Source organism: Sciurus vulgaris, assembly GCF_902686455.1.
Source record: "Sciurus vulgaris genome assembly, chromosome: 3".
NCBI lineage: Eukaryota > Metazoa > Chordata > Mammalia > Rodentia > Sciuridae > Sciurus > Sciurus vulgaris.
The window spans coordinates 188,933,258-189,071,841 of record NC_136463.1 but is presented as its reverse complement, the minus strand read 5'-3'; the positions used below and the strand labels follow the sequence as shown (position 1 = coordinate 189,071,841).

The 138,584-nt window shown below is 54.6% G+C and overlaps 4 protein-coding genes across 16 annotated transcripts in view; 2 read left to right on the top strand and 2 right to left on the bottom strand.

Annotated features, from left to right (window-relative positions):
• PPP1R7 (protein phosphatase 1 regulatory subunit 7) overlaps positions 1–15,507 on the bottom strand; it is a 25,407-nt gene extending 9,900 nt beyond the window's left edge. The window contains exons 1-9 of one of the 2 annotated variants that reach the window (XM_079133680.1): positions 15,349–15,506; positions 12,660–12,788; positions 8,866–8,921; positions 8,155–8,220; positions 7,421–7,551; positions 6,472–6,634; positions 5,230–5,346; positions 3,935–4,039; positions 774–860 (exon numbers count right to left, since the gene is read on the bottom strand). In XM_079133680.1, coding sequence (XP_078989806.1) covers positions 774–860; positions 3,935–4,039; positions 5,230–5,346; positions 6,472–6,634; positions 7,421–7,551; positions 8,155–8,220; positions 8,866–8,921; positions 12,660–12,788; positions 15,349–15,400 — 906 coding nt within the window. In that variant the 5' untranslated portion in view covers positions 15,401–15,506. Of the gene's footprint in view, positions 1–773; positions 861–3,416; positions 3,591–3,934; positions 4,040–5,229; positions 5,347–6,471; positions 6,635–7,420; positions 7,552–8,154; positions 8,221–8,865; positions 8,922–12,659; positions 12,789–15,348 lie in introns of those variants that run through there. The other variant, XM_079133681.1, reaches the window with a different exon arrangement.
• Positions 15,410–62,280, top strand: PASK (PAS domain containing serine/threonine kinase). Of its 12 annotated transcripts, none has more exons than XM_079133647.1 (18): positions 15,410–16,113; positions 22,621–22,864; positions 24,528–24,760; positions 25,365–25,535; positions 27,723–27,863; positions 28,394–28,549; positions 30,553–30,813; positions 31,254–31,404; positions 32,225–32,369; positions 42,262–44,135; positions 47,133–47,314; positions 47,567–47,734; positions 50,771–50,896; positions 50,992–51,126; positions 53,177–53,376; positions 56,753–56,886; positions 58,498–58,644; positions 59,132–59,334. In XM_079133647.1, the coding sequence occupies exons 1-18, from the start codon at positions 15,535–15,537 to the stop codon at positions 59,185–59,187; spliced, it is 5,103 nt and encodes a 1,700-aa protein (XP_078989773.1). In that variant the 5' UTR covers positions 15,410–15,534; the 3' UTR covers positions 59,188–59,334. The 12 variants fall into 12 exon arrangements, with proteins under 12 accessions (XP_078989773.1, XP_078989781.1, XP_078989779.1 ...); XM_079133653.1 differs by lacking the exon at positions 59,132–59,334 and adding an exon at positions 62,153–62,280 and having other exon boundaries at positions 15,411–16,113; XM_079133651.1 differs by lacking the exon at positions 59,132–59,334 and adding an exon at positions 59,440–59,853 and having other exon boundaries at positions 15,411–16,113.
• MTERF4 (mitochondrial transcription termination factor 4) lies at positions 61,594–66,179 on the top strand. Its single transcript, XM_079133682.1, has 4 exons — positions 61,594–61,772; positions 62,153–62,645; positions 64,349–64,533; positions 65,168–66,179. The coding sequence occupies exons 1-4, from the start codon at positions 61,752–61,754 to the stop codon at positions 65,498–65,500; spliced, it is 1,032 nt and encodes a 343-aa protein (XP_078989808.1). The 5' UTR covers positions 61,594–61,751; the 3' UTR covers positions 65,501–66,179.
• A 4,295-nt stretch (positions 66,180–70,474) lies between these two features.
• On the bottom strand, positions 70,475–135,799 carry SNED1 (sushi, nidogen and EGF like domains 1). The gene is given in 32 exon segments (XM_079133659.1): positions 70,475–70,906; positions 71,157–71,236; positions 75,204–75,291; positions 75,868–75,984; positions 83,340–83,441; positions 84,786–84,868; positions 84,939–85,083; positions 86,157–86,438; positions 87,126–87,238; positions 89,596–89,779; positions 91,624–91,920; positions 92,230–92,343; positions 92,826–92,939; positions 93,199–93,312; positions 93,786–93,899; positions 99,761–99,934; positions 100,139–100,252; positions 100,433–100,549; positions 100,796–100,912; positions 102,812–102,928; positions 103,460–103,573; positions 103,811–103,915; positions 104,142–104,267; positions 111,687–111,706; positions 111,708–111,798; positions 111,917–112,030; positions 112,969–113,082; positions 113,369–113,494; positions 115,386–115,548; positions 116,089–116,229; positions 118,047–118,334; positions 135,425–135,799. Coding segments are annotated over 32 exon segments (4,632 nt in total). The 5' UTR covers positions 135,638–135,799; the 3' UTR covers position 70,475.
• Between the last annotated feature and the right edge of the window lie 2,785 nt (positions 135,800–138,584).

The following is a 138,584-nucleotide window of genomic DNA, read 5'->3' as shown; positions in this document are numbered from 1 at the left end:
CGGATGGGATCCCAACACTGGGGACGGGAGCACTCCCGGATGGGATCCCAACACTGAGGACGGCAACGTGGCAGTCACTTCTCAATCCCCTGGGGATTGAACTCAGGGGCACTTGACCAGAGCCACATCCCCAGCCCTATTTATATTTCATTTAGAGACAGGGTCTCAGTGAGTTGCTTAGTGTCTTACTTTTGCTGAGGCTGGTTTTGAACTTGTGATCCTCCTGCCTCAGCCTCCTGAGCCAGTGGGATGACAGGCGTGCGCTGCGCCACTACACCCGGCTGCAGGGACCTCGTTTCCCTGCCTCCCCTGCAGGCTCTGCTGCACCCTACCCCAAGCCACACCGCAACCCCTGATTCGCATCGGCAAGTCCTGGGATGGCTCACTGGGTAAGCCCACCTGGCTCTCCTTTACTGTGCTGGCACGTGTCTGCGCTGAACGCATCTGCCCCTCCACTGGGATCCAGATGCCGTTCAGTCAGTCAGCAAGCCTAGGCCTACCTTACATCAGGCTTCCGCAATATTCACGGGCACTGCAACCACCGGGAGTTTTATCCAAGTGCAGATTCTGCACTTGGGGGGGTGGTGAGACTACTCCCCGGCTGGGGGTGTTGCAGACCTCTGTCTTGCTCTGAGGAGCAAGGTCACAGACACGACGCAAAGCCACAGGAGAGCCCCGGGCTCACCTGGAAGCCCTTGCTCTGCATCACACTCCCACACGTTTCACTCAGGACCACCTGAGTCAAGGACCATCAACCCCAGAATGGAACTTACCCAGAATTCTTGCAGCTCTGTTAGATGGCTGATATTTTCAATCTTCTTGATTCTATTTGATGCAATGTCCAACATCGTAAGTTTGTTCTAAAATAAGGAAATAAGATTCTTCCTGGATTACCATGGTTCAACAGTGACCCTGTGACCACGAGCAGTGGGAAGCAGAGAGCTCAGGGCTGCAGGTTTTCAGTTAGCTCCCATGCTGACCAGGGGAGGTGACCTGCCCCCTGCCTGCAGCCCTGCCCAGCCAGGCTCTGACTTCAATGTTGCCCACAAAGTCCTCCTGGCTGTCTCGTCCAGCTCTCTGTTCCTGGCATTTGAAGCTGGCTGTGTCAGTTGCCAAGCCCCATGTCTACTGAAGGCCCCAGTGAGACCAAGATCTCGGGATCTGAAGAAGGGGTAACAACTGTGCCAATGTGTACTTAGTGCTTACCAAAAGAAGATGCACAATACCCAGCAATCCTGCAAACGGAAGCCCTCTCATTAGCAAATAGCCTGGTGCTTAGTGAGGCAAGAAGCTGGCCAGGCACACGGTAGAGGTGGGAGGAGGCACTCTGGTCCAAGCCTGTCCTCTTACCAGAGGTCCTTCCATCTGGGGCAAAGCGACCAGGAAGCTCAGTGCTGAGCAAAGGCTGGTGCTGTACTCCACTGGGACTCAGGGTGGATGAGAGGGAAACTAGAGGGCCGTGGACATTCAGCCATGGAGGACTGCATCTGGGGCAGGCTGAACACCTGGTGCAGGCCTTGCATGTCCAAGACACAGCCTGGTGTTCTGTGATCTGTTCTACAGATGTGTGTGAGATGCTTCTGACACACACCAGTTAAGCCTGGGTAACTGTTTTAAAGTATGCAGAGTTTCAAGGTTCAATAGAACAATCTCCTGGTGAAAGTGAAATCCATCACAGCTCACACTGCTTGCTATAGTACGTTTAACAAGCCACCCAGCAAGTTTTTCTAAGTGAAGGCAATCATTCGTACTGGCCAAATGCCTGGGCAGCAGTTCCTCCCCTCCTCTCCATCCTCCCATGCTCCTGACTGAGAATCCCTGTCTTCCACTTTCTAGTGTATTACGATTCCAAATCTTCCTGGTTTTCAGGAAAAGTTAGGAAACATCTCGACACAATAAAAAACCTCATAAGTATGTGCAAGTGCAGGGCTGGCGGCGGTAGCCTGGATACTCCTCGAGGCCCTGGGCTGCCTTCCTGGCCTGCACACCTAGCCTTATGCCAGTTGGGGCTGAGAGCACCAGCAGAGTCACCAGCAGAGGTGCCCAGGTGTGGCAGCTGCCACCCTGCAGCAGGCTACCTGGACACCATGCCTCTAGAGGGGCTGGTGTGGGCACGGCCAGGGGCTACTGCACCCTGTCTCTTCCTGCTGACCCGGCTGGGTCTGCTCAGAGTGCTGAGCAGCTTGCTCCAGCACTCTGCCTGTCCTGTGGGATACCCTGTATGTCTGAAACTTCCACACAATCACCTTGAGCCTTGGAAAGCAGGAGGACCCAGCACTGGGACAGAGCACTGGGTGCTGGCTCTCAGAACTGGCCCTGAACACTGAGCTCAGGGATGCAGATGCACATTGAAGACTTTCATGTATTTCAGGAACAGAACAATGTTCTGAAAGCTCATCAAAAGCAAACCAGTAAAGCTAGGGGCAGCAGCCCCTGTCTGTAATCCCAGCGACTGGGGAGGCCAAGGCAGGAAAATCACAAGTTCAAAGCCAGCCTCAGCCATTTAGTGAGGTCCTAAGCAACTCAGCGAGTTGCTCTAAATAAAATATAGAAAGGGCTGGGGATGTAGTTCAGTAGTAAAGTGCCTCTGGGTTCAATCCTTGGTACCAAAAAAAAAAAAAAAAAAAAAAAAAAAAAGGAATAGGGAAGTGCACTCACAGCAGAGGCCATGGTGTCCTGTGGTGCTAAGGGACACATGGGCCAAGGGCTGGTGCCAGCATGAGCCAGACCAGTGCAGGGAAAAGCCAGGGCAGGGGAGAGCCAACTCCGGACAGAGAGGCAACACAGCACATGGAGGTGGGGGATCTGACATGGGAGCTGTGACAGCACATCTGCCTTTCGGGAAGAAGGTCCATTACTGCCTTGCCTTCTTCCAGAGGCTGAATCCCCGCTCAACCGAGTCAGACTCAGAAGAAAGTCAGGTGAGCATCTGCTCTCTGGTTGAAAGCGTTCCAGAGGAAAGGCTGGCACCTTCGACCATGATGAATGCTCAGTAATGTGATTATCTTTTACTGTTTTTTTTTTTTTTTCTGTTTTGTTTCAGAGGCCCAGGGATGGCCCGGTGCTTGGCACTACTGCTTCTTCCCTGTTTGCTGAACCAGGTGCCCATCTCCTAGAGGCAGTGCCTGCCAGCTTGGGCTACTGAGTACACGCCTCCTGCTGCTCATCCTGCACTGCAGAAGCCAAAACCTGGCTTGCACACCAGTTTTATAGACTCTTGAGTACAAAACTGGAGGAAGGGACAAAGCTTCCCATGGGTATGTCCCAACGTTTCCAAATTCTTTTTGTAGATGTTGGTGAAATGAAATTAGAAACATCTTTTTCCCTCTGTGACAGTACTAATGGCAACCAGGCCTGGGTTAGGCGAAGGCTGAAGGAGCCTGTGATGAGATTAAATACTATATTGACAGTAGCAAAAGTGACCCATCTGGTTACATTTGCTGGCAACTAAACAAAACAGGGAAAAAAAAAAAAAAACAATAAAATTGAATGAGAAAAAGTATTTTATTTGTCTTGACTTCTGCACTGAGGAAAAACAGGATGAGCTGAAGGCAGCTGCTGGGGGATGGGTCTAGAGGGCAAGTGGTCAGCTGAGGGGTGGAGGGAGAACAGACTGATGAGAGCAGCAGGGGCCACCGAGAAGGGCAGCTTCCTGCAGAATAGGGGAGACCCTTGCCCTGTGGCCCCTGCAGCCTGAGAAGGAGGGGCTGAGGCAGCAGGGGTGGGCAATGAGCTCAGTGGCCAGGAGGGTTGCCTAGGCTGCATGGTGGACACTCAGAGAAGGCCTCCTGAAACCTGATGTGTAAGTGTGGGCCCTGCAACCACCCTCGGGCAGTGTCTACCTGAGACTAGCCCTGAGAGGCAGGGTGTGCTGGCCACCAGCTGCCCACCACAGGTGCTGCCCACACCAGCCCAGGCAGACGCGGGTGCTTACGTTATTCTCCAGGCCCTCGATGACCTCGATGCCATTGTGGCTGAGGTACAGCTCCCGCAAGTTCACCAGGCTCTGCAGGCCCTCGATCTTCGTCAGTCGGTTGCTCTGCAAGAGGGAGAGCCGGAGCCCCCGAGCAAGGGGCAGTGCAGAGGGCGAGAAAAAAGGCTTAGGAAGGGCAGCTTCTCAGTGTTCCGAGGGTCCTAAGGGTAGGGCCTTGGTCACAATATGTGGGGTGGGACTGGTGTAGAGTGAAAAAAGCACCAAGTCTGTTGAACTGCACTGAAATTCAAGCATGGAAATTCAGTTTCTTATACAAGGAACTCTTTTCAGATGTGCTGAAGGAAGATTTACTTGAATTACAATTTTAAAATGTTAAAATTACTGAATATTTTGAAATAAATTCTCATTTCTTTTAGAATGGATTTCAGCTTAAAAGGCAAGACCTTAAGAACTTGTTTTCCCTCTGCAAAAGTCTGCTTTACAAAGGGTAAGTGTGGTTTATGTGTCTCTCACTGGTGGCCAGTGGGACTTGCCATATGAGGCTGCCCCCGAGGACCCAGTCACATCTCCCTTCAAGGGTCTCATCTCACTAATTTGCTTCTGACAAAACAAAAACAAACAAAAGCCCGAAAAACCAAACCCAACCAAACCCAACCCAACCCAACCCAACCCCAACACAGGTCCTCTGAGGCTTGGTCCACTGAGTGCTGGATGGTCCACAGGCTGCAGGCAACAGGGCTCGTGCCCTCTGGGAGAGGGAGGGCAAGCTCCCTTCTGGCCCACAAGCAAAAACCATCTCATTATGTAACTGCAACAGGAAAAAAGAACATGACCTTTAAAGAAAGAAATTTTCACAGGGTATAGTGGCACATGCCTGTAGTCCCAGCTATCTGGGAGGCTGAGGTACGAGGATCCCAAGTTCCTGGCCAGACTTGTTAACTTAGTGAGACCCTGTCTTAAAAAAAAAAAAAAAAAAAAAAAAAGTAAAAGAGAAAAGCAGGTGTTGTGTGGCAGGGAATGTGGCTTTGTAGTATAGCACTTGCCTGACGTGCTTGCCAACTCTGAGTTCCATCTCCATTGCCACAAAAAAGAAAAAAAAAAGCTAGTTATTCTAAAAAAATAAACTCTTACTTGGGCGCACATCTGAGAGCATGTGGTCTGTAGACCTCGACGCTGCCCTCACTTACTGACACGACATTGAATGCCTGCTGTGGACAGTGAGGATGAACACCACTGCTAGGGCTGAGGCTCAGGCCCTGCTGGGACTCCAGCCTGGGAAGCGGGGGCACCAGTACCTGCATACTGAGGACGGTCAGGTTGGTAAGCGCATCCAGGTTCTGAAGCTTAGTGATTTTGTTTTTCCCCAAAAACAAACTCTCCAGGTTGGTTAATGTGTCGATATTCTCGATTGCCTGTGAAGAGGACAGAAGAGCAGTAAGCACTGTACTGGGGACCGTGCAGGACAGTAAGGTGCGACACCAAGAGGCAAAGCAGCCTGGACTTTAGCTCTGTCACGGGGCCTGTCTCGCAGCTGCTCTGGGAATTTTCCAATGAAATTTCACTGGAAAATACACAATGAACAAACAGGCAAACAGCAGGGGGTCCAAAGCCCTCTTAGGTTGAATCCCAAGCCTCAAGTTTTCAGACTTCTGGGGCTCAGGGGAATAGCTGGAAAACTGTCCCTCCAGTTCTCTCGCCTGAGTTGGCACGTTAGTCTTATCTTGTGCTTGTCTGTCAAAGCAGAGATGCGGGCAGTTCTGACCCAGGTCTCCAGATCCCGGAACACCCACGGTGGGGGCGTGCCCTCATTGCACTGCTTCACTGCCAAACCTCCTCCATTGCTGTGGCTTCCAAGGGCCTTGCTCCTGGCAAGGGGACCCTCCTTCCTGGCTGGCAGACCCAGGCCCCAGGATCAATCCTCAGGTGACTGAGGTTCCTCCATCATAAACTGGGGACTCTTCACAGGGCTGCCCAGTCAGCGGGTAAAGGACCTGACCCTGGTTCTGGGGAACAGCATCGCCACCTTCCAAAGCTCACTTCCATTCCGCATCTTGTTTTCAGGGTCAAATGGACCCTGGAGAAAAGCAGTCTGATCTTGCCAGGGGACTGAGTCCAGGAGAGGCACTTGCCAGGTACAGTGTTCTCAGCAACAAGCCACTTGCTTAGATCACTGCAGTGACCACCTCGCTGTGCTTGGGAGCCTTTGTCTTGGAGGAACCCGAGAGAAAACCATGTAGGGAGCAGGTTCAGAAGCAAGGTTTCCAGGCTGGCTGGCTCACTTGGCAAAAGCCAGCTGGGAATGGTCTCAGTTGGGGTTCCAAAGTCTATGTGCTGAAGACACAGCAGACCACTTAGTGTGGGCACATGGACTTCTAGTCAGCCATTTTTTCTTTAAAAAAAAAAAAAAATTCCTGTTCCTGAAAAACCACAACACTGTTGGAGAGACCAGCCAAGTGGACATCGGGTGTGCATCCTGCTGGGCCCAGGCAGACCCCTGGCAGCTCCCCAGGGCATTAGCAGGCACTGTCTGCACCTACCCGGATGCGGTTAGATCCCAGTTCCAGCATCTGCAGTTGATGTAAGTTGCTTATGTTCTCAATTTTATTGATTTTATTGTTGACCAAGAAGAGTTTTTTCAGCCGTGTCAATTTGTCAATCCCTTCGATGTTTCTTAGCAGATTGAAAGAAATATCTAGAATCCTGGGAATAAGCAAAACATTTTTTTTTTTTTTTTAACAAAAATGAGAAACTGCATGCAGGGAGCAGGTTCAGTTAGGATTTAACTAACATAGAGGTGGTGGCAACACTGTGGATACAGGCTCTGACCACAGTCCTGTAGTGCCTGGCTCACAACAGTGCTGTCATGTGGCATGTGAGCCTGCCAGGCCCTGGGGTGCACCAGGGTGGCCTGTAGGCTCCTGATACTCCATCTCCTAGGGCCGTGTGTGGGGCAGAAACCAGGTTCCATTCACACCTGTGTCCATGGGAGGACCAAGTGTCAGGTGCTGCATACAGAAGGGACCTAAGAAGTGATGAATTAAAAGCAAACAAAGAAAAATCAAAGCACCAAAGGGGCAGAAGTCCAGGTACAGTTACATCCAGGACCTGATTTCTTTAATTAGAAATGACACTGAATTCTTTATTTTAATAAAAAAGGGTTCAAAGGGCAAAAAGGATGTTTTGGATTAATACTCTCATCTTCCTGATTTTGCCTTCATCCCTGAATGGAGCCTGGCCAGAGTCCCATGCCAGCCTTCCAGTCAAGACTGACAAGCAAGCAGGTGGCATGCAGGAGCTGCTGTGCCCTCTCGGAACCCTGGACACAGTAGGCAAAGACCTGGGAGCCAGGTACAGGGTAGAACCCTGTGGCAGAAGTGGCCTCTGGAGGGCCAGTGCTGGGCAGGGCATTTGTTCTGGGGAGACTGGCTGCCCCCTATCCAGTTATCTCCCCCATGAGTCCCAACTCCTCTGGGTCTTCCAACTCACTCCAGCTGTGTCAGTGCCTCCAGGTTCTCGATCTTCTTGATCTGGTTATCATACAGATCCAACTCACGGAGACTCTGCAGTTCTTCCAGGTTCTCAATGCATTTGATTAAGTTCTGACGAAGGCAGAGAGTCTGGGGACAGGAAATGGACAGCTGACACAGGCAGTGGGGAGGATGCAGAGCCAGCCCTCCCAGCCAGAAAACAAGCTCTCCTTCTCCCAGTCTCCCAGAAAGGTGCTGCCCTTCAGGAGGCTGGTGGAGGTGTGAAGCTGGAATCGCCCTGCCCCACATGGGGATAGGCAGAGGCCCAAGTGGGGAGGCCCGTCACCAAGTAGGCCTGCTTGAGGAGGAGGCGTAGGTCTGGGGCTGGAGCATGAGCTGTACACTGGCAGAAAGAGCCTGCGGAGGCTCCATTTTGAGAAGTAGAAATGTTTTTTGTGTGTGGTGCTGGGAGGGAATCCAGGGCCTGTGTGTGCTAGGCAAGCATTCTACCACTTAGCTGCACCCTAGTCCTTGAGAAGCAAATTACTGCAGTGGGCGAAGGACTGTAGACTTAGGCAAATGCTCCTATAAAGGGGCTCAGAATCAAGGCAGGCCTGAGCCCCAGACTGCCTTTCAGGCTCTGCCACTGCTGCAAAATATGGCCATGTTCAGAAGGGAGGGAGGTGCACGACAGGTCTACACACAGGTCTCTGTGCCTTCCAAAGGATGGGACCAAGGACAGAACCCCCTCACCTTCACCTTCTTCAGCACCTCGAAACCTTCAATTTTTCCAATGCGATAGTGATTCAGATCAACATCCTGAAACAGACGAAATCTAGCTCAGCTGTAGCAGAGTGCCTGGTGACCTGGTTCCTGGAATAGGAGCTGTCAAAGGAGGCGGCCAGGTGGGCAAGGTGAGGGACAGCATGAGACTCAGACTGGGTTTGTGACTGAACGTGAGATTTTCTCTGGCTTAGCTACTGTTTATATTGTTTTACATCAGACTGACCCTCCAAATGATTGGCATGTGGCAGTTTTCTCTGGCCCACTCCCAGCTCCCCTGAGCACAAAGCATAACCCAAGGAGATGCACTTCTTAACATCAGCATCAGCAAGCAGCTGTGGGTTGAAGAGAAGACCCCAGCCAGTGGCCTTGCTCTCCAACCCCTGGGCATTTGGCCATTGGGAATGTGAGGGTCCCACCACCGTCAAGGTAGTCCCTGTGCCCATGTAATCCAGTCAAAGCATCTCACTGGCCACAGTCCTCAGTGGTTAAACAGAAACGTGACTCAATCACTGGTATTAAACATAGTAAGAACTCAGAAAACTGACCCTACCAAGGGAGGCTTAGGTGACCTCTCTAGGGAAATCACTTACTAATCTGTCACCTTCATAAAAGATAACCTGACAGTCAGGGTGGTCCGTCACTATGCCCCCTGAGGCTCGGTTGAGCAAGCCGCATTACCTCTGCATCTCGGTCCAGGCTGATGGTTTCCATATCCACAGCCAGCTCATGTTCCTCTAGAGAAAAGGAGAAGGAAAGAGCTCACTTAGAACTGTTCACAAGAGACAGTGGCCCCGAGTCGGTCAGAGCTGCTACTCCACCCAGGGTCTGAGTCACTGGCTCATGGAGCTAACTGAAATGCAGAGGACTCTGAGGGTGAAGAGCCCAGAGTGACGTTTCAAGCACTCTGAATTTCCTGAATCCAGCTACTGGCAAAGGTCTCCAGACTTCCCTCAGTGCCTCTGAACTTCCCAAGAGAGGAAATGAGCCTGAAGATACTGGCAGAGGGAGCTGTGTGAGCCGCCGAGAGCCTATTTCCTCTGGGGTGCACAGCTCAGCATGGCGCCGCCTTTGTGGAGCCCCCAGTGCACACTGGCAGGCCTGTCCTCCTGTGCTTTCTCTCCCTTCTCATCTGTGGCAATACGTCAGGCCATCTGAATGTAAACCATGCTGGGTGTGTCATGTGTTCTAGGACGTGCCTTTTACTGCTTTGGAAAATAGCCCTGCATCTACGAATGCGCTTCTGTGCAAACAGCAAACAAAACGAGGCACATTCGAACAGCAGAATCAAGGAGCCTCAATGAATAATTTAAACACACTTCTCAAATGGAAGATGGCAAACCAATTGTGGCAGAGAAACTCACTCAAGATTTCGTAAGGACTGTCTGCCCCGGAGCGGGCTCCTCCCAGCTGGAGGGTGGTGGGGACCCGCCTGCTGCTGGAGTGAGAGCCTCACGTTAGCAGTCCCCCCTTAGTTAATCAGAACTGACTGAACGTGCGTCAAAGGCGCTGAGACAGAGACACGTGAGCACGCACAGGCAGTGTGCAGGTGTACATAGACAGACATACCCCTTAAGCATGCTCACGGCCCTGCTTTCATCCTCAGCATCACCAAAACCAAAAGAAAACCCGACATTTAAAGAGCAAAGTTTTTCCTCCATATCACAAAACATCCACTCATTGCTCACATTTCCTCAACTGTCTAATAATTTCTTTCCCTAGTTTACTTGAATTAGGATCCAAAGTTACATATTGTGACTACATGTATTTCTGTTAAATCCATTTTTTACCTTGAGACTTTTAGTTGGAAGAAAACAGGCCGTTTGTTTTGTAGTGAGTCAGTCTGGAACCCAAAGTCTATGCCAGAGGCTCTTACTTATCTCAACATGTTTTGTGGTTTTAGAGGCTGATTGCAGGATGTTGAGTATGCTACTCAGGTGCTTCACCACTGGGCTACATCCTGGGCCATTTTTATTTTTGAGATAGGGTCTTGCTAAGTTGCCCAGGTTGGCCTTGGACTTACGACTCTCCTGCCTCAGCCTCCTGAGTCACTAGGATGGACCAGGCCTCCACTCCTTTAGTTCTGTGCACTGGGCACCCCCTTCTTGCTCTTCTGTGCGCTTGTCTCTGCAGTGGAGTTGGCTCGCACAGCCCCTAGGCCTCAAGTCTGTGGCTGGCTCCCTAGAGGATAGGTGACCTGCATGCCAGCTAACCTGCTCCTGGACTAGAGCCTCAGAGAGGAGCACTGGGCTTAAAACAAAGAAGCAGTGATCTAACACTGAATTTGCTTTTTTCATGATGTCTTTTCTATAATGATCAACAGTGGCCAGTTTAAAAAAAAGTCATTCAGTATAGTTTACTCATAATCCCATAGAATACCCACCAACCTAAGAATTAAATAAAAAGAACTAGGAAAAGCTAAGAGATAGACCCAACTCGCCACTCCAAAGACAACATCAGCTCACTGTCTCTGAGCTCAGGAAGTTGAGGGGTAAGAAGCACTGCAATCAAGCTGGGGTGCCCAGGCCATCTGGTGTCTAACCAGGATACTGGAGACTGACGAGGACACCACAGACAGTGGTGCTGGGCCAGCAGGTGGGAACAGGGGCTGGTCCAAGTTCTGCAGGACTTGTGGTCTGCAGCTCAAGGGATTCTGTCTGTAGTATGCCCAGGGCAACTTCCTCCAACACTTCAATTGCCAGCTAAACCCAGAACAGTCACCAGCCATTCTTCTCCATTTATCATGATTACCATAAAAAAAGTTAGGGAACAACAGGAGCCGTGGCACACACTTGGAATCACAGGTATTTGGGAGGCTGAGATAGGAGGACTGCATGTTTGAGGTCAGCCAGAGCAACTTAGTGAGACTGTGTCTTAAAAAATGTGTGTGGGGTGTGGCTCAGTGGTAGAGTGCTTGCCTAGCATTGCTCTGGGTACAATTCCCATTACTGCAGAAACAAAACAAAACTCCTGAAACAAAAATAACAAAGTTAGGGAAAACAAATAGAAGGTAAGGGTCGACATGTTCGAGTTTGTCTAGTTCAAACTTAAGATTTAAATAAATACAGGGAGGAGTGAGTCCCAGTTTCTCTAAAAAGACTTGAAACGCATATTCCCAGAGAACCTAGAATCATCTGATCATCTGGAGGTAGGAGCCTGGGATCTAGATGAACTGTGTTCTGATGCAGCTGTCCTGCCCCACAGTATGTCCCTCTGGACAAGCATGGGGTGTCTCACTCTCCTCATCTACTCCAAATTAGAGCCTTGTTACCACAAGTCATCATGATATCACTACCCTGGGAATGGAAGCCTAGGACTGAGCTGCCACAACTCCCAAGTCCCCACAGACAGCTGGCACGGCATAGGCCTGAGCCTTTCGTGACTGAGTGAGGTGACGACAACCGTGCCCTGCCTTTATCCACCCACATCACTTCCAGAATAGACTCCGGAAGTTCCAAACTAAACGTGATGGGTATTTTTGTGGTAATCTCCTTTTGCCTTAAAATTCAGTTGCCATAGTTACCAATCATCTTTGCTGGCACAGAGAGCACAGTCCTATTTTTAAAATTAGCTTTGTTTTTATAAGATGATTTTTATAAGGGTAATGTGTGATTATGAATACCTGAAAAATCTATACATTGTCTACAAATCTGGAAAACAGAACGCTGAAGACACATCATCCACAGAAACCCTCAGCAACACTAATGTGTTCCCTCATTTTTGTATATATTTTTTAGTTGTCAGTGGACATTTATTTTCTTTCTTTATTTATACATGGTGCTGAGAATCAAACCCAGTGCCTCACTGCTAGACAAGTGCACTACCACTGAGCTATGACCCCAGCTCATGTTCTCTTTTTTAAGTAGGAAAAACATGTTCATATTCTTAAACTGAAAATAAGACTTTAACATGTGTACTGTTTAGAAACTTGCCTTTTTATAACTTAATAATCTATCTTGGACATCTTTCTGTGTCCACATGGTTTCTCTCATTCTCTTCCATGCAGGTAGATTTTCTATGTGCCACCACCAGGGAGGCTGCTTGGCTGTTTCTATAGGAGATGCTCATCCTAACAGCCTCACACCTAACCCCCAGTCTTGTGGACATTGTGAAGCAGGGTCAGCAATGACTTCGCTAGGAACTGAGTGCTGCTGCTACTGGGGTAGGTCAGCCATCATGTCTACTTCAAACCTCATTTCTGAATTCTCTGGTCTGTGCCATCAGCGCAGTTAGAACTGCACCTTTCCTGCAGGTGCCACAGGTGAGCTGGCTGGCAGAGGAAGCACCCTGAGAGCAGGCTGCTCCCAACAGCATGCCTACCTGCCTCAGCTTGCCAAGGGCCTCTGAGGAGCACAGCAGTCCTCCTCCAAACTGGTGAGACACCACCCCAGCAGGACTCTTGTGCAACAAAAATACCACCCGCACCAACACACTTGTCCTGTGGTGGACTTAGGGTTCTTGGCTGCACCCAGTACCTTCCGGGTCCTCCTCCCCACGTTCCACTCCGTCCTTCAGGCTCTGCTCACTGAGGTCTGCCACGAGGCCGCTGCTGCGCTTCTTCCCTTCCTCGTCACCCGATTCTTCGGATTCCACCCGCCTGTCAACTGAACCCATGTGCATTAGTGAGAATTCATGTCCACTTTATGTGATCATGAGAAACAGTAACAGGCTAACACCCAGTTGTAAGTCAGAAGACCTCACTCAGAAACAGTGGCTGAGTTCTTTTGGTGACTATTCATGTCTCAGCACCATCTGAGGCACACAGTGGCAGGGAGACCTGGACGCTTGAGTGAATAATATACTACCCTTGCCCTCAGGGTCTTGTGAAGAGTTGCCAGAAAGCCCCAGAACCCTCTGTGCTCACGGGTGTTAACAGTCACATGGTGAAGTGCATCCTGGGCAGCTCTCACTTGGGCCTGGATATGCACCACAAGAAATCACTGTGACCCTCTTGCCACACATCTCACCCACACTCCAATAAACATCTGGGCAAGAAAATCAGTGCACAGAACCATATCCTGAAAGAAATCAAGACTAACTCAAACCAGGTTGTAGGCAGGGAGGAGCTTTATTGAAAAACAAGAACGCACCCATACCGCTAAACTCCAGCGGAGGTCACCGAAGTGAAGTGTCGCTGGAGAGAGTGTTATCAACTCAAGGGTTTTAAAGGCTGGTAAAAAAATATTTTTTGAGTTAATGCAAAAGACAATGACTAAAAGTGGCAGGCTAGTAAAAATTCCCTGGCAGGGTGGTTAAATAATTATCTTTTTCCATGACCTCTCTTTGAAGCCTGCCTGGAAGTCCTGAGACACCAACACATTACATGGAATTATTAACCACACTCAAAGTGTTCGGATTACAGTGTACTCTCTAGAGGGGTTTGTTCTACGAAGGGATGTTCCATTCATCTTTGCTTGGCACTGCAGGAAAGGACTACTGAATAAAACAAAACTCTTCTAAAAACTACATCCCAAACCTCCACATCCATTCCTTTTTTCCTGACCTGGCAGCTGCCTTAGATCAGCCTCTTCTTGCCTGGGGCCTGGGCTCCTGCCTTGCCTCCCTGATTAGTCTCTCAATGGCTTGTCTTGCCCTGTTTACTCTCCATTGCCAGGGAATCGGATCCATGATTCTAAAAATATTTCTGGAATATCCATGGCTCTTCCTGAGTCTGCTCCTAGAGACACAGCTTTGGCTTTTTATCTTCCTTTCCAAGCCTCAGTGTCCTCATCTGTGGAGGGAGCTAGTAGAATGCCCATACCCCAGTGTTGCTGTCAATGTTAAATTAGAAAAGGCACAGAGCAGTTAGCATGTGCATGACATGCAGGAGAACTTAACAAATAAGTGACTGCCAGGCACAGGGCACTCTGGTCCAGACTCAAGGGGAGCAGGTTTTGGGTCATGGTCTGCATACTTCCCAGGAGAGAGAGGGGCAGCCAGTGTGCAAGCTGTGACTCTATCCTGAGAGCAACAGAGAGTGTTTTAGGGCCGTGGATCAGCATGACAGAAGTGACTGTGGGTCTGGGTACGATGGGCTGGTAAACAGGGGCAATACAATTGCCCTGAGAAGAGAAAGGTCTTAGTTAAGCTACTGGCAGCGAGAAGAAAGGAGGGGATGTGTTGTAACAACACGTGTGGGAGCAGAACAGCGAAAAGCCTGGCTTTTGTATTTGCCCTTTACCAAAGAAACAGAAACAGCTGAAGAGCGAGCAGGAGTCGGGGGAAGAGAGAGACAGGAAAAGGCACTTCCTTGCTTAAAAAGATTCAAGGATATCCAAAGTCCAGGCTTTTCGTGTGACCTTCCACCTTCATCACGTATGATTACCATCCTGGCTCAAACTCTCTTCCACACTCCTTGCGTTTGATATTTGATTCATCCCATCCCAGTCTGAGGCGTCTTTAAGTTTCAGCTCAAAGCAGCCATCACCACTCCCAACCACGACAGTCCCTCCTTCAGCACCTTCTCCTCTCCCCGTGACCCACTTCCCTAGCACCTTCCGCACGAGGCAGTGACTGCTCTTCTGGAGTCTGTAGAGCCAAGAGCATTGAAGCGTCAAGACACGATTGGTTCTCCACCCGGGACCAGAGTGTGGATGCACAAGTCTACGCATGTAATAATAAAGAACACTCGTAGCTGCGTATAAATACACGTGCATGTATAATGCACATACACGCAAGTGTGTAAAACACAATTCCAACAAAGTGGAAGAGAGGAACAAAGTTGAATGCAGTCTTCTCGTGACTATGACACCCCGGGGCAGGCGCTGCCTTTTCGACTCAGTCTCTGGAGCCCCCGTCACCCCTGCACAACCCGTGCCTTCCCGCAGCGGACCCTTCGCGGCAGGTGCCCGCGCCGAAGCCTGCTCCCCGTGAGCTGACGTGACCGCCGTCGGCCTGTCAATCTCGGAGTTCGGGGCCAGGCTCCGACCGCCCCGGCCCCCCCCGGGCGGGGCTCGCGTCGCTCTCTCCTCTCGGCTCGGTCCTCGGGCCGGGGCTCCCCAGGTCCGGGTCTCCCCGCTGTGTCGAGCCTGGCGGGCAGCTGTCAGGTCCCGCGGCCGTGGCCCGGACGTCGAGCTCCTCTTGGGTGAGGGGCCGTGCCAACTCGCCGTGACCCCCCTGCCCCCCCACCCCCCCGGCTCCCCGCCGCCCGCAGGAGCCGCTCACCCTCCATCATCTCCTGCGACTGTTGCTGCCCGGCGCCTCGCTCCGCCGCCATATTGGCTGCTCTCCCCCTTTCCGGAATCTGTCGCCTCAGAGCCCTCAGCCAATCAGAGCTCCCGGCTCCGCGCGGGCCAGCCAATAGGGTCCAGCGCGGCGACACTCGCCGCGCCTGCGCGGACGCAACGCTTCATGGGAGCCGTAGTTTCTCGCGAGGCCCGGTCCCGCCTCCCTCAGGGTTCCAGGGGCGAGCAGGGACCCAGCGAAGAGCTGCACGGGAGGCGGCGTGGTGGCGGGGCGTCAGGCAGTGCACGGACCGTTCCGCGCTCGTGGATTCGTTTATGTCCCGGTGCCCGCCTTGGAGGGGCGGAGGGGCTGCGGCCGGGCGATCTTCTCTGGCTGCAGTTGCGGCCAGCAGCACGCGATCCTCGGACTCGGGAGCCTCGCAGCCCTGTCTGCACGATGGGCCCGGCGGCCAGAGAGACCACTGTCCCCAGTGCCCGCGGGCGGATTCATTCGTGCGAACGGCTGCTTTCAGTGGTCGATCAGCGCAGGGTGGGAAGGGCCGCAGGCTGGCACCTTCGCCGGCCGCTCCCAGCCCGTGGAGGGTGCTGCCGCCCCGTTTGCCCTCGGTCTGTGACCCTGGTGTTGAGGACGAGGCCGCCGCGAGGCGAGCCGCGCGCCGCTCATCTTCCTCGATCTCACGGCGGGAGGAAATGCCGTTCACCGAGCCGCGGGTCAGAGGCGCCCTTTTCTCTTGGCTCCTCCGAGGTGCCGTAGGGGTGGTGGTGGTGGTGGGGCGTGGTGGTGGAGGGGGCGGTGTTCGGTGCGTCCCTAGCAACCGTTTGCGCGGGCTCGGCGGCTCTGGCTCGCTGAGTTCCGCCCCCAGGCACCCGTGGTTGGCCCGTGGAATCTGTCAATCGGCACGACTCGCTCTCCGATTGGCCGGTGGGCCAGGAGCGCGGTCGGCTTTCTCGGTGGTGTGAAGCGCGCTTGGCGGTGTGACCCTCGTCGACCCCAGGTGAGGCGGACACCTCGGCTCCGGGGAGCCGGAGCGGTTGCGGAGGACTGCCGGCGGCCCAGCGCATCCGGCCGAGGCCTCCGGCGCGCCCTGACCCTGGCCCCAGGTCTCTGCCCCGACCCGTGGCGCGGCGGCGATTGGCCGTTTGCCCCGCGCCTCGGGCGGTCCGCGCCGCAGCGTCCTTGCAGGGTAACCCGCCCGGTCCGAGGAAGCCACGCAGGCTCGGTCTTCTCGCCTCGGTGTGGCTGTGCGCGTTTTGTCCCCTTCTTCGTAGCCTGCCCTACTGTGAGGCAGAGCCGAGCCGGCGCCGCGCCGCGCCGCTGTGCCCTGACTGCGTTCACCCGGGCGCCGTCCCCCGTCCCCCGTCCGGGCCTTTCCTTTTCGCAGCGTAGGAGTTGCCTGCACTGAAGACTTGGGACGCTAGTGCACAGGCGCCTCTTCACTCCGCCAATACCGCCAGTCCCATTCTAGTACCTTTTGGGTTCCCTTCTCCACATTTCCGCCGTGATCTTCATTTTAAGACCTCACGGTTTCTGACCTGAATCGCTGTAACCTTTCTTCCTCCTAGCTTTGCCCCTATATTGCTCCTGGAATGATCTTTGTAAAATGCATAACGGGTTATGTTTTCCCTTAACTGTTGAGTCCTTTAAAGCTAATCTTTGGGATGAAATCCAGACTTCTCAGGCAGAACTAAGAAGCTCTGGGAGTCATTGAGGCTTCTCCAGCCTGCTCTCCCTGCCCTTCTGCACACTGAACTCCTGTGTTTCTGTCTGGAAGGCTTCACTGAACTTTGTAGAGCTCCACTGCTTCGATGCCTTCAGGGAGCCTTTCCTGACTATTCTGGAATCGAAGTGCCCTTTGCTTCCACCCTCCGTCACAGCCGCTATCACCTTGTGTGTTGTTCCTTAGACTGCTTTGATGCAAGACAGAGCTGTGTGCTCAGGATGGTCTGTCCGATAGTGAGGAAAACTATTGGCTCTAGACCCAAAGTCTAGAGGAAGGCAGGTTTTAGGGTGGGTTGATTCAGAACTTAGTTCCTAGGCCTAAAGTCCTCATGTTTTCTGGTCTGTTGTATTACTGGTTGGATCTACTGGAGATGCTGGTTCTGTTCTTGTAGGTGGGCAGTATGTGCAGTTGTTCAGGTGGGAGAAAAAGGGTTGCTTCTAGAGGTTTACCCAGAAGAGCAAGGAGTGCATTTGCAGAGCCCCCTGCAGAACTCTGCTTGCTAGTGTTCTAAGGTGGGGTCCCTTGTGCCTTCTGGATTCATAAATAGCAAAGGGGGCATGATTACTCTGTGACACCATGAGGTGTGGTCTTGTTCATCTTCCCATTTCTACTGCTCAGAGGGGATTAAAAATATAAATTCCAAAACCCTAGGCCTAAGCTTGGAAGCATTTCTAATTAACATCTGAACCAAAATTAAACCTGTGAAAAATTAAGGGATCCATGATCATGTCAAGTTAGCCTGTGCTCCCAGAAGCCACACCTGTAGTTGTGGAGTTGAGACATGTGAGTCTCTGTTCCCATGTGCAGAGGTGCTTGCTCAGCACCCATGTGGACCTTGTGCAGAACAGGACACGTGGAAGGAAGAGGATTCATCTTCCCTGCAGCCCACATCCCTTAGTCAGTGCTGACTTTCCTCTCTGTCCATTGTAACTGTTGGTGATGTGTTAAACATCCACTGCACTTCTTGCTCTGTCCACTTAGACAGTATTTATATTTTTCCCTGAAAGACAAAAAGCTCCATGCTCTTACCTTCCTTTTGCATTTCTTTTCCTTATTCCTATTTTATGTTTCTTTGCAGGGTAAACTTTTGTAACATTCGCAGTGTATTCTGAAGAGTTATATTACTTTTAGGATAAAGTTTTATGACATTGATAATGTAGTTTGAAAAGCTTAAAAAAACAAATTAAGGTTTTGTAACTATCTGAAGTTATGCTGCTTTTTTAAACAAAGTTAAGATTTTTATAACAATGTATTCTGAAGTCAAGATTAAGTGTTCCAAGCCTTGTTTATAAGTTAGTTCCAAAAGTGGAAAACTACTGTACAATAGGATCATGGCATTGTGATTTATCGTAGCAATAATTAGTGCATTCACATGTGAGAGATGCAGCTCTGTAACACTTAAACAGTGTTCGATGCACTCTGATGATCACTTCTGTGTTCGATGCACTCTGATGATCACTTCTAGCTTCCCCATGTCTTTCAGTCTATGCTGAACCGTGGCTTTCAGGATACCATGCTGAATTTACATGTATGTAACACCTCTTGATTTTTCGGTGTTTGTCAGGTGATTCATGCAAAAGAAAAAGGGCAGTGGATCATGAATCATGATAATCAAGTGAACACGTTGAAACTCACCACCCAAGTCAGGAACTGGAGCCCCCTGCCATTGTGTCTCTACCATATCTCAGCTCCCTGCCTGACCCAGCCACCTGCCATCTGCTTCCAATGTGGGCACACCAGCCTCTTGCTGAAGAATCAGGCTTATAGGTGGGCTTCCCTAAACAATATGTTTAGATTATTTTATTTTACTAGAAAGGAATACTACTATCGATAATCCTTTGTAACTTGAAGTTTTCACTCTTTGTGTTTATCCCTATTGTGTGTAGTTGTTTGTTTTATAATTCATAGCTCGAGTGTGCCAGAATTTTAAGTCTGTTTGCTTGTTGGTGTTTGTTTCATTTTCTTCCTGCCTATCGCCTGTCTTTGCCATTGTGAATTTACTGCTGCAAGCATTCCTGTGTGTGTCTTGCTACTCATGTTCAAGAATTTCTCTAGAATTTCAGTCTAAGAGTAGAAAGAGTTTGTTGGAATAAGCAAATGTTTGACTAACTTGTTTCCTATGGGGATTATATTCGTTTATTAGAATTTCTGTTGATTTGTTGATGTAAATCCTTAACAACCTTTGGTGTTATCAAAATTCTTATTTTTATTGATATATTAGGTAAACATTATCATGATTAAATTGATAATGTTAAGACTCTGGTTATAGGGTTATAGCCCCAAGGATTTCATGTTCTGCAAACTCTTGTTCTTATTTTTTGTTATTTTTCTTTGTCTTTGTGTATTTCATTTATTTTTATTTTTATTTTTTATTTCTGGGTCTTAGAGATTGAAACCAGGAGCACTCTATACACTGAGCTCCTTCCTTTGCCCTTTTTATTTTTGAGACAGGCTCTTGCTAAGTTGCCCAGACTGACATCAAACTGGCAGTCCTCCTGCTTCAGCCCCTCAGGTTTCTGGAATTATAGGCATGCACCCCATGCCTGACTTTGTCTTTAAGATTTTTTTAAGTGTTAAATTATTAATCTTTCTAAAGCTTCTGGGTATTTTCTGTTATGTATGTGGCAGATATCTTTTCCCAGATAGTGCCTTGTTTGTTCTTTCTTTTCCTTCCTTCCAATTAAACCCAGGGCCTTGAGCATGTGCTCTCCCACTGAGCATGCGCTCTCCCACTGAGTCCCCGGCCCCTTTACTTTTTTTCTCTTGTTTCCCAGGCTGCCCTGAGCTTGCAGTCCTCCTGCCTGATCCACCAGGTAACTGGGACTACAGGTGTGTGCCCCTGCACACTGCTTTGTTTCAGTTTTAATACATGTTCTCATGAACATATTCTCAATTTTAATGTTGACTTTAGCAATCATACTTTATATTTATAGACGAGCTTGTTGCTTCTTGTTTAAGGAGAGCTTCCCTACCCCAAGTCATACAGATGGTCTGTTCTGTTTTCTTCCAAAAGCTTCATGTTTTGACCTTCTCAAATCAGCTCTGTCTTCCAACACTGGTTTCGCGTGTGGCATGTCAGTGACTGTGTTTTGTGGTCCTGTTGGGACATAAAGTTGTCTTAACACCACCGTTTGAATGACCAGGGACCCTCCCTGTCACCTGACAGGTGTCTGCACACTCTGGCCTGCTGCTGGTCTCTGCACTGGTTCCTTTGCTGGATCTTTTTACTCTTGCCTCATGGCAGTAACACAAGAGCTCCAACTTTCTGTTGAGTTTTCACACCTGTTGAACTAAATGTCCCATTCCCTCACTCCCTGCTGGCTTGACTAATGGGGGTCCTGGATCAGTACATTTTTTTCTTCATTCGTAATTATCTCTTTGAATATTTGCTTTTCTCCATTCTCTCTCCAGTCAGGTGTTTGTCAGGTCGTCCTGGTTTTTATCTCTTAATTCCAGGCCTGCATTTGGATGCTTGGCTCCTGAGAAGATTGCTTTTGCCAGGACCTAGTATTGTGCTGAGCTGGAGCAGTGGCGCTCAGGGTCCTTGGCCATCTCAAGGTCGGGAGTGGCTCCGCAGTGGCTCACTCGCACAGCTGTGGTTTCAGGTCTTAGGTGTCCTTTTACCTTTTGAGGTCCCCTCCTTTCCTCTGCCTCCCAGAGATGCACAGAAGCTGCATTCTTGTCACAAAACGCAGGGGTTGCTGAGTCGCACAGCTCTCCATGGCCTTTGTCCTGTGTTTTCTTGAGCTTGTTTGTACATGGGAAGACAAAGGGATGCGGTTTTACCTCAAATTTTTTAACTCCATTTAAAATAAGCAGATCACGATTATTAAGCATTAGCCTGCCAGTCCTGACTTAGCTTTTTGAGTTCTCCCGAGAATGCTACCAGGTGAGTCACTGCTACCTGCATTTCACACAGGAATCCTTGAAACATTGTGCTGGTACTTCACTGATTCTCCAGAGACTGAAAATGGCCCACTGCTGTGTGCCAGGCTCCTGTGCGTTGTTGGCTTGTTTCTGAAATCCATGGTCCTATGTGTGTATTTAACTTGTGTAGCTTCGTGGCATGTTTTGATGTCAGCCCCCTCGCACATCTGGTCTGTGTGGGGCTCTCAATTTTCCTTCTAGGGGCACCTGCCTTGCTGATCTCAGGGGCTGCCAGCTGAGGTGAGCAGTGGTCAGGCCCTTAGACTCAAGGGACCAGGGTGTGAGTACAGTGGAGACCCCTTGTCATGATCAGTGTATGTATGTAGTTACTATCAGGCTCAAAGCCTGTTGATGCAGTAGGTGTTCCCCTCAGTGGGTGGAGCTCTGTGGGCCTTGGAAGAGGGCTCAGGCCATTTGGTCAGGAATTTTGGGCTTCCCAATGTGCAGAAGGTGATCTGTAAGAGGGGGTGCAGGCTCTGGGTGGTCTTGGCCCCATGGCCTTCCACTTCTTGGGGACTCCTACCAGTGGTCCCAGGACTGACTTATGTGCCCTTCTTGTCTACCCTGGGGTGACCGGGTGGGCCTATGCCTCTTCTGAGCAGAGGAACTTTTCTTAGTGGCTTTCTTTGTTGAGTGGCCCCCAGTGCAGAGCATTGGAGAAGGTGTGCTTGCCAATTCAGGTCTCGCCCGGGAGGAGTCGGCCACACGATTCAGCTGCACAGAATGGTAGGCACATGGCATGCAGTGAGCGTGGTGGCCATGTCAGTCTCCTGGTGTGACCCTGGACTGTGAGGAAGCACAGTGCAGCCACATGGAACCTTTGTTTCCCTCCATGTCTGCATTTGAATCTACAAGTATATTAAAACAAAGATTTAAGAACAAAACCACAGGGGGCTGGGGTTGTGGCTCAGTGGTAGGGCACTTGCCTGGCATGTGTGATGCACTAGGTTCCATCCTCAGCACCATATAAAATAAATAAAACAAAGGTATTTAAAAAAAAAAAAAGAGTAAAACCACAAACTTCTGGTGCCAGGCCTGACTCCAAGGGAAGCAGACTTTTTTTTTGTTTTTTCAATTTTTTTTTAGTTGTCAATGGACCTTTATTTTATTCATTTATTTATACATGGTGCTGAGAATCAAACCCATGCTAAGCAAACACATGCTAAATCAAACACTTGCTAAGCAAGTGCTCTACCACTGAGCCTCAACCCAGCCCAGGAAGCAGACTCGTGCCTTGCTTTTGAGGATGTGGTTCTGGGTGCAGCTGGGCCATTGAGGTCGTGCAGACCCTCGTGCACTGGCTGTTTCGTGGTAAACCTGGGGCTCTTCCTGCCTTGGAGCATTTTCCACTGGTGTGGACTGCAGCTCCTGCCCTTCTGTGGCCCTTCCCACTCTGTCCCTCGTTTTTGCCCTCTTTCTTCTTCCTGCTTTCCCATTCCTTCCCAGAAAGGGCTTCTTTTAGCACAGCTCGGACTGACAGCACCTGCTCTGCAGCCCTGACCTGGGATAGAGCTGGGGTGTGGGCTTTGCTTAACTTGGCATTGCAGAGCCTGCTAGTTAAACTGCCTTGGACAGACGGCAATCGGATGTTCTTGGTTTTCCAGGTGAGAGCTGTTGGAGGAGGGAGCTTGGCGCCTGGCCCACCTGCTACCATGGAGGCCAGAGGCTTGCTGGCCTTCGATGATGACCGGAGGTGCCTGTCTGGGAGCCTGCCTGTGCCAGCGCCTGCTGAGGGCCCAGCTGCAGAGGCCACCTCTGAGTCCAGCAAGCCGTTCTCCTCAGCCCACAGACATCTGAGCAGGAAGAACGGGCTTTCTAAGCTCTGCCAGAGCAGAATGGCACTTTCTGGTAATGACTATTTCTGACCATTGTGAGCATCAGCCTGCATCCTGAAAATGTGGAGTTACTGCCTTCTGCCCAGGAGCCCCATTGCCAGTGACCTAAAGTCAGTTCTTGTGGGAAACCTTGTTTGCTGAGGCACTGGCCAGGCTGCGTCTGACCTTCCTGCTGGGAGCCTTAGCCACACAGTGCCCCTGCTCCCTGTGCCTGAAAGTCACTCCATGTTCAGGGCCAGGGTAGAACAAAGTGTTGGTTCTTACTGGGAGTAGGCAGGAGAGCTGTCTTAGACCAGGCCATGTTCTAAGGGAAATAGGAGCTTGCCAGTTAGCTCAGTATAGCAGAAGGGGATGTTCCACCTGGCACAGAGCCCCATAGAGAGGTCCTTGCCCTGGGCTTCACACCACAGGGACAGGACAAGGTGTGACACCTCAGTGCGACTCCCGCCCCAGAATAGCTGATTTCTGTCAGTCGGTGCCTCCTAGGCTACCACTGAGTAGAAAGTGCCACCAGACCCCTAGGGGCACGAGAAGCAGGGTGTCTGCTTGGAGTTGTGGTGGATCCGGGAACGGGGGACGTCCTTTGGGATAGCAGATGCAACCAGGAGCCAGCGAAAGCACAGCAGCGAGAAGGGAGAGGTTCTGGCCTTGCGGCTCAGGATCAGCTCGATGGGTCAGTGGCCTGGGAGCCTTGGTCCTGGGGCTGCTGGAACAGTGGTCTTAGGAGGGCCAGAGGTCTGCAGGGAGCCAGCCGTGGGTCTGTCCAGTTCTCAGAAGAGTGCTGACATCACAGACTGGTTTAGGAAGATCTTGTACTGCACAGGGCACAAGGCAAGAGCCAAAGGCACCAGAAGCAACTGCTTCTGGGAAGAGGTGGGCAGAGCATGGCCATCTGGCTGCCAGCTCAGGGGACAGACAGGGAGAGGCTACTGAGGAAGTCTGGACCCTGGATGGGGGACATGGAGGAGAGGCCTAGAGAGCAGGCAGCAGGACTCAGGCATCATGTGTTTGGCTCTGAGCCCCTGCAAGAACGGAGGTGAGGAGGGAGCCCACGGCACGGAGTAGCCGTGCATGCTTGGTGGGGAGTGTGGGAGGGAAAGAGCTCAGGTGCTGGAGGGGAAGGTATCCTGGCCTGAAGACTGGTGCCAGGGGTGGCCTGGCAGCCCCGAGCCACAGATGGGTGAGTGGAGCAAGGGTGGAGGCCAGGCCGGGCCCTGGGGAGCCCCTGGAGGGACGGTGGAGCAGCTCCTCTGGAGCAGTGGGCAGCGAGCTGGGCCGAGGATGCGGGAGGTGTGGCTCAGGCAGCTCTTGAACTGGGTGACACTTTCTGGGGGCAAGTGATGGGGCAGCTTCTGGAAGGACTGTGGGGCCTTGGAGTGACTGGCCCAGAAGAAGTGCTTGTGTGAGTGGGCTCCTTGGGGAAGGCTGGGCTTGGAGTGTGATCAGATGGAGTGTTGGTCTCAGGCATTTGGTACTTTTGAGCAGACGGTGCTCTGCCACTGAGTGCCTGAGGCTTGTTTGAGTGGACTCTGGGACTGGCTTAGGTGCTCAGTGTGTGAGTCAGCCCTGCAGCTGGACCAGACCCTCGGATCCTGTGAGGGCTGGTGCTCTGTGTTTCAGGAGTGAGCTCTGGGCAGCTATGCAAGGCTTCACACTGTCTTCTGTCTTCTCTCTAGAAGATAGATGGAGCTCCTACTGCCTCTCATCGCTGGCTGCCCAGAACATTTGTACCAGCAAGCTGCGCTGCCCCATGGCACCCGAGCATGTGGATGCAGCTGGGTCTCTGGGCAGTGCGTCCTGCTGCTCCCTGTTGCGTGGCTTGTCTCCAGGGGGCTCTGCACCCCTGTTCCCAGCCCCTGTATGCAACCCCAACAAGGCCGTCTTCACCGTGGATGCCAAGACCACAGAGGTATGGGTTTAGTTTGTGGCCAGGCCATGGATGTGAATTGGGGTTTGTACTTCAGCCGAGAACCTCGACAGTTGTGTTTGAAGTGCAATTAGAAGAACATTTGATTTCAGCTGTATTGTAGCAAAAGATCAAAAGTTGGACAACTAAGTATGAATCAGCCAGATCAAACTGGATTCCCCTCTCAGGACAGATGCCGGGAGAGTCTCAGGTGTGCTGTGGCATTTGCACATGTTGGCACAGCCACGTGAGAACAGGCAGTCTCTGTTCACGTTAAGTACAGTCACATACGTGCATGCGTGTGACATGCGCCTGCGGGCATGGCTGGCTGCAGGAGCGTTTGGTGGAAATGCCCGTATTTTCCAGTCTTGATCATCATGTGCCATTGGGGTGAAGGGATCCCAGATGCCAGAACCAGGTTCTGGTCTGCGAGCTGAGACTTGGGGTGCATGTGTGGCTGTTGTCTGCACCTCTGCTGGGACAGCGGGTGCTCCCCTGGGAGAGGACAGGCCCCTGGGCTGCCAGACTGGCCTCCTTGTCCTCGACTCTGCTTCGGGTAGTTAGAGGAGCCGCTGGTGACACTTGTCTCCTCTCTGCTCCTGCTCAGATCCTGGTTGCCAATGACAAAGCTTGCAGGCTCCTGGGGTACAGCAGCCAGGATCTGATTGGCCAGAAGCTGGCGCAGTTCTTCCTGAAGTCGGATTCTGCTGTGGTGGAAGCCCTCAGCCAGGAGCACTTGGAGGCAGATGGCCACGCCGCTGTGGTGTTCAGCACAGTGGTGAGCGGGGTGCAGTGGGGCAGCACGTGGTGGGAGGAGCTCTGGCTTCCCTGCCAGGGCTCTGTCTTTGAGCCGCCCTCTGCTGGGGCCCTGCTAGCAGCAACTGCAGCATCTTCAACTGAAAACATGGTCCTCGGTGCTGTTTCCCTCTTTGGCTGGCTGGGAGTGGGGACTTCAAAATGAAAAGTCTCGGAGACAGATGAGGCCCCTTATAGACTAGCAAGGGATTCCTGGAGAGCCCCAGGCTCGGTGTGACGGGGAGTGCGATGTGGCCAGCATTTGGCAAACCTGCAGCCACCACATGAGGGTCTCAGAAGAGCGATGTGATTTTATTGCCTGGACCAGTTCTTACTTCTAAATTCACATATTCTGTTTGGTGTTTGGGGTCACCCTGGATGTTGACAGGTGAACTGAGCTTTCAGATGCTAAGGTCTGAGCCCCAGCATGGAAGGGACTTTTGAACAGGGTCAGCTACATCGGGAAGTTACTGGGCTAAGAAGCCGATGACTGCAGAGGGAGTCGTAGGGTTCGGCACGTTGTGTCTGCTGCTTTGAGGACTGCCAGGTGCTGACCTTTCTTCTTGCTGTTTTACCATGAAGTTGAGTGTCTGCTGCTTTGAGAACTACCAGGTGCCGACCTTTCTTCTTGCTGTTTTACCATGAAGTTGAGTGTCTGCTGCTTTGAGAACTACCAGGTGCCGCCCTTTCTTCTTGCTGTTTTACCATGAAGTTGAGTGTCTGCTGCTTTGAGAACTGCCAGGTGCCGATCTTTCTTCTTGCTGTTTTACCGTGAAGTTGAGTGTCTGCTGCTTTGAGAACTGCCAGGTGCCGACCTTTCTTCTTGCTGTTTTACCATGAAGTTGAGTGTCTGCTGCTTTGAGAACTGCCAGGTGCCGACCTTTCTTCTTGCTGTTTTACCATGAAGTTGAGTGTCTGCTGCTTTGAGAACTGCCAGGTGCCGACCTTTCTTCTTGCTGTTTTACCATGAAGTTGAGTGTCTGCTGCTTTGAGAACTGCCAGGTGCCGACCTTTCTTTTTGCTGTTTTACCATGAAGTTGAGTGTCTGCTGCTTTGAGGACTGCCAGGTGCCGCCCTTTCTTCTTGCTGTTTTACCATGAAGTTGAGTGTCTGCTGCTTTGAGGACTGCCAGGTGCCGACCTTTCTTCTTGCTGTTTTACCATGAAGTTGAGTGTCTGCTGCTTTGAGAACTGCCAGGTGCCGACCTTTCTTCTTGCTGTTTTACCATGAAGTTGAGTGTCTGCTGCTTTGAGAACTGCCAGGTGCCGCCCTTTCTTCTTGCTGTTTTACCATGAAGTTGAGTATGTTGGTTAGGGTTCTCCAGAGGCCTAGAACCAATAGGATGTATCTAATTATAACAGGGTGTTTGTTAAACTGCTAATATAACCTGAGGCTGGTACTTGCACAGTGGCTGTGTATAGGTTGGAGAGCTGGGAACCAGTGTCTGCTGAGCCCAAGCAGTTGGAGCCTCAGAACAAGACCGGCATCCTGGAAGCCCCTGGAGAGCTGCTGTATAAGTTCAAAAGCTGAAGACGCTGGAGTCCAGTGACCACAGATGGTGGCAGCAGAACCTGCCCCCCAAGCAGGGCTGAGTGTGTGTCGGGGTTGCTGCCCGTGCTTCGTTTCAGCCGTGCCCAAGCCTGCTGGTGTGCTGCCCTGGTTCAGAGTGCACCTTCTCCACCAGAAACACCCTCACAGACATGCCATGGTGTGCTTTGCCACTTTGTAGGTGTCCCTTAATCTAGTCAAGGTGACAACCAAGATGGGCCATGACACTGAGGATTAAAGCAATCCTGGTAAAACCTTCACTGAGACCACAGCACTCAGTGCCTGAAGGTCATTTAGCTGGCCGTGGTGGTGCACACTGGTAATCCCAGTGATGCAGGAGGCTGAGGCAGGAGGATCGCAGGTTCCAGGCTGACCTCAGCAACGTAGGGAAGCCCTGTCTCAATGAAGACCAGAGCTGGAGGTGTGGCTCAGCGGTGAAGTGCCTTGGGCTCCACTCCATGCAAACAGAAGGGCCCCTCTTCTAGCCTCGGGTGTTTCTGAGACGGAAGGCAGGTGTGGGAGCTTGCCCACCCGGACGCACAGGTGTGGGGGCTGCTCCTGGTGCCAGGCACTTTCCTGGCTTGCCCCGGGGTCCCCTGGCGCAGCCTGTCTGTGTGTGCAGGTGGACATTGTCAGCCGCAGTGGGGAGAAGATTCCGGTCTCTGTGTGGATGAAGAGGGTGCGGCAGGAGCGTGGTCTATGCTGCGTGGTGGTCCTGGAGCCTGTGGAGAGGGTCTCAGCCTGGGTCGCCTTCCAGAGTGATGTGAGTGTGTCCATGCCTCAGCCCGGGCAGTGCTGCCCCCATCTGCCCCTCAGCCAGCGCTCGCCTGGCTTGGCCCCAGGGAGGAGAGCACGGGAGATGTCTGGAGGTCTGCTGGTGGTGCCCATCACTATGTGTCCTCAGACAGGGAACCTCAGTGTCCAACGCCTCCGTTGTCCTCTTACATAAAGTGGGGATGGAATTGTGACTACTCGTGACGATGGGAAGCAGAGCGCTTCAGAGGGATTGGGGTTCCTTTGTGCTCTTACCTGAGATGATCTGTGTGAAACCTCAGAATGGTGGGGTACCTGGGCAGAACCTGAGGAGCCTCTGTTGGGGCCCAGGCTTCTGGAGCTCATGCGAGGAAGTCAGAGATGGAGGCAGGCCTGGCACAGGAGGCATTCTTGGGAAAGCCCCGCTGTGTGCCTCCTGAACTTCTGCGCATGGCAAGCATGGCCAAGCTCTTGGCTCACAGGCAGCGGAGTCAGGCAGTTTAAAGCCCAGGTGCCGATGGCTCTTCTCTCGACACTTAGGAGTGCTGGGTGTTTCTCCAGGGGACCATCACGGCCTGCGACAGTCTCTTCGCTCACCTCCATGGGTTTGCCTCTGGGGAGGATGTGGTTGGACAGCGTCTCACAGACCTCATTCCGTCTGCGCAGCTCCCTTCTCCTGGGCAGCCTGTGCCAAAGGTAGGATGCTGACCTCCTGCACCAGGTGGTGGGGTCAGGTTCTTAGACCTGGATCCATAGCCTGACAGCAGGACAGCCTCCAGCTTTCTGTGCTCCAGGACTTGGCCGAGGGCCAGAGCCTGTGTTCTCCAGGCTGCCCGCTGCTGTCCCCTCAGTCCTCTCATTAGTGCACAGCAGGGAGGGCTCCCTGCTCACAGGATGTTGGTCGAGTTCTCCAGCAGGACCTCTGGGGTGCGTGTGTGCAGAGACAAGCGGGGACTTACCAGGGGCTTGCCTCTGGAGGTTGTGAGGCCAAGCCCTGTGACCAGCCTCCGTGCGCTGGAGACTGCAGTGTGAGCCTGAGTGTGGTCCTCCAAGGCGGAAGGCCTGGGTGGAGACACTAATGAGAGCAGCGTTTTGCAGTCCAAGGCCCACCGAGTGTGTCCCCGTCAGTGCTGTGCACACTGCTGTCCTTGAAACCCCTGCATGGACACTCGCAGAAGCAGTGCTGCCAGCTCTGGATGTTGCCTCTTCAGGCAAGTCCACACCTCAGATCACCCTCACACCCTGGAGGCAGCATGGCCGTGCCCACCGAAGTGGGCAGTGGGGACTAGGTGTGGTAGAGGCTCAGTCTGCAGCTGAGTGCCCTGTCAGTGGGCAGCCCTCACACAGGGGTCCTGGCCCAGGGTCCTATCTGTTGCTTTCTGGTCAGTGCCAGTTCCTGTGGTGAGATCCGCAGTCCTCGTGGGGTGGCCCCTGTGGTGTAGCTCTCTGAACTCAGCCTCTGAGCCGTCTTTTGCTACATCAGATCTCCAGCTGTAGGAAGAGCCCCTGTCCCTAGTCTGTGCTCACTGCTCCTCTGCTCGGAGGCAGTGATCACGCGGGCTTCAGGGCCAGCAGAGGTGTCTGCTTATCCACACCTGCTCACAGCCCTCTTCCCGGAGCACACCCTGGAGATGCAAGGCAGAAGGCACAGGCCTTCCGTGTGCGTTCTTATCTCCCAGTGAGCCACCCTGTCCCTCAGGAGTGGGCAGGGATGTGCCTGTGGCCAATGGAGAGGGGCCTTGCGCTCCTTTTTCTTTGCAGGGCTTGCTGGGGCCTGGGTCAGTGGAGGATGGGCAGAACCCAGTGCTAGTCTTGGCTCTGTGGGCCTGTGCTGAGCTCCAACTTGGGTCAGGGCGCTGTGCTTGTGACATAGGTGCCTCCTGTCTCCCACATGACAGCTGCAGGTCTCGAGTCTTAGGTGGGTCCTTAAGCAAAGGGTGGAGGCAAAGACCTGGGTCCAACTTACCATCCTGAAGCCCCAGAGGGAGTAGACTATGAAGCGTTTGGTTCGGAACACGGTGTTAGTTGAGAGACTGGACTCTTTGGGCATGGTGATCCCAGTGACTCAGGAGGCAGAGGCAGGAGGCAAGTTCGAGGCCAGCCTCAGCAATTTAGAGGGACTGTCTCCAAAGAAGAACAAAATTAAAAAGGTCTGGAATGTAGCTCAGTATTGAAGTACCCTTGAGTTCAATCTCTAATACAAAGAAAGAAAGTAAGGAGAGAGTGGGCTCTGAAGTGCCTGGTGGGGACCTGGGGACACTGGCATGCAGGTGGAGTGTGACACATGTACTTGCTTGTGTGGCAGAGGGTGGAGCCGAGAAGGCTGGGTGGGGATGGTCGGAACCCCAGAGTCTGTGGCAGCAGGAAGCTGGGCCCAGGAGAAGTGGACTCCCAGCTCTTGCTCCACAGACAGCATGGGTGCCACAGCTGCCCACCCTGGACCCACCCAAGCGTCGGTCCCCTCACTGGCCCACGCCTTGGTCCACTTGGCCTTTCTTGAGTGCCCTGGTGTGTGTCATGCCCAGGGCACTCTGGATTGAGTCTTTGGTGTCCGCTGCTGCCGTTCCCTGGGCAGGGTGGGGCTGGGGCAGTGGGTGGGTGTGCGGTGTTCCTGTACCTCCTGGGTGGGTCCTGTAGCAGAGCATCTCCGCTCCACTACCACGCATGGCTGCCGTGCTAGCCTGGCACCTCTTCCGTAGAGTCTGAAGATCCAGAGGTCTGTTGGGAGAGCCAGGGATGGCACCACCTTCCCACTGAGCCTGAAGCTGAAGGCCAAGCCCGGCAGCCAGGATGTGGCCAGGGTCCAGGAGGCCCCTGAGTCAGACTACTGGGCCTCAGTCTGGGTGTTCTGCACCATCAGTGGGCTCGTCACGCTCCTGCCAGATGGCACCATCTATGGCATCAACCACAGCTTTGCACTGGCGCTGTTTGGCTATGGAAGGACAGAGCTTCTGGGCAAGGTGGGCTTGTCTGGGCTGTGGGTGTCCTGCCTGCTCAGGGGGCTCGTGTGCATGGGTGGCAGGCCCCCGTGCATGGGGGCAGTAGCTCACAAGTCTACCTGGGAGGGACCTCAGGCCCAGGCAGAGGACCTTGCTGATGGCCACCAGGTCGTTTCCCTTGGCTGTCTCCAGAGTCAGCTGGAGGAGGGAGTGCTGTTCCCAGTGAGACCTGATCTGCTGACTGGGCCAGTCTAGGGCAGACCTGATCTGCTGACTGGGTCACAAGGGCAGGGGCTTCACACTGGCAAAGTCTGAAAACTTGACCCTAGTTCTTTTCTGACCTCAGGGAGGGACTGTTCAGAGACTTGCTCCAGTTGTTTTCCTTTCAACCCCAGCAGGACAGGTCTAGGGAGCAGAATGAGTCCTCCCAGCTCTTGAAATACTGCTCTTATGCTTTCCAGAATATCACTTTCTTGATTCCTGGTTTCTACCACTACATGGCCCTTGCGTGTGACAGTTCTTCACAGCTGCCGGACCTGGCTGGCTGCTTGGACATCCACAGCGAGAGTGGTCCTGGGCAGATGAGCTGGCACGCAGCCACTGGAGCCCAGGGTGAGCAAGGCCTTCCTTTCCCAGGTCGCCCTGCTGGCCCACCCCAGGGGCTCAGGGGTGGGGGGCGCTGGCACTGATGGGGGGCATTGGGTCCTGCTTCAGTGTTGGTCTCTCAGGCCTTCTGTTCCCCAGGAGTAGGGCAGGGTGTGGGGGCTGTTCTTACAAATGTGTCAGCATCAGGAAGCTGGACAGAAGGTCTCCAGGAAGACCACAGGCATGCCCTGAGACTGGCCACAGTCTTGCCTTCTTGGAGGCAACAAGTTCGTAGCTCAAGATTGAATTGATGTGTCTATCCTGTTTATTCCTAAGTTAAATATTCCTAGCATATTTGTCGATTTTGGAGTGTTTATCCCCCTAGTTTTAACTTGGCACTTTAAAACATTTCAACAAATATTACTGAGCTGCTGTGTGTGAACAGTCTTAGCCTGGTGGACTGTGGAGAGAAAGCTCCCAGCTTCCTGTGCCAACCTGTTCTGGCTCAGGACCTGGGAGGGGTGGATTCTGTGACGGGGCCCCAGCATGCTTAGTCAAGCTCTGCCCCAGAGTTCCTCGGGTGTGGTTCTAGAGGGGGTCCAAGGATCCAGGCGATGTGGAGTGGGGGATGCTAGGTGGGGCCTCTGCTTTCCAGTGGGAAGGAGCAGAGGTGACAATATGAAGGTCAGGTGCTAGCAGGATGTGCAGTGTGCCTTGTGCTGGGCCGTGGCCTTTGTGGGTGGTGCTCCCCTGGAGTGTGTCCTGCATGTGGTGAGCACAGGTTGTGAAGCAGCTCCTGCAGCAAGTGCGTGGAGTAGGGAGCAGGCCTTCCTGATTTTGCTCTCAGATCCAAAGGTGAACGGGGTACTTGCCGGTGACCACCTGCTGCCACAAGATGAGACCCTGAAGCTGGCGAGAAGCCAAGATGCAGCTCAGATGCAGCAGGAAGTGCGAGCCCCGCTCCCTTCCTCCCTGTCAGAGCCCTCGCTGGGGTGAGTGTGGGTGGAGGGTGCGGGTGGGTGGAGGGTCACCTGCACGCCCAGCACCTACTGTGTCCACACAGTGACAGCTGTCTCCCGGGTTGCCCTGCTGAGCCCTCAGCCTTGGGGCAGGGTCCCGTGATGCCATCTCATCCTGTGGGCTTCGAGTCAGGGATGTGCAGGTAGCATTGGAGACCTGAGGCTGACCTGACCTGAGGGGTGTGGAAATCACATGCAGGTGTTTCCTTTGTACGTTTTTCAGTGACGTGTCCTGTGGAGTGAAGGGTGTTTATGTTAGAGGACTTGGGCAAATAGGAACACCAGCTCGTCGACTCTGCTTCTGCAGTCCTTTGTGTTCAGTATGTTGGTGTTTCAAACCAGTTTTCTTCTTCTTAAAAACCTTTTCTTTTAGGTGCTGGGCATTGAACCCAGGGCACTCTGTCCCTAGGCTTCACTCCCAGTCTCTTTTCTTTCTTTCTTTCTTTTTTTTTTTTTTGCTGTCTACCATCTTTTTTTTTTTTTTTTAATTTATTTTTATTGTAAACAAATGGGATACCTGTTGTTTCAGTTTGTACATAAAGTAAAGGCATACCATTTGCATATTCATACATTTACATAGAGTAATGATGTTTGATTCATTCCATTATTTTTTCCTTCCCCCCACCCCTCCGACCCCTCTTTTCCCTCTATGCAGTCCCTCCTTCCTCCATTCTTGTCCCCCTCCCACCCCCCATTAAGTGTCATCATCCGCTTATCAGTGAGATCATTCCTCTTTTGGATTTTTGAGATTGGCTTATCTCACTTAACATGATATTCTCCAATTTCATCCATTTGCCTGCAAATGCCATAATTTTATTATTCTTTATAGCTGAGTAATATTCCATTGTGTATATATACCACAGTTTCTTTATCCATTCATCAATCGAAGGGCATCTAGGTTGGTTCCACAGTCTGGCTATTGTGAATTGAGCAGCTATGAACATTGATGTGGCTGTATCTCTGTAGTATGTTGATTTTAAGTCCTTTGTGTATAGGCCGAGGAGTGGGATAGCTGGGTCAAATGGTGGTTCCATTCCAAGTTTTCTAAGGAATCTCCACACTGCTTTCCAGAGTGGCTGCACTAATTAGCAGTCCCACCAGCAATGTATAGTGTACCTTTTCCCCCACATCCTCGCCAACACCTATTGTTGCTTGTGTTCTTGATAATCGCCATTCTAATTGGGGTGAGATGGAATCTTAGTGTAGTTTTGATTTGCATTTCTCTTATTACTAGAGATGTTGAACATTTTTTCATATGTTTGTTGATTGCTTGTAGATCTTCTTCTGTGAAGTGTCTGTTCATTTCCTTAGCCCATTTGTTGATTGGGTTATTTGTATTCTTCATGTAGAGTTTTTTGAGTTCTTTATATATTCTGGAAATTAGTGCTCTATCTGAAGTATGAGTGGGAAAGATATTCTCCCACTCTGTAGGCTCTCTCTTCGCATTGCTGATAGTTTCCTTTGCTGAGAGAAAGCTATTTAGTTTGAATCTATCCCAGTTATTGATTCTTGTTTTTATTTCTTATGCTATGGGAGTCCTGTTAAGGAAGTCTGATCCTAAGCCAACAAGGTGAAGATTTGGACCTACTTTTTCTTCTATAAGATGCAAGGTCTCTGGTCTGATTTCGAGGTCCTTGATCCATTGTGAGTTGATTTTTGTGCGGGGTGAGAGATAGGGGTTTAGTTTCATTCTGTTGCATATGGATTTCCAGTTTTCCCAGCACCATTTGTTGAAGAGGCTATCTTTTCTCCTTTGCATATTTTTGGCCCCTTTGTCTAGTATGAGAAAATTGTATTTATTTGGGTTTGTGTCTGTGTCCTCTATTCTGTACCATTGATCTACCTGTCTATTTTGGTGCCAATACCATGCTGTTTTTGTTACTATTGCTTTGTAGTATAGTTGAAGTTCTGGTATTGCGATACCCCCTGCTTCATTCTTCCTTCTAAGGATTGCTTTAGCTATTCTGGGTTTCTTATTCTTCCAGATGAATTTCATGATTGCGTGCTCTATTTCTGTGAGGTACGTCATTGGGATTTTAATTGGAATTGCATTGAATTTGTATAGCACTTTTGGTAGTATGGCCATTTTGACAATATTAATTCTACCTATCCAAGAACATGGGAGATCTTTGCATCTTCTAAGGTCTTCCTCAATTTCTTTCTTCAGTGTTTTGTAGTTTTCATTGTAGAGATCTTTTACCTCTTTGGTTAGATTGATACCCAAATATTTTATTTTTTTTGAGGCTATTGCAAATGGAGTTGTTTTCCTCATTTCCTTCAGCTGTTTCATCGCTTGCGTATAAAAATGCTTTAGATTTATGCGTGTTGATTTTATAGCCTGCTATTTTGCTGAATTCATTGATGAGGTCTAGAAGTTTTCTGGAGGAGGTTTTTGGATCCTCTAAATATAGAATCATGTCATCAGCAAATAGTGACAGCTTAAGTTCCTCTTTTCCAATTCGTATCCCTTTAATTTCTTTAGTCTGCCTAATTGCTCTGGCTAGTTTCGAGGACAATGTTGAATAGAAGTGGTGAAAGAGGACATCCCTGTCTTGTTCCCGGTTTTAAAGGGAATGGTTTCAGTTTTTCTCCATTAAGAATAATGTTGGCCACGGGCTTAGCATAAATAGCCTTTACAATGTTCAGGAATGCTCCTACTGTCCCTATTTTTTCTAGTGTTTTCAGCATGAAGGGGTGTTGTATATTGTCAAATGCTTTTTCTGCTTCAATTGAAATAACCATATGATTCTTATCCTTAAGTCTATTGACATGATGGATTACGTTTATTGATTTATGAATGTTAAACCATCCTTGCATTCCAGGAATGAACCCCACTTGATCGTGGTGCACAATTTTCTTAATATGTTTTTGGATACGGTTTGCCAATATTTTGCTAAGGATCTTAGCATCTATATTCATCAAGGATATTGGTCTAAAATTTTCTTTCCTTGATGTGTCTTTTCCTGGTTTGGGTATGAGGGTGATATTAGCTTCATAGAATGAGTTTGGTAGGGTTCCCTCCTTTTCTATTTCCTGGAATACTTTGAGAAGTATTGGAATGAGTTCTTCTTTGAAGGTCTTGTAGAATTCGGCTGAGAATCCGTCTGGTCCTGGGCTTTTCTTGGCTGGTAGATTATTAATGGCTTCTTCTATTTCATTGCTTGATATTGATCTGTTTAAATCGTGTATGTCCTCCTGGTTCAGTTTGGGAGGAGCATATGTCTCTAGAAATTTGTCAATGTCTTCGGTGGTTTCTATTTTGTTGGAATACAGATTTTCAAAGTAGCTTCTCATTATGTTCTGTATCTCAGTGGTGTCTGTTGTGATATTTCCTTTTGCATCGTGTATTTTAGTAATTTGAGTCTTCTCTCTCCTTCTCTTTGTTAGTGTGGCTAAGGGTTTATCTATTTTATTTACTTTCTCAAAGAACCAACTTTTTGTTAATGTCAATTTTTTGAGTAGTTTTTTTTGTTTCAATTTCATTGATTTCAGCTCTGATTTTAATTATTTCCTGTCTTCTACTACTTTTGCTGTTATTCTGTTCTTCTTTTTCTAGGTCTTTGAGCTGTAATGTTAGGTCATTTAATTGTTGACTTTTCATTCTTTTCTGGAATGAGCTCCATGCAATGAATTTTCCTCTTAGTACTGCTTTCATAGTGTCCCAGAGATTTTGATATGTTGTATCGTCATTCTCATTGACCTCTAAGAATTCTTTTATCTCCTCCCTGATGTTTTCTGTTATCCATGTTTCATTCAATAGCATATTATTTAGTCTCCAGGTGTTGGAGTAATTTCTGTTTTTTATTTTGTCATTGATTTCTACTCTCAGTCCATTATGATCTGATAGAACACAAGGCAGTATCTCTATTTTTTTGCATTTCCTAAGGGCTGCTTTGTGGCATAACATATGGTCTATTTTCGAGAAGGTTCCATGTGCTGCTGAGAAGAAAGTGTATCCGCTCGTTGATGGATGGAATATTCTATATATGTCTATTAAGTCTAGGTTATTGACTGTGTTACTGAGTTCTATGGTTTCTTTGGTTGGATTTTGTTTGGAAGATCTATCTAGTGGTGACAGCAGTGCGTTAAAGTCGCCCAGAATTATTGTGTTGTGGTCTATGTGATTCTTGAAATTGAGAAGGATTTGTTTGATGTACAGGGATGCACCATTGTTTGGGGCATAAATAAACTATTGTTTTGTCTTCCTGATTTATGGTTCCCTTAAGCAGTATGAAATGTCCTTCTTTATCCCTTCTGACTAACTTTGGCTTGAAGTTCACCTTATCTGATATAAGGATGGAAACCCCCGCTTTTTTACTGAGTCCATGTGCGTGGTAGGATTTTCCTATCCTTTCACCTTTAGTCTTTGGATGTCTTTTTCTATGAGATGAGTCTCTTGCAGGCAGCGTATTGTTGGGTCTTTCTTTTTAATCCATTCTGCCAGTCTGTGTCTTTTGATTGATGAGTTTAGGCCATTAATGTTCAGGGTTATTATTGAGAAATGATTTGTATTCCCAGTCATTTGGCTTATTTTTGGTTTTTAAGTTGGCTTGGTTTCTCCTTTGAGTGGTTTTCTCTAAGGTAGTTCCTCCCTTTGCTGACCTCCATTGTTGCTTTTCATTTCCTCCTCATGGAATATTTTGTTGAGAATATTCTGTAGCGTAGGCTTTCTATTTGTAAATTCTTTTAACTTTTGTTTATCATGGAAGGATTTTATTTCATCTTCAAATCTGAAGGTTAGTTTTGCTGGGTATAAGATTCTTGGTTGACATCCATGTTCTTTCAGAGCTTGACATATGTTGTTCCAGGCCCTTCTAGCTTTTAGAGTCTGGGTTGAGAATTTGGTTGCTATCCATATTGGTCTCCCCCTATGTGTAATCTGATGCTTTTCTCTCGCGGCCTTCAAAATCCTATCTTTATTTTGAATGTTAGGCATTTTCATTATAATGTGCCTTGGTGTGGATCTGTTGTGATTCTGTGCATTTGGTGTTCTGTTAGCCTCTTGTGTTTGATTTTCCATTTCATTCTTCAGGTTTGGGAAATTTTCTGGTATTATTTCATTGAATAGGTTGTTCATTCCTTTGGTTTGTATCTCTGTGCCTTCCTCAATCCCAGTAATTCTTAAATTTGGTCTTTTCATGATGTCCCATAGTTCTTGGAGATTCTGTTCATGATTTCTTACCATCTTCTCTGTTTGGGCAATTTTATTTTCAAGATTAAATATTTTGTCTTCATTGTCTGAGGTTCTGTCTTCCAAGTGGTCTAGTCTGTTGGTGATGCTTTCCATTGAGTTTTTTATTTGGTTTATTGTCTCCTTCATTTCAAGGATTTCCATTTGGATTTTTTGAGAATCTCTATCTCTTTGTTGAAATGATCTTTTGCTTCCTGCACTTGCTCTTTCAGCTTATTGGTATTATCATTCATTGCCTGCATCTGCTCTCTTATCTCATCCTTTGCTTCGCGAATCATCTTAATCATGTATAATCTGAAGTCCTTTTCTGACATTTCTTCTAACATACTGTCATTGGATTCTATTACTATAGAATCTGGATTTGTTTGGATCATTTTCTTCCCTTGTTTTTTCATGTTGTTCATGTATCTTCCCCTCTAGCTGCAGATCTGGGGTATTGCAGATTTCCCCCTATAGGCTTATAGTGGCCCTATAGGTTTGCAAAACCCTTTCTTTAAGGGGAGATCAGTATTAGCAGTGCCCAAATCAGACACTATGCAATCCTAGACCAAATAGCCCCTATGGGGACAATAACATCATGTAAATAAGGGAGAAAAAGCGACTCTGAGGGAACAGGTAAACAGAAGGAAAAGAAAGCAAGAAATGTAAAGAAATAAAAACAAATTTTTTTTAAAAAAAAGAGAAAAAAGAAAATCTACTGTATAACAGTCATATAGTAATGAAACCTCCCAGTGTTCAGTAGCCTGATGCATGAGAGGTACCTGACAATGAGCTTCAAGCCTCCAGCAGGCATCTCAGGATGGAATTTGCCTCACCTAAAGATCGGAGCCATGGCTTCCAGGATTATCCATGGTGGCTGCTCTGGCTTCCAAATGTGTTGGCAAATGGGGAGCTGCAGCTCAGGAGTGGACGTGGTCAGCTGGAGGTCCTGGAGACAGGATGCAGTTGGTCCAGCAGTGGTCCTGGAGGTTTGGTGTGGTTGTGGGATCCTGGAGGCTGGTTGCAATCAGTAGATCTGGGGTCCTGGTGATAGGGCACAGTCACTTGGTCTGGGGGTCCTGGCGGCAGGGAGCAGTCAGTTGATGTGAGGGCCCCAGAGGCAGGGAGTGGTCGGTCGGGCTGAGGGATCCTGGAGACGAGACTCAGTCAGTCCGGTCAGGGGTCCTACAGGGCCTGGCTGTTGTCTCAAAATGGCGGCAGCCACGTGTAATCAAACCTGCAGGTACTGTAACAGTGAACTTCCAGGCAACAGCAGGCAGCTGGTTCTCCACTGGCGGTCTGTGGTCAACCTGCTAACAGCTGTCGGACGATCGGGAGGTGAACCCCGAGCGTTGGGTGATGGATAGGGGTAAGGCAGGCGATGGACAGGCGAGAGGCAGGCAAATGGCGGATGAAAGACGCCTGACAGACCTTTTATTTATTTCTTATCTTGCTGGTCTTGCTAAGTTGTCCGGACTGGCCTCACACGAGGGCTCCTCCTGCCTCGGCCCCCAGGTGGCTGGGATGAAGGGTGTGCACCACACGTCCTTTGCCAAGTCCTGCCTTAGGCACCACATCCAGGAGGGTCCTGAGCCTCAGGTGCGTCTTTTCTGTCCCCGAGTCTCCTGCTCAGTGCCCTCACCACCTGGGTTGGAGCAGAGGTCAGAGTTCCTGTCCTTGGGCCTGAGCTGTGCTGTCCCTCTGTCTGCCGTCTTTCATTCATCATTCTGTGAGAAGGAGCTGAACTTCCGTGTCCTCCCGCCTCCCTGCACTTATTTTGAGAGCCTGTGAGTGTGTCAAGTACAGAGCAGTGATGGCAGGTGGCCTGTCCTTGGCCCTCTCCAGACCTGCCTGCTCCCACTCTGGAGGACACCGCTTAGACCTCCCTGCTGTGCTGTTGTGTGTGTGTGTGCCTGTGCGTCTGTTTGCCGCACCTGGTCCTGGATGTGTGTGCCTGTGCTGCTGACCGTCTTCCTTCAGCACCTCCCAAAGGAGACCCAACGGCGCCTGTTGCTCCTTCCCCAATGCTCAGTGTCAGGGTGCTCTTCCCTCCTGGCCAGGTCCACTTTGGGTGGCTTGAGAAATGTGTCCGGGGGCTCTTTGTGCCTTGCGCTCCTCTGTGTGCCAGGGGAGGCGTGCCTGGGGGTTCTCTGTGCCCTGCGCTCCTCTGTGTGCCAGGGGAGGTGTGCCCCGGGGCTCTCTGTGCCCTGCGCTCCTCTGTGTGCCAGGGGAGGCGTGCCTGGGGGCTCTCTGTGCCCTGTGCTCCTCTGTGTGCCAGGGGAGGCGTGCCTGGGGGCTCTCTCTGCCCTGCGCTCCTCTGTGCCAGGGGAGGTGTGCCCTGTGGCTCTGTGTGCCAGGGGAGGTGTGCCCCGGGGCTCTCTGTGCCCTGTGCTCCTCTGTGTGCCAGGGGAGGCGTGCCCCGGGGCTCTCTGTGCCCTGCGCTCCTCTGTGTGCCAGGGGAGGTGTGCCCTGGGGCTCTCTGTGCCCTGTACTCCTCTGTGGGCCAGGGGAGCTGGGAGCTGGAATGACTTGCTGGTGCTGGTCAATTGCCCAGGCGTGGCCAGGCTGCTCCCTCATGCCAGCTGCCAGTGTGTCGTCCTAGGAACTGGGTGTTCAGTGGGCGCATGGGGACCAGGGCAGAGTGTCTTGTCTCCTGGGTCAGTGTTGGCAGAGAGGAAGTCCCATGGCATTGACTGAGTCCTGTATCTTCCTTTAGGTCCTGAGTTTTTGCAGTTGTTGTTTGTGGTGCTCGCAGGAGACCAAGGTCCCCCCACTGGGCCAGGCCTCACCCAGGGAAGCAAGAGCTCAGCTCACACCCATCACTTGTGCAGTGCAGAGCAGTCCACCGTTACTCAGTCACTCACTCCCTTGTCCATTTGTTCAGCAGATGAACAAGCTAGTGTTGAGGGCTCCTCCGTAAGACTTGTCTAATCAGGAGGAAGAGCTCCTGTGGCAAGAGGTTCAGGTTGGAGGCGTGGAGGGAGGCGGGGCAGGATGCATGTCCTGGGGTGCGCAGGGCTTCCTCTGCCGCCTCAGGTCCCAGGATTAGGGCTCAGTCTTAGCTGCTCTATTGAATCGATGCTGTTGCCGAGTTGTTCTTCTGACAGGCAGAGGCTCAGCAGGACTTTACAGGAAGTGACCAGACGGTGCCTCCACAGCGGCAGGGCCCTGTGTTCCTGCTTCAGGGCCTGTGTTCCTGGGGTGACTGGGTGCAGGTCACAGCAACTCCTGACCATGTGGACTCTGGGGGGTGGGAGTTGAGGAGAGCAGGGGCCCTACTCCCCAAGACTCCATGGCAGCCAGGCCCCTTGCTCCAGACCCAAGTGGTGGCAGTGCGCAGCCTCCAGGGCAGCTGGGGAATGCCCTTCTGCTATCATGCTGGCACTTAGGGACTCCGCAGGCTCACAGCTAACCCACGTCTTGTAATCAAAAGTCCCCAACATGGTTATTTTTCACTAAACTTGATGCTGAAACGTTTGATTGTCAGACAGGCCTGAGTTGATGGGCAGCCATCGGGGGTTTCCTGCTTCCCCACAGTGGGGTGTTCAGAGGCCTCACTGACATGTCCATGGTCTTCAGAGTCCTTTCAAGTGACCAGTGACCTTTCTGAAATTCAAGAGCACGTCTGTCCCAGGGGTTTTGGATAGAATGGCTGTGTAAAGGGCGATCAGAGAGAGAAAAGTGGACCCTGGAGGCCACCCGTGGTCAGCAGAGATCCCAAGGGGGTGAGTGAAAGTACAGAGCTGCCCTGAGGCCATGGTGTCCTGACTATTGAGCACTACACCCAGAGCCTGCCCACACTCCTTGGCAGGGGTCAGGGAGACCCTCCTGGTGTGAGCTCCTGCTTTGCTGGTCTGCAGGAGGGTGTGTGGTCCCCTGAGCCACTCGAGGTTCACCGAGGGCGGGGAGTGGGGGGATGGACCCCTCTCTGCAGACCACCATTCCCCACTCCCACAGGACACTTCTCCGAGCCCTGCTCATAATGCCCTTCTGCTGCACTGTCCTGATGCTGGACCTGGCCTCCTCTGTCAGCTGGATCCCTGGTGCAGGTTTGCCGGTTGCAGATGTGAATCTGCCTCTGTGCCCTGCAGTGCATGGCCCCGTGTGGCACAGCTGGTGCCTGCCAGCCTGGGCTGGCACGGGTAGGGGCATGCAGCTGGTTGTGTGGTTGGCCTGGGAGGGCCCTGTGGTCTGGGTGGCTCCGTGTCTGACCCGCCACTTGCAGCAGGCACTTTGGGGCATTTCTCCTCGCTCTTCACCCTTCCCTTCTGCACATTGGCCAGCCCTGACCATCTCCCCAGCTGATCGTAGGGTGATGACATTCCTAGCTGGTCAGCTGCTGGTGTTTGCCTGGCCCTTGGTCTGTGCCTTTCGGCAGTCTGCCTTCAGTGTGGCTGGGGTGAGCTCCACACCTGGAGTGGGCTGCCCGGCCACTGGGCCACCTGCTCCGTGTGCAGGCTGACCCCAGCCCCAGCCTGTGTCCCTGCACTTGGGTGTTGTGCTATCTTTGATAAAGCCTTGTTAAACGAGGATTTATCTGGACAATATTTGAGAGTAGGTGTTTATATACTGAACAGTTCAGCCTTTTTTCTTGTGAATTTTGTGGTGTCAAATGCCTTGTGTTTTAATAGAATGGTTGTTCCTATTACCTTTTCTGTGACCACTAGTGACTGACATCTGAATTCCTGTTTCCAGGGTAGACAGTATCCCTGAGGGAAGCCCGCCAGCCCACGGGGAGCAGACATCATCCACAGACCAGCAAAGTGTCCCCAAGGAAAGCCCTCCAGCCCACAGAGAACAGTTGTCACCCAGGGACCAGCAAAGTGCCCCCAAGGGAAGCCCTCCAGCCCATGGGGAACAGTCATCATCCACAGACCAACAAAGTATCCCTGAGGGAAGCCCTCCAGCCGACAGGGAACAGTTGTCACCCACAGACCAGCAAAGTGTCCCTGAGGGAAGCCCTCCAGCTGATAGGGAACAGTTGTCACCCATGGACCAGCAAAGTGTCCCCGAGGGAAGCCCTCCAGCTGACAGGGAACAGTTGTCACCCATGGACCAGCGAAGTGTCCCCGAGGGAAGCCCTCCAGCTGACAGGGAACAGTTGTCACCCATGAACCAGCAAAGTATCCCCGAGGGAAGCCCTCCAGCTGACAGGGAACAGTTGTCACCCATGGACCAGCAAAGCGTCCCCGAGGGAAGCCCTCCAGCCCATGGGGAACAGTTGTCACCCGTGGACCAGCAAAATGTCCCTGAGGGAAGCCCGCCAGCCCATAATAAACAGTCACTGTCTGAGAATCAGCAGAGTATCTCAGAAGAAAGCCCAGTGACCCATGGTGGATCTTCATTGCTCCAGGACCAGCGAGATGACCCAGAAGGAAGCCCACCAGCCCAAGGTGACCTGTTACTGTTCTCAGACCAGGGAAATGCTGCTATGGGGAAAGAAGAACCTGCAGCAACAGAGGACCCCAGGCAGGGTCCCTTTGGAGAAAGCAGGTCTGAGCCCGTGGGTACGAACTCCATGGCTTCACGTGGGGATTCTGAGCCTTCAGACCCAGCTGAGGACAGGGACAGTGCCCTGTGTCTGGAGGCTCAGCAGGAGATGGTGGGTGTCCACAGCCCTGACACTTGCAGCCCATGGGCTGATCCCCCCAGGCTCCAGCCACACCTGACAGGACAGCTGGCAGTGGGAGGCCTCCCGACACACTGCCCTCTTTACAGGAGCGAGTGGGCCCTAGGGCAGCGAGGCCAGGGCCCAGCCCCCAGCCCCTCCAGGAGGGCGGGTGTCTCCTTGGGGGCGCCCACTCTGGATGAGCCCGGGCTGGGGACGCAGAATGACCGAGAAGAGCTGCAGACTTGCTTGATGAAGGAGAGGCTGTCGAAGCCTCTGGGCTGCTCCTGCACTGAGCTGGTCCCAGCAGAGCACCCCTCCTCCACCCCAGGGTCCTTCTGCCACCTGGGAGGCAGAGACCTTCACAGCAGCCACCTGGGCAGCTCCTCGGCCTGCTACGCCTTGGCCACTGACCTCCCTGGAGTCCTGGAGCGGGTGGAGGCCCAAGAGGCCGATGTGAGTTCTTACTCCTGGAACCTCAAGGAGCTCTTCCTTAGTGATCAGACTGATGGCTCTCCATCTTGCTCCTGTGCCACATCTGAACCCAGTGAGACGCCCTCTCCTGCAGTGGTAGGCTCTGATGAGGACATGGGCCGTCTCCACAGGCAGAGGCCAGATATCCTGGGTGACAGGGAACTGTTGCTACTGGCCGGCACCTACTTTGACCCTGGCGAAGGCCAGCAGTTCCAGGAAAGCTGTCAAGGCCACCATCGGACAGAGCCCTCTAGGATTTGTCTGGTGTCCTCTGAATATCACGAAGCTCATGACATGGACGGTCCAGGCTACGTTCGTTCCACACAGGATGTGAGCCCAGAGGATATGCACCCGACTGCAGAGCACCCAAGGCTGAGTCCACAGGTCACCTCCACACCTGTGGCACCCAGGGCCGCCAGCATGCAGCAGCAGATCCAGGAGGGTACCTACTCTGGGAGTTGCTACCACCGAGACGGACTGCGGCTGAGTATGTCCAGCCTGGGAGGGCCTGTGCTGGGTGTGTCCAGCCTGGGAGGGCCTGTGCTGGGTGTGCCCCTGAGGGCCTGTGGCTGAGTGTGTCCTGGGTGTGGCTGTGGATGAGTGTGTCCTGGGCAGGTGGGCTGAGTGTGGCTGGGCCTGGGGCCTGCTGCCTCGGCAGAGCTCAGCAGAGCACGACTCTTCGTCCTGGGTCTGCAGGCCTCCCAGGGGTTGGCGATGGATGACGTGCTGCTTTTGCATGGTGACGTCAGATCACGGCACATGTGCCTGGGAGGGCGCCTGCTCCTGTGCTGGTGCCATGGCCTGCCTCTCCAGCTCCTGCTGGCGCCCAGGTCACACTGAGCTGCGAGGCGGGGCGTGTGCCTGGCAGGTCTGCGCTGCCCGTCTCCCTGTGTGTGACGCTCCTCCAGGGGCGCATGGCCAGGCTCTCTCCTCATCTCGGGGGTCCCTATTCCAGCCCGTTGTTTCCACACTGCTGATATGGTAGTGTTGATGACTGTGCTCCGTTTCCTAGAGTTAAAAAAAAAAAAATGTGCCTAACACATGTTATTGGTAGAAATGTTAGAAAACAAATGAGGAAATAAAATCAGCTCTAACCAGAATCCCACCACCAGAAAACAGACACCAGGGTTTTTTTTAATTTTTAGAATTTGTTCTTTTTATACATGACGGTAGGAATGTGCTTTGACATACCATATTTCATGGAGTACGATTCCCATTCTTGTGGTTGCACCTGATGTGGAGTCACCCTGGCCGTGTGTGCAGACGTGAACACAGGAAGGTGATGTCCGACTCCTGCTGTCTCTCCCCTCCCCTTCCCCCTCCCTTCCCTGCATTCCCCTTTGTCTGATTCAGTGCACCCCACCTACCCTACCTATTGTGTGTCAGCCTCCACATAGAAGGGACAACGTTTGACATTTGGCCTTTGTTTTTTTTGAGATTGGCTTTCACTTAGCATGATAGTCTTCAGTTCCATCCTTACTGGCAAATACCATGGTTTCATTCTTCTTCAAGGCTGAGTAATATTCCATTGTATATAGGTACCACATTTTCTTTATCCATTCATCTAGGTTGGTTTCATAGCTTCACTTTTGTGAGTTGAGATGCTATAAACATTGACATGGCTGCATCACTGTAGTATGCTGCTTTTAAGTCCTTTGGGTATAAACCAAAGAGTGGGACAGCTGTGTCAAACGGTGGCTCCATCCCAAGTTTTCTGAGGAATCTCCACACTGCTTTCCAGAGTGGCTGCACTAATTTGCAGCCCCACCAGCAATGTACGAGTGAACCTTTCTCCCCACAGCCTCGCCAACACCTGTTGTTGCTTGTGTTCTTGATAATCGCCATTCTAATTGGGGTGAGATGGAATCTCGGTGTAGTGTTAACTTGTATTCTCTGATTGTCAGAGATGTGGAACGTGTTTTCATGTGCATCTTGGCCATTTGTGCTTCTTCTGTGAAGTCCTGTTCCGTTCCTTAGCCCATTTATTGACTGGTGATTTGTTTTTGTGGTGCTGAGTGTTTGAGTTCTTCATCTGTCCTGGTGATTGATGCTCTATCTGAGGTGCAGGCGGCAGCGATTTTCATCCGTTCTGTAGGCTCTCTGTGATCTTGATTGTTTCCTTTGCTGTGAAGAAGCTTTTTAGTTTGATACCATCCCCTTTTCCCATTTGTTGATTCTTTTTCTTTTCTTTTCTTTTTTTTTTTTAATCTAGTATCTGGGATTGAGCTCAGGGACACTGACCACTGAGCCACACCCCCAGCTCCATTTATATTTAATTTAGAGACAGGGTCTCACTGAGTTGCTTAATGCCTCATGTTTGCTGAGGCTGGCTCTGAACTCATGATCCTCCTGCCTCAGTGTCCCAAGCTGCTGGGATTACAGGTGTGCGCCATTGTGCCTGGTTCCATTCCCTGATTCTTGATTCCGCCTCTTGTGCTTTAGGAGTCTTGTTGAGGAATCCAGTTCCTGAGCTGCTGGGATGGAGACTGGGCTGCCTCTTCCCCTAGCAGGCGTGGGCTCTCCAGTCTAGCCTCTGTGTTCCATCCTCTTGCCCTGAGTGTCGTGCGGGGTGCGAGGCGTCCATTTCGTTGTGGATTTCCAGTTTTCCCAGCACCTACTCCCCGTGAACAGGCCGTCTTCTCCTGTTTTCGTGGCGCCCTGTCTAGCGTGAGGTCGCCGTGTGTGGGTCTGTCTGTGTCTTCCGTTTGGTCCCACTGGTCTTCATGTCTGGGAGGTAGTCAGGCTGTACTGTGGTGCCTCCTCCACTTTCCTTAGCTAAGGATTGCTTTGGCTATTCTGGCCTCTTATTTTTCCCAGTGAATTTCATAACTGCTTTATCTTTTCTTATGAAGACTGTTTTTGGAATTTCAACAGGAATTGCATTAAATCTGTATGGTGCGTTTGGTCGTATGGCCATTTTGACAATATCAGTTCTGCCTTACCAAGAACATGGGAGGTCTTCGGTTTTCTGAGGTCTTCCTCGGAGTCTTCCTTCAGACTTCTGTAGTTTTCACTGTAGAGGTCTTTCACCTCTTCTGTTAGGTTGATTCCCAAGTTTGTTTTTTTTGAGGCTCTTGTGAATCGATGGATCCTGATTTCTCTTTGAGTTGATTCATCACTGACGTACACGAACACAGTTGGTTTAAGACGTCATGTTTATGCCGATATCCTGAGGGCTTTTGGAGGCTGGGTGTGCGTGTGGGTAGACCTGGTGTGACTGTGTGACCAGGATGCGTGTTTGTACCACGGCCTCCTGAGCCCGCCACGTTCCTGTCCTCTGCTGGCTGGTGGTCTCTGGTGCTCTCCAGGGCTCCCCTTGGCTCCCCACTGCTGCAGTGGCACATTCCCGCTGCCCTTCTCCCTGGCCTCCAGGCCAAGGAGCCACCTGCCCTCCGCCTGGACTGCCACGTTGCACTTGGTGTGTTCTGGGGCGGGGGCTTGGCCTTTCCACTCCGTCAGTGAGGTCACCCCTCCCTCACTTCAGGCATACAGTTCGAGGTGAAACGGGTCGAGCTCCAGGGCTCTGCAACCCTCTTCTGTTGCTGGCTGGTGAAGGACCTCCTGCAGAGCCACAGGGACGCGGCCACCAGGACCCGCCTGCTCATGGCCAGCCTGCCCAGCTCCACCCACTCCATGACCGAGCTCCCCGGACCCAGCCTCGGGGAGGTTGGTGTCTCAGCTGGCTGGGGCCTCCTGTCGGTGTTGTTTCCTGGGGTGGCCGCGGGGTCTCTGGTCTTCTGCCTTCTCGTGCCCTATGTGCGGAGCAGATGCAGGCTTAGGTCTCCCTGTGCTCGTGTGTACGGGGCTGGAGGGGACTCCACAGGCTGCCCAGCTGCCTGGAGACGGCAGGCTTGTGGGGTCGCCGCCGTGCTCTGTGTGATGGCAGGTCCTCCCTCTCAACTCCCTTTGTTTTGGCAGGTGCTCAGAGCCAAGCCCTGGTTCGAGGAGACCCCCACGCCTGTGGAGCTGGCGGAGCTGGCGGCCTGCGAGGGGGCGTATTCCCACAAGTACAGCACCCTCAGCCCCCTCGGCAGCGGGGCCTTTGGGTTCGTCTGGACCGCGGTGGACAAGGAGCGGAACCAGGAGGTGTGCTGGCTCTCCATCTGGCTCGGGGGCTCTCCAGGCCTCGCCCTCAGGACGCAGCCTGGCGTGTGGGGTTTCTGGGCCTGAGGAGGGCGAGCCCGGCCAGCAGTCTTGCTGCGTGCTCTTCACCCTGGGGATTGCCTGTGGAGGGCTGTGCCTCCTCCCTGTGTGCTGAGGCCATGTCTGCTCCCCCAGCCCTACTCTCAGCATGGGGTCGCTCTCCTGCCCACATGCCTGCTTTTGAACCAGACTTGTACCTGGAGAATTCCCCTGTGTTACTGAGCAGGCCAGAAAGTGGACTTGAGCTCATCTAGAGCATGGTCCCTGGCATGGCCATTCTGACCAAAGGACAGGACTTGCCCACAGCACAGAGCCATGTCCTGGCCATGGATCCCTGGCCGTGTCCTGCCGTGCCTGCAGCCCTACCCGCCTGGACAGTATGTACTCTTGGGGTGCTGGGCACCTTGCATGTGCTTATTTGCCATCTGCTTATTTTCTTTGGTGAAGTGTCTTTGTCTTCTGCCAACTTTTAAAAAATTGGTTTGTTTTTCCTGTTGGGTTTTTTGTTGTTGTTCTGGGGATTGAACCCAGGGGCACTTGACCAGCGAGCCACACCCCAGTGGGGATTGAGCCAGCTACACCCCAGCCCTTCCCATTGTTTATTTTGAGACAGGGCCTCCCTCAGTTGTCCAGGCTGGCCAGACACTTGCAGTCCTCCTGCCGCACCTCCTGAGCCCTGGGGTCCCGGGTGTGGCCCTGTGCCTGGCTCCTGCGGACCTTGAGACATGGTGGTGTTTGCTGGTCAGCCCCTCGTCAGGTCCTGCTGTGCAGATGTGCTCTGCGGCTGGAGGCCTGTCTTCGCGCCCTCGACGTGCCCTCGAGGTTCTGAGTTTGATAAAGCCCAGTTTGTCTGTTTCCTCTCATGGACCATGTGCTCCATGTCCTGTGTGACCCAAGGTCATAAAGGCTTCCTCGTTTGTGTTTCCAGCTTCACATTTGGCCCTGTGATGTAGTTGGAGTGAGTTTGCATTTGGCACAAAACATGCTGGAGGTTTATTTTGCATGTGCATGTGTCCATTGTCAAGGGCTGTCCTTTCTTCATCGGTCATCTGAGAACTTTGTCAGGCTTCGTGGACAATGCGTGTGTGGGTTCAGTGGACCCCATGGACTGTGGGTGTGTCCTGAATCAAGCCTCCAACATGAACATCGACTGCTCCACATTCCTCTCCAGCCGGCTTTGTCTGTGTGCCCACCTTTCCATATGTTGGGTTTTTTATTCACTTATAGGTATCTTCTCCTTCCCTCTGTTACTTGGAAATGTGCTGTTTGATTTCCACGTGTTTGGGAGCTGTTCAGATCTCTTTCTAGCTCAGCACACACACTTCCCAAGCACGTGCTTTGTGTCATGTTCCAGAACGTGGACCTTGGCAGGTCCTGTGTGGTGAACAGCTGTGGCCTGGCTGTTAGTAGACACACGGTTCCAGTTCCTGTGCTGTAGATCCAGGGCAGATCCAGGGGGGTGATTCTCCGTTACGTGGTGACTAGTGCTGAGCGCTCTGAGGCACTGCCAGCTATTTCCGTCCCAGAAGAGCTGCATGCCTCATGTTCCTGCCAACATGGATGGGCTGATGTCCCCATGTCCCTGCCAGCTCTTCCTGCTGTGGGTGCGTGGTACCGCCGGGCAGCCAGGCTGTCATTCTCTGATGGCCTGTGATGTTGAGCTTCTTTTCATGTTCTTTTTTTTAAATCTATATTTTTTAGCTGTTGATGGACCTTTATTTTACTCATTTATGCACATGCAGTGCTGAGGATGGAACCCAGCGCCTCACACCTGCCAGGCGAGCGCTCTACCACCGAGCCACAGCCCAGCCTCTCTTCCCACCTCTTACTGGCCGTTTGTATCTTCCTTGGAGAAACGTCTGTTCACGTCCTTTGCTCATTTTAATTGGGTCGTCTTTCAACCTGCAACTCTTCCCTCCTGTTCTGTGGGCTGCCTTTTCGTCTTCTTGATGGCATTGCTTGAAGTGCAGACATGTCAAGCCTGGTGAGTTCGTGTGATCTGCTTTTTCCCTGGTGGCTTGTGCTTCTGGCGCCACATCTGAGGGGCTCTGCCTAGCTCAAGGCCAAAAAGATGGAGCTCTGTTTCCTTCTAGGAAAGCTTTGACGTTTGTGTCTTCAGTCTACTTTGAGGTTGATCTTTGTGCGTGGAATGAGTGTGGGACCTGCCTTTTCTGTGCATTTCTGCCTGGTCCCTGCTCCACAGGGGCCACGCTGTCCGCAGGCAGCGCCTGCTCAGGACCCTGCTCCAGCTTCTCTAGCTCTTCCCTGCTTCTTGTCTTCTGGGCCCTTCTCGTTCCCTGGTGCACCCAGGGCTTCACTTACTCTGCAGTGGACAGTTGACTTCGTGGGGTGGGGCAGTTTGCCTCACTGACCATAGAGAAGGCCTGGCTGTGGTCCTCACCCCCAGGTTGCTCCTTCTTCTGTAAGCTTGGCACTCACGAGCAGCCAGTGTTTTGTTGAGTGACAGGATCATCTTGTGCAACTTGCAGTTTTTCTTTATGGATGAGATCTTTCTCCTGTGACACGTAGAAGCTGACGGCCACTTAGTGTGGCAACACAGCACACTTGCCTCCGTCTGTCTGGCTTGTATGTCGAGGTGTATCTGAGGATGGGATTTTCCTCATTTTCTCTTCTTCCTCGGCTTGCCATCTCATTCTCGCCAGGACACAGAACTCTGAGGAATGAGGCTGCGTGGGGTGGTCTGGGTGGCACCTGCCCAGGTCTCCATGGCGTCTCTTCTCAGGCACCAGCCATGGCTGTGCTTCCTGGGTCCCCTTCACTCCCGTCCATGCATGGGGCAAGACAGGCAGGGATTTCCCAGCATCTGGTCAACTGCTGACCACCTGCTTCCTCCTGCTGTGGGGCTTGGGGTTTGCTTGCGGGAGGAAAACGCTGCTGCTCTGCTGCCGTCAGCACATCACGTCACACAGCACGTCAGCACAGAGGGCCGTCAGTCACATCCTCGCTGTTTCCCCACAGGTGGTGGTGAAGTTTATTAAGAAGGAGAAGGTTTTGGAAGACTGTTGGGTGGAGGATCCCAAACTTGGAAAAGTCACCCTGGAGATTGCGATTCTCTCCAGGGTGGAGCACGCCAATATCATCAAGGTGAGCAGCGCACCCTGACATTGCTCCTGTAGCATCTCCGTGACCTGGTGGTCACGGGTTCTGGCAGAGCTTCATTTGGCTTTGCTTTTTCCTAGGTGCTGGATGTATTTGAAAACCAGGGATTCTTCCAGCTGGTGATGGAAAAGCATGGCTCTGGTCTGGACCTCTTTGCTTTCATCGACCGTCATCCTGCCCTGGATGAGCCCCTGGCAAGCTACATCTTCCGACAGGTGAGAGGCACCAGGGTTGCGTGGGCTGGATGGACGCTGTTGTTGGATCTGGTGACCAAGGTCACTGACTGGACTCAGTGCTCTCTGAGCTGGACTTAGCCTTCAGCTTTGGGATATTTCTGGAGTAAGATATATACTTTGAGAAGAGGATTTTGTGTTTGAAGTAGAGAAAGTGAGAGAAGAGGCCAGAGAGCAACCTGGAGTGATCAGAGAGGGGTGCTTAGTGACCAGGCTTCATTTATATACACATATAGTGTCCACAGAGATCAGATATTAACCAACCAGGCTGTCATGCAGTCTGAGCCTGGTGATTGAGCTCTGAAGTCCTATCTGTGCAGGCCATGAGACCTCAGGGAAGTCATTATGGCAGTCTTCTGATAGATACCCTGGGAGTCACTGTGTCACCTGCAGGACAGGCTGTCAGTCCCAGAGTGTCCCAGGAGCACAGGTAGAGGCACAGAGCCACTGACAGACAGGCTGTCAGTCCCAGAGTGTCCCAGGTAGCACATGCTCACATGGAAAGTGCCTGGGTTTCTGGCCAACAGAGATGAGATCCTGGTATCTTATTTTGCACAGTATCTTGCTCCTGTTTTGTATTGAACTGTGTGTCTGTCCCTGTCCACTTGTCGTTTCGATGGATGGGGACTGATCTGCAGAGTGGCAGGAGGGCCGGGACTCCACTGCTGGGTGTTGAGAAGGGGTCGTTTCCCCCTGGCTGCTCCCAGCTCCCTGGCGAGGCGGAAGCCAGCACTCTGTTAACTCGTTTCCTGGGGGTGACTGGAAGTTGCCGGGTGTCCACAGCTGCTTTTTGGGCACCTGCCTGTGGGCTTCAGGTGCCTGGCTTTGCCCTTCCCATGCTGGGGTGCTGCTCGCTTGCCCAGCCAGTGCCAGGGCGTGTTCTGAGGCCCCTGTCCCCTGGAGCACTGGTGTGGGCTGGCCTTGGGAGCCAGCCTCCACAGTGGTGCTGCACAGCTGCTGATCTGGGGACTGATGACACAAATGACCATTGTGTTTCATATTTTTAAATTTTTGCAAAAGTTTCTGTGACCCTTTTAAATCACGTACATATATGTGTTATCACGTGTAACTATAGATCCACAGTTTGATGTAAACATGCTTTCGTACACAAATAGTGCCAATCACCAGCACATGGCCTCAGCTCCACATCCGTAAGGCCTGGCGTGCGAGGGGGGCTGGAACCTGTGAGCTGCTCTCGAGTTCAGGAAGCAGCCTGTGCGGGCTGGGCACAGAAGAGGCTGCAGGAAGGTTGGCTTCTCATCGCTGCTTGGCGCTAGTTAATAAGTCTCAGTGAGATGTCGTGTGTTCTAATGAAAACATGGCTTCTGTCTCTTGACTGGGTGCTGACTGATCTGAATGTACAGTGTATGTATGCATGTCTGTTTGTGTTCATGTCTACATGCGTGCACATGTGTGCACGTAAACGTGTGTAGGTGTGCAGGTATGTACTATTATGTACGTATATATGTATGTTTTTATTTATCAAATGTGAGCTACTTGACTTAGTGGCCCTGCCATAGCTTGCTTCTGATTCAGAGTTTGGAATGATTGACTGCCTCCTGAGATTGCTGAGTTGATTGGTCCGTTGTTGTGTACGCTGTGATGCAGTCAGACATGCCAGGGGTCTTCCCAGGGTCCGTGGAAAGGCGTCAGGTGCAGAGGGGCCGTGGTGGGTCCCCGACTTGCAGAGAGGAGCCTGTTCCCAGTGGAGCTACACATTGCAGATGGTCCAGGTTCTGCTCCCTGGGGAACATGGTGGACGCGAAGAGCTGGGCAGGTGGCTTTCTCCCCTGTGAGCTGCTAGCGGGCACTTGCTGTTGCACACTAGCTGTGCCATTGCTGTGTGTTCTTGGTGTCTGTTTTCCTCTGGAGCTGGTTGTGGCTCCTCCCATTGGTGCCAAATCAGCTCTCCAGCCTCCAGCAGGATGCACTGGCAAACGTGTTTTGTTGGTGTTTTTCTTGCTAGCATTTAATTTAAATGCGTGTGTCACTTGAACTGCATTTTAAACAGTTCCCTTTGGCCTGATTCCAGTTGGTGTCAGCGGTGGGTTACCTGCGCTCAAAGGGCATTGTGCATCGGGACATCAAGGACGAGAACATTGTGATCGCGGAGGACTTCACCATCAAGCTGATAGACTTTGGGTCCGCCGCCTACTTGGAAAGGGGCAAGCTGTTCTACACCTTCTGCGGGACGATCGAGTACTGCGCCCCTGAGGTTCTCATGGGAAACCCGTATGTACCACCTGCCTCCTTCATTCCGCTCCTGCCTTTTCCACTGGGCCTCACCAGTCGTGTGACTGTAAGGGAAATGGTTTTGGTCTGTGGCTCCTTGTGACAGGGTGCTGAGTGATACAGGGTCATGTTCCAGAGGGTAAGTGAGCAAACAGGTAAAGTGAGACTGGCCAGAGGGTGCAGGGCAGTGGACACGGGTTCATTCTACTGTTTTGGTTTCTCAATTTTTGTTTTTCTTGAGTTTGATAATGGAAAATTAGGGAAATATAGAAAGTAAAGATGAGGGTCCCCCAAAATGGGACTTGCTGGGAAGAGTGATGCACACCTGTCATCCCAGCAACTTGGGAGGCTGAGGTAGGGGAATCACAAGTTTGAGGCCAGCCTCAGTAACATAGTGAGACCCCATCTCAGAATAAAATTTAATAAAGGATTGGGGGTATGACTCAGTAGTAGAGCACCCCTCGTTTCAATTCCCGGTACCAACAACAACAAAACCCTACAAATATAAGAGATAGGATTCTGTGTAAAGTGAAGACTCTTAGCTAGGTCTATCTTGATGACAGGAATAATAATCTACTTCAGTAAAGTCTTGTTGGGCTGGCCATATGAGAAATCAAGCAGTGGCAGGAGGAGAAGCTCAAGGACTCATGGGGAAGATGGACTCTTGGGGAGGCTCAGTCCCTGAGAGAGCCCTGTATCCAGACTGCTCGGCTGCACTCAGCCTGGGGTCTGGCTGAGTCCCGCTGCTCCTGCCGGGATAGGAAGTGGGCCCTGGGGGCAAGATGAGTCTGCGTCTCCTCAGGTCAGGGAGCCTGGAGCTGCAGGGCTGACCCTTGCAGCGGCCTGGCCTGGCGTGGGTTCTGAGTGGAATCTGCTGATGGTTTCTCCTCTGTGCATGGTCCTTGCCATCTCTTGCTTGCACAGATGGAGTGTCTCCACATACAAAGTACGTTATCAAGTCACGTTCAGACATGTTTGTATCAAGAGAAACGGCAGCTAGGTGTGCCTCTGGAGGAGTGGGTAACCGTCCATGTCTCCACCTGTGTGGTCCTGCGAGCAGCGTGCGGGGTCACCCAGGTGGACTTGTGTGGAGCTGGGCTTGGCCCTTGACCTGAGCTCAGAGCCTTGGATGGTAGCCACCTCTGTGCCGTGCACTCCTCGGGCTCCCACGAGGCCCAGGGCAGAGACTTTCAGGTCTTGACTCCAGAGCTGCAGGTGCAGCTCCAGCTGCGCGTGGCTGTCCCCCAAGCTCGGCAGCCTTGGCCTGCTCTGGCCCTTCCTGGGCCCGTCTGGCTGGTGCGCAGTGACTGGATGTCCTGCCCCAGCAGCATGGGCGTCTGCTGGCCCTCCTGTGTGCCAAGAGCCTCTCAATGAGTGTCGGGGGTCGAGGAAGCACCTGGGCTCTGGTTCAGGTTGAGATGGTCACCCTGCACCTGTGCGTGCCGGGGAGGTTGCCCGACCCCATGTTGGAGGGTGACTGCGTGTCTGTAGTCTGTGGCCAGGACAAGAGCTGCCTGGCTGGTCCTGCCCCCATGCCCAGGAGCTCCATGAGCGGTGTGGGTTCCAGGCTGGGCTGCAGCTCCTGTTGTTCAGTGACCTTCTGCCAGGCTGACCAGCTACGGCCTGGCGGAGCCCCAAGCGTGCTCTCACTACTTCTGGAGCCCCGTCCTGCCTTGCTCTTCTCATGCCCCTGCCTCCTGTTAGCTGTGCGGGTGACCATTCTGCACCTGGCCTCTGGGTCAACCCTAGCTGTGTCCCCTTGCCCATCCATCCTTGTCCGTCGTCCCAAGAAGAGGCTGTCTGAGCTGTGGTCAACAGCTTGGTCAACAGCTTCTTCCTTACTGGGCGTGCTGTGGCCCTTGGCCATATCCAGTCTGACTTTTATAAGTTTTTTTATTATGGTGACACACATGACATGGAATTTGCCACCTCAGCCGTCTGAAGGCTGCACTTAGCAGCAGTGAGCACATTCCTGCTGTCCCATACCCTCTGCCGTCACCACCAGACACCAGCACCCTGCGACCCTCTGCAGCCCCTGGTATCTGCTGTCCTGCCTTCTGTCTCTGTGGACCTGGTTCCTCTGGGTACTGGACCGCACATGAGCAGAATCCTGCAGGCTTTGTCCTGCTGCTGGCTCCTCTCACTCAGCATCATGTCCTCAAGCTTCCGCATGTGGCAGCCAGGGCACAGTCTCCCTTTTGTGGGCACACAGTGGTACCTGCTGTAGGCAGGGCATTGTGTTTGCTGGCTGCTGGTGGACACTTGCTGCTACCACCTTTTGGCTACTCTGAACAGTGCTGCTATAAACATGGGTGTGCGAGTAGCTCCTTCCACTTGCTTTGTAAATAAAGTTTTATTAGAATACAGCCATGGGCACTTGCTTATGCATCCTCTGTGGCTGCTCTTATGCCATCAGAGTAGAGGTGAGTAGCTGAGCAGAGACCACTTGCCTGCAAGCCTAGAACATGTATCATTTGGCCTTCATAGAACACGTTGGCCAGTCCCAGTTCTACTCTTCCCAAAATCCTTGAGATCTCTGTCATGAAATGATGCAAAAAAACTGTCTGCTTTGATCGTGCTACCCTGGCTCTGGCAGCTGCCTCTGTCTCTCGCCTCTGTGGCTGGCCTCTGCCGCCCTCTCTGTATTTCTGCCTCCTGATGGCCCAGGCTCCTGTGGTCCCTGGATACCGAGGTTCTGTCTTGGGCCCCTCTTGTGCTGTGGCTGCTCGGGGTCCGTGTCTGATGGTGGCTCTGGTGGGTCTGCTGCTTCCCAGCTGGCACCTGGTCCAGACTGCTCTGAGCTCCATGCCTCAACACTCAGGGCCCTGGGCAGCGTGGAACAGTACAGGGCAGTGCAGGCCTGCTTGGCAGCTGCTCCACCTCACCAAGCCCCATGCTCTCAGATGTGGAATGAGGACAATATTCCTCTAGCCAGGCAGCTGGAGGGTTGGGGTTAAATCACCTGGAGGGCCTGGTATGGTTGGCAGTGTGGATGAGGGTATGTGATAATAGGAAATGACAGTGCCCTGTCCTCTCCCCAGTCCTCCTCTTCCATTTCCTGTCCAGCTGTCCACTACCTGCTCTGTCCACTGTCCTGTGTTCCTCACTGCTCTGAGCCTGACCTTGTACATCCCTCTCCTGTCCTCACATGGTCTTTCTACAAAGCACGCCACTGTTCTGACACCCCTGGTAAGGCCCCTCCTGTCCTCCCCACCTCCTCCAGGAGGCTCTCCCCAAGACCTGTGGTCCCGAGTGCAGAGGCTCCGAGGACACCAGTCCCCTGGAAGCAGCAGGTGGTAGCAGAGGCCCAGCACTCCCTGTGGGCAGGCTGGGCAAGCTGGGCCACGAAGCCCTGAGAGCTCTCTCCTTCCTACAGCTATAGAGGGCCGGAGCTGGAGATGTGGTCTCTGGGGGTCACGCTGTACACACTGATCTTCGAGGAGAATCCCTTCTGTGAAGTGGAGGAGACCATGGAAGCAGCCATACACCCCCCACGCCCTGTGTCTCAGGGTGAGCATGAGCCACGGGTGGTGAAGAGATGTCACTGTCCTGAGACCCCAAGAGTTCTCATTTCTGTCTCTTTTCACACCAGTGATCTCGTTTACCTTGTTTTATTTCCTGTGCTTTGGTCTGAACATAAGAATAATTTGAGCTGGGCATGGTGGCACACACCTGGCTGAGGCAGGATCCCAAGTTGCCCCAGCCTGGGCAACTTTGTGAGACCGTGTGTTGAAATAAAAAAATAAAGAAGCCTGGGATGTAGCTCTGGTGGAGCACACACCTCGCACACACAAGACCTTAGGCCCAGTGCCCAGTGCTGCACTCAGGCACACAAGTGAATGATTCGAATATGACCTAAAAGCCTCTTGATGATTTAGTTTTTATGAGTATCTCCTGGGTGCTAGAGACCCTTTGTCAGCGGCAGACTTCACAGTCGTCTCCTTTCTGGGTAGCACCTGGAAGGTCAAGCACATCTGTCAGAAACTGAGGGCGAGTGTGGGTGTGGGAAGGACTAGACCCACAGCTCACACCGGCCTCCCCACCCGGGAGCAGGGGCTCAGCAACTCAGGCTGCATGGTGGTCTGCATCTGGGGTGAGGACCAGTGGCGAGAGAGATGTGGAGTCCGTGGCTAGAAAGGCTTCCCAGCTGGAGTGGGTGGCTCGGGAGCCCACACCAGGAGGGCCCCAGGAACTGGCCAGGTGTTGACACCAGGTTCCTAGTCCGTTTGTTGGAATCTGTGAGACAGCAAGCGTCCTCATGCCGACATCTGCACCCGGGTTCTTTTTGGTTGGAAACTGCTGTCTACGTTAGCTTGGGCTGTGGGAAGCACTGCAGTGGAACCCTTGAACAGGACGCTCCTTACAGTTTGGGAGCTGGAAATCCGAGGACAGGGTGCCCAGGTTCCGTTCTTGACGGGAGCTCTTCCTGGCCTGTGGGCGACACCTTGCCGTCCTCTGGAGAGGAGCCTAGTCCTGTCCCCCTCCTGGGGTCACTCACCCTCTCCCTCATGGCCTCATCGACCCTAGCAGCCCCTGGTGATCCCTTCCCTGATGTCACACTGGGCTAGGGCTTCAGGGTGCAGTTTTGGGGACACACCAGCTAGGGGATCCTAAGGAGCATCTTCAGAGCTGTGCTGAGGTCACAGCTCTGGTCTGCTCCAGCCAGGCAGGTTTTCCTGCACGCTCCCGAGCTTCACAGGGCGGCTTCCCTGGGGACAGTGAGGCACCCACACTGTTGGAGGAAATGGAACCCAAATCTAAACCCACAGCTGCAGCTTCTCAGAGCCCATGCTGCTTCTCATGGCAGGTCTGGGGTGCCCCTGCCGGCTGCCTCTCCCCCAGCCTGTTCTGTTTGCCCTGAGTGCTCGGGCATGGCTGAGCCCAACAGCAGGCCAGCTGGGAAGCTCTGGGCCTCTGGGTCTGAGTGAGTTGGGTCTCAAGCTCCAGGTGTTCGTTTCAGAGGTGTCTGTCTCCCCGTGAGACCCTTCCTGGGCATGCCAGGCCCAGCCTGAGCCCCAGGCCGCCTCTTGCCTCCTGCCTGTCAGGGCAGAGCACCCACACCCATGGTCTGAAATGTGCTCTGCTTGGCCCAGCCTGGACCCACCTGTTTCTCATCCCCAGCACTCACGAGTCTCGTGTCGGGGCTGTTGCAGCCTGCCCCTGAGCAGCGTACCACTCTGGAGAAGCTGGTGACAGATCCGTGGGTGACACAGCCTGTGGCGCTGGCTGCCTACACCTGGGAAGAGGTGTGTCGACTAAGCCAGCCAGGTGAGAGCGCTTGCCACCCCTCCCTCCCTCCCTGTGGCCTTGCTTGGCCTGGGGAGGTGCCCAGGCCATCTTCCCAGGGGAGGGTCCCCCTCCATGCTGTCCTGGACATATATGTCAGGTCCTGCAGCTGGCCTGTGAGACAGGGCTGGATTATGCCAGAGACCACTGGATGTCCCCAGGGTTCAGGGCTTGGCTGTGGCCCTGAGGGAGAGCAAGTGCCAGGGGAGTCCTTGGAAGGAGCAGTGGGTGCCAGGGGCTTGAGCAGTGCAGCTGGTGGTGGCTGCACCCTGGGGGCCCTGGTGAGGGCCGGTCTCGAGATGATGCTCTGGCACAAGCCAGGACCACTGCTCAGAGCAGGTGGACCAAGTTGGCACTGATGGCTCTGGGCTTAGGGTTCCCTAGCACCTTGGCATGGTCTGTAGTTCAGAACACTGCGAGTGGGGTTTCTGAAGTCCCCCTCCCACTCCTTTGTTCCCTGAACTCGCAGTGAGAAACAGTATTTCAGAATTTTCTGTTACCAGGCATGGTGGTGCATGCCTGTAATCCCAGTGACTTGGGAGGCTGAGGCAGGAGGATGGTAAGTTCAAAACCAGCCTCAGCACCTTAGCAAGGCCCCAAAAAACTTATCAAGACTCTGTCTCTACATAAAATAGTCCAAAAAAAAAAAAAAAAAAAAAGACTGGGGATGTGGCTTAGTTTTTAAGTGTCCCTGGATTCAGTCCCCAGTACCCCTACCTCCCCAAAATAAAATCTCCAGTTGTTAGCACGGGACACAGAATCTTCTCCTCCCATCAGAGAGCAGCCTCCTGACCACTGCAAGTTTGGAGCGAGGCAGCAGGAGCTGAGTGAAGCACCTCGGGCTCGGGGGCTCTGCAGCCTTCCTGCCCCCGGGGAGGCCCCAGTGGCCAGTGCTGCTTGTGTCCTGAGGACCCCTCCCCGCCAGTTGGCTGAACACATACTTCCTGCTGCTTTTCTTCACTCAGTTTGGAGAATCGTTCCAATTTCAGGTCCCGTCTACTTAAAGAAAGTGAATTCCCAAGAATTGGGCCCAATTTACCTTCTGAAAACTCATGTGCAGCTTTGACCAGGGCCACACAGAAGCTGGTGCACCTCTTCCTAGGGTTATGAAGTAGACTTGGATTCGTATTCAGTTACTTTATTAAAGGCCTTTTAGTTTGTGAGCTTATAAAAGGAAGAGTGTTTTGATTATTTTGTGTGCGTGTTTGTATAAAAATATATATTTTTTGTTCTGACTTGGTATGTGCTCATCTGATATTGATGTGTGCAGTCTGTAGAATTGGTTAGCAAGTGACCAGATTATTTCATTAATCTATTTCCTTGAACATTTTCCAATTAAAGCCACCTGGGTGAATAAATGGTCACCCTGACTGGTACTCTATGAACTCTTCCACCATACCTGGTATGAGAAGTATTTGGCTTGTTTTTCTGTTTATGCACTGCTGGCTGCAGCTGAAGAGAAGTCTGGTCGCTGTCAGTTTGGGGGACTGCTGCACAGGCTGCTGGAAACAGCCCTGGGCTCTGAGCTTGTTTCCTCTCAGAAGGCTGGGAAGGTGTAGTGTTCTCAGACACATCCTTTCTTCAAGCACTGCTCAGCAGGGCTAGGTCTGCCAGCTGCCTGGACTCCCAAGGAGATTGCTGTCAACCCAGGGTAGCCTGACGACACTCCCCAGATGTCCTACAGCTGGCCCAGCCCCACCTCTGTGTCTTTGTGAGTCTCCAGGCCCAGCTACCAGAAGTTAGTGACATTTTTTGCTCCAGATTTAAAATGAGATTTCTGATAATCTAAGAACTGTTTTCAAGAATGAAACAAATGTTTTCCCTTGTGTTTATGATGGTAATAAAGCACAAGATATTACAGAATGCCTTTTTACACGAAAAAGCAATTAAAGCTCACCTGGCTAAATGGCAGTAGGCGGTCTGAGGCTTTGCAGGTGGTCTTTGTAGAAAGAACCTGGAGAGAGGAGTTCTTAGGCTAGATTGTTCCTCTGCATGTTTCAAGTATAGTTCAAGAAAGTAAAGTTTCACAGAACGCTGAAGATGCTGCCCCTTTTCACGGTCGCCCCTGCAGCCAGCCATCACTGTAGAGTGCTGATGTGCTCAGGTTCTTTGATTCCTCCCCCGGGGGTTTGGGGGCGCTCATGGGATTTCCTTTGGCTTTGGTTGTAAAAGCATTATCAATTTATTTTGGGGTGTTAACAGCCGAGCATTTCAAGAAAATTAGATTGACCAAAAAAAAAAAAAAAAAAAAAAAAAGACAAAAGCAACCAGTTCTTTTTTTTTTCTTTTGGTGCTGGGGATAGGACCCAGGGCCTCCCGCTTGCAAGGTAAGCACTCTACCAACTGAGCTATACCCCCAGCCCCCAACCAGTTCTTTAATTTTTCACAGCCTTCCTCTTCTGTCAAAAAATAATTTAAATACTTGAGCACCAGCTAGATGTCTGGCACAAACAGGTGTGCACGCAAGAATCAAATCCTTTTTGTCACTTGAGAAAACAAATGAGAGCACAGCTGAGAAAGCACATCTTTCTATTCCTCATCAAATGCTGAACTTGTCCCCCTCCCTGTGGATTGGGAACAACTCCTGCTGAGAATGGAGACTGAGGGCTGCATTCGACCTGACCGGCACCAAAGAGGCTGAAAAGGGAAACTGCCCCCGCTGCGGCCCAACACAGGCCAGCTCCGCCTAGGCCGGGCACCTCCCGCCGCGGCCTCACTCCCCTGCCTCTTCTCCTTTCGAAGTCCTGCCCCTCCAGGGATTTCGACGGTGGGCCTCTGGAGCAGGACATGTCTGTCTCCAAGGCTCTGCAGGCGCCCCGGTTCCCGCCGCCCTGGCTCCCAACCCTCCTGGAGTAGAGAGACCTGTGGCTCCGCCTGCGCCCGGTGGCGCTTCCGGCTCGCGCCCCGGCCCTGCGCCCCGCCGCCTGGCCGAGCGTTCCCGCGTGCCTGCCAGGCTCTCCTCCACGGAGCCCGGGCCGGAAGGCGCGCGCCCCGCGCTGGCGCTGCGGAGCGCGGCGGGGACGGACCGCGGGCCGGAAGTGAGGGAGCCCGAGGGCCGCGCTTCCGGCGCTGCGCACCGCCCTGGCGCGATGGCTGCGCTCGGCCGACAGGTGAGGGCTCGGCGGCTCCGCGGGCGACGCCGGGCAAGCCTTGGGACCGGGCGACGGGCCTCACGCGGAGGCGCGGGCCCGCGCCCAAGAGCTAAGCGGCGTGCGTAGGCTCGCGGCCGCTCGTGGGAGGAGCTGGGGCCCGTCTGCGGTCCGGCGCTTTCGGGCAGACGCGGCCTTCCCCACTCCCTCCCGGCCCCGGGTCGCAGCGCCACACCCACGGCGTCGCCCGCGCCGCACTCCACTGTGCGCCTGCAGAACTCGGCCCTCGGTGGGACTGGGGCTTGGCAGACTGCAGCCGAGGCACTGCCTTCCCTGGCTCAGAAAGCCTGTGGCTTCGTTATACCGGGGCACTGATCCTCCTTTGGGCCTTTGCCTTACAGGTCCTTGACTGGCAGCTCCTCGTCCGCCCCACCTGGGCCTGTCTGGCCAGGCGGACTTCTCATCCTCCGGAACAGAGGAGGACGACTGCTTCGTTGCGGAAACCGACTACCGCCTCTGGTGGGGCGAGCCTTGAGGCCTTCTCTGCTGGGCCCAGAGACCGTGTGCAGGACCCGCGGCGCAGGACAAGGCCTGTGCAGTGCCGCCCCGAGAAGCGGAGCACGCCTGTGGATAGTGGGTCGTTGGAGCTGGAAAAGGTCATCAGTTCCCTCCTGGACATGGGTTTCACCGATGCCCACCTTAAGGATCTGCTCGGGATACTGCCAGGCCCCAACCCTCAACAGTGGCTGGACATCGTTTCAGAATTGATACTACTGGGTCTGAATCCTGAGCCTGCGTGTGTGGTCTTGAAGAAGAGTCCCCAGTTACTGAAGCTGCCAGTCACACAAATGAAGAAGCGCTCCAGCTACCTGCGAAAGCTTGGCCTTGAGGAAGGTACAGGATGCAGATTTTATGTGTATGGGAGAGTCAGAATTGGGCAAGGAGTGGCCTAAGGTGACATGGCTTAGGAAGGTTTCTGAGGAGAGGTCAGTGTCCTAGAGGAGACTGTGTCTGAGGCCTCTGCAGGAGGAATGTGGGGAGATTAGGGGAGGAAGTGAGAACCCCAGGCCGTGGCAGGCCCTGTGTGGCATGTTCACCTAGGGTCTCTAGCCTCGAGGACAGTGGTGGCACATCTGCGTTCAGTAGGTCATTGTTGCTGTGTAGGGTGTGTGTGTATTTGGATGTGAAAGCCAACTTGACGTGGTCTTTGCTTCATGTGTTGTAGGGCTGGAGACACCATCCCTTACAAAGACTAAGATTGCTATGAAACCTGAGAGATGCTTCAGGTTCCTGGGAAGCTGGTGCAGTGCCTCCTCTCTAGCTGTCCTGCTCCTCTCACAGAGTTCACAACTCAGAGACCCTTGAAGTTCCTTGGGTCACTTTAAGAACCTTCTGCAGAAGGAGGGTGGACCCCAGCCACTTTGACTGGAGGTGTTCCACTGATTTCTTTTCACTGTGGGCTCTTCCTAGTAATTTTTTTTTGTAATTGAACAGAAAGATTTTGGGCCCATTATTGGTTAGGACTATATGGGCTTCTTTGTCTAGAAGATAAACAAAAAGGTAGTCTTGTGTACTTCTCTTAAAGATGGTCTCTGAAAGGGTAATGTTAAATCCTATATTTAACATGGTCTGTGCTATGGTTATTAATTAGCAACCCAGCATAGCTGTAAGAGATGAAGATAAAGCCTGGACTCTCAAATCCATTCCTCACAACTTCTAGTGAAACAATCATTAACTCAGCCATTTGGAAAATGGAAATTTTTAAAATAAGTGACTTTCAGTTTATAATTGTTAAATCTTGCCCAGTGTTTCCTGCAAAGACCATGTGCCCCAGTTTGCCTCGGATAGTCCCAATTTATACCAGCCACCACCCCCCCCCACCCCATCCTGGGTATCAAACCCAGGGGTGCTCTACCACTGAACCACATCCTCAGCTCTTTGAGACAGGACCTCACTAAGTTGCTGAGGCTAGTGCAGAACTTACCATCCTCTTGCCTCAGCCTCATGAGTTGCTGGGATGACAGGCGCCCTGTCCCGCCACACAAGTCATCTGAATGCAGTTACTGTCAAGGTCTTTTTCACTCACATGTGACCTGGTTTGGATAGAACACAGATCACCCTGGTGGTCAGGGCATCTGTTTGTGGTTGTGTGTTGGGAACATTTTTCTCGTGTTCTTAACGTCATTGTTACTGTTAAGGAAGCCTTTTTCATTGAAGTCCAACTCCTACATCTTGAGAGTGCTGGTGGACAGTGATTCACTGATGGTTCTTTTAAGAGGGAAACCCCGGTCTGCAGCCCTGCCCTAGGGAATCCACTTTCCCTTTTCACTGTCCTGTCTTCCTGGTGAAGCCATGTAAAATTCTTTTCTAGGTGAGGAGGGCAAGAAGAGACCTAGAACATGAAACTGGCACCTTCAGATAGGAAGCCAGAAAAAGGCAGGCAGGTGGGGTGGGCTGGTGAGTCTGGAACAGGAACTCACACTCTGTGGGGAGGACCCTCCTTTTTCTCATGCCGACCTCTGTCAAGGGTGCTAGTAGCTAGTCCTTGGGTTCTGGTATACCCTGAAGTTATCTGCCGTCCTTTTCACGTACTTCAGGGAAACTGAGGCGGGTGCTCCACCATTGCCCTGAGGTCTTCACCATGCATCAGCGGGACATTGATGACATTGTCAGGCTGCTCAAGGAGAAGTGCCTTTTCACAACTCAGCAGGTCACTGAGATTCTGCACAGATGTCCCGGTGTTCTTCGGGAGGACCCCAGGGAGTTGGAATACAAATTCCAGGTGAGCACAGCTGATAGTAGCCAGCAGGAAAGGCAGGAAGGGAAAGGGCTTCAGGTGAAGTGAGCTCAGCTCTGTGCACAGGGAGCTCTGGATGAATGAGATGCAGGCTTCCATACCTCCCTTGGCCACGAGAACATGGCTCTGGTTCTCTCATCCCCCACTCCAGATCAGACCTGCTCTATGCCTGCCATAGTGATGACCAACCAGGACTCCATTCTTGGTGTCTGAAATAGCTGTGAAATAGCTAAGACTGTCCTCTCCTTAGAATCTATTTTGCATGTTGATTTTGAAAAGATAATTGTGTTAATTGGCCTATTTTTGAGTAACAGTTATGACAACTGGGTCAAATTCCTGGGTGCTTTGAGTGTTGCCTGTTCTTTTCATACTCACGGTCCTCCATTTCTGTAGCTTCCTCCTGTGTCTATAAAGAACAGTCTGATCTCCCCACCTCACTTTCTGCTATACTTTTCTCAGTATTTGAATTTGAAAATGCTTTGAAAACCATCAGTTTCACACAAACATCAGTATCGCAATGAGTATTTTGTCATTATTAATCAGGCAGTTCTTTTTTAATGCTTTGGAGTGGGGTTTTAGAGCCTATGTGTGGAGTCCTCACTGAGTGTGTGTCCTCCAGTATGCGTACTTCAGGATGGGAGTCAAGCACCTGGACATAGTGAGGACTGACTTCCTTCAGTACTCAGTGAACAAGATCAAGCAGAGACACATCTACCTGGAGCGCCTAGGACGGTACCAAACCCCTGACAAGAAGGGACAGACACAAGTCACTAACCCTTTGCTTAAGGACATTCTCAGAGTGTCAGAAGCTGAGTTTTTGTCCAAAACAGCCTGTTCTTCTGCTGAAGAGTTTGAGGTTTTTAAAAAGCTCTTGGCTCGGGAGGAGGAGGAGGAGGAGGAAGAAGAAGAAGAAGAAGAGGAGCCTGAGAGCGCATCTGAGGACAAGGACTAGCAGTGGTGAGGAAGGATGGGGTGAAAGGGCCTGGGCATTTTGGGGGACTGCCACGCACGTTTTCCAGGCCTTCAGGAGCGTCACTTGGACTTTCTCAAGCATTTTCATTCTAACAGTCTTTTAATGAAAAAGTCATTGTGAACCACCCCAGATGTGGGCAGGTCAGACCAAGCAGGATGCTTTGGTGTTGTCTGTTGTCAGGTTTTGTGGGCATCCTAAATAAAAGGCAACTTTTAAAATCCAGGGAACTCATCACTTCCAAATTTGATTTGCTTTTTCCTGTCTTAAAATGCCAGTGCTAATTCTGTGACAGTGTGGAGGAGGGGGCCTTCTGGCTAAAGAGTCCCTTTGTCTTTCCTGTGCTGATCAAGATAAAATCATGGCTGTAGTACATCATAGCACTTTATTTTATGAAAAACAAGTAGCAGATCTCCATTAAAAACACTCTTTTTAATCCAGAACATCTTGTTGCTTCCCGGTTGCATTCAGTGTACAGCAGAGTGAAAGGCGGTGAGTGGGGTGTGTGCTGTGGCTGCACGTGGCTCCTCGGCCAGCAGAGCACCAGCACTTCTCTCTCAAGAGCCAGCCCTTCCGGCTCGGTCATGCTGGCTTTCCTGCCAGCTCCTGGCTGGCGGCCACTCCAGGCCTGGTGTCTCTGGCCCGCCTCAGGTGCTGCCAGAGCTCTGGAGGGGCTTGGGAGCAGGCTTGCACGGTCATCCCCCACTGGTGATGACAGGTTCCGGGGACCAGGGGAGAAGAGCACAGGCCCAGGTCTGCTCGTGGGTTTGCTCCAGGGGGCTCCTCAGATGCCCAAGGTGTGGACATCACCCTGGGGAGCTCAGGTGTGAGGAGCAGTGTGATGTGCTGGCAGTGGGGGTGGGCGGATTCAGGTCGAAGCCTGGCTTTGGCGGTGGGAGTGCTCAGAGGGGCCCAGAGGACTGGTGCCTCCCAGAAGGTTTCCTGTTGCCTTTCCTCAGGGGGAATGCATGGGATTGGTGCCACAGAGGGCACCTCAGCTCTGTTTGGTGGCATTTTAATAGTCGTGTGACACTCCTGATGCTTGGCCTCGTCTTCTCACGCATGTGAGAATCCTGCAAGGCCACAGTGCACAGCTGGGGTGACCTTGACCCGTAGGACATCTGGCAGTCTTGGGAGACATTCTGGTTGCCATGGCCCTGGGGTGGGAAGCTCCTGGGGTCTGTGGGCAGAGGCCAAGGGGGCTGCGGAACACCCAATGTCGTACAGGGTGGCCCACAGGTGGTCAGCCAAGGCTCACAAACCATGCTGAAGCCTGGCCAGGCAGAATAGCATGGCCGCATGTGACAACTGCAGAGGGGAATGACGCTCAAGGCGCCTTTCTGCCTGAGAGGGATCTTGGTAGTCTAAGCTGTTTTGTTGTGGGCACTCAGTGCCCAGGCCTGGAGGCTCCTGTGCTCTCCACTCACCCTGGAGCTGGACTGCAAAGAAAAACAGTAGCTGCTAGTGGAGGAGTTCCTGCTAAGGAGGGTGTGGGGTCTGGTTAGCTGGCCCTGGCCTGCTGGGGTCTCCACTGGGCACAGGTGCAGTGCAGGCAGTGGGAAGGGGCTGTTTGTGGCCATGGGTCAACAGGAAATGCAAGTGGTCACTGCATTGTGTTATCTAGTGACCGTCACTTTTGGGCCCCCATCAGCACTGAGTAGAACCCTAAGCCTAAGTGTGATCTGATAGGCAACTCATCCCAAGTTGGCAACCAGTGAACTCAGCAACTCAGGGTTTCTCCTCCTCCTGATTCCAGGAGGCTTTTTGTTTGGACTTGAAGTGTTTCCGAGGAAGATGTTAGTCTTAAGGACGTTTTAGGAAAGCATCGGCTGCTCACCTGGGATGTCTCAGTGGACTGTAAGCCCTCACTTTGGGACATTCTTTTACCAGACATTCTGTTTGTGTAGCTTCAGGATGGGTTGACTCCGGGGCAGCATGGCACCCTGCTTGCTCTCGTTGAAACAAAGGCTTCTGAGCTAACACGGGAACAGGTCATTGGCTGGCTGGTGGCTAGGGCCTTGGTCATCAGTGTGGTGGAGAAAGCCTCATCTCCTTTTGTGGGGTGTCCCCGGTCTTTCCATTTGCTAGTGACGTGGTGTGTCACTTGGGGGGACCGTGACGAGTCCTGGGGCTGCAGGAAGTCGGCCACACACATCTGTGGACTGGCCTCTGTTGGCCCTGGTCTGAGGCCCTCTGCGCTTAGACTCTGCAGGGCACTGTAGGAGTTTCTCGACATTACTATTTTCCCTTTCTGGAAATGACAAATCGTACCAGGTACAGACAAGCACACACAATTTTAGTCAAATCTAAAATCTCTTCAGAGAACGTCTCTGTGACAGGAGGAGGAGCCTCTGGCAAGCTGTGACTGCACTCCATTTCCGGCTGTCAGAGGCTGTCCTCTGCTGAGAGGGGCCTGGCTGCTCTGGTGTTGACACACTTCAGGGAGAAGACAGCTGTGCGGGGCCATGCTGGGACACACTGGGTAATGATGTGAGGCACGGGGTGTTCTCCAGGAAGCCCCTGGTCTGTCTGTGCCCGGCATGGACTGAAAGGAGCCCTGGATGTCATCTCCTCCAGCTTGCCCAGGGTGTCCCTTCATTACCTTCAGATTGGTGAGAAGACCTTGTTGCTTCATGGTAATGTGCCTTGGCTTTCTGAGAAAGGTTTGGATAGTTTTTTTCTGTGAAATTGATCTGGGGGTCTTTGGTGCCTTGGTGGTGATTTGTCACCCAGGGGATGGCTTCCATTACGAGACCAAAGCCTGGGTGACCTCACAGACCAGAGGTCCACCCTGTGACTGGTGGGCCATCTTGGCCTCCAGCTGTTCTTGTAAGTGAAGCTTCCCTGGAGCACAGCCAGACTCATCTAGCTGCACCTCCTTGGCTGTGCTGCAGTGGCAGAGCTGAGTCGTGGCCACAGAGCATTCTGGTCTGCAAGCTGGAAATGCTCACTGCCCTACCGAGTTCTCGACCTCTGGGTTGAAGCCTGAGACCGCCCACGCTCCATTTTAGTAGCGATCCACATTTCCACTCCAAACACACCGCCCATGTGGCAGCACAAATGACGTGCTGCAGGCAGGGGCTCACCTTGTCCCCCCTTCCCCACTGCCCGCCTCTGCTGTGGGAGCCTGTCCTCCTGGTTTGGGAGACCTTTCCCACCCTGGAATCTGAGGGCTGGTTTCTGTGCACTGCAGAAGTGATGTTAGCAGCTTGGCTAGCCCAGAAGCATGGAGGCACAGCCCGTCAGACACAGGTGCTTCAGCAACTCCTGGGGGCTGGTGTGTGGGCAGGCCTGGCCATCTGTTTTCTAGAGGCCTGAGGACAGAGATCGCAGAGGGAACTGACTCATCTAGGGCCTTGTCTCTGTATCCTTTTCAGTCCAGTTTTTAGTACTCATCTTCCTGGGTTTTGGAAATTCTTGAGGTGGGTGGAGTGCAGTGAGCATATCCTGAGTCCTTTGAAGGACAAGCAGAGCCAGACATGAGAAGAGCAAGGGGCCTGCCCTCCTCTCTGCCCACAGAGCCCCAGGCTGGCTGAGGTGCAGGCAGGACCTGTGCACCACTCTGGGAACCTGGGGTCAGCACCGTGGCTCTTAGGCTTGTATCAGCAGCAGCTGCCCCTCTACCCACCGACTGGGTGCTGACGCCGAGCCGTTCCTCGGAGGCTGCTCTGTGTTGAAGTGAGTTCCATGCTGTTCCTGGGTGCAGTCCGAGTGCTGTGCTCCTGTTTCCTGTTCGTGTCTCCCCATCGTTTCAAGAACAGCTGTGCTCCACAGCTGGCGATCCATAATCAGCTAGGGGTTTCTCACTTGTTTCTACGGAAATGGGTTTGCTGGGTGAGTTTCTAAAAGCTGCATCATATTTCAGGAGACTTACTGCCACGCAGATATTTCACACATTTGTGGGTTCTTGGCCTTAGCAGGACTGAACTGTGTGTAAGGCTGGGACTGGTTTGCATGTGCATCCTTAGAGGCTGAGTCGGCAGGGAACCCAGTGCTGTCAGCTGCCTTTACAGATGCGTTCCACCTCAGGGACCCTGATGCCCGTGCACTCTCGTGAGGCCACAGAGAGCTTGCCCTCCACTCCCCGTGTAAGCCCACATGGAATACTCCTTTGTTTCTTTGACATTTGTTTCCTCAGCCATAGAAGAAAAGGCCCCCAAAATGGACCATGACCATGGAGCCTCCCTCTCCCCAGTGCCAGGAAGATAGGTCTGCAGGCTCTTCTAGAGGTGGAGCAGTGGGGCTGCCAGTCTTCCAATCCCCGCGACAGTGTGGGACTGACGACGGGCTGCAGACAGGTTTCGTGGTGGGCCCGGGATTCTCCGCATTGTTGTGGGGAGCGGACAGGTTTCATGGTGGGCCCGGGATTCTCCGCACTGTTGTGGGGAGCATTGGTGCTCTTCAAGAGCCAGCAGAGTTTGAGTGCATGCAGGAAGGCAGGGGTGGGATGGGGGTTTGTTTGCCAAAAGAGTCTGGGAAATGCTGGAGTGAACAAAGGTGGAATTTCTTTCATTTCAGAGTACATGATGCTTAGATTCCAGTGTCTTATGTGGCCATCCTGTGGGAGACCATCTTCAGGACTTTCCACATGTTTCTTGACTGAGGCCTCCATTTTAACTGCTAGTGGAACACCATTCACAGGGTCCAGGGGTGTCCCCAGAATTCCTCAGCATCTCAGGCCCTCCTCCACTCTGCCCTGCCCTCCAGGTGCCAGGTGGTCTTCCAGCTTTCTGCATTTCCATTGAGAGGAGGTAGGAAATGCCCTCAGGCCAGAGCCCCACTTCCACCTGGAGACAGTGTGGGTCTGTGGCTAGGCCACATTGCGTCTGCCAGGAGGCCTGAGGCAGGGAGTTGGGAAGCCCCTTGGCAGTAACCTGCTGGAGCAGGGCCTTAGGCCGGGACTGGGCAGGGCTGCCCCTCCGCCTCCCACCAGCTCTGGAGCACAGGGATGCGTACCTTAGTGCTTCCTCAGTGTTTGACTGTTACTTTGTTTCCTGGAATCATGAAGAAAAGGGCTTGATGAGCAGGACCCTTCTGTGCCCTTGGCCTGCCCCCTCCGCCTGTGGCTCCCTGGGTTCCAGCACGGCCCGCTCCTGAGGCACTGGCTCCTCAGTGCTGCACACCCCTGCCTGGAGGTGGCCGTGGAGGTGGGTCCTGGAGGGCGTAGGGGCAGGCAGGAGGCAGTCGGAGTGGCCTTGGGAGGGCCGGTGCTGGGTGTGTGGCACCACAGCTTAGCACTCAGGCCAGCATGCGTGGGGCCCAGGTGGTCTCGGAGAGTAAGGCCGAGGGTAGGGCCCTGATTTTGGAAGTGTGTGATGTTCTCAGAACTCCTTCGGTAAAGCCCAAAGAGTGACACTTGTGACCACCTTGAACCCTTTGGAGAGGAGCCTGGGTTTAAATGAGCAGAAGGTGAAAAGGTCTTTCCCATTTCTGAGGCTGTGCCCTTGGGCAGCCAGTAGCACCTGTGCCTGCCCAGCGAGCACTGAGCTCTGTGCAGGGCCAGAGTGCACCTGTGCTCACCTGCCCCCACCTGCCCCCCCCTGGGCTGTGTGCTCCTGCTCTCTGCACCGCCCCAGGTACGAGTGGCGCCTCCTTGTCCATCACCCTGCGAGCTGCACGGGCAGCTGGCCCCGCGTACCTGTGGGCCTCCTGGGGCTTGTGCCCTCGCAGCGCTCTTGGAAGCAGGTGTCCGGGTGCACTTTGTACACTCTTTTGTACCTGTTGTCATAAGAGAGCTCTGTGAAGCTAGATGCCGAGGAAAGTGCTGCCCCCTCTTGGGCTGTGGACCACCCATGTGTGCAGAGACTTCAAGGGAAAGACTACTGTTCCGGCCCAGACGTTGCCTGGTGTGTTGAAGTGCCCAACGTAAAAGCCATGTGATTTTTTTAGAAGATCAGCTGCACTGAGCACAGTCTACATACAAAACGTGCCCATTTCAGAGTGCATCTGAGTGACTGCTGGCAACACCACGTGGCTCTGAAAGATGACACGAGTTCCAGTGTCGTGCCTGCTGGAGGCAGACCCCTGGGCTCTGACCCTTCTGTTCTGCTTTATGAACTTTGGGGAGAAGGCTGAGCAACCTGGGCTGCAGGCTGCAGAGGCAGCAGTACAGGGCCAGAGCCATGGTGTTGTGGTCTGGATGTAGGTGTCCCCCAAAAGCTCACCTGTGAGAAAGTGCAGGAAGGTTCAGAGGAGAAATGATTGGGTTTTGAGAGTCATAACCAATCAGTGAATGAATCCCTGATGGGATTAACTGAGTGGCAACCGGAGGCAAGTGGGCTGTGGCAGGAGGAGGTGGTTAATCTGGGATATGGCTGTGAGGTATGTGTCTTGTATCTGGAGAATGGAGTCTCTCTCTGCTTCCTGATCAACATGGGAGCTGTTTCCCTCTGCCATACTCTTCTGCCATGATGTTCTGCCTCATCTGGAGTCCTAAGGAATGGAGCTGATCTTCTATAGACTAAGACCTCTGAAACCATGAGCCCTGAAATGAACTTCTCTTCCTTTAAAATTGTTATGCCCAGGTCATTTAGTCATAGTTGTGAAAAGCTGGCCAGAACACATGATTTCTGCCTCCTCTCCTGTTACCAGCCAGGGTGCTTTGAGCAGCCTCCTTCGGCTCTTATCAGTTTTGTGTCCTTGGGAGACTCATGCCACCTTTCTCACAAGGCATCTGAAGATGATAGGAGGGGAAGGTGTTCAGGGTGAGAACCATTTAGAAGAGAAGCCCAGGGAGTTTGTGGCAAAGCTACGGCCCACACCAGCTCTGTAGAACCTCCAGGCAGTGGCAGGCTCTGGAAGGAGCTCCCCTGTGAACTCCCAGGGAGCTGGACAGAATACAGGAAGTAACTATCTTTGGATGTTAGGAAACAGCAAGCCTGGGAAGAGGAGACAGGCGCATGGGCACCTGCAGGTCAGCCTGCTGCAGGCTTTGGACAGAGTTGCAGATGGGTTCAGACAGGATCACACTGAGTTGAGGAAACGGGAGCTGAGGAGGCAGAGGGAGCTCTGCAGAGGACCACTCCTGGAAATCTGTGGGTGGAATGGCACTTTGTGTGCCCAGAGTACCCCACAAGCTGGGCAGATCCACGGAGGAACCAGTCATCCCGAGAGCCAGAGAGGAGAAGGGGTGAGACCATCCCAGAATAAGGCTACCAAGGCCACTGAAGCAAGGCTCAGGAGGACCAAACGCTCCCAAGGCTGCCTTGCCGAGAAAACATTCTTGAATACGAAAAACGAAACAGTTTGGCACCTAACAACAAACTTTTTAATGTTCAGCATCCTCTAAAAATTATAAGACATTCAAAGAATCATGTGAAGAATTTAAAGAAACGTGACCCCTATCCTGGAGAAAAAGAATTGAATGGAAAAAGTCCAGAAATGGCCCTGACGATATCTAAGTTTGTGAATTGTGTTCAGTGATCTAACGGGAAACCTGCTCATGATGAAGAGTAGTGGCAGGCCAGAGAGAGAGCCGAGTGGGATTTCTAGAGACGCACACAGTTGTGTGGGTCGATGGTAGGCTAGCTGGCGCGGAGGCAGAGGTCGATGGCCGCAACTGGAGGGCAGAGCTGACGTGTCTGCTGCTCCCAGCGCTCTTCAGAACAGTGGGAAGAGCTGCAGAGCAACACCAGCCTGACGGCCTAACTGGCGTCCAGGAGGAGAGGGACATGAAGGGGCAGGAAGTGCGTGTGGAGAAGCAGGGGTCCAGACAGTCCAGATCTGACAGAAGCTGAGCACCCAGAGGTGCCAGGGGTGCACCATGTCCAGAGAGCGAACACAGACCACCGTGCTGGAGCACAGCAGCATGACGCTGGCCGGAGCAGAACCAGAGAGAGTGTGAAGAGGCAGGGTGTGGGACTCGTCATGCGCATGGGGCATGGTGGGGGTGGACCCAGGCCCTGTGCATGCCAGGCAAGTGTTGCACTGAGCCACATCCCAGCCCAGGAATGGCGTTTTTAAAGTGCTGGAGGAAAAGTTCTGTCAATCACCAATTCTATATTTACAGATATTTCTTCAACAACAAAGGTGAAATAACCTTTTCAGACAAATGAGCAGAGAGTTGGTCCCCAGCAGATCTGTGCTGTAAGAAGAGTTCTATGGCTTAGGCTGAGGGCGTGATCCCCAGGGCAGTGAGCGCTGGGCGGTGGGTGTGCGACACAGGCAGAGGACTCACTCAGCACTCAGAGAACAGGACTGAGAGCGGTGTGAGCGTCTGCAACTGGGCGAAGGAGGGTGGTGGCAATCAGAGGTGACAGTCACAGGGCCCCTGAGGCCGCAGGTGGCAACTGGACAAGAAAGGCAGGTCCTGGTAAGTCGAAGGTGCAACTCCCAAGCAACAAAAAACCAAAGAAGTAAAATGAGTGAGCCAGTCACAGAGGTGAAGGCGCCCTAAACAGTTAATCTCAAATTAGGAGGAAAAGAAGGAAGAGTAATGCAGAACAGATGGGGTAAACAGAGAACAAATAGGCCCGGCCACGTGGCCACCGTGGAAGGGCGATGTGAACGGTCTAGACACAGACGGCAGAGCTTGTCACGCTGGGTACGAAGCACACCCGGCGGTGTGTGGGATACAAGGCCACTTCAAAGGTGCAGGCCGTTTCCAGATGAAAGGGCAGAATGCTTCTGGGCAACAAGGCTTTCCCTGTGGGCACGCTGGGCTGTGACAGGTCTGCAGGCACTGGTGTGAGCAGCAGAGCCCCGGCCAGTGGCTGTCCCACGGCCTCCACACCTGGCAGCTCAGTGTCGCCTCTACTCTGTCTTCAGCCTGGCTTCATGTCAAGCTCAAATAAAACTCTGTCCTTGCCCTCACCTCCCGCCCTCGGTGGGGCATCCAGAGCAGTCTGAAACGCGGCCACCCGTCACTCCTCACTTCATGGAGAACAGGCGCCACCATCCTTCGGAGGGGCCCTTCATCATGCTTGGCCTCGCTTAGTCGGCCCACTGGCCTCTGCTGTTCTCAGATGCCAGGCCCGGGAGGGGACGCTCCTGTCGCCTGTCTGACGTAGGACGGGCCCTTCATCTGGCTCTCCTGGCCTCACTTCCTCTCTCCCTTCCTTCCTGAGCACTTGCCACCTTCTGTGACTGGTGGTCTGTCAGCACAAAAGCCTGTGTCACTGGTGGACTGTGCCTGCAGCAGCCTGGCACACAAGCGTGCCGTCAGGGGTGTGGCGGCCTAAATGGCCGTGAGTGTCCCCTGGAGTCACAGGATTTTGGCAAGAGGGGTCCACAGAGAAGAGTGAGGCAAATGTCCCTCCACAGCCCACTTTACAGATGGGGAAACCGAGGCATGGGTGACTTGCCCAGGGCCACATCGTGAGTCAGGGGCAGTGCTGGGACTAAAAGTTCTCATTTGGCATTTGTTTTTCCAGGGTCTCTGAGGAAGAGAGGGAGGTCAGGTCCTGGAATCCTTGGGCATAGGACCCTCCATCCACTGGGGCCCAGGGGCTGAGGAGGAGGACCCAGGGCTTGGGAGCCAGGGACTGGCTCTCCTCAGCCACTGTTCTGAGCTGCAGGGGCCTCGGCACAGTCTCCTGCCTCAAGCTCCTGGCTTGTTATGTGGCAGGCATGAGCCATCCGTGCCAGTGACTTCTGCAGCCAGCGTCCCTCAGGGTTAGTAAGGCAGCACTCTGGAAAGTGAAGAGCCCTGTCAGCGGAGTAAGGCCAAGGACAGAAGCCAACTTACACATGGTGGCAGGTGCCTCCCTCCCAGACTGGAAAGGACTTTGTCTCCGAGAACAGTCGGGTGCAGGGGCGGGGCACCTTTTTACAGGCTGCCGACACAAAGCAGAAGGGCGGAGGCTTAGGAGCAGGCTCCATGCCACAGGAACTCTCTTCCTGCCCCTCAGGAGAGACCCCTCCCAAGGAAGACCCTGGCAGCCTGTTGGGCCTGGGGATTGGTGCCAGCTGCACCCTGGGATGGGGACTTATCCCAGGACTGTCCGGCAGCTGCAGAGGCTGCCTTGGCTGGGGTGACCTTGTAGCCTGCAGGCCAGCGTGGTGGTGTGAGAGCTTCTGACCTCCACCCTCAGCACTCAGTCCAAAGGAACCTGTGACCCTCCCATGGACTCTCTTGTCCTCTGACCTCCACTCTGGGCCCTGCAGCCTCACCCTGCTGTGGCATGGCTGCTGCTCATGGCTCCTGTTCTTGGCTTTTTTCAGCCCCCACCTCTTCTCAGATTCTCTGCCCACCAGCCTCTGTACCTAGGCACTCTCAGACCCCCGTCTGGCACCTCGCAGTTTGGAAGACCTGGACAGAGCCACTTGTGCCAGCTTCCTAGGGCCTGACCACAGCCGTTGCAATAGGTTCCGGGAAGCCAGTGTCCAGCTTGGTGGCCACTCTGACTTACCCAGCTCACAGCGCCTGCCCTTGAAGCCTGGCCCGCAGTCACAGCGGTTGGCACTGGCACCTGCCACACAGGTGCCTCCATTCTGACAGGTGTCTTCTGAGCAGCTCCCAGGGGCACCTGGAAACAGAAGCCAGGAGAGGTCAGCCCCAGACCTCGGGAACCTGCTGGCACCACAGGCTGCATCTTTTGATGGCCTGCCAGGTGCAGGAAGGCGGCAGTGACAGGCTTCATGCTGCTGTGGGCTCGGCACCGCTGGGTCTGGTGGGCAGAGCCAGCCCTGATGGGAACACAGGCCTCAGTGCGCCTGCCCAACCTCAGGGTCAGAGGAGGGTGTCCACTGGGCCTCCTGTGCGGAGCATCTGATGTGCAGCCCACCCACCATGCTGTCCTGGCTCTGCCCCTACACAGGACTTCTGCCTGGAGCTCGAGGCCCTTTTGTCCTCAAGTGCCTGTCCCTAGATGGCAGGGGACTTGGCCACGCCCCCAGCCCCAGACAGCCCTTCGTGCAGATTGGCACCTGTGCCCCTGAGGGTGACTGCCTCCTCCTGTGCATCGCAGCTTGCTGTGGAGAGGCCACGTGGTCAGCATGCTGCCCAGGAGGAGCGGGCCTGGCTTGGCCCCATCCCCCAAACGTACCCTGTCCTTATTTTTGTCATTATTTTAAGATACCTGTTATCTTGATTTTTAACTTAAAACACAAAGAGTAAGACTTGTGCCTTGGCCTTTGTCTAGTCCCAAGGGAGACTTGGTCTCCAGCCCAGCATCTAATCCAGCCCCGCCTACCTGGCACCTCTCCCAGCTTGTTCCTTGAAGGCGTCTCTGAGTGACCTCACAGCCTCCTACAGGTCGCTGCCCCTTGGTCCCCCTCCATCCTCACTGGATCCACTCAGCCTTCTTTCCTTCCCCCACTGTCTTCTGGGCTTTCCTTTCATCATTCTTGATGTATTTAAAATGAGTTTTGGGCTTAAAAACACCATCATCGTGAACTTTCCAAGCTGACGGGGTGTTGAGTGGGGAGATCCTAGGCACTCAGCTTCTGCCTGTCCTGCTTCACGTCCATCTCTGTCACCCTGAAGAACCACAGAGCAGTTTGCAGGTGTCCTTTCTCCTGTAAACACGTCAGCTGTATCTGCAGGTAGACAGCAGCGCTCTGCATGCCCGCCGTTCCCGGGAGCTCTCCAGTGTGGAAGTCCCAGGCTGTGCTCAGCTTAGATGCCATTCACAGCTGGCTAACAGCTCAGGCTCGTGAGGGCTGTACTGCCGCGCCTGATGTGTCAGGTATTCATCTGTACCCCTGGTCTTTTCCCTGTCTGTCAAGAATAGGCCCTTGACCCTCGGTGCCCTCCTGGGTCTGACCTGCTTCCTGTGGACCAACCTGTGCCGCACCCCGCAAACTCTTTTAGTAGAGAAGGACATGAGGGGACTTGGGTTCCAAGGCCCTTGGCAGGACAGTTCTGCAGGGTGCGCGTGCACCCTCAGCCATGTCGGAGGCGTGCCGTGTGCCACGCCCCACTTGAGTGGTGTGAGGCGGTCACGGTCCGGCAACGCAGCCTCCCCCCGAGACCAGATCCTCCTGAGCCTGAGAGCTCTGCCTGCACCAGCCTTCAAGGGGCCTGTGAGTATGTGTGAGCAGGGCCAGCACTGCCCTTGCAGCAGGTGCCCAGGCTGACTGGCAGGTCTGTCCTCTTGAGATGGGTGATGAACTGGGCTCTGGGTGCACCTAAGGCTTCCAGTAGGTGCTGCGTGCTTTTCCTTGGAGCTGAAGCCACCATCTTGGGCCAGCAGGAGCCCTCTCAGGCTGGCTCTTGGCCCCCAGCACAGTGCCGGTTGACTCGGTGTGCACTTGCTGTTTGACAGCTTGTGCCTGGCACTTCGCCCATGTTCTCCTGCAGTCTTGAATGAGCCATCATTTCTCCAAAGCCCTTCCCTTCCTCCATGGAGACGGCTCTCAGAGATCACCGCTCATAAGCTGCCTCTGCCTCAAGCTTCCCAGTGAAGAGAACAAGGAAATTAGGGTTTTAAAAAATAAACAGGAATGGGGAGATAGCTCAGTCAGTAGAGTGCCTGCCTTGCAAGCACAAGGCCCTGGGTTCGATCCTTAGCACCGCAAAAAAAGAAATAAATAAATAAAATAAATAAATGAATAAATAAATAATAATAAACAAATTATGGGTTTATTTTGGTATTTCCAGTTCAGGTTCACAGAATCAAACAGCATTTTTAACCTCCTAGTTTATTTTTTTGTTTTGTCTTGTTTTGGTTCTTGGCATGGGACTCAGGGGTGCTTAACGACTGAGCCACATCCCCAGGCCTTTTTATTTTTTATTTTGAGATAGGTCCTCACTAAGCTGCTTATAGTCTTGCTGAATTGCTGAGGCTGGCCTCGGATTTGTGATCCTTCTGCCTTAGCCTCCTGAGTTGCTGGGATCACAGGTGTGTGCCACCGTGCTTGGCATTAACCTCTTAGTTTTATGATTTTACACTGAGGCTCTCGGCCACAGGGACATGGGCCCTTTCTTTACCCCATGTGTGCTGTGACTGTTTTGCCATGCGGTAGGCATACCACCCACACTAGGGCAGAGCACACCCTTCAGCGTGGCATGGCATGGCAGGATCGCTGTTTCCATCTGTTTCCAGTCCTTAAGTATCGCCCTGTCTTTTTATTGTTCAAGAATATTCTTCTGGGTTCTGAAGTGAAAACTCTAACAAGGTTGGTATTTCCAGAGAAGACCAGCCTCTGCCTCCATTCTCTTCTCCTGCTCTGTCCGTCCGTGAGTAGTCACCCTCTGTCTCCATTTGCTTCTTAAACATAACGGAGATGTATTTGTATTCCCTCATTTCCATACGACAGCACGTCGAAGGCCCTGTGCTGCCTGTGACTCTTAAGAGCAGCTCTAACAAGACAGACCCCAGGCGCACCATTGCTCCACGTCTGCCATCAGTCCCCCTCAGACAGGAGGCATGGCCTTCAGCGGTCACCCTGCCTTCCCTCCTGAGCAGCCCCTAGGCGTTCACTCTCCAGGGCGCCCTGGGCTCGTTCTGCTGTGGGCTCCTCTCCCCGAGTGTGTCTGGAAGCTCCCCATGTGGTGGCGTGTGGCAGCGCTGCGTGCCTCACGTCCCTGTCCCACTGGCTGGAGGTGGTGGTGGGGTCCCCTCCAGCCGTGGGCGGGTGCTGGCTTCTCTGCCCTTGGTGCTGCTGCTGCTGCTGTGGACGTCCACGTGCGAGGCCTGCTGTGCAGTGTTCATTTCTCTTGGGGCGCAGCTGCCCGTGGGCCCTTGGAGGAGCTGCCCTCAGCCCCTCAGAGCTGCAGACCTCGCCTGCAGTGCAGCGGGCAGGCCGTGCCCACCAGCCCCGTGCTGCACTGGGGCAGCAGCCTCTCGGTGTGCGTCTCCCTGACGACGATTGGCACCAGTTGTCTTTTCTGTGCTCATCGACCATTCGCCTGCATTCCTTGGAGAAATGTTCCTTCATTTTCCTGGCTTGCTTTTAAACCGAGTTCCTTATGTGCTGCAGGCAGAAGTTCGTCACCAGCTGTGTGATCTGCAGGTTCTTCCACCCATTCTCGACTTGTCTTTCACTTTCTTGATGGCGACCTTTGAAGCACAAAAGTATCGAAGTTTTGATGAAGTTCCATTTCCCTTTTTTTCTTTATTGCTCGTATGTTTGGTGTTTTATCCAAGAATCCTTCTTCTAAGAGTTTGATGTTTTTCTTTTTATTGGCTCTTTGAGTTTACATGACGTCAGGGTTCATTTTGACATGATAATGAAGGTGTGGACTGCCATTTGCTCTGATCCATCCCTAGCTTCTCCCCTTTTCCTCCCCTCCTCCCCCACCCCACTCCCTTCCCTCTACTAAGAGTGTCGATTTCAGCTCTGACATGCGGGCTCTGTCCTGTGTGACTCGGCCTGAGGGCCACGGCACCTCACGTGAGCACTGACCTAAATGCTCACCCTGAGCAGGACCACACTGCCCTGATTCTTTGGATTCAGTCAGCTTCGACTCTGGAAATTGTGAGTCCTCCTACTTTTTAAATCTTTTTCAGATATTCTTTTTCTTTCTTTCTTTCTCTCTTTCTTTCTTTCTTTCTTTCTTTCTTTCTTTCTTTCTTTCTTTCTTTCTTTCTTTCTTTCTTTTCTCTCTCTCTCTCTCTCCTCTTTTCCTCTTTTTTCTCTCCTGGCTCCCTTGCAATTGCAATTCCATTTGAATTTTGGACGCTATAAATAATTGTCTAGAGAAATTTTACACCAGCCCTACAGAATATAGCAGTATGTAGGGTATTGAGAATCCACAAGCTTGTGCCATTGTGTGAGTCAGGTTTTCATTGCTGAGACCAAAATACCTGATAGAAACAACTCAGAGGAGGTAAAGAAGTGCATTTTGGCTCACAGTTTCAGAAGGTCAGTCCGTGGTTGGCCGACTCCCTTGCTCTGGCCTGAGGTGAGGCAGAACATGATGGCAGCAGGGCACGGTGGAGGAAAGCTGCTCACCACACGGCAGAGCCGGGGAATAGAGAGAAGGGGAGCGAGGCCAAGATACAGTTTCTGAGGCACACCCCGGTGACCTGCTTCCTTCAGCCACACGCAAGAGTCCATTCAGATTGTTAATACCTCAAACAGGTTAATCCACTGACGAGCTTCTGGCACTCACAATCTAATCATTTCACCTCTAAACATTCCTGCATTGTCTAATATGAGCTTTCAAGGGGACACCTCATATCCAAATCATACAGTCCTCATTCCTGACCCTCTAGAATGGGACAGCTGTGACTACAGGGACCAGGTGGCACTTGTGCCTTCTGTGGACTAATGGGACCCAGCTCTGCAGTCTGTGGAATCAGAGCTGCCCACTGCCGCCTGTCTACTTGGCCGTCCCTGCGACATCCTGAGTGTACTGTCTCACACACGGACAGGGAGAAGGCTGTTTGAACCGGATAGAGAGCGCTGTGGCTGCACCCTGGGGCCAGGAAGACAGGTGCCCAAGCAGAGCAGGTCAGTCCCTGCCCTTGCCTGTGTCACCGAGGGACAGTGCCAGCTGGTCCTGTTGGTGGCATCCACTCAGACCATTGGAATAGTGTCCGTGGTGATGAAACCAGGGCAGCCCAGAAGCCCCCTGGAGTGGAGTTTGTGGGGGTGGAGGGTAGCCGTGGCGCTCCTTCACCTCTGACCCACAGATCCCTGGGATGGCTGGCGCTGACCTTGGGACTCCCCTTCTCTCAGTGAGGCTCCCTCTGGGCTTGCAGGTGCAGCCCTGCCTGGACGGTCACTTGGCCAGGGCACGCCTGGTGGCAGTGCTCACTGCGCTCTGGGGGTGGGGCTCTCTGGGCGCCTCCTTTCTTGAGAAATCAGTCTAACAGCTTCTAGAGAGAAGGAGCAAATTGTCTTGCAAGGAAACAGGACCACGATGGGCACCAGAGACAACGGACTGGGCCTGGGGTGGCCGTGGAGAGGGAGCCATGATGTGGGACTCCACTTCCAGCTACTGTGCACTTCACATGTGGGGGCTCATGAGAGTTTTCGTAGGCACACATGGTCTCAGAATTCCCAACAAGTGCTTTGTGGACCATGACCAGCTGACACACAAAGGACCAGGAACAGCTGTGACTCTTTCCCAGGTAAAGGTGAGAAGACTGGCCCCATGGCCCAGCAAGTCAGACTCAAGGTTCCAGTGTTAAACAGGTGGGTCAGCTCAAAGAAGACCAGACAGTGGACCAGAGGAGCCAGGCCAGAATGGACCTGCATGCACGCACAGTTGGTAGCAGGGGGCAACTTGTGATCCTCCTGCTTCAGCCTCCTGAGCCACAGCAATTACAGGTGTGTGCCACTGTGCCTGTTCTGATTTGTACTTTACAGTCGGACAGTCAGGTGAGTTGTAGGTCTGAGTTTAAAAGGCAGACAATTAAGCTGTTAAAAGATACGATCATGTACCTAGAAAACCCCAAGAATCTACAACAAGAATCAGAACATTTGGCAGGATGGTTGGGTGGGAGGTCACCATGTAAGGCCAAATAAATATTTAAGTTCCAAGAATAAATAATCAGGAAATGTAATTTAAAAGCCACCATTTATAATAATATTGAACTATGCAATACCCAGACATACGTCTATATTCCATATCAAACCTCCTAACCCAGTAAGACCCCAGTGCTGGAGCCTGGCAGTCTCTGTTAGAAGATGACTTGGCATCCTCCTGGAACTTGGGTGCTCACATACCCAAGATCCAGCATGTCTACTCTTTTGAATGCACTGGAAGAGCCAGTCAAGAACACCCACAGTGGCTCTGGCAGTGCCCGCCACTCACAAGCCGCTTGCCTGTGTGCAGGGGGTGGATGGGGAAGAGCAGGAGCCCAAGCCTGCCGCTGTGCTCAGCAGCACATAAGGACGCTGCCACCCACCAGGCTCTGGCCAGCCCTGTGCAGGAACCCAGAGAAGGCCCAGGTCTTGCAGAGAAAACCCAGAGGGACGCACACAGAGTGGTGAAGGGGCTGCAGGAGGGTGCAGGGCGGGCCAGGGATGGCGCTCAGCCTCACGGGCCTGGGCCACTCTATTCTCGTGCTGCCACTCAGCAGGACCATCACTGCAGATGGCAGTGGCCTTGGGGCAGGCAGAGGGCAAGGGGAGCCAGCTCATGCTCTTCTCACTGCTGGGTTTTGTGAAGTGGGACGTCTGGTACTTAAAGGGGCTGAAATACACAAACCATGTGATGAAAAGTTTGCTTTACTCCATCAAAAAGCAGCATCCCTCACTGCGGGCTGCTGACACGTAAGCCCACCCTCCTGTGCCCACAGGCCTCACGTGGTGGGGGACAGTGCTCTGCTGGATGCAGGATCCGTGGAGCCATGTCTGCAGAGGGCCTTTGGTGCTGCAACTGCCTGGAACTGGTGTCTGTGGGGCCTGGGGTGGGGCCTGGGGTAGGGCTTGCCAGTGAGACCACCCTCAGGCCATGCCTTTACAGGACCCAGCTTTCTCTGGGTTGGGTTGATGGGTGAACCTATCCTAAGTCCATGCTGTGATCAGGGGAGAGAGGACCAGGTGTGCTAGGACGGTCCTAGAGAGCAGGAGGGAGTGGGGCGGAGTGGGGGTCATTGTGAGGAGCTGGCATCTGTCTCGCTGCCTCCTACCCTGTGTGGTGTGCTGGCTGTGGCTTTCACAAGGTACGGCGCCAGGCCAGGCCCCTGTGGCCCGACATTGCCCAGGATGGCCAGGCATCCTTCTGGCTAGGCTCAGTGGCGACTCCTGTGCCCTCCCTGACTGAGGGCTTCCTCTGTGGAGGAGCAGGGAATGGGGTCCTGTGGAGGGGAAGGCCCTCTGCTGGAGGCTGGATGAGGTGCCACCCCTGGCGGTAAGGTCTGCCCTGCCCTCTGCAGGCGGGGTGCTTGGCTGCCCCTCAGGCAGACCCCGTGTCTCTGGGCCCTTTGCCGCGGTGCCTCCAGCGGCAGTCAGCCCCAAGTCCCCTCCGGCGCTGCCGACTTACTTCCAGCATCCTTGTCACCGTCCTTAGGGAGCTGCTGGAGGGCCAGGCGGGTCTGCTGGGGGGCCTCCTCTGTGCTCTCGAGTGGCACTGGGGTGCTGGGTTCTAGGAGAGGCCAGGGCGACCTCATGGCACGCTCCTCGCACCCGGGCGCTCCTGGGGCTGCCTGGTGACCGTTCCCATCCACCCCTCATCCTCCCACTCTGGCACCAGCCCCATGGCCCCAGAGCGGCCCCCCTGAGCTGAGGGCCCAGCTCCTACCTCCCAGGGGAGGTCCAGGCCTCGCCCTCCTCACACTGGCCGTGGCTCTGCTCCTCCCAGGGTCAGGCTCTGCCTCTCCCCACCCTCTCCACTCTGCCCTCCTCTGCAGGCTGTGCCCTTGGCCCCCAAGTGGTGCCAAGTGGTGCCCTTGGTCACTTCTACAGCATTCTCACTGGGCCCCCGAGCACTTTACATCTGTCCTCATGGCTGCGAGTCCCACGAGCTCTGCCTCTGTACCCCAAACCTTACCCTGCCCACCGCCAGGGTCCTGTGGTCAGCCTGACCGTTCTGCCTCGCACTCCTCTGGCTCCCCAAGTGCAGCGGCCCCTCTGCTCCCTGGCTCCAGTTCCCTCCCCTTGGTGGTGTCCCCTGAACCAGTGATGAGGCTTTCTGCTGGGAAAGCCCACGAGGAGGACGCCCACCCTCGAGGTGAGCGGTGCGTCCAGGGATCTCCTGGGCATTCTGCCCAGCAGGCCCCGCTGCATGTATCAGGGACCTCTGTGTCAGCTACGGAGGAGGCCTGCCCCAGGGAGGTCCCTGGACGCACCCTTCACCTGTGGACCAGGAGGGAAGGGCACAGGTCATGTAGACTCAGATGCCTCTTTGCTGCTGGGCCAGCCTTCCTGGGGGCGTGTGTAGGAGTGCGCACGTGCCGTGGTGCTGGGCACGGTGCAGGCGCTGAGGCCTGACAGGAACCCACAGGCTCCAAGGGGGTCATACTTGTTGGAGGTGATGTGCGTCCCTTGTTTCAGGACAGTGTGGCCAGCAGCTCTGGGAAGGGTCTGTACTTCTGGGAGCTCCCAGGCAAGACTGCTGGTCCAAGGACCACACTTTGAATGACAAAGAATGAGCGGACCCAGCACCCTCAGCAGAACTCGTGGTCCTACCGTGACAAGCAGGGCTCCCAGGGTCCCACACCTGTGACCGATGCTGTCTCTGGCATGTCCTGTCAGCAACCCGCGTCTCCAGCCTATTGTGGAGGCCTCACCAGCCTGACCTGACCCTCCCACTGTGTTCGGCATGTGCTGACCCCGGGGCCCAAGCCCCGTGCATGGATGGGGCCGAGGCCCTGGCTGGAGACAGGGCCGGGTACCAGGGGTCTTCACAGTGGGGCAAGAGCTGGGTGACAGTGGCTGTGTGGTCACTGCAGCTGCCACTGAGCTGGTGCCAGGGACGCGCAGAACTCACGTGGCCTCTCGGTGGCTGATGTGCTGGGCAGGCCCCCGAACCTGGCGCTCACTCTTCTTCTTCCATCCACAAGCTCTGAGAAGCTGCAGGGGTGGGAGGGTCACAATGGCTGCAGGCCCTTGGGCACCCTGGGGCAGTGACTGGGGCAGGTACCTCTGGGGTAGGGACGGTGTTCCTGGGGCGCCGTGGGTATTGAGTAGGTGCAGCTCTGGCAGGCGCGCCGGGGGCGGTCTGTTCCTGAGCACCCGCGGGTGATGTCCTGCCTGGTGCCAGCGTCTGTCAGCGCCATCTCTGGGGGCTGCAGAGCAGGTGGGAGGAAGGGGAGTGGCCACACCACCCTCTGCTTCTGGCCCTGCTGTGGAAGGGGCAGTTCACGGTCTGAGCTTGGGGAGGGGGCACAGGGAGTGTGTGGGCCTGAGGAGCCTGTCACCCTGCAGCCTCTGGGGAGGCTGCGTGTTGGTGCTGTGACGGGTGGGCCCCTCCCTGGTGGGGAACGGGCACTTGGAACTGGACCTAGGGTGTCCTGGCAGTGATTCCTCTTCAAGGTGGCCTTCCTGACCCACCTCCTCCACCAAGGTTCCCACCTCAGCTCAGACCCAGAGGCCAAGGGCACCACTGGACCCTCTAGTGGTGTCGCTTGGCCTTTAGCCCGTGCCTCTTTGTCCTCTCGTCAGGGCTCTGGCTTGGCTGTGGTGAGCAGCCGCTGAGCTGCCTTCTCCTCTTGGCAGGTGTGCCTGGAACCAGGCAGGTGGTGGCATCGCTTGCTGTGCTTGCAAAGCAGCCTCCTGGGCTGGGCAGGGCTGGAGTCAGCAGCCTCCTCCCAGGGCCGTTCTCTCTGTTCTCCCTGCTGTCTCATCGTGCCCTGCACTGACCAGAACCACTCCCCACAACATCACAAGGGGCACCCTCTGCACTGGGAGCAGACCCAGGTCTTGGGCATGGCGCCTGAGCCTCTACCCGGCTGCTCTGGCCTCCTCATCTCTCCCATGCTAGTGTCCAGAGGTTATCGTAGGCTGGGCCTGGGTGGCAAGGCCACTGCCTGGAGCCCCTGCACACTGCCCACTTTGCGCTGTGGTGCAGGCGAAGGCCTCTGCTTGCCCTCAGCCGGCCTGGAGTCTGCCCAGGAGCTACGAGCCAAGGCTCCACACGCTGGTTCTCCACTGGCCTTTCTGTCCTGAGGTGGGGAAAGCCTCCACTCATGCAGACTTCTCTGTGTTGGACTGGACCTGTTTCTAGGTGGCCTGCTGTCCTGGGGACAGTGGTCCAGACCAGTGAGTGGCCTAGGGGACTGCATGACCACCCACCTGTCCTGGACAAGGACCACAGCCATGGTGCTGACTGCACACCCACCAGCCCGGCTCTGGCACTCACAAGTGATGATGTAGAGGTGGGCCGGCTGGCTGTGCAGCTGGCCCTGCTCGCTGCTCTGCACAGCCGTCACCGAGAGCTGGTATCGCCGTCCTGGCAGCAGATCCCGAACGGTGTAGGACACCAGCTTCCGGTTGGGCACGTAGCGGCTCTTGGTGCTCTGGCCTGTGGTCACGTTGATGACGTAGGCCTCCAGCGATGTGCCTGGAGTGGGGCTGTCCCAGACCACATGGGCAGAGGTGGCTGTGACTCGGGCAGCTGTCAGGTTTGCTGGAGGCAAGGGACCTGGACAAGGCATGGCCAGCAGAGGGAGGTGAGGTCAGGGAGGACAGGCTCTGGGAGGAGAAGCGGGGCCGGGTACCAGGGACAAGGTGCAGTCCTAAGGTGGTGCTGGACCCCTTCGCTGCAGTGCCCTCGTCATCCCGAGCCTGGCTGCACAGGCCTTTCCTCGGGGCCCAGTGCCAGTGCCCCTGCCCACAGCCTTCCACTGACCCCCAGGGAGGCCTTGGGCAGTGAACAAGCAGCCCTGGGCCTGGGGAGGGAAGGGGCATCCCTGCTGGGCCTGTCCTCCCAGACCTGCCCTCCCTGTGAGCTGACAGTGCTGCTCTGCACACACTGGAGCAGACGTGGGCGAGGGACACCAGGGAGCTGACAGTGGGCCGGTCACATGGCCCAAGAGCCTGGCTGTGTGGGCATCCTGGGACCCCCTGGTCAGTATTCAGGGGGAAGCTGCCTTGAGGAGCTGCCAGGAGTCTTTGGACCATGAGGGCAGCCTTGGACCGTGTCCCCAGCAGAGGACCCAGACCAGCCTGGCGCAGTGGCCCCTCCTGGTAGTCTGAGTGAAGAGACCTCTTGGAGTCCAGGTCTGGGTTCAACGTGCTGTGGACACTTTGGGAAGGCCTGAGGGTGCTGGAAGGAGGCCCGTGGTCTAGAAGGGCACCTGTGGGAGCAGAGGCCACACTGCCTACTTACGAGTCCACACGTGCAGCGGCACAGAGGCCAGGCTCTCTGTAGGATGGTCCGCTCCCCCGGGGCCACTGAGGGCGGCCACCCACACAGTGTATCTCCTTCCTGGCAGCAGGGCCCTGCCATAGAGAGGAGGACAGGAACATCTCAGGCCCTGTGGCCAGCTTTGATGACTAGGGGTGGGGCCTCCTATTGCTGGTGGTCCTGGGTATTCCTCTGGTAGGAAGCCCCTCCATTGTCTGGTTCAGTGAGGGACTGAGCAGGGTCCTGTGCTGAGAGTGGCCACACTGTGGTCAGAGAGCTGATGTTCAGATGGCAAAGCCAGAAAAGAGACAAGTGGAGAAGGTCACTGTGCAGACAAGGGCCACGAGTGACCAGTTGCTCTCCCTAGAAAGGTCCCTGAGAAGGAGGCTGTGAGCTGGCCTCTGGGAACTCAGGTTCTGGAGGGTTTCTGCCAGGTAAGCTGGCCCACTGGCCTGCACTGTGCGAAACGCTGTCCACATCAAGACCTTTCCCCTAGGGTCTGCACGGCACACAACAGGAGGGTGCACACCAGCAGCCCAGCAGCCCTGGGCCTGCAGCCTGCAGTGCTGCACACCTGCCTCTCTGGTGGACCCTGGGGTGCCTTCTGCCTGGGAGCTGGAGCCTGTTTCCTCCAGACCCACCTGCCCTTGTCCCTTTCCTGCCTTCCCTGTGTCCCTTCTGTGGGGGTCTCAGCTGCCAGTGCCACTCTGTGCTCAGTCTTCCTCGTCAACCTGACTGGGGGCGGTGGTGGGACAGAGTCAACAAGTGCCCACCTGGGCCCTGTTTGTGTTTCTTCCATAAGCCACTCGGGGTTCTTCTTTGGAAGCTAGGATGTGAACCAAGAAAAGCCACAGCAACATCTAAACCATGGACAGGAGAGGGATCTGAGAAGAAGTGGACAGGAAGCACTGGGACGCATCACCAGCCTCTGGACTCTAGTGAGGACCTGTAGCTCCCTGAGGAAGGCAGGGCGGAGCATTGTGGTGGCTCTCCATCAGCCCAGTGGGGGGCAGCCCAGTACAGGAGCCCCCTACCTTGCCACGTGCTCCTGGACCAGCCTGCACACAGCACACAGGAGCCAGGAGCCAGGAGCCAGGAGACCATTTCCCCAAACAGCAGGGCCCACATGGCTGCTTCTGCTCAGAGGTGGGACACAGACAGCACCTGTGTTGTCAGCCCCTCCCTCCAGGGGAAGGGTCTTCGGGGGCTCAAAGGCCATTGCCCTCCTGCTTCCTCATTCTTTTCTTCCCCTCTAGGCTGCCAGACTTGAAGGATGAGGACATCGAAGAGCAACTGCATGTTCAGGGAAAACGGGAAGGTGACAGGATGCTAGGGATGGTGACTGGAGTGAGGGTCGTCTCTCACTGCTGTAGGCCCAGCCTACAGCAGCCACAGCAAAAACCCTGAATCTGAACCAAAGCACAAATGGCAGGGGCCCATGTGGTGTGGCACTCTGGAGGCTGAGGTAGGAGGATCGCAAGTCCGGGCCAGCCTGACAATGTAGCAGGACCCTGTCTCAAAATAAAAAAACAAAATGGGATGTAGCTCAGGGTAGAGTGCCCCTGGGTTCAGTCCCCAGATTGAACTGCAGAAAAACAGAACGGGTCAGCTCCAGAGGCGCCATGTCATTTGACTCAAATGCAGCTTTAACAAAAAGATCAGACTGCGTAAGGAAACACGGCACATTCAAAGGACAAAAGAAACAGAGGCTGCCTGGGACACATGGGTATGTCCCCTGGACTGTCGCGACAATCTGGCAGCTGCAGAGAAGTGAAGGGAGATGTGGAGCAGTCAAGGGAACTGCACCAACGGGACGCAATGCAGAGAGACCAGACTGGCTGGGCCCAGGGAGGACACGCAGGCTGGCCAGAGTACCATGGACACCTGCTTGCTTGGGAAGGAGCAAAGCCAGGGAAGGCCTCCCATTCCTGGAAGGACACTTGCACCAAAGCACAGGTGATTCCAAGGGTGCCAAGGGAGGGTGCCCAGGAGTGGGGCTGCTGGAGGCCACCTGGCCTCGCCCCTGAGACCCCTGAGCTGGGTACTGTTGAGATGTCCCCAGCTGCTCCCTGAGAATGCCCTTCACCCTGTGGACACAGGAGCCACATGATGCCTGTCCACTCTCTCTGCCTCCCCTAGTGCTGCCTGAGCAGGGATCCAGAACTTGGCCTCTGGCAGGTGGCCACCTAGGGGTCTATCCTGGGACCCTGGAAGAGCTCTGACTGCCCACCCCCACTGACTATGGCTTCCAGCGCCTAGGTCCTGCCCCAGGGCCCTAGAGCTCTCTGGGCACTTTACTGTCTGGTGCTCCTCAGGGTGGCCTTCTGAGTAGGCAAGGCAGGGGCAGACCCAGACCAGCTGGGCCCACCCAGGCCCTCCCACGCAAGGGACAAGCAGGTGCACAGGCGTACAGAGCAACTGAGACCTCAGGTTCCCTGGGAACCCCTCTTACCCAAATGTGAGCTGGTCCACACTCCTGTCCACCTGAGTGGATTGCGCTTCAGTGGCCTCAGGGTGAAGAATGGACACTCGAATTCCACTGACAGTGGCGTGATGGATCCTGTGCAGAGCCCACCGCACTGAGATGGCATCAGCTGACACATTGGTGACCTCTACGTCTTCAATAGGGCGGGGGCCTGGGGGCCACAGATGGTTCAGTAGATGCCAGCACCTCCCTGGGAAGCAGGGCTCGGGACAAGGCTTAGGAGGGCATAGGGCCACAGCAGCCCAGCAGGGACTCTGGGTGGAGGAGGTGCCCAGTTTCCTCACCTCCAGGGTGGAAACTGCAGAGGGCCCACTGTGGGCACCACTGGGCCAGCCAGGACCCTAGAGGCAGGCTAAATCTCCATCCCTGTTGAGATGTGACCGTCACATGCTGGGGGTGGGGTGAAGGTGGGGGTCCTTCCTGACCCGGGCTAACCAGGGCACCCCCTCTTTTCTTTGTGCTGTTTTGGTCCAGCAGTTAACATCAGGGCAGTACTGGGCCCAGGGGATGTAGGCTGTAGAGTCCATGGTGACCACAGGGAGGGTGGCTCATGAGTTCAGCTCCCCACTTGTCTGGCCTCCTCAGAAGCCCAAGTGTTGCTGCAGAGGGACCAGGAGATCCTAGAGGGCAGCCCCTGGGTGGCACAGCACTCCAGCCTGGTGGACATGGCATGGACAGTAGTCCTTCCCATACACCCTGGTCTCCTGGTAGAAACCCCACTCCGGTGGGGATGGGGAGAGGTGCCATCTCTTCCAGATGCCTTTGGAGGGCAGATTCCATCTTGGGAAACCTCCCAAGTGTATCTTGCTGAACCTGTGCTCAGATGAGCTCATCCACCAGCCCCCTGCTGGCCCTGCTGGCCCCCTGGTCAGTACCACTGCAGTGTGCACCCCGGGGCTCTTCTCTGGCCAGGGTGCACTCTGTCCTAAGTGTGTGGGGATCTCTGACCTTCAGTTGTCAACTTCTGCACAACAGGTCCTGTGGGCTCCCCTGGGTGGGCACAGTGTCCTGCGGGCCTTGGCCTGTCCCTTGCTGGCCAGAGTCCAGGACTGTGCCTCCTGGTGTGAGCCTCTGAGCTGCCACCATCTCCCACCTCACCCATCACACTATAGCACCCCGGTCCCCTGGCTCTGCCTGCCGTCTGGGCCAGTAATGGGAACTCCAGCAGGTGCTCAGCTGAAAGCTGGCCCTGACCACCCTGATCACTCCCGGCCCAAGCTCCTAGCACCCTCCCTCCTTCCTCAAGACTCTAGCACCCCTTTCCCATTCTCCACTCCTGCCTCTGGAGGACACAGGTGTGGCCTCCATAGCCAGCGCCCACCTCAGCTGCTGCCCACCTGGACACCAACCGCCTGCTGCAGCTGATGCTCGTCACCCAGTGGAGGGCCAGCCTCTGCTTACAGATCCCACTCCTCATCCACCCACAGCTTGTTCCAGGGACTCCTCCTCCCTGCAGGTCTCCAGCAGCAAGGGGAGCTGGACCTCCAGGCTCAGTGTCACAGTCCCTGGGCAGCCACGTCCTCCTCGTGCCCACTGACAGCCCCAACGGCTGCAGAAGGCTCCCTCCTCCCAGTGCTGTGGTCTGTCACTCCCGCCTTCCAGCCCTGAGCTTGTCAAGCTGTGACTCCAGCCAGGCCTGCAGCAGTCCAGGAGAGCGAACTGCCCGCCCCCAGGCTCCTCCCGGCAGACACCCTCCTTCCCAGGAAGGAATGCAGAGCCCAGCTGAAGGGGCCTCCCCCTGCCTCCACCTGTCTCCACCTGTAGCCCTGCCCTCGGCCCTGTCCCCAGACCCTCCCGAGCCTTCAGCTTTCACTTGGGCAGCCAGGAGGCTGCTGCCCACCACACCGTCTGCCTGCTGCCCCAAGTCCTGTGGCCTGCTCTTTCCTGTGTTTGCCTGGTCTCTGCTTTTGACCCCCGCTCCTGCAAGAAGCTCTGCCCCTGCCTGCTAACTCCTTGCACAGGGCAGGGGTGGCCGGCAGCCTGGCGGTCACTCACGTGTGCGGGTGAGCAGGGCTGCAGGTCTGCTGATGTCATTCTTGTTGTTGGTGTTGCGCTTGACGGAGAAGACGGAGATGTTGTAGACCCGGCCGGCGGCCAGAGCCCTCAGCTGGTGTGAGGAGCGGCTCCTGTTCACAAAGTCCGTGCGGCGGTAGGAGCCATCAGAGGAGACGTAAGTGACCGCGTAGCCATCGAGCACCTGCCTGGCGGCGGGGCCCTCGGGTGGGCTCCAGGAGATGGAAACCCCACTTTCCTCCACTTTCTCCACCCTGAGGGCTGTCGGTGGAAGGAGCTCTTCAGGGTTTGAGCCAAAACAAAAGAAGGGAGTGGTCAGCTGCTGCAGGAAGCCCCGCCCCATCAGGTGCCCCCGCTGGGCCCTGGGGACTGGACAGCAAGGTGCTGCTGGCAGGGAGCCTGCCCTGGCCTGGCCCTGGCCCACACAGTCCTCTGCTCCTGTCCCCAGGGGCCTCCTTGAGGGCCCTGCTTCTCAGGAGAGGAGCCCTCCTGCCCTGCAGACCTCTAGGTCCCCTGCCTGCCCTCTGGTAAGGACGCTGCCACCCGACCCCAGCCCCCGGTCTCCCCCACCACAGCCCTGCTGCTCACCTTGGGCACAGTCCTTGCCTGTGAAACCCACTTTGCAGGTGCAGCTGTGGGACCCATTGCTGGCCAGGCAGTAGCCACGGCCCCCACAGGGGCTAGAGAAGCAGGGGTCACTCACTGAGGGGGAAAACAGCAATGAGACCACGTGTCCATGGGCCCCCTAGCTCATGAGCACTGGGCCGCTCCCAGGTGGGTGACGGTGGCAGGGATGGCATGACAGCACCTGCTTTCCCACACAGCTGAGTGGTTCTGGTCAGGCCCCCGCTGACCAGGAGTCGGCCCACCACACTGGCTCCTGCCTAGGAGGGGAGAGTCCACAGGTGGGGAGGCCAGGGTGGGCGTTGCCTGGAGGGTCCCTGCTGGGCGCTAATGGGGGACTGCTCCTGATGCCAGGGACAGTACGTGTCGGATCTGGACCACGAGGAGCTTGGTGGGTGTGTGCTGAGGGCCATCTGGGACGGTGGGGAGGGTGAGGGCAACTCATGGGGACACTGGGAAGGCAGCGTCAGGGGGCCAGAGAACTCGGAGGAAGGGCCATGAGTCCAAGGGCTGAGCAGGGTCTTCCAGGGCAGGGGCCACTGGCATGTGGCCACCCCTACCTGTCTCACAGTGGTGACCGAAGAAGCCCTCGGGACAGACGCACAGGTAGGCCCCACCTCCGTCCTCACACCGCCCTCCATGCTGGCAGGGGCTGGACTCACAGGCGTCCACCTCTGGGGAACACCCAGAGGGTTGGCCCAGGCTGCAGAGGGGCTCTGGGGGTGGGAGGAGAGGACAGCAGGAAGAAGGGGTAGGGAGGGAAGCAGCACAGGCCGAGCGTTGGGAGCCCACAGGGTGGGAGGGGCTCTTGGGGAATCCCCCTCAGCCCTCCCCACAACTTCCCTCCCAAGGTGGCCACAGCCCTGGGAGTCCAGCAGGGGCCTGGGACCCACCTCCCCCATCCTCTGGAGGCCCCTCCCGGGGAGCCCCTACCTGTCTCACAGTGCACGCCCGTGAAGCCTGCGGGGCACTGGCAGAGGAAAGAGCCAGGGAGGGCCCTGCAAGAGCCCCCGTTGCTGCAGGGCTGGGCTCTGCACTCGTCGGTCTCTGCAGGCGAGAGGGGTCGCTGGCTCGAGTCCAAGGCCACGCCTCCTGAGGAGCGTCCTGTCCCTGGGCTCCACTGCTCTGTGCCTTGGCCTTTTCCTCCACCAGCCCCACGCCTCCCCTTCCTAGGCAGGCCACCTCCATGCCTGCCGCTCCTTCTGGGGCTTAGTCTACAAAGTCACAGGGGCGTGGGCTCCTCCAGTCATACTCCCACAGCGCCCCACCTCCACCACCCTGGACAGGTGTGAGGTGTGCCCTTCCTGCCCTCAGGCAGGTGTCTGTCCGCTGAGCTGTAGTCCCTGGAAGAGGAGGCAGATACCAGATACCTGGACACCAGAGCTGGCAGGAACCTGGGGGAGCAAGCGGTGGCCAAGCTGGCCATCTGGACAGAGACCTGTCCAGGGGAGGAATGACTGGAGCAAGGCAGCTGTGCCAGGGCCCCCAGTGCCTTCAGCTGTCCCCCAGGGGCTTCTTACCCAGTTCGCAGTGGGCTCCCTCGTAGCCTCTGCTGCAGAGGCACTGGTACCCAGCAACGTGGTCCTGGCAGGAGCCCCCATTCAGGCATGGCTGAGACCGACACTCGTCCACTTCTGAGGAGGAGAGACCCCAAGAATGAAGCCATGTGCCCTTGATTTAGCCAAACCGAGATGGAAATAAACTAGTTTTGGGGATCCCAGTTCCATGACATCCCCTTGGTGCTTGGAGAGGCCAAAACCAGGGGTGAGTACCCTTGGAGGCAGAAGCAGGCTGTGGCCCAGGGACTACAGCCTGGCTGTCTGTGAGACGACGGGGAAGACTGGGCACCTGAGGGGCTCGCAGCAGACACTGTGGGTCTGACTCGGACAGGCGGGCAGGCCCCAAACACGCGAGTCTTGTCGGAAGACGCTGTGTCCAGCCTTGCTGTTGACGACAGCAGGCAGTGTTGTGTGAGAGCTGCCCCCGGTTCCTGTTGAACTGGGCGTTGTGCTCCTGAGTTCACATGTTCAGTCTGAGGAAAGCCCAATGTCAGTGCTTGACAAGCAGGCAACCAGGCGTGGCTGGGGGGCCAGAGCCACACCCCGGGAGCTGGAGGCCCCGTGCCCTCGTGCCTGCTTCCTCCCTCCTCGAGGCACCGACCAGCAACATGGCAGCATCTCTTCGCCTCAAGTTCTGTGAATGGCTAGCAGTGGGTGGGTCTGCTTTTGCCTGTGACCTGTACTAGCAGAACGTTACCGTGTCCTCTCCCACTAGGCGTTTGGACGGCGGTCTCTGCTGTGTGTGGCCACCTCACACTTCGTCCTTCCCTATCTGACCAACACTAGTGTTGGTTCCAGACGGTGGCAGATGCTGCAGTGAGATTTCCTCCCCCTCCCAGTGCAGAGCGTCGCCTGCTAGGGGTCCCCGCAAGTGAGCTCAGCAGCAGATCACCACACCAGAGCTCATGTGAGCCCTGCATCCCCACCAGCAGTCAGAAGGCCAAGACATCTTAGACTTTGGAATTCTGCCAGCGGAATGTGTCTCGTGGGGCTCCTGATTTGCTCTCCCTAGTTACTAGTGAAGTAGACTGTTCTTAGGTCTGTTGTCCGTCTCCTCCAAGGGAAGGCAGGCCTGTGCCTGTGCTCTGCCCGCTCTCATACTGGCTGGCCATTCCCTCCTGAGGACTCGTTGGCGTTCTTCATGTCATCTCGAAACAGCCCCTTGCCAGCGCACATGCTGGCACGTGCCTCTGTACCCTCTTGAGTTTCCAGCTGACATTTCACTTCTCAGGGTTAGGGACTTAAGTTCCTAGTTCTTGCACAGGCAAGTTAGTCCACTTATTTCTTTTATAGTGCTTTTGTGGCTTTCCCAACCCAAAAATAAAAAAAAGGTATTTACCTATGTTTTCCCCACATTATTATATATACTTTGTTTTCTTTTTAGCACCAGCTCATAAGCTATTTAAAAACATCCTTTAAAATATGGGCAGTGGCTCACATCTGTAATCTCAGCAACTCAGGAGGCTGAGGCAGGAGGATTGAGAGTTCAAAGCCAGCCTCAGCAATTTAGCAAGGCCCTAAGCAAATTAGTAAGACCCTGTCTCAAAATAAACTTTTAAAAAGGGCTGAGGAGATAGATAAGGATATATAAAGAACTCAAAAAAATTAACACTAAAAAACAAAACAACAAAAAACCAAAAAACAAAACCCAATCAATACATGGGCAAAGGAACTGATAAGGCACTTCACAGAAGAAGAAATACAACCCATCAACAAATACGTGAAAAAACAAATGTTCAACATCTTTAGCAATCAAAGAAATTCAAGTTAAAATTATGCTGAGATTTCAACTCACTCCAGTCAGAATGACAATTATCAAGAATACAAGTAGCAATAAATGTTGGCAAGGATGTGGGGGAAATGGTTCACTTATACACTGCTGGTGGGACTGCAAATTGGTGCGACCACTCTGGAGAGCAGTATGGAGATTCCTAAGAAAACCTGGGATGGAGCCACCATTTGACCCAGCTATTCCACTCCTTGGTTTATACCCAAAGGACTTAAAAGCAACATACCACAGTGATGCAGACACATCAATGTTTATATCAGCTCAATTCACACTAGCTAAGCTATGGAACCAACCTAGGTGCCCTTCAACAGATGAATGGATAAAGAACTGTGGTATATATACACAATGGAATATTACTCAGCCTTAAAGAAGAATGGAATTATGGCATTTGCTGGTAAATGGATGGAACTGGAGAATATCATGCTAAGTCAAATAAGCCCATTCCCCTAAACCAAAGCCAAATGTCCTCTCTGACAGGAGAATGCTAACACACAATAGGTGGGGTAGGGAAGAACAGAAGTTCACTGGATTAGACAAAGAGGAACGAAGGGAAGAGACGGGGGAAGGGAATGGGAAAGACAGTACCATGAGTCGGACATGCATTTCTGTGTTCATGTGTGAATACCTGACCAGTGTGACTCCGCACCATGTGCAACCAGAAGAATGGGAAGTCGTACTCCATGTGTGTGATATGTCAAAATACTGTCATGTGTAACAGAAAAGAACAAATAAAAATGAATTATTGAATAGTGATTTAAAAAGGGGGGGCTGGAGATGTAGCCCAGCAGTAAAATGCCCCTGGGTTCACTCCCTGGTACCAAAAAATAAAAATGGCTCAAATCTGCATGAAGATTTAAAGATGTACCTTCTTGTTATCACTAATTTTTTTTGCATGTTCAGAGAATGCATTAGCTTGAGCTGTTACCTGCTAAGAGCTCAAATCTTCTACCTCTCTGCTGACTGTTTGGCTCCTTAGCCTGCAATTAACTGCGAGCTGGTTCTGCTCACTTCGACCTGGAGACTCAGGGCAGAGGTGTGCGGGCGGGCCTCTCTCCATCTCCGAGTTTCCTGTGAGCACGCCGCTGTTCCGCCTTCTCCTCTGGCTGCCAGCTGCTCGTTCTGACGCTGCTTTCAGTCTTCCTCTGTCCTCGCGTTTCCAGAGCGACTGCCAGAGTGGTTTGTTCTGTTTGTAATAATTGGACCATCTTTTACCTGGAAAGTTGAGTCCATTTGTCTGTACTTTTCTATAATTCTTCTAATCTTAATATTTGCCCCCCACCTTTTTTTTCTGATTTCCCCCTCCTTTTAGATAGTGACAAAGCTTGCCATGGTGTTTGCTCGCTCTTCTCTTACTGGGTTTGTTTATCTTACTGTCTAAGTACTCCCTCCAGAAAGGACCTTATTTGCTAAGCCTCTGAGGCTGTGTTTGTGTGAGAATGTTTTTATTATGTTCTCACATTTGAATAATAACTTGAATAACTCCACTGGGTAAACATTTTTAGATTTTGTTTTAATAATATTTATCCTTTTTGGGATTTGCTGAGCTGCTTGGATCTGTGGATTGATATATTTCTTCATATTTAGAAGAAAAATTCTCTCTCAGAATATTTCTTTTGCCTACTGTGTCCTCTATTACTGGAACCCGGTATGGACTTGTCTGCCTGTTTGAAATCACTCCACAGACATCTGTCTCTGTCCCGCTTCCATCACACATTTCTTCACGATCCGCTTTTAGTTACGTCCCCTCTGACACACAGTTGAAGGAGCTTTGTTGACCTGGCTCTGAGTCCAGGTGAGTCTTGATTTCAGAGGTGGCACTTTCCTAGAATTTCTGATTGTTACTTTCTGTTCTCAGGTTGGGTTGTCTACTGCCTCATTCATTTCACCTCTTTTCCCCTCTGTTTTCTTTAACAGTCACAATGGCATTTTAAGATCCTTTGTGAATGCCAACATCTGGGGCACACGTAGGCCTGACTGGATTGATCACTTCTTTTCTGGATTTTGGCATGATTCCTTGCTTCTCAGACACGTGTGTACAAGAGCCTCAGGGGCTGGGAGTGGAGCTCACAGCTCAGTGCATGCCTAGCATGCAGGAGGCCCGAGCTTGTCCTTGGCCCTGCAGCACACGAAGCCAGAGGCCATGGACCACTCCTCCCTGGGCTGACCCTCTGCTCTGTGCCGGGCAGCTGGGCTGAGCTGCCACTCACTCTCCTGGATGCCACCAGAAGAGCTGGCTTGGGCTATAGCACCATTTCAGGTGGCTGTGAACACTCTGGCCTCTCTCCAGAGCTGACTTGGATCTCGGTCTTGTAAGCCGATGAGCTGGTCTGCTGTCCAGGTCTTCCCTGGCTTTGCACCTGTGACGTCCTGCGGGGAGAGCCAGGGGGCCTGTACGCCTGTGGCTGCGCTTGGCTCCACCTGAGCTTGCCCCACAGTGTTGGGAGCTGGTCCTCTGCTCCCTGAGGCACCCTGCCCACGGGGGTACAGAAGCACCTGCAGTCTTTCTTGCCTGTGAAGGGCTTGCCCAGACTGCTTGGCAGTGTCTCTTCCAAGCGCCCATCCTGCATCCTGACTGATGTCTCCCTGGGATTTAAAGCCACCTCCCATTATGCACTTCTGACGGTGCTGTTGATTCTTCTTCCTTTGTGGTCTGTTCTTCCCTCCGGATGTGCAGGTGTCTTCACTAGGCCACGGCACCTTTGCGCTCTTCCTGTAATGTGTCTGGGGCTCCCTTTTCTCCTGTTGGATGTGCCATGGGTCCTTCCAGCCTGTTCTTCTTCTAATCCTTGGAATTTAATTCCACAGCTGCTAGGAATCTTCCTCCCATTTATTTACTTATTTGTTTATATTTCTCTTACCTGTTGCATCTCTCTTCTTCTCGGATTCCTTTATCCAGGGTTGGCACTGTGCTCCACCCTCCAATGCTCCTCTGCTTTCCTTTTGATGTACAATATTTCCCTTGTCTTCCGACTGTCTTCAATTTACCTATTCTTCACCTATATCCACTTTTAAATCATGTTTATTTCAACTATTGTAGTTTTAGATCCTTTTATTTCTACTTTCTCCTTGAAAACCATGGCTCCTGTTTTGTACAGGCAACGCCAGGCTCAGGCTGTGTTGCTGCAGGTTGTACTGTGTGCTGTACTCCATTTGTACTGTACAGTGCAAAGCAAGTGCCATCCAGAGTGTGCTCCTCCCTCCTGCCGCGCATGCTCTCCGGACTCCACTCCTACTCTGGAATGGCTGTGCTTCTCAGGGGCCTCAGTGTCTTTCTGGTGAGCTCCTGTTCTCTTGAGGACACTGGTCTCTCCTTTGGCAACGTGCTGGGCAGAAGCAGCACTGCAAAGGTCTCTTGGTAGCCATGCAGGAGTCTCGGCCTTGGAAGGTCAGGGGTAGAGGGCAGATGTCAGGTGCCAGGCAGTCTCCACAGAGCTCTTCACCTGGGTAGGGCTACACAGGGTGGGATGGAATGTGGGGACATTTGGGAGATAGTAATGGGCTCATGTACCCCATTCCTGATTGCATGCTGTCACCACCAGCCCTAAGGTTGTAGCTTAAAAATCCTTGTTTTATGAAAACAGTGTAAACATCACACAGCTTTTCGGATGAACAACCTGGATGCTTTGGCTTGATGCTTTTGGCATGACTCCTGTCATGGCGTCAGGGCCCCTGCATCTCCAGGGCTTTGGCTCAGGGGCCCTGCCTCCAGGCATGTACCCCAAGCTCCAGGGCAGACCTAGGTAGGACCTAGAGGCAGCCTCTCTGGAGCAGCTCTCCTCCATGCTGTGTGGGGGTTCAGACACACATCTGATGCCACAGGTCTGGGGGAGTGCAGTAGGAGACAGGCCCCGAGCCCAGATCGGCCTCTGCGGGACCCTGCACATGGCCGCGTCTTGGCCTCAGCTGCTTCATCTGCAGAGTGGGCCTATGGGTGTTTGACCCTCTGTTCTGGGCCACTCTGAGGACAGGGAAGCCCTTAGTGAGAATGTTCCAGAGCAGAGTTGACAGTGGTTACCACTGTGGCCTCAGGGCACAGAGAGGAGACAGGGATGGAGGGCAGGCCCAAGGCTCTGTGGCCCTTCACAGGAGGAAGCTGCTGGTGGGGTGTAGGCCCACCCGCCCTGTCCCCGAGGGCCCACGAAATCACCTAAGCACTGGGGAAGCTGGCTCCAGACACCTTGGGGCAAGCAGATGCGGGCGTGGGTGGGGACACTCAAGCTGTAGCCAGGGTCACATGTGTACAAGGCCACCGAGCCCAGGCGAGTCCCGTTGAAGTGCATGGTGGCATGCTGCACCTCTTCTGGGTGGCCGCAGTCCACCTCTGCAGGAGCAAGAACACAGCAGCATGTCCAGAGCCCCACTCCTCTGCTGGGCCCCGGGGCCACAGAGGCCCAGCCCCACCCTTCTGGAGGGAGGTGCTGGACTTCAGGCACTGGTGGTGCCTGAGATTTCCTTCTTTCTTTCCTTCCCGCTCTGCCCTGTCCCACTTTGACATGCCCCCAGCCCAGCCCCCTGGATCGCTCACCTGCCTGGCACCGGTGTCCTGTGTACCCTGCTTGGCAGTGACAGGAAAAATCTGTGCCTAGATCCTCACAGGTGCCCCCGTTTACACATGGGTTCCGGAAGCAGGGGGAGGGGGCTGAAAGAGTGCAGGAGGGTCCCCATCATGGTCTCTGAGTCTCCCAAAGGGCTCTCAAATGCATGGGGGTATCCTGCCTCCCACACCCAGCTCCACCTCCTATCCCTGCAAGACCCGGGCCAGCCCTGACCACTGGGCCTGTTTCCATAGGAGAGTGTCCCCCGCTGTCACCAACCCTACCTATCTCACAGTGCCGCCCGGAGAAGCCTGGGGGACAGTCACACTTGTATTTGCCAATGTAGTGGAAGCAGGTACCGCCATTGTGACAGGGGCCCGAGGCACATGAGTCTGGCTTCCCTGGAAGCAGAGGGTATCCATCAGGGTCAGGTGTCATGGCCTGATGCCCACCCCCAATTCCCTAACATCCCAGAGCTGGGGGCCTTCCTGATGATATTCCTGAGAAGCAGGCTCAAGGTGATTGGTGGTGGGGGTTGGGGGTCTCAGGTGGGAGCTTGGCTCCTCCCACTCTACCCATGCTGACTCCAACCGGCTAGGCCCCAGCTCGGGGCTTGCCAGTCACCCCTCTCCAAGCAGGGGCCGCACCGATCTCACAGTGCCTCCCGGTGAAGCGGTAGGGGCAGCTGCAGTGGTATTCTCCACCTGCCTCCTTGCACGTGCCCCCGTTCCGACAGGGCCCCGAGCTGCACAGGTGTGGCCGGGCTGTGTGGAAGGACGGAGACAGTGGTGAGCACAGGCCCGCCTCCTACAGAGAGGTGGGCCTGAGCTGAGCCTAGGGCCCAAAGTAACAGGGGCCATCAGTCAGGGCACACATGGGGGCAGGGCTTGCAGTCTGTAGACCCCTGCTGAGCCTCAGGTGGGCTGTGTGTGCCTCCTCTCTACTTCACTGGTTCTGGTGGAGAGCAGGCCCCACACCCACAGCACATGATGCTTCCTGCTTGCATCTGAAATGGGGGGTGGGCTGAATTGTGATTGACATGACATCACCATCCCTAGCAGGATTCTGATTCTAGTGCTTTCTTGGCTCCTGAAGTGTAGGTTCTGGGGCCTGTGCTTGAGGTACTCCCACATTTAAAGGTGTGATTTGAATGGCAGTTGCCAAATCAGACCCATCTGTCTGTCCTCCCACCTTGACTAGCCACAGCTTCACAGGGCCTAGTGAGTTGAGTCCTTGGATTCCTTATTGTCCTTCCAGGAAGGTGCAGCAAGAGGGGGCCTGCCCATCCCTCAGAGCTCACCCCTTCTCTCCCCCAACCTGCACCCTGAGAGGCCTCACACGCTGCATGTCCTTCTTCTGCGAGCAGACTTCTGAATCCCCCTGGTTCCTCCTTTGGGTTCAAAGGTGCCACACTGGTGGCTCCCTCTGCTCTCAGGAGTAGGGCCCCTGGAGGTGGCCTTTGGAGATCCTCAGGTGAGCACAGCGACAATGGTACAGGGATACTGGGCATTGGGACCTAGTCTAGAGAGGGGTGGGGGCTCTGGGTGGGACGTGCCCTGGGAGCTGTGGCCTCAGACCCTCACTGCTGCTGGAGGAGGGTGAGGATGAGTTCTGGGCAGAGCCATCATGGGGGCAGGGTGGTCCCAGGAGTATATGGAGGAGGAGAGCTCAGCAGGTCTGGGAAAGAACTGAGCAGGGGGCCCTCTCTTTTGAAACCCTCTGTCCTGCTGCAGGTGTGGGAGAAGCCAGAGGTGTCTCAGGGGTCACTGTCAGGGACAGGTAAAAAGCAAGGGGGTGCCTGAGATGCTGGGAGATAAATGATGTAAAATGTCTACATTCTCCACGTTGAATAAGTATTAACAAAATTCTAATGACATTCTTTTTAAAAGATCATTGTGTTAAAAGGCTTAACACAATGACGCTAATATCTATCTGGAAAAATGCTGAGCAGAAAGAAAATGAAGCCCGTTCTGAGGGATGCAGACCAGAACAAATAACAAAAATAACAGCCAGATTAATGAGACATTATTCCAGATAAGTAGAACAGAGCAATATCGCTCAAGTGAGGCCCCAGAGTTAAAAATCCAAGAAAAATCAGGGGCAAAGGTGCGCGGAAACAGAACCACCTGCTTTGGAAGGGCGCTCTCCAGGGTGCTGACCCCACAGCATCCCCGCGGGCCCCGCCCCCAGCGGCATTCCCCGGGCCCCGCCCCCAGCGGCATCCCCCGGGCCCCGCCCCCAGCGGCATCCCCCGGGCCCCGCCCCCAGCGGCACCCTCCGGGCCCCGCCCCCAGCGGCATTCCCCGGGCCCCGCCCCCAGCGGCATTCCCCGGGCCCCGCCCCCAGCGGCATTCCCCGGGCCCCGCCCCCAGCGGCATCCCCCGGGCCCCGCCCCCAGCGGCATCCCCCGGGCCCCGCCCCCAGCGGCATCCCCTCAGGCCCCGCCCCCAGCGGCACCCTCCGGGCCCCGCCCCCAGCGGCATTCCCCGGGCCCCGCCCCCAGCGGCATCCCCGCAGGCCCTGCCCCCAACGGCATCCCCCGGGCCCCGCCCCCAGTGGCATCCCCCGGGCCCCGCCCCCAGCGGCATCCCCGCAGGCCCCGCCCCCAGCGGCATCCCCGCAGGCCCCGCCCCCAGCGGCATCCCCGCAGGCCCCAGGAGCACCTTTCTCGCAATGCCTGCCGTGGAACCCGCGCGGGCACTCGCACGTGTAGGAGTCGTCGTGGGCGTCACAGGAACCTCCGTTGAAGCAAGGGTCGGAGTCACAGGGCGACGGCAGGGCTGTGTTTGGGGGTGGCGTGCAGAGGGCAGTCCCGCAGCATGCGCTGCCAGGGTCGCCCATACATCCTGACTGGAATCAAGGCCACTAAAAATACACTCTGGGGTCTTTATTCCTCACCGCGGCCTCAAAGGCCCTCCCTGGAATTTCTTATTCTTGATTTTAGCATGATTCACCCTTGCTCTTCCATGGGTACCATTGAGCTGTGACACATAAGGGTCTTATCATCGCTGCTGGCAAAATCCATATCTGTAGGATTATGTGCCACGTGGTCAGGCATCTTTACATTAATAGGCAGTAGTAAATAATCATGTATGCACTAAGCACTTCAACAGAATGGCCTATGTCCTGGCCATGTGCTTCTCCCTCCCAGTCCAGGACCTCCCTGCCCACATTTCAGGTGAAGCTGTTGCCAGAGGCCCCTCCACCTGCCTGGAAACTGCAGCAACTCTGGCTCTGCCCACCCTACCCTCTGCCCTCTCCCGCAGGATGCACTGCCCCTCCTCTCCACAGTCCCTTCTGGAGCCACTCACAGTGGCTGACGTTGTGGTCCGTGTGGCAGACACACAGGTAGCTCCCACCGTACTCCATGCAGTAGCCCCCGTCTGGGCACTGGGTGTTCATGTTGCAGGGCGTGGCTGTGACTTCTGCAGAGATTAAGAGGCGGCTCCCATATGGGCCTGTCTTCCTGGGGACCTCAGGTCCTTGACAAGGGTGGGGCTGCCTGAGACCCAGCGACCTTGCTAGGGAGACCAAGGGGGAGCACTTCTGCTGCCACTCTCCTCCCCACCTCAGGGTGGAGGTGAGGGTCATGGGACCCTGGTGATGGGGGTGCTCAGGGCCAGGGCTGATGGCTGCCCCCACCCCCAGCCCTGGACACCTACCAAATTCGCACAGGAGCCCAAAGAAGCCCGGGGGGCACTGGCAGACAGTGGTGTTGGTGCCCAGGCACCTGCCTCCGTTCCGGCACTGGCAGTCACTGGGGATTCCTACCACCGAGAGGGAGAAGGCCCACCGTGGGGCACAGAAGACGGCTTTCCCACCTGCCTGCCTGGCCACCCTCCCACCAGAACTACTGCGTGCACACACATCCTCACACGCCTTCTCCGAGGAGCTTCCTGCATGCACAGCCTATGGAAGGACCCTCCCTACTTCCAATACCCACAGGCAGAACCAGCACCTCCTGCCCCAGCCCTGGGATACAGCCCAACGCACTCTCCCTGCAGTCCAGGCCCATGAAGCCTTCGGGGCACTCGCACACGTAGCCCTGCTCCGCATCCACACAGGTGCCCCCGTTCTGGCAAGGGGCAGAGAGGCAGGCATCAGGCACTGAATGACTTCCTGCAAGAAAGGCAGTGGTCACTACCGGCTACTCAGGAGTGGGGGGAACGCAGGTACCCGCCAGAGCAGCTGGCCAGGTCCCACAGTGCTTGCTGGGTTTTCACCTCTGTTCTCAGTGTCAAGTGGAACTTAAGCCAGAAGCTTATTTTCAGGAAACTGATTTATAGCTGCTCTGCCCCCTGCAGTTCAGCACCTGCTGGTTCCTTGTTTCCTGGAAAAGCATTTCCTGCTATAAATTTTAATGCCTGTATATGCAGCTCTGGAGAGCCAGCCCAAGGCCAGGGCCTCCAGGCATTCCTGGTCAAATATTCCCATTGGCAAGATAGTTGGGATTTGCCAGGTATCTTTCTTTTGATTCTTAGTTTAGCTTTGCTGTGGCCAGAAAACATAGTCCTTTTTACTGAGCCTTGTTTTATGGCCGACAGTGTGGCCTCTCATGGTGATGCTCCATGAATTCTCACAAAGAATGTGTGTGCTCTTTGAACATCTGTTAAGCCAAGTTCAAGACTTCCATAGCATGTTGGCTTTCTATGTGTCCCATGAGTTACTGAAATGACCTGTAATCATGACTTGTTCCTTGACGGCCATCAGCATTAGTGTCATGTATTCTGATACACATTAGTAGGTGCTAGCAGGTGCACGTGTACCCAGACCATGTCTTGATAAATTGACCCTCTACCATTACGAAAGGTCCCTCTTTTTACCTGGTAGTATTTACTCCTTATACTAAAATTCAAGTTATCTGATACTAATATAGTTCTGCAGCCTTCTCTTGATTAGCATTTGATCAACCCTTAGCTCTGTTTTTTTTTTTAAGATGTTCAAGTTTTTAGGTGCATTTAAAGTTTGTCTTTGTAAATTAATATATGGTGAAATTGGCATTTTAGGTGTGACTGCTATGAGTTTTAACACTGAGATCTGTGGAACCTCACTGCAACCAGGTACAGAACATCCTATCATTCCAGAGACTTCTGTGTCGTGTCTCTTCGGAGTCTCGGATCCCTGTCCCCTGAGCCCTGGCCACTGTGGCCTCTTGTCACTGCAGTGCTGCCTTTTCACAAGTGCCATGTGAACGCAGCCCTCTGTGTGGCTTAGCTCTCACGCGACCCTTCGAGCTCCTGAGCGGAGGCATGGTGTCCAGCTGGTGATGCTCCCGGGAGGTGCAGCCTTGGGGGAGTAAGCAGGTCGTTAGTGGTGCGTGGACCCTGGACCCTTCCTCTTCCTGATTGCCATTAGGTGAGCAGTTCCTTCCGCCATGTGCTTCTGCCTTGAAGTTCTGCCTCACCAAGTCCCAGAGGCAGCAGGGCCAGCCGGCCATGGATTGTGGCCTCTGAAACGATGAACGCTGACAAACATGCCTCCCTTTTGCTGCTTTTCTCTAGTGTTTGTCACAGCGGCAGAGACTGACTCACACACATGCAGCAACCTTTTTTTTTGTCGGGGGGACTGGGAATTGAACTCGAGGACACTCCTCCCCAGCCCTATTTTGTATTGTTTTAAATTTAGAGACAGGCTCTCACTGAGTTGCTTAGCTCTTCACTTTTGCTGAGGCTGGCTTGGAACTCCGTCATCCTCCTGCCTCAGTCTCCCGAGCTGCTGGCATGACAGGCATGTGCCACGGCAACCAGCTACATGCAGCAGTCTTTTGTGACTGGCTTCCTTCCCTCCCTCAGCATGCTGCTGAGGCCCATCTCAGCTGTGGGCGTAACGATTAGTTCCCTTTTGAGACTGGGTATTATATTCCATTGTTCACCACAGTTTGTCTACTCACCCAATAAAGGATATTTGAGTTTTAGATTTCTGGGGAACCTAAATAAATATGATAAAGACATTTGTGTGGATTTTTGCATAAACATAGTTTTCATTCTTTTTTTAAAAAAGATTTGTAGTTGTTGGTAGACCTTTTTTAACTTATTTATATGCGGTACTGAGATTCGAACCCAGTGCCTCATACTTGTGAGGCAGGTGCTGTACTACTGAGCTCTAGTTTTCATTTCTTTAGGGTGAATACCTAGGAATAGAATTGCTGGGCCATATTATAAGTGTATGTTTTGTTTTGTTTTAAACATTTTTAGTTGTAGATCGGCACAATACTTTTATTCACTTACGTGGTGCTGAGTATCAAACCCAGCGCCTCACGCATGCCAGGCAAGTGCCCTACACTGGGCCACAATCCCAGTGGCAGAATCACTCTGCAATAACCCAGAACGTGTGTGAGTCTGCTGCTCGTGTCCACGCCAGGTCACCCTCGTGTGCCCTGGACACTGCAGCCTGGGCCTGGGTGTCCCTCACGGCTGATCACGGTGTCAAGGACATTGCTTCATCTGCACATCGCCCGTGCCTTCTGGGGCTGTGTCTGCTCAGGTCTTCTGTTTTAGAACCGTTTCCCCAGCTGAGTCATCATCAAGTCCTTTATCAGAGGTGAGTTTTCAGATATTTTCTCTCCATCTGTATTTTGTCTTCTCATTCTTTTAACTAAGTATCTCACAGAGCAAAAGTTTCTGATTTTGGCAAAGAAGTCTAATATAGCTATTTTTTTCTGACACAGATAATACTTTTGCTATCTTATTTAAGAACACTTTGCTGAAGGCCAGGTCACAGAGATTTTTTTTTTTTTCACATTTGCTTCTAAAAATGTTATCGTTCTACATTTCCATTTAGGTTTATGCTCCATTTTGAGTTGATCTTTGTATAAGGTGTGAGGTTTAAGTTGAGATTCTTTTTTTTTTTTTTTGCATCAGTGTATGTAATTGTTTCAATTCCATTTGTTGAAAGGATCATCCTTTATCCATTGACTGCTTTTACATCTTTTTCAAAAGTTAATAATGGACCATATTTGTGTGGATCTAATTTTGAATTCTTTCTTCTGTCTCATTGATCCATGGGGGATCCATTTGCCAAAACACGTGGTCATCAATGTAGGTTTATTGTTAGTCTTAACACCTTGCAATTCCTCAATATTTATTCTTATTTTTCAAAATTGTTTTGGCTATTCAATTCCTTTTTCCTTTCCATATAAATTTTAGAACAATATTGTCTATATCTACAAAAAAAAATCCTGCTGAGATTTTGGTTGGAATCATAATAATTAATCAATTTTGGGAAAACTGACATATTTACTACGTTGAATCTTCTCATCCATGAACAAGGCGTGTCCAGCCATTTACTTAGACTTCCTTTGGCTTCTTTCATCATTATTTTGTAGGTTTCATTATACAAGTTCTGTACATTTTGTTAGATTTATGTCTAAATCTTTTATCTTTGGGGAACTATTATAAATGGTATTGTCTTAAACTTTGGATCAGATTAATCATGCCTGACTGAGGAGCCCGAGAGTTCATAAGTAGCTTCCTGAAGCTGCTGCCCCAGGCCCAGCCTCTGCTCTCTGGGGCTACCCTTTTTGGTTCTTTGACCAGAAAGTCAGGCTTTCAATTGTCCTTCCTACTGCTTGCTCCTGTGACCGTACTCATGGTGGTGCCAAGTGTGGGGGACAGGAAAGGACAGTAACAGTGGATGGCCACACCCTTTGCAACCGTAGCACCTCCAGGTGGTGAGGAAGGTTCCTGTCCACACTGTGAGGTCCCCAGCTTGCCACCTCTGGCCCTGCCTCTGGAGCCTGGCTACAGGGCTTCTCCTGGGCTCTCCTTTATGCTGGCTTTGAGTCCAGACTGAGGGGATACCAGAGGGGGAAAAGAAAAGGTAGACTCACCACTGGCTCGGTGGTACTTCGAGGCTTGGTCTCCTTCCCCAGGCCACCTGCTACTATTTACTTCCCAGAGTCCTCAGATAGCTACTCCACGAATTCTGTCCAGGGTTATGGCTGCATTCAGTGGGAAAGACAGGATAGAGCGGCTTACTCTATCTTACTCAGAACTGGAAACCCGTCTATCACTCTGAAACGATCTGTACTGCTACACTTAGTGTGGGTTTCTTTGACAGGTATGTTGATGGGTCTTGCTTTTCAATTTACTGACAATCTCTGCCTCTGAACTGGTACATTTAACCATTTTACATCTTAATGCAACTGCTGATGTGACCAGATTAAACCTATCATCTTGCTATCAGTCTCCATTTGTCCTGCTTCTTCTTTGTTCCTTTTCCCTACCTCTGGATTGATCAAGCATCTTTAGGACTCCATTTTACCCCCATAATCGGTCTATTAGTTGTATCTTATTATTATTTTTGACTTGTTGCTTTAGGGATTACAATGTGTATCTTTTACTTAGAACTTAGTTTTGCCTTTACTTTTAAGCAGTACTATACCACTTGATGTGATACGAGGACTTTACAATATTTCACTTCTATTTCTTCCTGTCTTTCATGCCAGAGGTTGATGAACTATGGCCCACAGACCAAATCTCACCTCACCTGCCACTCATTTTAAAACTTAAAGATTTTTTTGGCACCCAGCTGCGCCATACATTTGTCTTGTCTATGGCTGATTTCACATCACAATGGCAGAGCTGAGTAGCTGCGACAGACACAATATGGTTTTCAAGGCCAAAAGTATCCATCTGGCCCTTACCAAAAAAGTCTGCACCGCTGGTATGATAGTTCACTTCTACCTATGCTATAAACAGCATGATACATCATCACTTCACTTTTCAGACCTTTTTTCTGTTTTTGTACTGGGTATTAAACCCAGGGGTGCTCCTCCACTGAGCTACACCCCACCCCTTCTTATTTTATTTTGTGACAGGGTCTTGTTAAGTCGCTCAGGCTGAACTTGAACTTGCAACCCTCCTGCCTTAGCCTGTAGTCATGGGGATTATAGGTGTGCACCACCGCATCTGGCTACTACTTTGTTTTTAGAATAAAAATTGCTTACTTTAAAATCATCTTTAAAGTAAAGAAGCTTTTTACCTCCATACTGGTAGTTTCTAACCTGTACTGTGTAAACTCATATTATTTCCTGGGTCATCTTCCTTCTGTCTGAAACGTTGGACGTTTTCGTGACCGGCTGCTGCTGAATGCGCTTGGCGTCTGCTCCTGTGAATGTCTTTGCTTCTCCTTAGTTTCTGAAAGCATTCTGTTGGGTTGGTCAGCTTTCCTTCAGCACTGCAGCAATGCCGCCCATGTGGCTGGCGAGTGCGGGCAGCTCTTGGGATGCCACGTGTCCTCTGCGTTCTCTGCTGCCTGAGCCAGGTTCCTTGCCGCGGGGTCTGGCAGTGTGCTTGGTGTGCCTTGGTGTGGCTTTCTTCACGCCCTTCTTGAACCCTTGGAAGATGCATGGCTGCCATGTCTTCTGTCCTTCTCTGACTTCCTCTTCCCTCCTTCCTCCCCCTGGACTCTGGGCCTCTTGGCGTCCTGTGGCCCAGATGGCCTGTGCTGCCAGTACTGCTCACTGTGAGGTTTGCAGGGCTGCTTGTCTCTCCTGCTCCTCGGACCTCCCTTCTGCAGTGTCTAACTGCTGCCACTATACTCCTGTGTTCTCTGGAGACTCAGACACGTCCTCGTCACTGCAGTCCAGGCTACAGATACTCCCTACTTCTCTTTTTGTCCTTTTCCTCCCTCAACAGTCTTGAGAAGACACGACACGCTCATGAGTGGCTAGATGTCCACATCGAATGCTACTCTCTCTGTGGCTTCTGTTTCTGCTGACCTGTTTTTCTCCTGGATGTAGGTTATGTTTTACTTCTGTGCTTGCCTGGCATCTTTGACTGGGCAACTTGGGTTTTGGATCCTGTCATATTCCTGTTATGCTCTTTTAAAGAGTGTAGGATTTTTTTTTTTGCATGTGGTTAAGACTTGGGATCTGCTTCGTTCCTCTGGACTCCTTCTAAGACTGTGAGGGCAGATCAGGTTAGTCCTCCTGGACACTCATTTTACCTAGCTGAGGACTCTTCTCAGCACTGGCCCTAGTGTGGAGAGCTCTATCTACTCTGGCAGACACAGGGGATTTTTCCTAGCCCTGTTTGAGCTGGGAGTCGCTTTCTGGTGCTCTTTCTTAGCTTTTGGATTCCTCCGACCCAGGTCATACTGGAACAAAAATTCAAGGGACCCTTCCTGCTCTCGTGCCCCTCCCCCTGCCCTGTAGCTCTGCCTGTTCTGGTCTTAGCCCCCAACCTCTGTTTGAGCCTTTAAACCCGAATGTCTGTCCTTCACTCAGAAGGCTGTTGACTGGACCCCTCCCTGCAGAGCAGCCTGGAGTGCTCTGGGCAGCATCTGGGGCAAGTGGAGGGCTCCCCTCTGCTCCCTTCCTCTCAGGATGGCTGCCCTGCACTATGTGGTCCAGTGGCTGAGATCAGGGCCCTTGCAAACTCGGCTTGGCTTTCTGATTGTTGACAGTGAAAGGGGAATTTCCAGAGCAGTTAGCAGAAGAGCAGTCACGCTACAGTCTCCAATTTTTGGCTGATTTCCCATGAGCTATGGTCAGACTTGAGGACTTGCCCTTTGTGAGTGTCTGTGGGCTTACGTCAGTGCGGGAGTGTCAGTTCCGTTGTTTTGGTTTGTTTGTTTGGAGATGGGGTCTCCTTTGTTGCCCTGGCCTCAAACTACTACTAGGCTCAAGTGATCCTCCCACCTCAGCCTCCAAGAAGCTGGGGCTATTGGTGCACCCTGTTTGTCCTGATGTTTTTATTATTTACTTCCATTCGCATTATTATTCTGTATCAAACATGACTTCTTTGCAAAAGTCTTTGGGAACCACTTACCTGTTTCCTTGACGAGTGTTTAGTGAAATGCCTTGTTCTTAGGGAACACCCAGAAAGTGGCCTGTGACATGGCTGTGAGGGCAGCCAGCAGGGAGGGACCACCTGCCGTCTGCAGCGCAGTCGCCCTCCCTGGGCACACTCCTGCCTGTGTGGTCACTGACATGGAGAAGGATGGGAGGCAGTGTCCGCCTGTGTCTTTCTCATGGTTAAATGTAACTTCTTCCTTATTTTTTAAAGCCAAAAATGAATTTGAAGTTTGTCTCAGCACCCCAGGGCCCAGCAGCCCCTGCAGCCTCCATGGCTCTCTGCCCAGCGCCCAGGCCCCAGGAGCTGAAGCAGAATGCAGGCACTAAAGCCTTTCCTGTTTTCCATCACCTCTAGTTGGCCTTCCCTGGTCGGCTGCGTCCTGAGCCATATTTAAAACAGTAGGAAGCAGCACAGGGTCTCACTGCAGGCAGTAAGGGTCAGCCCTCTCTCTGACCCCCACGGCTCTTTCCTTCGCAGAGGGAAGATTCTGGGTTGGGAAGATGTTAAAAAGCCAGGGCATGAGACTGGAGGCTCTGTTCTTGCGTTTTGCAGAGGAAGCCAGGGCCCAGACCTCCCCCCGAGGGAGGGCGACCCCACGCAGCCTCACACAGCTGTGGCACCCGGGCTGCCTGCTCTGCAGCCACGGCTCAGGAGGGGCGGGCAGATGTGGGTGGAGCTGGAGAGCGAGGCGGGAGGGTCGCCGCTGCCGTGGGGCGGGCCCAGGCGCGAGGCCAGCCACCTGTCTCGCAGCGAGGCCCCGAAGGGCTGCATACACACGCAGGCGAAGCTGCCCACCAGGTCGACGCACGACCCTCCGTTCAGGCAGGGGCCAGAGTCACACTTGTCCACGTCTGGAGGGGCAGAGGGGGCGCTGACGGGCCAAGGCCTGGCCTGGCCCGGTGCCTGGTGGGCGGGGAGACGCTCCCACCACCTCCGGCTTCCGCGCTTCCATGTGGCGGGACCGCTCACCTGTCTCGCAGGCGGCCCCCGTGTACCCGGCCTGGCACACACACACTGCAGAGCCACCCTCTGCCTGGCACTGGCCGCCATTCTGACACTCTGTGGCATCGCATGGGGACTGGGCTGCGAGGGAGGAGAGGGCGGGGTCGGGGCCTGGCTGCAGCTGCCTGCTGGGCAGAAGCCCCAGGCACACCTGCTGAGCACCTCCCCTGAGACATCTGAGCTGGCTGCACAGGCAGCATCGTGTCCGCAGCCCGAGATGCTGACGTCTGCTGCCGGGACACTCGGCCGACACTTGGCTTCGCTTTCTATGAATGACTGTCACACTGTCCCCACAGCAGGCTGAGCCCTGTGGGGGCATGTGTCACCATGCTTTGACTCGAGGGGCTCCCTGGGCCAGAAGGGGGTTCCATCTCTCTTTGTCAGGTGGGGAAGGGTGAGGGGAACCTGGGGCGGGCAGAGGCACTGGTCCAAGTACAGTTAAGTGAGGCTGAACCTGGCCAGGCTCTGAGGCAGACGGCCAGCCCGCTGTGGCCTGGAAGCAGGAGTGGGGAGGGGACGCACCCAGCCCATGCCCAGGCTCCGAGGCCCAGGGGCTGGGGAGAAGGGCTGTCCTTGGAGCCACTGGTTCAGGAAGCACAGGCAGGTGGAGGGAGGGCTGGGGGGTCTGCTCCCTGGCACTCAGTGTGCCCTCCCCACCCCACGGCTGGCCCACGGGCCCCAGGAGCCCGCCTTCCCTCAAAGCCATCTTGCTGGCTCTTGTCTAGGCTCTGCTGATGGACTGGCTTTGACCGGGGCCTGGACACTGGCTCTGACACCAGTCTGTATCAGGCTTCATTCCTAGTCCAGTGTCAGGGCCTGGACGCCCGTGTCTGTGGGGTCACGCTCTTGTCCACACCCATAAGACAGGGCCTGTCCTCTAGCGTCTGCCTGCCCCACAGCTGACAGTCTCTCTGGGAGGCCTACTCTGGGGCTGAGCCCAGAGGGCCCAGACGTCAGCCTCTCCAGCTACTTGTCCAGCAGCCAGCAGGGCCATGGGGCGACTGGCAGGCTCCTCTTACCTGACTCACAGGTGGGTCCCCTGAAGCCGGCTGGGCACTCACAACTGAAGCTGTTGACACCATGGGTACAGGTCCCGCCATTCTGGCATGGGTGTGATGCACACTCATTCACATCTGAAACACGGGCAGGCCGGCCTCAGGGGAGGAGCCACTGCAGACTTGGGTGGGGTGGGGGACAAATGGCCAAGCCCGAGCTTGGCTCAGAGAGAGCATCCAGGGCGGAGGCAGCACCCGCCCCCACGATCACTGCCCCGGAGCCACCCACCCACAGGGACAGACCCTGACCTCGGTGACCTCAGGGGCCTGAAGGCCACTGCCTGCCCCAGAGCACTCCAGCCCAGTGAAGGACACTGACCCCAGCAGGAGGCCCCCCAGCCGGCACCCGTGGGCTGCCACTCACCCAGGTGGCACCTGCGTCCCGTGAAGCCGGCCAGGCAGGAGCAGGAGTAGGAGGGGTTGCCGGTGACGCAGTCGTCGATGCACTTGCCGCCGTTGAGGCAGGGCCGCAGGGCCAGGCACACAGAGGCTGTGGGCAGAGGAGGGAGCCCTAGTCTCACGGCACAGCCCCCAGGACGGGGGCCACTTCCCTCCCTGGTCCCCAAGGTCACCCCGGGACCACACCACACTTTCACTGCCCAGCTTCCAGGTCTGTGACTGGCAGGTGCTGCCTGCTGGGCCTCCTGCTGGCAGTCAGTGTCCTAAGCTCTGACTCTGGCTTTCCGTGGAGGGAGACACCCCAGAATCATACCCAGGGCCCCTGTGTGTCCCTCTGGTCTTTCCCAGTGGCCCAGCCGCCCCTCTTGGTTTCGGTGTGTGTTAAGGGGGAGGCTGGCGCTCAGCCCTCACAGCCAGTGCATGTTTCCCAGAGCATGGCTGCCACAGGGCGGCTGGGCCTCCATGCCTGACTGCTGTGGCAGACAAGCCCGCGGGCTCGGCCCCCGGGGCATCAGCCTAGGAAAAGCCAGGCTGTGGGAACCTGCGGCTGGGAAGCACACGGGCAGGTGACGGACGCCAGCATCCCAGGGACTTGGCTCCTGTTGCTCAGAGGCCGAGGGGACTCCTGGAAGAACCTGGTAGCCTGGCCCTGCAAGCCTGGTGTTCTGCTCTGCCGCCCAGCCTGCCTGTGTCTCGCTACCCTGCTGAGTGGCGCTGCCTCTGGGCACACACGGGCCCTGCTGAAGAAGCCCATGTTCATCGAGCCCCCAGAGCTGCCCCTGGAGCTGGACAATATGTCTGCATGCTTCTGGGAGCTGGGCTGCCAGCACTGTGGTGTCCCTGCCCCCAGGGGGACCGGGGGCCTGGGGGCCCCTCTGCAGGCAGTTTCAGTGGCCCCTGCATCTGTCCCTCCAGAGATCCTGGACAATGGGCAGAAGCCTGCCACATTGGGATGAGCCCAGGACTGGCAGGACCTCTTCTGAGGGCCCCACCGCAGGCTTGCAGCCTGCAGAGCAGCGTGGCCCGTCCATACGTGACCCTACATGCCCCTTGCTCCTCAACCAGACCCCAGACCTTGGTCAGTGGCAGCCCACCTGGCTTCACTGACCCTGTGCAAAGCAGTGGTTGGGAGTGGTGTCCGCACCCTCAACCACCACTGCCCGGATCCCAGGTGGTGGAGGCTGGGATGCCGAAGGGTTCTCTGCTCTCACAATCCCAGCCTGGGGCTCCTGGACTCCCTGCCAATGGAGTCCCCTACTCCCAAAGCTCAGACTCAAACTGGGGCCTGTTCATGGGCTCCCGGGCCCCTCCCCAGAAGGGGGCACTCAGGAGTGTCTGCCTTCCCTCTTGCACAGCGTGCGCCTCATACCTCCTCTGGTGGTGTGTGCCCTGCCACCCAAGCTGGCCTGGTGGGTCCCTAGCACTGTGTTCACCCTCTGGGACGGTGCTGGGGAGCAGCATCCAGCTGGGGTGGCCTCGTGCCAGGGCGGGAGGTGAGGGCCCAGCAGGGGCCTCTCAGCACAGGCTTGGCAAGCGTTATGAGGAGTGGCCTGCCACGCGCCTGGGGTGGTCACCTGACGCCTCCGCGCTGCCCTGTGCCTCCCGAGGCTGCACACAGCGACGCTGCGGTCCTGGGTTCTGTGCTGTCCCAGGGCCACCTGCTTGTGCGGGTGGGACGTGCCCCATAAGCCTGCGCAGTCAGGATGGAGGGGCCCAGGGACCGCCTGGTCCACACCAGGCGCAGGTTTGTCACAACACTAGCGGGAAAGCACAGGCCCACGCCATGGTCCCACCCCACAGCGGAGCCTGACGGCCCTGGGGAACCAGCTCAGGGACCAGCCCCAGGACTTGCCAAGGCCTTTGCTCCTCCAGCAGGGTGGACCTCGCGGGCCCCTGCCGGGGTCAACATCCCTCCCGGCCCCTCCTGTGGGCCCCATTCCTCAGCACCCCCCCGCCCTGAGCCTCTCCTTCCGTCTTCTTACTTGTATGGCCGCAGCCCCCCACGCGCACCTGGGCATCATCGATTCTGAACGCCCAGCGCCCGGGCACGCCCACGTTGGTGGTGGTCTCCACCTCCGCCATGTCCGCGGTACGCGAGCCCGGGATGTTGAAGTAGCGCCTCCCGTCGCCCGCATTGAAGCCTGCCTGGGGGTGGGGGTAGGAGGGAGGCAGGTCTTACATTTCTCCAGGCCCCTCCCTAGTGGCCAAGGTCAAAGATGGCGTGGGAGATGGCTTCGTCCCCGGGACTCTATGCCAGTCCCAAGCAGTCCTAAGGTCAACCAACACTTCCTCAGCCAAGGGCAGCACTGGCCCTGGTTCCCTCACCCCATGCCTCCAGCCTCACCCCTGGGCTTCTGGGCCTCCCCTAGGGCCTCAGAGCTAGTGAGAGTCCAGGAGAGGGGTGCAGGTGCTGAGGGTGGGGCTTCCTGTCACTTTTGTGGCTGTTGATCAAGAGCCGTAGCAGGGAGGGTCACGGGACAGGGTGCCTTTGGGCCTGAGGACTCCTGAGGACTGGGTGGTGAGAAGTGAGGAGGCCTGGCTTCCTGTCACGTGGACTCATTCTGTGCATGGTCCGGGGGCAGAGCTGCCTACAGTGGACCCCAGCCTTATCCTTCAGCTCATGGACGTCCTGGCAGGGGGAACGGGGGCCCTTGAACACTGAGTACCAGCCCCACCTGGACCTACCTGGGCTGCAATGCCCCCCAGGCCAGCAGAGTTGCCCCCGCTGCTGGCATGTGTGCCCGTGGTCCATGAGATGGACTCATAGTTGAAGATAGTGAAGGAGGACTTGCCGTTGGTGATCAGCACCGTCTGGAACGTGTTGACCTGAGGAGGAGAGAGGGTTGGGTGGGGGCGGCACCCCGTGGCCTGCTCTGAGGCCCCGCTCTGGGTCCATTCAGTGTCTGCCCCATGATGGGCCAGCCAGCCAAGGCAGGACCGTGAGGGCCCGTCCGCCCTGTGTCCCAGTGCACAGTACCCAGCCTGGCCATGCAGACTGTGAGGGCAGCACACTGGGCACGGCCGGCCCAGGACATGGAGCAGACAGACGCCCCCGTGAGGGACTCAGGCTCCTGCAGCAGCTCAGCACTCACTTGACCAAATACATAAAGCGTCTTGTGTAAAATGAACAAAAATGTAAAAGGAAAGAGGGGCATGAACAGAGGAAGCAGGAAGAGCAGTTCCTATGACTAAGGCTCACAATCTGTTGCACAAGCACACTGGCGGGCGGCGTCCACGTGAGAAGCCTTGTAGGTCGGGGTGAGGAACCGGGACAGGGGACAGACAGGAGGCTCCCTGAGGAAGAGCGGAATCAGAGGCCTGGGTTCACGGTGCATGATGGCCCAGCCCAAGTGTGGTTCAGAATGTGGCCGTGAAACCCTAGAAGACCTGTAGGCCAGCACCTGGGTGAGGACTAAGCATGATGGTTGGTGACCAAGAGGGAGGGTCATGTGTTGGAGAATAAAAATACTTCTTAATAGAAAGCAGTGCTCAAGGTCAAACTGAACAGCAGATGGCCGCGTGAGGGATACACTCACACCCATGGACACGGACGCGGACGCCCTCAATACAGGGGCACCCTTAGGGACCCACAGGAAGGACCAAAGGCCTCCATCGCTGTGGAGGCAGTCAGCTCAGCACCCGGCGGCAGACAGCCCAGTCCTGGGACACATCCCTCCGGCTGCCTGTTGGTGGCGAGGCGTTGCAGTGGGGGGTGGACCTGGCGCTGCCCAGGGGCCCTGTGGCTGTGGAGGTGCAGTCCTGCAGGATGCCTCGGGTCTGTGGGCAGCAGGGCTCCCTTCCAGAGATGGTGGCCAGGATGCCACTGTGCAAGGGGCACCTGGGCCATGTGCTCTATGCTTCCAGAGAGCAAGCTTAGTACTGATGCCCTGAGGGCCACAGACGTGGGGTCGGGCAAAGGGTGGCCATCGGTCAGGGCCAGGAGCGGGGCTGGGGTAGCTGGCCAACCTGCATGTGCAGGAGCCGCGAGGAGCCGCGAGGACCACAGCCACTCCCTCTGTGGCGAGGAGCCTGCTCCAGAGGGTGGCCTGGGCTCCCCCTGCCGCCTCTGACCCTTCACTAGAGTGTGCTCCATGGGCTGCGCTTCTCCACCCGCTTTGTCCAGGACTGTCTCCCCAGGGCCCTAGACACTGCCTGCCGCCCAGCAGGTGCCTTAAAAAGTGCTCATTGAGTGGTGAACATACAGCTCTGGACGTGTGCCCTCAGAACCTCTTTCTAGGGAATGAGCATCTGGCTGGGCAGTGGTGGCCCAGCATCCAGCACAGGTCTGGTCACAGTGGGTGCTCAATAAACACTGTCCTGAGAGAGTGTGGGCCCACCTGTGCTCACCAGGCTGGGCAGACTGCCCAGGAATTCCCGTTAGCACACCTGTTGTCTGGCACTGACAAGAAGGAGCACACAGAACGGCCCCTGCGGACCCCTAAGTACCCAGCACTTCAGACGGAAGTCCTCCCAACACCTGTCTCCCCAGCAGAGTGCCCAGCACGCAGGCTCTTCCACCTGGTCCTGTGACCTTGGCAAGCGATTCGGGACTTAGCCCCGTGCTCCTCTCAGGCGTGGACTAGGGACTGCGCCTGACCCTGCCTCATACGCCCTCCCTTCCCAGGACCAAGGCCTGGACTCACAGGAGAAGAAGAGCTGCCTCCAAAGAAGGTCACCCGATGCCACGTGGCGATGAACACCCAGGTGGCAGAGAAGTCTGGGAGCTCGGGGAAGTAGCGGCGGACGTCCTCCGAGGCTCTGTGCAGCGTGGCGGCGTCAGTGGCCTCCCGGTAGTAGACGTCGCCCGCGCGCCGGTTGTCCACATCTGCCCAGAAGGCCGCCACCACACAGCGGTCCTTGGCGATGGGAAAGGCCACGGGCGTGAACTGAGAGACCTCCTTCAGGAAGGAGATGATGCCATTGTTGTTCACCTGCGAGAAAGGAAGCCGGAGAAGGGTTGTGGTCAGGCACCAGGCGCCTCCCTGTCCTGCCAGTGCTCGTGAGGGTGGGCTGGCCGAGGGAGCAGCCCTGCAGGGGGTCGAAGGTCTTGCTCCACCCTGCCCCAGGCTCTGGGGGGACATGGCACCATCTTGGCCTCAATTTGATCCTTTTTAAAATACTGTACAAAATTCAGGACATAAACATAATCAAGCACACAGGAAGCAAAAGGTCACTAGCAGGAATAAGCAGAGAGGGGACCGTCAGATGTTGGGTCATCAAAGCTCCAACTATCAAACAATCAGACACAAAGAAATGAAATGCAGTCTGAAGATTTCACCAAGAAAACCGTCAAGCCAGGCATGGCGGCAGACGTACTCCGGCCCAGGCAGGAGGGTTGCAGGTTCAGGGCCCGCTGGGCCACTTGGGAAGGGGTGGGAGGCCGGGGTACAGTTCAGAGGTGCTGTCCCTCGGCTCCATTCCTGTATGCAAGAGCCCCGCGCCCACTTTCCAATCAGGCCGATTGGGTTTCTTTGAGTCTGAGCACTCTCTGTATTCTGGACATCAACACCGTCAGGACGTGACTGGCAGGTGTCTCCTTCACGCTGGGGGCGGCCTTTGGACATTGCTGACTGTGTCTTTTGAGGCACCAAAGGTCCAGGAAGGTCCCATCTTCCTGTTTTGTTGTCACCAGTGACTGGCTCTGTGCCCCACAAGTCCCTGCCCAGCTGCTTCCCTGTTTTTTCTGAGCTTCTGTGTTTTTTGCTCTCACATTGGGATCTTTGATCTATTTTGGGCCGCTTTTGTTTGCAGTGCCAGGCAGGGATCGAACTCCGTTCTTTCTGGTGTGGATATCCAGCTTCTGCACTGTCTGCTGAAAGGGCGGGCCCTGCCCCGCTGGGACCTTGGCATGCTGTGAGGAGTCTTCTCTGCAGGCTTGCGACTGGCACGGTGCCCTTGCCAACCACCAGGGAGGTACAGCAGCCGGGGCGGCACGCGTCCACCCAACATGGAGAACCTGGAGTTCTCTGGCCTTGGTGGGAACGTAAAATGGTGGAAATAATATGGTTGTTTCTCAGAAAACTGAAAATAGAATTCCCGTACGACCCAGCAATTTTCCTTCTGCATATATAGCCAAGGCCACCGAAGGCCAGGTCTTGAGGCTGTGCCTCTGTGTGCCCATGGACACCACATCATGGCACCACAGTGCGACCCAGGAGGCCACCGCAGCATGCGCTGGGGAACGGAGGGCCGAGAAGGAACGGGACGTCATTCAGCCTTAAGAAGGAAGAGATCCCATGCGGGTTCCTTCAGGGTGAGCCTGAAGACAGGGCAGGTGCCCTGAGCCAGGATCCGCACACAGCCACGTGATGGTGCACACGCCCTCAGCTCTTCCGGGCTGTGGAGCGGAGGCAGCGGCTCCCCAGGGCTGGGGGAGGGGCAGGGCGTCACTACTCAGCAGCGCAGAGGTTCCGCTCAGCCAGATGCAGAGCTCTGTGGACGGCGGAGGTGATGATCTTCGTGCAGGGCGTCACACCTCCAGCTCTGAACTCCATGCACTGGTCTGCACACTCGCGGTGGTTAAGATGGCAAGTTTTATGTTACATGTATTTTACCACAATGGGGTAGCCGGACATGGTGGCCATGCCTGTAATCCCAGCAGCTCGGGAGGCTGAGGCAGGAGGATTGCGAGTTCAAAGCCAGCCTCAGTGACAGCGAGGTGCTAAGCAACTCAGTGAGACCCCGTCTCTAAATAAAATACAAATCAGGGCTGGGGATGTGGCTCAGTGGTTGAGTGCCCCTGAGTTCAACCCCGGTACCCCCAAAAAATATCAGGGGGAGGGAACTGATCGGGATTATTATTAAAGAAGATATTTTAAAGAATCCAATGAATATAATAAAAGGAATCAAAATAACAGATTTCATGAACTAAAGGGATAGATCTAAGAGTGGATTTGATGTGGTGCTAGAGAAATCAGTGAACTGGAGTTGAAAAATGGGTCAGAAGAAACTACCCAGAAATCAGAACAGAGATAAAAAGAGGGAGAATTCAGACTGAAGGTGAGGGGCAGCCTGGGAGTCAGTGTGAGGGCCAGTCAAGAGCACAGTCTGAACCCCAGGAGGAAGAGAGGTATAGAGGGGAGGGCTGAGGGCAGATGGACAATGTCAATCCGTACACTCAAGCACAGGATTCACTGGCCACAGCATGCAAGCGAATGCTGGAACACAGACGGCCATGGCAGGGACATACCCCGAGAAGGAGAGGCAGCGGGCACCATGGAGGGGCCACAGGACAGGGCAACCCAGGGCCTGAGTGGAAAGAAAGCAAGGGCTGCTGCCCAGAGACATCCTTCATGACTGGCCAGCAAGCAGCACAGGAGGAAGGAGAGCAGGCAGACCCTATGGGGAGGTGGGTAGGGCTGACTACCCACTGCAGGGCTTCGTGAGGAGAGATACCAGAGACAGGTGAGGAGCCACGACTGACCCAGTGGGCAGCGGCCACGTAGGGAACCACACAGGACCATGGGCCGCGGGCTGACCCAGTGGGCAGCGGCCATGTAGGGAACCACACAGGACCATGGGCCGCGGGCTGACCCAGCAGGCAGCGGCCACGTGGGGAAAGGCGCAGGGCCTGTGGTGTGAGCGGGTCTGCAGAACTGAGACCCATGCAGCGGCAAGGACACCAGGAGCTGGTGCGCCGCCTCGTCACGGGCACGCTGGGCAGAGCCAGGTGCAGACTGCTGAGAGGCCAGGGCCAGGACGGGGCGCAGTGCTCCAAGCAAGAGAGAAGGAAGGTTGAGCGGCAGCCCAGCCGCACAGGAGGGTGGAGCCCTTCCTCAGTCACACAGGCAGGGAGGCAGGGAGGATCCCGTGTGAAGAGCTGTCCAAGGCTCATCAGCAGAAGGCTGCCTGGTCACGTTGCCATCAGACAGTGCCAAGGCCTGCTGGAGGCAGAGGCTCCTGCAGAGTGGACGTCGCCTGCCCCAGAACAAGGCCGCACATGCGCAAAAGCTGACCCAAGGAGACGCCTCGACCCTGCAGGAGTCCCGCTCTGGTAAGATGTGTTGGCCAAGATGGAGAGGGCTGGGCAGCCTAGTGGGCGAGGCTGTCGCCACAGCCCTGAGTACTTTCTTCTAGAAATGATTTTTAGTTGTAGGTGGACACGTTGCCTTATTTTATTTATCTATTCTTATGTGGTGTTGAGAAGTGAACCCCGTGCCTCACACATCCTAGGTGAGCGCTTTGCTACTGAGCCACAGCCCAGCCCCCGGAGCACTCTTTAAGAACAGCAGAGTCCTGTCTGCTGTTGGCCCTGGTCACTCCTAGGGTCGTGCTGACCGAGACCAACCCTGAGGGATGATGCGTCCGCTCTTCTCTTCATCTTCTGGGGGACAACGAGAGCTTGCTTTAACAGAGCCAGATTCCCGAGCTCAGTGCTGAGCCCTGTGCCGCCCGCGTGGCGCCTCCCTGGGCCCTGTCTGCCCGGGGCTTGAGAGGGAGGAGGCAAGGCAGCCCAGCCACCCGTGGTGCCAGAGGAGTGCAGCCTTCTAGACATGGGCACGTGTCTGCTGGTGGCCTGTCAGGGCGCAAGGAGGCCGAGGCTGGCCCGAGCCGACTTTATGTACCAGGGGATATTCTCTAGGAGATGCAGCTGACCAGATGTGACCAGAGCAGAGCACCAAATTTTAATACGATCATTAATTATATTTTGAATGAGTATTCAAATTTTTTCCTGCCAAGAAAACTGCGTCCACAGGACAGAACCCATGGGTTCTTCGTGACACTTGAGAAGGACTCCTGAGAAAGACCCCAGAGGTCCAGGGGTGCTCCCGGGTGCGCTCGCACAGTCCTGACGGACATCGCACAGGGACACACGGGAATGGCTGGCGGCGGGCCAGCTCACTATGTGAAGTTGCTGGAACCCTGGACAAACGGTCATCCCACTGACTGCAGCTACATATAAATAGGATCAGTCATCATCACTATCAGGTTGAGCTTTTGTTAGGAATACAGGGTATGTTTTACGTTAAAAAACAATTGATTTAATTCAGTGAAGTTTAGTTCACTTGTGAAGTTTGATTACTGACTTGCAGGCTGAAGGAGACTGGAATCATCTCACTAGGAAGGAGAGAAGGCATCTGATCAAAGATGCACATCTGTGAGGTCAGGGGTCATGGTCCTGCTGAACAAAGCACAGGGCACTTCGGGCCTGGGACAGGGTTCCGCCCGCCCACTTCTGTGGGATGGTGACAAGTTCTCAGCCAACAGGCAGGCAGGGAAGGAGCCAGACATAAAGCGGAGGAAAGGAAGGGACAGGAGGTCACTGGCTGCAGGTGAGGTGGCCACGGGTTTAGAACCCAGAAAAAGCTGCAGATGGACACCTAAGCAGAACTGATGAGAGACTCTGATCAGCTGCCAGACAAAACCAGGGACGCGAAGATTCGCAATGAACAGAACATGAAATCAGTGGAAAGACACTGTCACAGCAGTGCAGGCCACCAGCACCCAGGGCAAGCCTGGCGGAGAGCTGCAAGAGTTCTGCATGGTCAGTCTCCTACCTCACAGGGACGCAGAGGGAGACCTGAAGGAGTGGGATGCACTGTGTCCCCGGGTGGTGTGATCCAGAGCTGAGAGCCAGCAGCTTCCTGGCCATAACAACCCGCAGGCGTGTGTCTTGAGAAACCAATTCCAAACTTCACATGAAGGCACCAACCAAGAACAACCAAGGCGTTTGGAGAAAGGGCATGGAGGCACACTCTCCGAGGTACCAGGAGCTCCTAGGAGGCCTCAGGAGCCCCGAGAGCTGGCTCAGAGGCAGGGAAGTGCCAGTGAGCCCAGGGACTTGGGAGTGTAGCCCCAGGTCCCCTGGGGTGCTTCCAGGCACTGAGTGCGTCCTTCCACATGCTGGGGTCCTGCTGGCCTTCCAATGGGAGCCCCAGGGCCTGGACCTCGTGCCCTGCATTGACCTGCTCCAGGTGTACCAGAGCCCTAGGTGTGAATGACAAGGACGGTTATGTGACTTGTGGGGCAGTGACATGCAGAGATGTGCAGAGACGTGCAAGTCTTCTGGGAAGCACTTGAGGAAGGCACAGAAACACCCCGACCTTGACCTGAACACACTCTACTTACTATAGAGGCCCTTCCCTAAAGCTTGCAACCAAAAGGGTTGTGGACTTGGGATTTTTTTTTTTTTTTTTTCAGATTTTCAAAAACTTTGTACACACACGAGGTATCTTGGGGATGGGAGCCAATGCGAGATTCACGTTTCATGGGCACGTTAAACATGCAACCCAAAGGCAATTCTTCGTATCACTTTCATTGATTCTGTGCATGTAAGAAAGCTTAGGACACTGAACCATGTTTTTGTCATTTGTTTCTGAATACCAAGATAAATCAAGAAATAATGGCTGCTCTTGAACACCTCCCCGGCGGCACGTTGCTTCAGCCCCTGCCACGGAGGGTTGGGCCTCCTACTGGTGCTCAGGAAGTCTGGACGGGAGTGTTGCAGACTGCAGATCAGGGAAGTTCAGCCCATACGGTGGAGTGAAGAGCTTCTGTTCAAAGACTGAAAGGCACAGGACGGGAAGAGGTGCTCGAGACACTTGCACAGAAGGAAGAGTGGAACAGAGGGAAAGGGCCTGGACAGTCACTTCTCAAGGGAAACTTGTGTCACTGTTTGCAGCACCAGGTGGAACCCCAGCAGGGCTGCACGGGCACCTGTGTGGGCAGGGCATAGTGCCAGGGCTCTCACCTGGGCATCCCTGACCCTAGTGTGGACGCACAGAGGCGTGTGTGCCCACTGGAACATGCCTTGATGAGTTTCCACAAGCAGCTGTTAGGAGCGGCCCTCACCAGCAACAGCCCGCCCCAAGGAACCAGAGCAGAGCTACAGGACACAGGGACCCCAGCTCTGGTGCAGTTTCAAATGCATGGGCTGAAATCAGTGTCTGCTAGAAAGAGCCGCACTCCATTCCACTACAGCCAAGAAGTGGGTTACCCCAAGTCCATGCTGGGCAGTGACAAAACAATGTCACTCAGTCTGATAGGGGAGGAGATCCTGCCATCTGCAGCCACACGGACGGACCTGGGACATCCTGTCATGTGAGACGAGTAGGGAGAGAGACAGTTCCAAGTGGCATCTGGAAACAGCACTCACAGAGGCAGAGGCCAGAAGGGAGGCCTCACGGGCCGCAGTGTATGGGATGTGGTAGTCACGTCTCAGGGGACCTGGGAGGGCAGCAGTGAGTTCTGGGCTCTCCTCCATAGGTGGCGCAGGGCCAGCAATGACCCCATCTTTACTTGAAGTTGCTGAGACAAGATGGCCCCTGAGGGCAGCTGGGCATGGCACCCACAGCCTGGTGCTGGTTCCACAGTGTGTCCCCCGTCAGAGCCTCACGCTACAGGACCGGACCATGCCATCACTGTCAGTCATGCTTCCATAAAGCTGGAGAAATCAGGACGACAAAGCCAAGAACAGCCCGAAGGTCTGCCTCTGTGAAACCAGTGACCAACCTGCCGCCTGGCAGACACCGCCCACGGTCACAGGCACTGGAGCTGCGGGAAGCACAGCAGCCACCCTGGACACCCTCAGAGAGGGGCCGCAGGCACAGTGGGCACACGGGGCGAGGTGAGGAGGGGCTTCTGTGCAGGTCAGTGGAGGTGCTGGGCTGGTCAGGGCCCCGGCAGGGCCAGCAGTTCACACACGTACATCAAGAGCCCTTCTCTGCACGTGTTTGCACAGAAGAATCACGGGTGAGAAGTCACAGGTGGGAAAGCCACCCCTGGACAGGGGACGGGAGAAGCATGGGGGACTTGCAGTCAAGTCCCTGTGGCTGAGTGGAGGCCGAGGCCCTCTGGCCACCTTGGCTTCTGCAGCCCCTCCCAGTGTCCCTCCCTGAGCTGTGGCTTCCTAAGATGCCTCCTGCCTTGGAGCGGGTGGCTCTGGTGGTGAGCGTGTGCAGAGACGTCTGGCCTGCACTGGCCCAGCCCCGTCTCTGGCTCTCCAGGTGCTGCTGCCTCCCCTGGGTGGGCCCAGAGCCTGGAGTCCAGGAGGAGGCAGAACAAGCTGGTCCTGTTCCTCTGCCAGGGCAGCGCCAGGTCCACAGGGTGCAGGCAGAGGGGCCCTGGCGCTGAGCTCTGGGCACTGGCAGGCGCCTTCACCTGGGCAGGAGCCTCCTGGACTTCCTTTCTCTAGAACAAACATCCGAACACCCAGTGGGGGTGGGAAGTGAGCAAATTAGGCCCGAGAGGGGCAGCGGGGGTGCAGGACCCCAGCAGGCAGCCCCTCTCCACCCAGGCTGGGCGAACACAGCCCCAGAAACTCCGGCTTTTAGTTGTCCTTCCATGTTTGAAGCAGCACTTTGCGACATGCAGTGTAGACGTGGAAACCAGAGGGAAGGGCCAGGCACGGGAGGCCCATCGGCGAGCAGTGGGGTCTGATCCCCAGTGCTGACCTTTAGAGGTGGCCTCCCAGCCTGGTGCTCAGCCACTGCCCCTCAGATGCCCCTGATGATGAGCCTGGGTCTTCGCTGGGGCCCAGGGCCCAAACCAGCTGGCCTCGAGGGCCTGAGGCCAGCTCCAGTGCCCAATCCAGCCCCATCCAGCCCCTTGAAGAAACACAAGCCCCTCAGGAGGCCTGCTGCTCCAGCAGGGAGGCAGGATGGGGCTCTTCACCGACTGCAGGCTGGGGATGTGGCTCTGGGCCCTGCTGAGCTCCTCAGTCCCAGCCCTCCTGTGCTCAGGCTCCGGGCCTCCGGGCCTCCCCGGCCTCCCTCTCATCTCCTGGGGCCCTTGGCAGTTGGGGCACCACCTCCTGCCCGACACCTGCTGCCGAGAAGAGGGCTTCCCACAGTGGAACGGCACAGGGTGGGTGTCATGTCCCCAGCAGAGCCTCACACGCCATCTGCCTGGCAAGGCCTGGGTCCCTGTTCCCAGGCATGCCCACCCCTCTCAGGCTGCACTCAGGGCATGGTGGCCTTGCCAGGGCCTTTCCACCCAGGGGTGCCCTGTCCCCTCAGAGCAAGCTGATTCTCAGGGGGACTCCGATCAGCTGCCTGGGCTCCCTTGGGAGGCTCTGAGGCCACAAGGAACAACAGGAAGCCACAGGGACTGGGAGTGCCAAGGCCGCAGGAGGAAGTGGGGCAGCTGTCCTGGGGCGGGGCTGCGGTGCAGCAGGGGCCGTCCTGCCGGACACAGCGCGGGCTCAGAGGAAGCCCGAGAGCAGAGCTGGTATTATTTCCCACTTGGATGAAGCCAGGAAAGTGCAGAAGCCTCCCAGGCGGCAAGTTGTGAAGGGACCTGGTGACAGGATCCCTGTGGGCTAGGAGTGCCCAGCTCTGCGAGCGCGGACCAGCGAGGGTGGCGCCTCAGTCCCTGCTTCGACTTCTCCGCCAAAATCAAACAGCAAAGCCCCCGAGGCATTTTATAAGCTTGTTTTGAAACATGCAGGCATGTCTCTTATTTCCTGGCCGCTTTCCGGGTAGCTGGGATTCCTCCCACAGTGGGGGCTGGTGTCCGGGCAGCAGCGGGCAGGCTGCAGGCGGAGCCAGCTTCACGCCCAGCCTTGGAAGGACAGGCTGGCTGGGCTGAGCACTCTGGGGCTCCACCTCGGGGAGCCTCACAAGTGGCTGCAGAAGGGACCAGAGAGTTCCAATGCCCCGCAAGAGTGACCACCGGGGGCAGCCTGGGTCACCTCCTGGGTGCCCCAGACAGGGCAGTGTGGGAGGCAGGGGGAAGAGGGCAAGAGTCGGGTGTTGGAGGGCCAGTCTCCCCTTCCCTGCAGCTGGCCCTCTCTCCTGCCCTCCTAAGTCCACCATCCAGGGCCTCCCTGTGGCCACCCTCTGGTCTCCTGCCTCAAATCTACCTCTGGCCCTGAGCACGAGACTGGGTGGAGGTGGTTCTGATAGCCCCTCCCTTCAGGGCTGCCTCCTGGGAGTGTCCAGGCACCTGCCATGGCCCTCCCTCCTTGTCCTGACCCAGCACACGTCCTTGAGCAGTGCTGCTCCGCTTGTTTTCTGCACTCCTGACCAAGGACCCTCCAGTCTCATGGACCAGCTCCCCAGGGCTCCTGTTCACCCCCAGCGTGGGTGGCAGCCTGTGTTCTTAGGAATTCCCACCTCCCTTGGGTCCATCAGTGGCCTGGGCTGCTGTGCATGCTGGATCTGGTCAGATGGAGAGGCCTCTCAAGGCCACCTGGAATGTCTGCAGCTACTGCTGGGTCACTGACACTGCAGTGGTCACAGGTAGAATCTCTAGGCTATATCCAGCTTGTCCTGGCTCCCCCCACACACTGAGTCCCTTGTCCTGTTGACTCCATAGGGACAGTGGTCACTCCCCTGGAATCCTGCCCAAGGCACATCCAGTCCTGACCCACACCATCTCCACCACACTCCTCAGAGCAACTGGCAGGGATGTGTGAGAAAGGTCAGGCTCGGAGGTCAAAGGGCTGTGTCTGGCCTCACACGCACCCAGTCAGGCTCAAGGACACCAGAGATGGGCTGCCCGCAGTGTGGGCACACTGGAGGGTCAGGGCCTGTGCCCAGCACTCCTGTTGCATTCCTTGTACCCCAGGCCAGCCTGCAGCTTCCAGAGGACACCTGAGCGTGTTCCGGGTCCCTGCACCAGGCAGCAGGGCATGCTGTATGCACTGTGTGTTTAATACTGGGGGCAAGCTGTATGCACTGGGTGTTTAATACTGGAGACCTGGCTGGCCAAGAGAATGACTCGTCCAGCTCATGGATGTGAGGCTGAGTCGGGCCCAGTGGAGGAGGGGTGGGGAAGCCTGCTGGGGCCATCCACCTGCCTGGCACAGAGGTGCAGGAGCAGTGTCCACAGGGCCGGGCTCCTCCACCCATCTGTCCTTGGGTCTGACCACTCTCATCACCAGGAGGACCATCAGGAGGCCCGGTCTGACTGGAGACCAGGGCTACAGAGGGACTGCTGTGGCCGGGCCTTGGAGGCAACATGCCTGGCCACCCAGGTACCATAAACAGGAGGCAGGAAAAGACTCAAGCCTGCAGGTCAGGAGGGCTGGGGCCACCCATGAGCAGGACAGGACAGCGGGCACCCTTGGAGCTGTAGTGATCCTCAGGTGGGTTCCTGAAGAGGCCTCAGGGTAAGAAAAAAAAAAAAAACTGGCTCAAGGCCCACCCAGACGTGGGAATGCGTCCTCTGTGCGCGACACCTTGCCACCCCAGCGGATCCCACCAGCCCCAGGGAGAGCTGCTCTGGGAGGAGCCGTTCCCGAAGGCTGCCAGAGTCAGGGCAGTGCCGCTCCTGGGCACCTTCGCCTGGAAGAGCATGTGGATGGGAATGCCCTCTGGTGGGCTCCTCTTGGGGAAGTCCCTCTTCAGGCGTCAGGAGGGCAGACTGCACCGGGGACATGGCACTGCCATGAGCTGACAGCTAGTGACCCGTCAAGTCACTTGCAGGTCAGCCTGAGGGAGTATCTTGCTGTCATTAAGAGGCACATGGCCACAGCTCAGGGCAACACACAGAGGTCTGTATGAGGGAACCCCAAGTTGATTCTGTGAAGCTCCAAACAGTTTGAAAACAAGCTGCCGATAAAGAAGCTACTGGGAAGAAATGCACTGGACTGTTGAGACGCGTGCTTCTGGGTGGCCGCATCATGGATGCACATTCCGTTGATCAGAAGAGCATGGATCAGCCCTAACCCAGCAGCTCCTGGTAGCTGGTACCATTCTGGAAGCTTGGAAGCACAGTGGATGGGAAGACAAAATGATCTGAATACTAAGAACAACGGTGTTGCCACTTCTCAGAGCAAGAACAGGTCGGGAATGCATGCGTGAGGAGCAGGGGCCTTGCTATGCCAGGAAGATGCACGGCAGCAGGTCAGTCACACCACACTGTCTCCTGCACTGGGTTGCAGGAGCTGACCCCAGCTGGCCGGGCAAGTGGCCAGGCTGCTCACGGGCAGTGCAGACTCAGAAGATCCCACCCAAAGGCACAAGGCAACGGCTGGGCCTGCCACGTGTGACTTGATGCTGCGTCAAACATGCAGAACTGCAGAGTGGCCCCAGACGCTGTCACTGACACCAGCAGGTGGCCCACGTGCTCCATCATCTCCTGCCCTCAATAATGGATACAAAGGTACCAAACCCCTCAGAATGAGCTACAGACACGGCCACCCTGCACGCTAAGCATTCTCGTGTTTCCCAGGAACAAGGGCCTTTCTTGTGCAGCACACGCAGACCCTGAACCAGGAGCTCCCACTGTGGTGCAGCGACAGCTCTGCCCACCAGTGCTTCATGATTCATTTACGTGCATCAGTGTGAGCACACACAGACCTCCTGTGTGTGACGGTCTACAAGCCGTTACCACCATGATTCTTATATCCAAACTGTCCCAGGCATGACCAGTGGGATCCCCTCCAGTGGCCTCCAGTGCTGCGTCTCCATCCTTCCTCGAGCTCTTCCTCAGTCTGGGGCACAAGGTGCACTTTTCTTGCCACCGACTATTATCTCGAGAGAGCCTGGTTCTTCACAGTAGAGACTGGTGTGCTGCAACCAGTATCTGGGCACTGGACGTGCTCGCCGCTTTTTGGGATGCTACCGGACAGAGTGACAAGGACACACTCTGAGAAGTGTGTCATTAGGCTCTTACCTAGAGTGCACTTACACAAACTTGCATGGCCCAGGCCAGTCACCCAACATGGCCTCTTGGTACAAGCATGGTAAATACCAGATGCAGAATGGGGCATGCTGTTTGGTGGTAACCTGGCTTTAAGTAGACAGAGTACACCTGAAATAACATGTTAGTATATACAGTCCACAGAGCACAGTGGTTCACTATTGCTGTCCAGCATCGAGCATCTCCGTAGCTGTGTGACACGTGTGTCTCTGGCATGCAGAAGGTTACTCCCCACTGGCATCACCATGAGTGCACAACCAGTGCATCGACCACGAGGTTAGGCAGCTTTGATGGCACAGCTTTATCGAAATTTTTAGCTCCATCGTAGTCTTGAGGGCCCACTATTGTATTTGTGGTCATGTGAGACATGACCGTATATGTGTGCACACATACAAATGTCTAAATCCATCCACCACAATATTCATCCATCTGTACACGTGAAACGTGAGTTTATATTGATATGTCCAATTCAAGTCCAACACAAAAATCACTGGCTTTATTTTGTGCTTCTTCCTTTCCATATCTGCAACTCCCGCTTTAAGAGTGAAGCGCACATCATCCTCAGTATGTTCACTCCTTCACTCAACAGCTTCAGAATTGCTAACTATACCACTGTGAAAAACTAGGCTGAAATTACAGTTTGATATTGGGATACCATTCTTTTAAATTTACTTTTCAGGTATATAGTTAAAGTATCATATTAAAAGTTATTAGCTAAAATTAGTAGGTAATTGCATTAAAGCAACTATTATAAATATTAAAATTATGCTCAGAATATAAAAGAAAACATCAACCTTAGGAGGAAAGACATGAAAGATGCAAAAAGATCCAAATAGAACTCCTATCAGTGAAAAATAAAATCGGTGAAACAAGAACACACGGAATGGAATTAACAGGTTAGACACCGCAGAAGAAAGAATCAGTGAACTTGAAGACATAAAAAGTATCCAAAATCAAGAACCCAGAGAAAAAGGACTGAACAAAAAGTGAACAAAGTTTCAGTGAGCACTGGAACAAGTATATGCAGTTTGGTGACATACACTCAGTCTTCAAATGAGAAGGGTAAAGAACAGAAGAAAAAAATCGAAGATGGCTGAGAATTCTTCTAGAATTTCATGAAGACTATTTACCCAAAATCATGAACACAAGCAGAAGAAATATAAGAAAGCCACAACAATGTACCTAAAAATCAAATTGCTGAAAAGCTATGATAAAAAGAAAATCTTGAAAGTAGTCAGAGAAAAAAGACACATTATACACAGCGGGACGGAGATGAGAACGGCAGCAGACTTCTCGTTAGGGACCAGGCAGATTCAAAGGCAGGGGACCACATCTCCCACGGGAAGCAAGACCACAGAACCAACCCCAAGCCACACAGCAAACACAGAGTTGTACACCCATCATTCAGAAAGACCTTTCAAACATGGAGGGCTGGGGTTGTGCTCAGGGGTAGAGCGCTTGCCTAGCAAGTGTGAGGCACTGGGTTCGATTCTCAGCCTACATACAAATAAATAAAGGTCCATCAACAACAAAAAATTTTTTTTAAAAATGGAGATAAGTAAATAAATTATCAGATAAGATAATTTATGCCCATGAGGCCTGTACCAGAAACATTATAGGAAGTCCTTCAACCAGGGGAAGAATAATATAAAATGGAAATCTGGATCTACATAAGAAATTAAGACTGGAAATGGTAAACAGGTGGGTAAATATCAAAGACTTTCTAACTTTTAAATCTCTTTAAATAATAATTAGTTGTTAATAGCAAAAATATTAACAGTGTATTATCAGGTTTAAAACATGTAAATCAACATTTATGGCAACAATAGATGTATGCTATTATAAGGTTCTTACACTGTATTTGAAGGAGTATACTATTATTTGAATGTATACTATATGAAGTTAAAAAGTCTTTGAAACTATAACAATCATTAAGTTTTTAAAAGAGGTATGTTACAAATAAGCCTATAGTACAGACAACATGAAACCATTTTAAAAATTCCAAAAGAAGGAAATATAAAGAACAGATGTAAAAAATAAGATGACCCATTAAACCCCAACCATACTAATAATCATACTAAATGTAAATGGACTAAACACTCCATTAAAAAGAAAGGACTTTCAGACTAGATTTAAAAAAGATCAAATGCTATAGTTTTCTGTACTTACTAACATAGTTGAGGCCACAATCATCAAGGTGCAGTGCAAAATCTTCAATCTTTGTTGAAGATTTTGAGGAGCCACAATAAGAAGTCCACATCTGCCTGACCCAGGTCCTGATTGTATCACGGTTACATGATTCTATACATTCGCTCTCCATGACCTTCCTAATAGCTGGGAGATTGCTTCTTTTGCTCCCCCTGCCCCAGGTAAGGACCAGTAGACAAAGTGGGGAAAAATCACTCTCCACGGATGGGAGACCTGAGGCTGGGGAGGAAATGATTAGGCAAGGCCACAAGTTGCCTATGGACATCAGAGCTTTTGCCCTGCCCCACACCTGGGAGGGCAGGGCTGGGACCATGCTCTATGGGTGGGGAGGCCAGCCAAGGCTGAGTAGACGGGTCTGGACTCAGGCCTGGCCCCCAGGGCAAGAGAGCTGAGATGGCTCCCAAGAGTTCAGGGGCATTCCGACAGTCAGCTTTACTTCTTGCCCAAGGGCTCTGCAGGGGCACTGCCCACTCCTGGTCCCTCCCACTCAGGGTTTTGCATTTCTTGGAATGGCTCCAAAGTTTTCCAAAAGATGAGGAGGTGCAGAGATCAGGGATTTTCACAGTATATGAGGGCCCCCATGGGAGAAGTCCCCAGGGAGATAGGTGGAGGCTGCTCTCTAGGGGGACAGTACTCTGTCCATGCCCCAGCAGCTCAGGTTGGAGACATGACCTATAGCCCCAAGCCCCATCCACTGCACATCATAAGAGACTCCCTTTCCCTGGCAATGAAGGGACAGAGGCTGAAGTGGTGTGTTGCCCAAGCCACAGTCCAGGCTGCCTATGCTAAATACACAAAGATCCTCTGTGGGTCCTTGAGGTGCTCCCTGGGTTGGGCTTTAGCTCACAGGCAGAAACGGGCCCTCCCTCTCACTGTCCACATCTGCCGGAGCAGACGTCTCCTCCTCTGCAGGTCCACGGGTCCCGCAGGCCACAGCACAGCTCCCAGAACCTGCAGCAGGCTGGTGGCAGCACTCCATACCCACCAGAGCAGAGCCTTAGCAAGAGCCGTCCCAGAGCCTTGTGACTCGCCAGGTGCAGCAGTTGTGACGTGAGGAAGAAGCAGAACAGTGGTCCCCTCCCGCTAGAGGCTGCCCCACCTGAGGTGGCACTGTTTTCCTGGGGCCAAATCTGCAAGCTGTTTCTGATGCAGATAAAGAAGCACGACCTTGTGCAGGGCACTGCTGATTCCCACCATGATCGAGGGCAGTACAGAGGGACAAAACTTTCCTTCCTTCATTCACTCATTCATGCAAGAAGCCTACTCTTGGCCAAGCCACAGGTTGGGTGCACAGGGGAGCAGAGGCCACACAGAGGGTCCTTGTTTGACCCACACAGGTCCTTGTTTGACCTGGGCTGGGAGTTGCTGTGTAGTGCTGTGCCTCACTGACTGTGGAGCCAGATGAGATCCAGAGAAGGGACATTCAGGGCAGAGTTCTGTCTGCCAGGGTGGGTATGGGAACACCCTGGATCTGCAGTAAATGTCTCTCTTCTCTGCTTCTGGCTTTGATCTAACCTGTCTCCATACCCTGTAGCTGCTTCCCTCCCTGACCACAGAGCCTGCTCAGCTATTTCAGGCCAGGTGTCCTGGACACAGCTCTCTGAAGAACTCCGTCCTCTGCCCACTGAAAAAGGGAAGGGAGAACAGCACTGCGCGAGCTCCCTACACATAGCAAGGGTTTCCCAGATAAGCCTGTTTCAGGAATGAACTCTTCATGGAGATGTCTGTTTGCTGGCAGTTGGAAGGATCTTTTCTGATGAAACCGTTTGCTTTTCTAGCAGATCTTTCCACTTTAGACTGTGTCTCCCAATGTTTTGGCAAGAGTAGCTGTTTTGGGTGAGGTTGTTAAGAGGGTCAGCTGCTTTGGTAGTTTTCACTGTGACTTTGAGTGTGAAGCCGAGCCTGGCCCAGATGCTAAGGAACACTGTGACAGGGTTCCGCCAGGACACACTCTGTGGGTTTCCCATTCCTGAGATGTATGCTTCTGCTCTGGCAGGGCAGACCCTGAACTCAGCTCTGCCTGGCCACTTCCCACTTCCAGTACACTCTGCTCCTCTGCCAACTCCTGGCCTAGAGGGACTTTCAGGGCTGGTGTCTGTACAGAAAGGATGTCCCCCAGCCACATCACCAGATCCTCCTGGCTGGGCATGGGGGAATGAGCTGCCAGGCTGCAAGGTGATCCCAGGGGTGGGTGGTGTGGACCATGCTGGCAGCCGAGGGGGTTGTGCTTCCTGGGGAAGGGGTGGTGAAGACCATGAGGGCCACACAGAGGTGTCTGGTGGGGCAGTGTTGTGAAGATGGGGGCCCCAGGTGCTGCTGCTGTGGCAGTGTTCATATGCTGACAAGGACAGGGTGGCAGTGCTAAGGAGAGGAGGGAGTGGCAGACGCAACCAAGGTTGGGATGACTGTACACCTGCCTATTCTAGCAGTTTCTAGACATGATGTGGGTGGTTCAAGGGAACACTGGGCACCCATGCACAGAGGCCACCTCACCAGGCTGCATGCCCTGGGTGGCCATCAAGCGACTGGCCCAGGGACACAGCCTGGGTGCGTGGACACATAATTGTCACTCAGGCCTCGTCCTTTAGCATCTCCCCACACTGCTGGGCAGTTCCCTCTGGGGGTCCTGTTGGAGAGCCTGACTCCTGGGACTCGGGAGGGGAGGCGGGAAGGCTCACTGCCTGCGGCACCAGAGCCCCCACCCCCACTGCCCAGGCAGGTTTGTTAAGAAAAAAGCCCTGTACAAGTGGCTGGGGGATCACAGTTTGCTGGCACTGGGCCTCCAGAGTCAACTGGGGGCGGGGCCCAAGTGGCCGGGAGGGGAAGGGGTAGAGGCTGTCGCCGGCCAAGGGCCCTACTCTGGAAGCCGAGGCTCAAGGCCGTGTTCCTTGCTGCCACATCGCTGTCAGAGAAGGAAACAACGCTGGGCCTGGGTCACCACTGGGCGCCGGGACCAGGCGCGGGTAGACGCCCGGCCAGCGGCAGGGGCGCGCCACTCGGCGCGCTGCGGCCAAGGTGGCCGGCTGCTACTCGCCCCGCCCTGCCCGCGCCTCTCCCGCCGGCCGCTGTCCGGCCTTGGCCGCGGAAGGGAGGAAGCGCTGTCCTCATTCCACCTCTGGTCGCCCCGGTGCCAAGTCGCTGGCTGCGGCGGCGTGAGTCTGGGCCGGCGGGCAGCGGCCGGCGCGCGGCGCCCACCCTGGCGCCCCGCGAGCCTGGGGTTACTCACGTAGAGTCCGGAGTGCTCGGCGCCGAAGAACGGGAAGGGCACGGAGAGTGGCCGCAGCCCCGAGCCGCCGTCGTCCTGCTTTGGGGTGACGGCGTCGCCGCGCTCGGCGCCGAACGGGTAGAAGTCGGCGAGGGCCACGGCGCCGCGCACCCCGCGCGCCCCGAGCCCCAGCGCCGCGGCCAGCAGCAGCGCGCAGGCAGCGCCGCTCGGCATCGCGGGGTCTGCGGGCGGGACGCGCCGTCCTCGCAGGGCTCGGGCAGGTGGCCGCGCAGGGCCGGGCCGGCCGCGCTGTCTGCGGGCCCCGCGCCCCACGCCCGCTCCGCCGCGCAGCGCTGCGCTCCCGCCACCGCCCGGCTGAGAAGGCGCCTGGCGGGACCGCGGTGGGACCGGCCCGCCCCTGGGGCCGCGCTTTAAGTAGCCGGCCGGGCGGCCGCTCGGCGGGGCGGGGCCATGCAAATTCGAGGCTCTTAAAGCGCCAGGCTCCGCGGGAAGAGGCGCGGGCGGGCGTTCCCCGCTGGGTTGCTGGTTGCGGTGCCAGGCCGGGCTCGACCCGGAGGCCCGTTGGGGCCCTTGCACCCCTACAGCTCCTCACATGGCGGGCGCGCGTCCAGGGCGGGGTGTCCTCTGCCATTCCCAGGCGTCAGCCTGGGACCATGCTGGAGGAGGTTCCCCCGGCGCTGAGGAAGTGACTGAGTCCGCAGAGCAGTTCTGGGGCAGAGGGGTAGGCTTGCCTCCAGGCACCTTGTTTCTCCAGGAGATGGTCTGTCCGGCTCAGGAGCCCGCTGGAGGAACCCTGTGCCGCCCCTCTTCTGCCCTATTCTGGGTCACCGGGGTCTGGTGGCGGAACAGGCCTGTCCCAGCGTCTACTCTGGGTCTAGCTCCATGCGAGGATGAACCCTGGTCCTAGGAGATTTCAAGGCATTAAACGGTTTGTGAAATGCATAATCACATCAGGGGAAATTTCTGGTGAGTTTTTCTAACGGGTCCAGGGACCCATCAGAGTAAGAAAATGCCCAGGAGGATCGTGAGTAGAGCAGCGCTCAGGGCTGGGGGGCAGGAGGGGCAGGACGCTCCCTGTGGATTCAGTGTCCCCAGCCTGTGATTGTCCCAACCCTTCTCTCTGCCTCTGGACTCCTGAGACCTCAGTCCCCACTGTCCTATCTGCTCTCAGATTCTCTTGTTGGGTGATGTGTAGCTGCAAGTCCCTGAGGGGTCCTCTGAGGTCCCTACCTTGGTGGCTTTACACTCTGATGGTCCCAGTACTTAGGCCAGACTAAAGGATGTGAGGGCAGCGCGTCAGGCTGCCCCTGCATGGCGGGTGCAGGAGAGCACCTCCGGCACCCTGCACCTGGGCCTGGCTTGCTGTGCTCATGCCCTGCTTGAGGTGATGGGCTCTGCCCTAGGTCAGCTGTGGGAGGGCTGGCCCTGGGGCTGCGCTCCGGCCTTGAGAACCCCAGGACAGGACACCACCCTGGTGTGCTTCCCCAGGCCGCCCTGCGAATACCGTCGGGGTGGGGGTCCTCGCTGGTACCCTCAAGGGCAGAGCTGCCAGGAGGCCTGGTCAAGATGGTGGGACCTAGCAGGGCACTCTCCTGTGAAAATCTGGCAGTCTCTGTTTTCTTAGTCGTCGTTCCAGGTAGAAGGGCAGGTGGCAGCTCCAGCCTGAGGCAGGACTTCTTGGTGAAGAGGTGACAGTTTGAGCTTGAGGGGACTGCGCCCTGCTCCTGACCCCCCTTCCCACAGCCTCCTCTTCTGCCCTCAGAGCCCAGCCCGGGGCCTGCACCTTGGAGTGCAGGGCAGGAGCCTCAGGGACACTGGTAAAGGCCGGTGTCTAGTCCGGGTTTGGGTCTACCTGGGGATCCCCGGGACTAGGTTTGCCTCCGGGCCCAGCACAGTGCCAAGAGCAGTGCTACTCAGGTGGTGCTGAGTCCTCTGCGGTGGTGGCGGGCCTGGACAAGGGGTCCTGGCCAGCCACCTGGAGGAACCCCCTGAATTGCTCTGGGGCAGGTCTGGCCTGCCCTGGCCCATCTCAGAGCTGAGTTTGTGATCCAGGCCAGCAGCAGGTCAGGCCCTCCAGTCTCTGACCCCAGATGGCTGTGATGACCTCTGCCCAGCCTCAGCCCTCTGCAGATGTTCAGCTGGGCCTGGGAGAGTGGGGGTTAACACAGGGCCCCACCACTGCTGGGCATTATATTTCATTAAAAGAAAAAAAAACACCACACAACTCCACAGGCAAAAAAGAGAAAGAAAATTTTTCAGGTGCTAAAAATATTATCAGGAAATACTTTTCAGCAACGTGCTGTTTTAGGGTCCCCTCTGGACTCAAGGGCGCCTTTGTCTCTGTAACAGAAAGTCCACATTTATCAAAACCAAGATGGTTTTATCAAGCAGGCTCATTTTCTGTGGCAGGACACCTGAGCTTCCCCAACAGACCTGTGACACTTTGACTTTGGGCCTGAGTGTGTGTGCAGTTGAGGTGGGGAGCGGGGGAACCCACCCTCAGGATGCCCCAGAATGCAGGGCCCATGGGGATCAAGGTGGCTGCAGTCCACCCCCAGCGTGGCTCCCCTCCCAGAGGTGGCTGGGGGTGCAGGTCCCCTGCCAGAGATGCTCTTGCCATCCTGTGGGCCTGACCCAAAGCCCAGCTCTCTGTGAAACTCTACCCACATCAGGAGGGGGCAGGGAGGTTGCAGGGACATGGGGAGGGCCCGGCTCCTGAGGACACCCTGGCCCACCCAGCTGGCCACTGAGGCAGAGAAGGCAGGACAGCACAGCCAGTCTGGACCCCTACCATGCGTGGGAGGCCTCACACCCCAGCTCACACCATGGGACTTCTGCTGTTGACCTTCGGAAGATGATCAGAGTGCTTGGCATGTGCTGCTTTATTTAGGGGAAAGAGGAACTGGAGACACCGTCAGGCTGACTCAGGCGGGGGCCCTGGCCTCGGTGAGACTCCTGAGTGCCCCTGTCATCCCTCTGTCCATGGCAGGAGCTGTGGAGCCACATGTGTGCTGCTCTGGGCTCCACGAGGTGCCCCGAGAGTCTGTCCCTGCAGGGCAGGGCCATTCTCTGCTTCCTGATGACCAGGCGGCCAAGAGAGGAAGCACGTGTGGGGCACCCAGGGCCCTTCCCATCCTGAAGGCTCTGCAGCCCGCAGCCA

What these genes read in the sequence shown, in the direction of transcription:
- PASK (XM_079133647.1), top strand. Translation starts at nt 15,535, where the DNA reads ATGGGAGCCGTAGTTTCTCGCGAGGCCCGGTCCCGCCTCCCTCAGGGT. An exon ending in CAAGCTACATCTTCCGACAG is followed by an intron (nt 51,127 to 53,176) that starts GTGAGAGGCACC and finishes GCCTGATTCCAG; the next exon opens with TTGGTGTCAGCGGTGGGTTA. An exon ending in GAGGTTCTCATGGGAAACCC is followed by an intron (nt 53,377 to 56,752) that starts GTATGTACCACC and finishes TCCTTCCTACAG; the next exon opens with CTATAGAGGGCCGGAGCTGG.
- MTERF4 (XM_079133682.1), top strand. Translation starts at nt 61,752, where the DNA reads ATGGCTGCGCTCGGCCGACAG. An exon ending in TGGCTGCGCTCGGCCGACAG is followed by an intron (nt 61,773 to 62,152) that starts GTGAGGGCTCGG and finishes TTTGCCTTACAG; the next exon opens with GTCCTTGACTGGCAGCTCCT. An exon ending in AGTTGGAATACAAATTCCAG is followed by an intron (nt 64,534 to 65,167) that starts GTGAGCACAGCT and finishes TGTGTCCTCCAG; the next exon opens with TATGCGTACTTCAGGATGGG.